At 41.6% G+C, this 108,203-nt stretch overlaps 2 protein-coding genes across 3 annotated transcripts; one reads left to right on the forward strand and one right to left on the reverse strand.

The window, feature by feature from the left end:
* Positions 1-3,492: 3,492 nt before the first annotated feature.
* Positions 3,493-105,257, reverse strand: GTF2E2 (general transcription factor IIE subunit 2). Of its 2 annotated transcripts, none has more exons than XM_001372540.4 (8): positions 105,119-105,257; positions 100,540-100,720; positions 51,416-51,507; positions 27,334-27,441; positions 25,496-25,678; positions 21,928-22,021; positions 6,155-6,270; positions 3,493-3,972 (listed from the first exon to the last, which is right to left on the reverse strand). In XM_001372540.4, the coding sequence occupies exons 2-8, from the start codon at positions 100,700-100,702 to the stop codon at positions 3,853-3,855; spliced, it is 876 nt and encodes a 291-aa protein (XP_001372577.1). In that variant the 5' UTR covers positions 100,703-100,720; positions 105,119-105,257; the 3' UTR covers positions 3,493-3,852. The 2 variants fall into 2 exon arrangements, with proteins under 2 accessions (XP_001372577.1, XP_016278420.1); XM_016422934.2 differs by lacking the exon at positions 105,119-105,257 and adding an exon at positions 104,514-104,935.
* On the forward strand, positions 63,134-73,768 carry SMIM18 (small integral membrane protein 18). The gene is made up of 2 exons (XM_016422935.2): positions 63,134-63,536; positions 73,112-73,768. The coding sequence occupies exon 2, from the start codon at positions 73,136-73,138 to the stop codon at positions 73,469-73,471; it is 336 nt and encodes a 111-aa protein (XP_016278421.1). The 5' UTR covers positions 63,134-63,536; positions 73,112-73,135; the 3' UTR covers positions 73,472-73,768.
* Positions 105,258-108,203: the final 2,946 nt, after the last annotated feature.

Consider the following 108,203-nt stretch of genomic DNA (forward strand, 5'->3'; position numbering starts at 1 on the left):
AGAATGAATGTTTAAACGACTTCCCCTCCCAGTCCCCTCCAAATGTGTTGGGCAGATGACACAAGGTAGACTGACACGCTCATATCTGCTTTGAGAAAGAGGAAGAATCCAATTAAGGCAACACCAATAATTTGTGGGCCAGCATTCATCTTAAAGTTGGAGCCTTATCAGAAGTGAGGGCTTAGGAAAGCAGAAAGCTGCCTCCTGAAAGTGTGGCATCCCTGGCCCCTGGCCCCGGAAGTACCTTTTTTAGGGGAGGTCTTTGGTGGGCCTAAAAGATGACCAGAGTTAGCTGAATAGAGCCAGGAACTGGGCTCTGATCTCTCTTTGCATGGTTTGCCACATTGAAGGAATTAAAGTCCAATGTGAGTAGCCTCCAAGAAACAAAGAAATGCCAGTGACCCGAATTGGAGCAGCAAAGCTGGAGTAATGGGCTGGGGGTGCCCTCCCTCTTCCCAGCCTTTTAAGAGCACTTCCTCAGCAGGTGTGGGATGCTCTGTTCTCCCCTGTGTCCCTACTGCCGCTCAGCTACACTGATGAGAAGCGACAGCCACGCCAGCCCCCATGTGCCAAGCTCAAGCACATTCTCCCTCCTGGGAAAGCCTGAAACAGCTAGGATGAATTATTAATCCAGTGCATGAAAACATTGTTGGGCTTAGTTCTCCAGTCGGCCATACTTGAAATGAATGGCTGCAGAGATTAGGAACAGTTCAATAGCGGCTTCTGGTGGATGCAGGCTTCAAATGTGGCACAGCACCCAAAGGACCTAGAGGATGAGGCCCTCCTCAAAGTGCAGCCCCACAACCAGGCTGGGGGGTGTAAGTGGACGTACCCCAGATGAGATGGAGAGGCCTTCGTCACCCAGGGGTGAGCTCGGATCTAACCCATTCCTGGAGAAGTAGGTGGCCTAGGATAAAAGGGGTTTCAGGAGCCCCAGCAATCTGAGGGGCCGGGAATGAGCTCCCTCCAATTCCCCCATCAGAGGGGGCCCCCCCCAGCTATTTTCCTCTGCTTCCACCTGTACAGAGCTCCTGCTTGGATGGAGGGACCCAAGGTTCAAGCCTGCGCAAAGCAAGATGATGCCTCTGAGACAAAGTCACAGTACTAGAGAGTAGAGACAAGGCATCACTATGGAGACAGATAAGAGTTTCTGCCAACACCTTATTAAAAACAACCTCAGGCGCCTTAAAAATTCTATAGAACTCTAAGCTTAGATTTGACTGTGAGATTTTGAGAGAAAAGGAAAAAGGCCAAGGGGTGACCAAGGAGGTAACTGGAAAGAGGGAGGCAGCAAGTCGGGGGCATTGGATGAAGCCCACTTTGGCCTCAGTGATCTTAGCAACATTCATCAGTCCCTGGTAACTGCTCTGGCTTTGACTTCCTTATCTCTGAAATGAGGGGTAGAACTGGCTGATCTTTGACAGAGAGACTTTCCAGGCACAAGATGGATGAGGTTCCCTGTGATTCGAAGGGTTCCAGCTGTCTGGAAGGCCACCCACTGGGCATTCGGGCAGAGCGTCTCGAGGGCTCACCTGAACCTCAACTTCAACAAGAAGAGCTGTCAAGTTCCACTGGATGGAGATGAGTCTTTCTGAATTGATGCCTTCAATCATTTGGAGGGAATTTTGTTGGGTAAAAAAGATGGGTGCAAATAAATATAATTAAAATAATGTCCAAAAAGCACATCCAGAGGGCCTGTGATGGAAGCGTGTGCCTCCCTCCTAACCAAGAATGCAAAGTGGCAGAAAAGACATTCATTAAAGGCGAGCTCACAGCATGGATTGGTTTTGCTGGAAGAGGCCATTTGTTTTCAGTTGAGGGAGATGGTAGGGGCGGGGTCAGGTGGAGTAGTGAGAGTCAACCTCCTCTCTCTCTCTCTCTCTAAAAAAAAAGAGCTGTTTAAACATTTTAAAAGGGTGCATTACTCTCAGCAATATGACGACCCAGGGCACGTCTGAGGGACTTAGACAAAGAATGCCACCCATCTGTCCACCTCCAGAGGAAGTTCTGATGGTGTCGGGTTTTTCACTGCTTTCCAGGGGTTTCATGTTTTAGGGTTTTGGTTTTATAAGATCACTCACTTACGAAAATGAACACGATGGAAACAGCGTGATAACGTGAAACCCAGCTCTGGAAGTGGGGGAAGGATGGGAGGGAGGGACGCAATTGGGATCATATAGCTTCGGGAAATGGAGGTGGAAATTTATTACATGTAATTGGTGAAAACTGAATAAAATTAAAATTTTTGAAAGGGCACAAAGAATAGAAGGAAGTTCAGCAGAAAGAACAGACTAGAAGGACTGTTTTGAAAGTAGTAGGTTGAATTTATTAGATGCATTCTAAAAAAGCATATGGAATGTAGTAGTTTCACAGACAATTCTCTGTGTTCTGCTTTATAAATGGATGTCCGTGGATTTGGGGTTTGATGTTTGTTAAATTTAGCATTTAAAAATTGTCTAAAATAATAAACATAAGAAAAATACACATGAATACAAGATACCATCACTTCTCCTTGAAGAGTTGGACCCTTAAACCAAGACAAATTGGCACAGTATGGTAGAGATTTAGAGTTTGAGGATCTGGATTCAAATGCTAGCTCCATGAGATCTTCAGCAAAATGAAGTGGTTGGATTCGATGACCTTTGAGGTCCTGTGGTTCAGGTGGGAATTACTGACACGTGAGATGGCTCCACAGTGTTGAGTGTCTTCTCTGTTATGCCATGCTGTTTCCAGAGATAACGTGGAGAACCACCTCAAGCGTTCCATGTGGATATAAATGATAAATTCTTGTTTTGGTTTAGTTTATAAAAGTTTCTTCTACAGTCATAGGAACACAACGTCAAATGTCCAGATGTTTCCACTTTTACCTTAGGTACAAGAAAACCCAACACTGCCCAACAGCCTCAGAGTCTGGGAGGTGGCCGTGAGCTGTGGCGATCCCCTATGCTGTCACCAGATCTGAGGTGTGGAGCCCTAATAGGAGACTCCGAGTTCCTTCTCCCTCCTTTAGTCATCTCCTTGTAGACCCTTAAGAATTCCAAAGAGCAGCACCACCGACCGAGTTTCATTAATAGTGCCTGTGAACATGACCACTGAGGAGGAGAAAGTCCAAGGCCTGAGGGGGCATCTGCTATCTAGCCAATGGACATCTCTTCTTAAGGATACAAAAGCTAAAATTGGTTCCTTTGTTAACCCCTAAAGAAGACAGACTGGACAATGACTGGACAACATCTTCTGGATTTTTGGAATGCCGTATCAGCCTGTGACCGCCTAAGCCTGCAAAGTCTAAGGGAACTGTGGTTTTCTTAATCTGTCTTTCTTTGGAAAGTCAATCCAAGTGTTTGAGCAATGCATCTGAGCTGTCTTTATTGCTTTAACTTGGGTCTCTGTCCTGGTCAAATTGGACTGGGCCAGCCTCTCTACAAGTGGGTACCTTCCCTAGTGTTTAACTAATGCTACTGAAGAAAACAGAATCGACTACTCCGACCAACATGTTTCTACAATGATTTTATTATAAATAGCATCTCTGAAAAGAAACACATATTGCATTCGATTCTAACTGCAAACTTGCAAAACAAAAGGAGAAAATGGAACCATGAGCAGAAGCAGTTAGTTAAACATCAAATGACGATGATGCCAGCAGGCCCGCCTTTCTCAAGGTGAAGGAATCTGAGGGAATTACCTCACAGTCAGTCAATCAAAGCAAGCTCGGAGGGGGCTGGCACCTCACACCTGTTTTGTAAACTGAGCTGTTTCCTCTCCAAGGTCAGGGGAGGGGGGCCACCCTCCAGTTGACACCAGCCTGAGCATGTTCAGTCGACATCCTGAATGTAGCTGGTCAGAAGGAAACCTTCATTGCTTGCCAGGAGCAATGTCAGAGTAATCCTTCAAGACCCCAGCCAAGTGCTCGTTGTGAGTCTTGAACCTTCGCTTCTTCTGGGAGACCGGCTTCTTCCTCCGCTGAATGGGAGCCTGAGGAAGAAATGGAAATGAACGGGAGCATTCATTAGCACGAAGGCTACTTGAAGGCAGGGTGGCAGATCTGTTCAGAAGGCCCCGTCCTAACCTCGCAAGTTCCTGGGCTGGGACAGGGATATAATCTTTGAAAACAGGATCTCTTCAAGTAAAGACATACTAGTGTATATGGCATAACTGGAGCATCAGGCCTCCATAGTGAACTGATACTAGCCAGAGAAGCAGAGGAAGGGTCAATTGGGACATCCTGTTTTCCAGTGCTAAGTTGAATTTTTTTAAGCCTGAATAATTTCAGCCTTGGTACTTGAAGGATCTGTGTGACTACTGGGGCAGGAACTCCCTCTGCTCTTCCCATCTACGTACTTCTTGTCCAAACACATTCTCAAGAGACATGTGGCCTCTCTCCGCTCCGTTTCCTATCATAGGGGTCCACTTATGGTTACTCCTCGTCTCACTAGGACCTGATCTTTGGGCTGTCATCTCCTGCACAGGACCTTCCATCACACATCTTTCCAGTGCCCTTGGCATGACCAGGATGCTTTGAGATAGCAGACCGGCACAGCTGGGAGCACTATTATGAACCAGAGTGAACACTGGCTGTCAAGGGACAGGCCTTTATGACAATGATTTAGTGATACTGAAAACACCGTACAATTTCCCAACTGTGAACCAGACTGACTTCTCTTCCTATGCAATTGTAGGCCAGGCAAGTACCCACAAGACACATACTGATGAACCTGCCAGGCTATTGTGCTCAGTTGGGTGCCACCATGGGAGTCATGCAGGATTGGACTGTTATTCACTCTGTTAGGCCAGTGTGGATGGTCAGGCCAGGCCCTCCCTCCCTTGGTTGAAGATAGATCTTCTCCTAGTTCCTGTGGTAAATGCCCACCATATTTCTACTTTTCTAGAGTCCCATGAGTCGTGCACTTTTGTATCATTATGATAAATGTATAAGAATCTCTCTCCTCTGGAGAGGACTCTGAATTCTTGAAGACAATGCTCAAGAACTGCAAGCTCTGGCTCTCCCATACTAGAAAGGCTTTGAGTAGAATTTGGCAGATAAGTCCTGGAGATTGTCCTGAGTCAGATGTATTGAGGTGAAGAGACTTGCCCAGGGAAATGTGGGTTTTCAAGTTCTGCCTCTGATACATCGATAGCATGACACTGGTAAAGTAAAGCCCTCCAAACCAGACCACCAGACACACATCATGCTAATAACCTCTCAGTGAAAGTGGGAATAGGAGAGGCTGGTGAAAACAGATTAAGAGATTAGAAAGGCCACATCACGGTAATGGAAGAGGCTGTGGACATGGCCAACAATTAAAAAGTGAAACCGAGTCTATGTCCACAGACATGAAAAGACTTGTTGCTAACGTGAGAGATAAGTTTTGTTTGTTTCTGGTTCACTACTTGGCAGAATTACTTGCTCTCCAATAAAAAGGTGATGAATACACCAGTTCACCTTTCAGGTCTATGGATCACTGTCTGGGCCCTGAGTAAAATAATAAGGGGGAAGTGCACCAGGTAGCATTTGGGACAGGGCCCAGGGCTTTATTCTTTTTTTTTAACCCTTTCCTTCTTAGTATTGATTCTAAGACAGAAGAGCAGCAAGGGCCAGGCAAAATTAAGTGACTTGCCCAGAGTCACACAGCTAGGAAGTGTCTGAGATCAGATTTCAACCTAGGACTTCCTTTCAGGTCTGGTGTACAACCGACTGAGCCACCTAACTGCCTCCTGCCCAGTACTTTTAAAAATTCTTACTGGGCTGTTCTTGAAACAAAGTCCTATCTTTTTAAATAATGATATTTTTTCACTGATTCTACATGACTACCTATCCTGACACACTAATTCATTGTTGGTAGAGATGTGAACTAACTTAATTTTTTTGAGAAAACAACCTGTGATGAAGGAAGAAAATTCAATGAACTTGTGATCTAGTAATCCCACTCCTGAGCATACTGAACGATGAAGTTGGACATGGAGAAGCCCCAGGTGGCTAAAACTAGACTGCCATTCATCCATCTGTCCATCCATCCATGTCTACTTATTGATCTATCTTCCAGAAAGCATTTAAAAATACTTTTTAGAGTACATAAATTGGCTATTTTCATCAGCTCCACTAAAAGAAAGCCCCTGATTCAGTGTTGTTCAAAGACCATTTCCAGATTATACGTACCACTTTCTTTGGTCCAGACTCCTGCATAGAAGAAATACCCTGTCGCTTCAGATACTCTTCAATCTTCTCCTCATCCATTGAATCCACAGTGATGCTCCTCCAAAGTTTTTGAAATTCTGCATGAACAAAGTGAGCATTACTTTACATTCAGGGGTTGCAGCCTATATCTAATACACAATGAAAATCAAGACTCAGCTATTTACTTCAAGTTTGAGATCAAAAGTAAAAAAAAATATTTCTTTATGGAAAAAGAGGCTTTGATATGACTTTAATCTTTATGAACTGGGACTCTTGAATAGAAATGGGCCCAGGGAAAGGAAAATCTTGGTTCTTTGGAAAGGAAATGCCTGGAGACCATCCAAGATGGCAGAAGAGAAGGAAGTAGTTCAGCCAGGTTCTTCCTCACATATAGAAAACACCCCAGAACAATACTGATCAGGAAATCCAAGAAAAAAGAACAAACTTGATGAGTCATTTTTCCAGCACAAGTTAGCAAAAGGAGATGGGGTCTACCCAGGCACACATGAGAGGCTTCTAGCATTGGAAGAAAAGAGATCCAACAGAAACCAAGGGGTAGGAAGGGGGTCCTAACCTTGAGGAGGAAGCAATGCTGCTTACTACCCAATTCAAGGGCACACAGATCCAGCGTGGACTAAAGGAGGGGATCTGTAACTACAGGTGGGTGATCAAGGACAATATAGAGCTATGAGTCCTCAGCCATGTCTGAAGGGTGGAGTTAATATACAAGCAAGCACCAGCAAGATGGCTCGGATCTGGAGAGAACAGTGGGATAGCAGACACAGACCAGGCAGGAGAGGAATCCCATACCAAAGAGAAGCCTCCAGTTGTCACTCTGGAGCTCTAGGCTATAAGAGCAAACCCACAAGAGTGTTGCTTAGACCCAAATTCAAGTCAGGACCTTTCAGCACTTTTTTTTAAAAAACATTATTTTATTTGGTCATTTTCAAACGTTATTCATTAGAAACAAAGATCACCTTTTTTTCCCCCCTCCCCCTTCCCCCCACCCTTCCATTGGTGATGCGTAATTCCTTTGGGTGTCACATGCGTCCTCAACCCGAGCCCATTTCCATGCTATTGGTTTCTGTAGAAGGGTGTTCATTCAGAGTCTCTCCTCGATCATATCCCCTCTACCCCTGTAGTAAAGCTGTTGTCCTTCCTCTGTGTTTTTACTCCCACCGTTTGTCCTCTGCCTGTGGGTAGTGTTTTTTTCCTCCTTGGTCCCTCAGGTTGTTCAGGGACATTGCATTGAGACTAATGGAGAAGTCCATTACGTTCAATTGTACCACAGTATATTTGTCTCTCTGTACAATGTTTTCCTGGCTCTGCTCCTCTAATTCTACATCAATTCCTGGAGATCGTTCCAGTTCCATAGAATTCCTCCACTTTATTATTCCTTTGAGTACAATATTATTCCATCACCAACATATACCACAATTTGTTCAGCCATTCCCCAATGGAAGGGCATCCCCTCATTTTCCAATTTCAGCACTTATACCAGAAGGGTAGCTATCAAACTTTGCCTGGATCAAACTGTCCTTGAGCTTCTAGAACAGCACATGACACACAATATACATGGAAAACAATAGTAAGAAGCAACAACATACAAAATATATGTAAATAAAGGCTAGCCAATCCCTCCAGAAGTGTCCAAAGATGGCAAGGAAAGATAAAAATATAAGTAAATCCAAAAAGAATCTCACCATAAAGAACTATTATGGTGATGAGAGAAACAGACAAGTTCACCTACAATTCCAATAAGAGATGAAGCAGAGTTAAAAAAAAAGAGCTAATAAAAATGACTTTATAAATAAAATAAAATACACTAAAGAAACAAATGAAAAAGAAATAACAGGAGAAAAAAATGTCAAGAAAATGAATTATAAAAGAGAAAGAATTAGAAAGAGTTTAACAGCTTGGAACAAGGATTATAAAACCATACCCAAGCAACAGAATGCTTGATAAACAAGACAAACAAAATAGAACTTAATGACTCCATGAAACAGCAAGAAATATTAAAAAAACAAAGATAGAAGACTAGAGAAAAAAAAACTATACGGTATTTCATACCAAAAAATTGCCCTGGAAAATATATCAAAGAGAAGTAATTTAAGAATTATTGGACAACCTCAAAGCCATGAACAAAAAAAGAACCTAAACAACCTATTTCAAAAATTTATAAAAACAAAACTTCTCAGAGAACCAGTGGGCAAAGTGAAAATAGAAAAAAATTAATTATTTACCTACTGAAAAGAACCCCCAAATGAAAAGTTCCAGGAACATTATAGCTAATATTCCAAACTTCCAGGCATCCCCTACCAAATATCAGTAGCAAGTATGAATAAATTCAAGTATTAGGAATTACAGTCAAGATCACATAAGATTTAGTGGCCACCACTATAAAGGAACAGAGTTCCAAATATAATCTTTTCTTTAAAAATCCCTTTCTTTCCATCTTAAAATCAATACTAAACATTAGTTCCAAGGCAGAAGAGCAGCAAGGGCTAGGCAACTGACTTATCCAGAGTCACACAGCTAGGAAGTGTCTGAGGCAAAATTTGGACCCAGGACTATCTTTCTCTAGGCCTGGGCTCTCTATGCACTAAGGCATTTAGCTGCCCGAGAATATAATCTTCAAGAAAGCAAATGATAAAGACTTATAACCAAGATTAATTTACTCAGAAAAACCGAGTATAATCCTACAGGGGGAAAACACGGATATTTAATGAAATAGAGGGCTTCTAAGTATTCCTAATGAAAAGACAAGAGCTACAGAGACACTCTGAAATATAAATATAGGGGTCAAAAATATGAGATGAAAGGAGTCATAAGGGATTTTTTTTCTGTTTTTCCCATGTTTATTATATTTAGCTGAAAAATTTCATTTAGTTAATTAATTTAGAATATTTTCCCATGGTTACAAGATTCATGTTCTTTCCCTCCCCTCTCCACCCCGTAGCCAATGCATAATTCCATTGCGTTTTACTTGTGCCATTGATCAAGACCTATTTCCATATTATTGATAATTGCACTAGGATGATCATTTAGAGTCTACATCCCCAATCATATCTTCATCAACCCATGTGATCAAGCAGTTGTTTTTCTTCTGTGTTTCTGTTCCCATAGTTCTTTCTCTGGATGTGGATAGCATTCTTTCTCATAAGTGCCTCATAAGTGGATCACTGCATTGTCACTAGTAGAGAAATCCATTACATTCGATTGTGCCATAGTGTATCAGTCTCTGTGTACAATGGTCTCCTGGTTCTGTTCCTTTCACTCTGCATCAATTCCTGGAGGTCATTCCAGTTCACATGGAATACCTCCAGTTCATTATTTCTTTTAGCACAATAGTATTCCATCACCAACAGATACCACAATTTGTTCAGCCATTCCCCAACTGAATGACATCCCCTCATTTTCCAATTTCTTGCCACCACAAAGAGAGTGAGGCTATAAATATTTTCATGCAAGCCTTTTTCCCTATGATCTGTTTGGGGTATTAACCCAGTAGTGGTATGGCTAGATCAAAGGGAAGGCAGTCTTTTAGTGCCCTTTGGGCATAGTTCCAAATTGCTCTCCAGAATGGTTGGATCAATTCATAACACCACCAGCAATGCATTAATGTCCCAATTTTGCCACATCCTCTCTAGCATTCATTACTTGCTGTCATGTTAGCCAATCTGCTAGGTGTGAGGTGATACCTCAGAGTTGTTTTGATTTGCATCTCTCTAAGTATAAGAGATTTAGAACATTTTTTCATGTGTTTATTGATAGTTTTTATTTCTTTATCTGAAAATTGCCTAATCATGTCCCTTGCCCATTTATCATTTGGGGAATGGCTTGATTTTTTTGTACAACTGATTTAGCTCCTTATATATTTGAATAATTAGATCTGTCAGAGTTTTTTATTACACAGATTGTTTCCCAATTTGCTACTTCCCTTCTGATTTTGGTTTTCATTAGGGATTTTTAAAAGGATGAACTATTTATAATCAAATATGAGGAGACAATACATGTATTTCTACAGAACTTCATCGTCACAGGTCTAGAGGGACTCTAAAATAACTGAGAGCCCGGGAATGGTGCTTTATGTTTTTTTTTTAATTTTATTTATATTTTATTAATGATCTTAAAAAAAGAAGAAAAAGAAAAAGAAAAAGCATACTTGAAGAATGGAGAGAGCAACCATGGGGGAAATTATCTCACATAATTTGGGTGTGCAAGTAAACCACCCCACAAAACAATGAAGAAAGGGAATAGGGAAAAAGGCAATACTTAAACCTGAATTTCTTATGAACTACTTGAAAGAGGGAAGAGTACACACAGAACACCCCCCTCGCCCCCCCTCCAACCCCCACCAGACACATAAAGTTTGGTGTGGAAATATATTTCACTGAACAGGGAAATATATGGGGAAAAGGAGAATGGAGAATAATAAGAGGGGAGACTAAATGACGGTAGTAATTAGTCATTAGTAAAACAAATTCTAACCACAAGGAGTGGATGGTAAAGAAAGGTTTAAAATAAAAGAAATAAAGGGCTGGGTTCTGGGTGAAGGGAAAAAAAAGGGCAGGTGAAAAGTAAATTGCATCAGAACTAAAGCTGACCACTTTCCTCTCTCACCTCCTCTATTTTCTTTATAAAGAGGGGAGAGGAAACTCTTGACTAACTCAATAACCAGCCTCGATTTCAGAGGTTTCCTGAAGAAATATATTTTCCCTCTATCTCTAATCTCCTGATAGACTCAGGGTGAAAACCGAGACATGAATTTTTTGGACATGGCCAATGCAGGAATTTGTTTTGCTTGGCTATACACATTTGTTACAATGGTTTTGTAATTTTTTCCCTTTTCTTTTTTTCACTGGGGATGGAGAAGGAAAGGGAAGGGTGGAAAGAAGAGGTGATTTTTGTTACCTGAAGACAATAAATTGAAATTTTGGGAAAAAGGGGGGGGGGGGAGATACTTGCTCTGCCTGAAGCTCTGCTGAACACAACTGCAATAGTCTTATTTTCAAAGGTCATGCTGCCAACCCTCATGCTTTAATTCCCCCCAAACAGCTTTAGCCACACTTCATAAAAGCGACAGGCTTCTGCAGAAAAAATCCCCCTAAATCCTAGTATGAGTATTCCATCCCTTTTCCCAAATGTAATGGAACTTGGCATTCCACTGGTAAGTAGATGAAGTCAGAGTCATTTTGAGAGAGCAGAAGGCACTTAACACAATGTGTGGTACATATCAGATGCTTAATAAATATTAACTGAGTGATAGGAAACAGAATCTCTCCATGTTTATTTGCTAGGATAGAGTACGGGGACAGAGTAAAGGACCATGTTTCTGGCACAAGACTTTTTGGAAACAAATGACCTAAGAAATAGTAGGGGGCTTATGTCTAAAGACATAAAGAAGAAGAGAGTGGTAAATGTTCCAAGAGATTAATGACATTTCACTCACCCCAACCAGTCAAGAGATAGATATGTTTAGCTACATTGTGTGCTCACTTCAGACATCAATGACCTCTTAATGGCCAAATCAATGGCCTACTCTCAATCCTCGTCCCCCAATTTTACCTACTGCAGAATCTGACATTGCTGATCTCCTTTTTGGAAACTCTTCTAAATCCTGGGTCTCCTCTTACTAGGTACTTACTAGTACTTACTAGGTACTCTTACTATGCCTCAAACACCTATCCCCCAAGGACCCTCTCCTTTTTCCCTCTGAAATGTAAGGGTTAAATTAAATGGTTGAACAATAAGTTTATGAAATTATGTGGTCACCAATATTTATTACATCTCGAGTCAGAAATTTATTTAAAAAATAGAGAGGAAACAATAAAGTAGAGAAATATGAAGGGGTTAGAAAAGTTATCTCTCCGATCTTAATCTAGGCAGAGATTAATTAGCTCTCAACCAGGAAGGCCTATAGTGAGTAATCATGCGACCTACTCTAATATGGAAGCTAGTCTCTCCAGAAACTAGGAAAGGAGTGACACCTTTCACTCACCCTATGAAGTAATTCTGGAGTCAGAGTCCAAGTTGAAGCTGAGCTCCAAGCCCACGATCCAAGCCGCAGTCTCCAGGTAAAACTCCCTTGATGACTCTCTCCAGTCTCCACGAGACTGACCCAAGCTGAAGGATTCATGACTTCTTGTCTCTGCCACTCTTTACAGGGGGCAATCACAGTTTCCAAATTGTCTAGGACTGCCCCGGGCAGTGCTTGTGGGAACCAGTTCTCAACTTCTGGAGGGGTGAATACTCATAAAGAGAGTTCACAGATTGCTGACTGATTGAGTTTCTGAGGGTGTAAACTCTGATCATAGGATTCACAAGTTTGGAATTGAGTTAAAAGGGTGGAGCTCTCTAAGTAAGTGACTTGTGAGTTCTCTAAGAACCTTGCTAGCTTCTCCCCTAGTACTAAGTAGGGTGTTCAATCTTTTGTTGATTCAATTCAGAAGTAGACAAAGGAAAGTTAATCCTGTCTTCACAATCTAAGTAGGGGTACTTAAAGTTAGTCTTAACTACAGTGTTAACTCAAAATAGACACAGGGAATAAAGGATTCCCTTTCACAAGTGTAAACTCAGAGAGAACAAAGAATTCCCTTTTACAGTACTACCTTACTTTGTGATCTCAACAGCATCCAAGGATTCAGTCTTTTCTGTACTTGGATGCATGTTGCTTCCCAGTTAAGATTGTGAAAACTGAGGTTAGGGACCAGATTTTTGCCTTTCTTTATACCTCCAGTGCCAAGCCACAATGTGGGGTACAGAATAAGCACTTCATGTTTGTTGACTACTACTGCATTTCTGAAACCTCCATAAGGAAAAGAGAGAAGATATCTACCTGAAAGGAGAGCCAAGAACAGCTGCCATCCATAATGAACACTGAACCCAGCCCATTCACTTAATCTTCCGGAATGCCTTATCTGGGCAGTGACTGGTACAGCCCACTCCTTTCATTCCAAAGCTCCATCTCTAGGCAGCAGGTTTAGTTCCCAAACTAGATAGAAATAAAACAGCGAGCTGTCCAATTATTTTTGAGACTCTTAGGGCACTTGAAATATCAGATTCTGTCTTCACTGGAGAAATTCTATGTAAATACATGACACAGCATTCTGTCCTGACATATGGCCTTTACAGAAATCTAAGACCAAGAACACTGTAACACATGTGTATTACATAAAGCCAGAGGGACAGCAGTGGGCTCATGGGATTTGGGAAGCCAGGATTCAATTTCTGTTTTAAAAAAAAAAAATGAATGTGGTACCCTTGAGGGATCACTTCTCATAAGGCAAAGTGAGGAGGTTAAACTAAATGACCCAAAAAGTATCTCCTGAATCTAAAATTCTGTTTTTCAAATAATCTCCAACCTAATTGGATACCTTAATGACTTGCTTCATAAATACAGTATTTATAGCACATTTAAGGAATTGATGTCATATTCAAGCATTTGTTAATCATCTATCACTATTAAAAGGACAGGAAAGCAATAAAAGGCCAACAATACTGGGTCATTCCCCTCTAGGGGTATGGAGTCTCAAGGAGGTGATAAGATATGTGTGCAGATAGATAAGAAAAAAAAATACAAGATATACACGAGAGGAAGAGCTCATATCCGGTTGAGGAACTAAGGAAGTTTTTACTGAAGGATACACTGACCTACAGTCTGAAGGATGGACAGGATGTCAACAGAGAAAGAAGGAGTCACCCCTTCTATGGACTGCCCTTATGTGAGATCTTGTAGAGTTAAGAGAATTCACTTTATGGCAACTAAAATGGAAAGGATGCCTCTAACCCTGAAACATTTAAGAGACTAGCTTATTTAGGGCACATGTGAACTGCTCTATCATGCGTGCAGCTCATGCTTCTGAACAGCCCAATGGTGAGTTAACATCAATTCATAGAGGTGTTTGTAGACTCACCTCACTTATATACCTCTCCTGCACACAGGTTCCTGCCTCCAATCCATGGAACTGCCAAAAGACCTCCTCAAGCTAAGTTCTGACCATTTCACCTTCACCCTCTTTGGCAAACTCCAATAATTTCCCTTCCCTGTAGGATCAGATAGGCTCTTCTGTTTGGTTTCTCCCTTGTTTTCTCTTCAGTATAACACATTACTTGCCCCTCCAAATGCACTATAGCTGTTGTGGTAGCCCACCTACTCACCCTGCACACAAGTCTGTACCTTGACTACCCCACAGAATACTTTCCTTCCTCTCTGCCTGCCAAGAGCAGTCTTTAAGATTCAGTCTAAATGTAACCTTAGTCTCCATGAGGCCGTTTCTCCTTTCCCTGCAGCTTCCAGAGTGATGTGAGATGAAGTGATTGTCCACCTATATTCTGATTTGTAGATGTGATCTTCTCTAGTAGCATGTGAGCTCCAAGAAGGCAGTCTGCTTCTGCCTTTCTCTATAGACCATACTTAATAAACACTCAATGGACCCCATCAGAAAGTAAAGACTAAGATAATCTGCCCCTTTACAGTCAAAAGAAATTTGTCCTTTAGGATGCTGAGGAGCCCAGGCCTACCACAGTCACTCATTCTTCTCTGGACTCCACTCCTGACTCTCCAGATTACCCATCCTTACTCTATTACTACCCCAAACCTCCATGTTCCTTCAGGTGCTGTCTTACCCCATCAGAATGTAAGTTCCTTCCCTTGAGGGTGGGTAATATCTCTTTTTTATTGTATTTCCAGCACTTAGGACAGTGCTAGGCCCACAGTAAGAGATTAATAATTGGTTGCTGACCCACAAAGAGTCATTAGAATCCAACTCCAAAACCTGTCCTCACAGTGAACATGATCTAGAGACATCCTATTCTGGCCTGGGGTTGTAATCTATATGCAGGGTGAGAATGACCACATGGATGAAAGCACTGGTCCTTTGCAGGAAGCTGAGAATATCCCATTTCATTTGCTTATTCCCATCTTGCCAGGCCTCGTGTTTGTACTCAGGTCTCTTCAGGAGCCCTCAAATCTCTGAGGAGAGCTTCTTTATGTCTTATGATATATAGCCTTCTTGTCTTTTAAGTGTGATATGCAAACCAGAACCCCTTGACTTGTCTCATGCCATCCCATTCTCAGAGTAGAGTCTACAATTATAGCAGGAGCTCTTCGCTTCCCTGGGCCCCAACAATTTCCCTCTGGAAAGGTACTAGACACTCCTCTTATGCTAGACTAGGAGTCCTTCCTCTTCCAATGAATCCTCTTAGGGCTTGATCATGAATGGCCCTTCGGAACATTCACTGGTTACCACTATCTATTCCCCCAAACTCCCGCCAGTTCACCAAAGTCCTTCCTAAAATGGAGTGAGTGTCCTCAGCTAAATGAATACAACACCTCAGGCTGAGAAAGAAAACATCAATAGGGATTGGCAGTTGAGGAAAGCCCCTCTGGTTTTTTCAGATCAAGTCTGCACTTATGAAGTAGACATCCCAAGGCCAAGTGTTGCAGTTTACTTTGGTTACTATTCAATTTCCAATGAGGATATTTTGTCTGTTGAGAACTTGTTGAATCCTGACTGTCTTTTAAGAAGATAGCTAACCTTCCATTAGGGTGCTAGTTTCCTACAAGAGGGGATCTCCCAGCCTCCTTCCCTCTTTCCTTTTCTCCCTTGCTTTTCTTCATATCCCCAGGGCTTGGCAAATATTTTATCCATAGTGCTCAATAAATCTTGTGACCATATCACCTGCAAATCTGGTCAGTATCCCATTTAAGCTCTTTATCTTAGTGGTTAACTAACAGTAGGCTTAGCAGAGCATTCTAGAACATGCCAAGAAAGATTATCTCAAAGCTGACATAGAACTCCTCTTGGAGTTCAGCACTTAATCTACCAAATGGCACTTGGGCCTTGTCTACATTTCTTCATCTTGTCCACAACAACAGCAGGAAGACTTTTTCATATGTAATCAATAAGATCCAGGTCCAAAGATTCTACAGTTGCCTCTTCCAAAAGCCAGGTGATTCTGAAATGAGCTTTCTGTCCTTAACAAAGCCTTGTAGACTCTCTGGGATGGCTGCTTTCTTTGCTAGAGGTTCATCATTAACAATCTTGTTAATGAAACCTATTCATTCACAAGTCTTCCCTGGTTTAGCTATCATCCATCATGTACTTTGTTTCTCGTTCTTTGCTACAACCAAAGAGCTGTTATGACCATCTGGAGACATGATGGGGCCTTCTTTTGGTCTCCGATTTCTCTGGTGTACATGGGTCAAAAGAATGTGGACACTTTCATCTCTTTCACAAGACGGTTTCAAATACTTTCTGGAAGGGCAGAGCTGATAATTCCTTGCTCCACCAATAGCATGTCAGCATGCCACTCACTTTTCACCATACTTACAGCACTGACAACTCCTACCATGCACCACTATTATTCACTCAATGAGTTCTGATTCACATTTCTCTTAAGAATAGTTCAGAAAAAATGTTTTATGTGGTTATTTAAAAAGTGAAATCCTTCGTTTGAGTGGTTAGTTCATGGCCTTTGACCACTTATCTGCTAGTTGCATTAGTTACCTTAGATAGCAGATCTTGATCAAAGACATCTGACACAAAAAACCCTTTTCCCCATTTCTCTTCATATCTTGATTTTTTTCCTTTTTTTTTTAATACCTTGATTGTAATGATTCTGCCTATGCAAAAAAAAAAATCAATTTAATTTCATAAAAATGATTTATTTTTATCTTTTGGGATCACTTCTGTCCTTTGGTTAAGAACTCACCCCATGGCCACAGCAGTAATGGGCACCTTGAACTTGTTGTTCCCTTCTCACAGTTTGTGGTCTTACCTTTAGTGCTTTGTCTGAGTATATGGGATGAAACTTTTATTCTTCACCTAATTTCTGCCAGGCTTTTCCAGTTTTTTTTTACAATAATTCTTATCTGAGAAGAATTCAGATAATTCTTTTCAGGTTCATCAAAACTCAGATTGTTGGACACAATTATCTCTGAGTCTTCCTTTTCTGGTTTGTTTCACCGAATGGTTCATTTGTTTTTTCATTTTAACTTAATTAAATTTTTTAAATTTTTATTTATTTTTTAATTAAAAAAAAAACAAACAAAAAAACAACCCTTATCATCTGTCTTAGAATTGACACCAAATATCACTTCCATGGCAGGAGAGCAGGAAGGGCTAGGCAATTAGGGTCAAGTGACTTGCCCAGAGACACACAGCTAGGAAATGTCTGAAGCCAGATTTGAACCCAGGTCCTCCCATGTCTAGGCCTGGTTCTCTATTTACGGAGCCCTTCCTTCTCTGTTTTTTAATCCAAACCAAACTGTTTTAAGAATTACTGCTAACTAGAAGTTGGTCTATAAGTGTTCTTCTCCATATTGCAGGAATCTTGTTCATTTGTCTAACATAATAAAGCATCCCCTGCTTTAAACCTGTAAAATACTTTCGACAGCACACTCATTTTTATGATATTGTTGCCCTGTTAGAGCAACTCCCAGACATTTTAGGCCTTTTGCCATACTCGCAAACAGGACTTCCTTTTTCTATCATTCTCTCTTCATGTTTTTTGTCTGTTATTTCTAGTAGGAAGAGTGCTAGAAATTTTTTTATGCTTAGGTTACTGCTACAGAGACAAGCTCTGGATTTTCTGTTGGCTTGCTTTGTTTGCCTGAGCCTTTCCTGGAGCTATTAGTAACTGTCTTGGTTTCTTTGTTGATTCTGTAATAGAATATTACTGGGCTGTAAAGAATGAGAAATAAGATGAATACAGAGAATCGTGTGAGTGAAGTTAAGCAGAACTAGGGAAACATACACAAGGCCTCCAACAAGGTAAATGGAAAGAACAATAGTCAATCAAAACTGAAAGCTGGGAGATTACAATGACCAAACTTGGGCCTAAAGAGGGAATGAGGAAAAGCACATGCTTGGCTTCTCTCTCAAGTGCTGGAATACTGAGCTGGCTCATCAGAAGCAGCTGGGCATTCAGTTAGTTTTTGGGTGGGGATTCAAAAGTGAAAGTGATGTTAAAACAAAGAAGATCAATAAAACCTCCAAAGATGTACACGCATGTTCTTTGAGATAAAAGGTGCCACACTAAAAATAGGCAGCTGGGTGCTCACAGATGAGTCATTCTCAGAGACGACTGTTCTGGCATGCGGAAAACGAGAAGAACGCTTATGGTGCCTACTTTAAACGGCTGTGCAAGAGAGCTGGCAAGTGGTGGAGAGGCAGGGGGCTGGCACCCCAGGCAGGAGAGCCCATGGCTCTTAGCACGCCCGTGAGGCATCTGAACCTGACTTGTTGCTGGAACATCCTAAAGGCTGGTACTGCGCACTGGAAAGGCATCCCCAGCCCCTCCCCCTCACTCTGGCAAACCGCTCTCTATGGCAAGGATGCTGCTGCCACCTGCAGGTCTGACCTTAAAAGCTGAGCTATGTGCTGCTGAACAGTGTGCAATAAATGTCCACACTGCCTTGACAAATGCCTCCCAAGAATGACAAATGACGAAACACATTTTTCTCTACTTAGGAACACAGATTTCTTATAGCCACGAGGGATCTCAGTGAACAGGCCAAACGCCTTCATTTTCCCGGCCAGAGAATCTCATTCAATTATTTTTAGATTTATATAAAGGTAAAAGCCCATGCAAAGGGGCTTGGCCTCATGGATACACACACATTCTCTCTCTCTCTCCCCCCTTGCCCTTCTCTCATTTAACTAGAAGCCCTTTGGAATGCTAATGATGACTAGGAAGCATGCAGAGAAGCAGGGAAAGCTTTACATAAACCCATGCAGGGTAAAGTCAGCAAGCAATGCCAAGAAAACCATACACACCATGGCTATAATGGGCACTGACACTCAAAAGGGAACGGTGCAAAATAACAGCAAGTAAACAAGGCCCCAAAGAGGAGACCTTTGGGGGGGGGAGGGGGAGACACAGGCATTGGATACTGTCTGTATTTTCTATCTATAGGGAGTTTTGCTGATTTGTTTCCCCCTTTCATCTTTTTCTTTAAAATATTCTTTATAGGGGGAAGCTGGGTAGCTCAGTGGATTGAGATTGAGAGTCAGGCCTAGAGATGGGAGGTCCTAGGTTCAAATCTGGCCTCAGACACTTCCCAGCTGTGTGACCTTGGGCAAGTCACTTGACCCCCATTGCCTACCCCTTACCACTCTTCTGCCTTGGAGACAATGCACAGTATTGATTCCAAGATGGAAGGTAAGGGTTAAAAACAATTCTTTATATTGTTATATACTTATCTAGAGAGATAGCTGTTATGTTGGCCAGCTCTCTAGGAGATTCTCTGGAAGGGGAACACTGGGAGAAATATGGGCAATATGGGCAACGTAAAAAAAAAGTAAAAACAAAAACACCAATAAAAATCTACAGTTAAAAATGGAAATGACTGCTATGTTATACAGAAGAGTATCCACATTTGTTTATTCAGTTTTTACATCTAGTTATAATATGTATTAAAATTGGATGCATGTTCTACTGCAAGTAATAAAATGGAGAGGAAATAGGTGGGGATATTCTGCAAAGGAGATGCTTTTCTGCATTTGAAGATGCCTAACTTGAGAGACTAAAATGCTACCCTGCCTTTCTGTTATTAATAGTATTTGCACGAAGTATCACATCATATCAATTTGATCCACTTTTCAAAATGCTGCATAAGGAACAAACAAGGTCTATTTGGTGGAATGTGTATCCTAGATTTCTTGGTGCAGAGAATTTCTTTTTGTCTTCTCATCAGCCAAGACTTAGTGTGGGACACGATAGTCACAAGTGGGTTCTTTGGAATCATTACCATGGTATTTGTGAATGGTGGATTATATCTGCATAGCATGCCCAGGTCCCCTCCCTTGCAAAGCCCTCCTCCTCCTCCTCCTCCTCCTCCTCCTCCTCCTCCTCCTCATGTTAAGTATTTCAAGTGAAAAACAGGGGCCTTGGCTCTCCAACTGTGCATGAAGGAGCAACATGCAAGTAGGCAGAACCCATAGCCAAAAAAGGGAAATGTGAGCATCATAAGGAGCCGGATGCCCCTCTTCATCCTAAAGGTCTGGCAATGGACTTTGTAGTGACACCTCCCACAACAAAAGTGAGAAATGAATGACTAATTCCCTCAGTTCTTTGGGGAAGTCATTACAAAGCAGTCCACCCTCACATTGACGCCTGACTCATCCCAGAAGCAATTACATACCTGTTAGAAAGTTAATTCTCTGTCATTTTTCTTTTTGTGTCAGAGTTTTACAATTTTTGTTTTAATCAGATTACTAAAATTATATTGATAAAGAAGTCACACTTGTGACAGGAGATGGAGAGAGTTGGAGGTGGAGTCCAAAAGAGAGTTGAGTTTGAATCTCACTGCTGACATGAGCTGACCCAAAGAATAATGTCCATTAACCTGTATGAGCCCCAAATTGTCCATCTATCCTGTAAGGATAATGATTCCTATAGATCAGTAATGATGAACCTTTTCTTTTTTTTAAATTTGGAAATTTTTATTTAATTAATTTAGAATATTTTTCCATGGTTACAGGATTCATGTTCTTCCCCTCCCCTCCCCCCACTCCCTTCTTGCGATTCCACTGGATTTTACATGTGAATGATGAATCTTTCAGAGAAGTACTGTGTGTTCCCCCTCCCCATCCTCCCCCTTACCCCAGACAGGAGAGGGAAGAAGCACTCCCATTGGGCTACTAGGCAGAGAGGTGGGTGATGAGAGCCATATGTGGAGAGTGGGAGGAGAGTGGCTGGAGCACTCTGCTCCCCTCCAGCTATGTGTCATGCTGTGAGTTCTGCTCCCCTCAAACCTGGCTCCTCTCCAACCCCACCTTCACCCCAGATTCAAAAGGCTGCTATGTGTACACCCTCACACAGCATGTGATATCCCTGCTCCCCTCTCCCCCTGCAAATTAAGTGGAAATAAAAGCAGTGATCTAGGGAATTCTGAGACAACTCCCTGCATTTCTGCCCCAAATGTTCAAACCAAAACTATTTATTTGGCTTAAATTATCCAGATGATTTGTCTATTTCATGTTGAATGAAGATAACATGAAGTTTTCTAGGAAGCTAAAAAAAATGCTAATGCTGATTATGGTTTTCCCTTAGTACAGTGATGATGAACCTTTTAGAGATGGAGTGCTCCCCACCAAGTGCCAAGCCCTGCTCCCCCTAACCCCCTCAAACCCCACTACCTCACACAGGGGAAGAAGAAAGCGTCCCCATTGGCAGCTGGGCAGAAGGGGTGGGGGAAGTGAGGAATGTCTTCAGGCACATGGAGAAGGGGAGGGGAGCAGCCCTGCCTTCAGTCTCCCTGGTTTTCTGGCAAAGAACTCTAGTGGGCAGTTGCAGTACCTACAAGGGAGGGCTCTGCATGGCCCTTTTGGCACATGTGCCATAGGTTTGACATCACTGCTATAGACAGGATAGGTAGACAGATGGAGGAACAGACAGGTAGACAGATGATAGATAGATAGGGAGGTAGATGGATATAGATAGATGATGGATGGTGAGATAGATAGATAGATACACAGACAGACACAAATAGATAGTAATATCAGAAAAGGTAGCTCAGGGGACAAAGGGATACTCAGATGAGCTCATCTATGTGAAGCTCCCACCAAGAGGATCTCCAGTTTTACATTTCTCTACAAGGCAGGCGACATAACTACAAATATAGTTACAATTATCTGGGAGTGAAATCTTAAGAAAGGAGTAGTATTGGAGCCACATATGTCATATAAACCTGTGGTTTATAAAACCCAACTTAACCTCCCTTTGCTCCTTCCCTAGAGCTGATTTACCTTCATCCACTGTGAACTGACAGCTCTTATCATTGAAGAAAAGTATCTTCTTCTTATCAGGACGAGTGACAAAGATGATCTGGTCCCCTAAAGCCTTCAATTAAAAAATACAAAAGAGAAGTTATTCTCTTGTGCACCCACATCTGCTGTGGTGTACAGTAATGCACTTCAGTTCCAATGGTTGAAATCTAGGCAGATTTGAATATCACCACATTCCCCACCCCCACCCCCACCCATCCCAATACACACTTGATATGTATAAAACTGAAAAGGGACCAATAATCATATATGTACTGTTGGGATTAAGTCAGGCTGGGATGATAGCAGTGAGAACTCAAAAGCCAGCCAGGGTGTAGAGCACAATCCACCTAAGAATACCACAAAGAAAGGAGTCCAGGAGTCTAGAACCCTCTTGTACAAAGAATGTAAGCCTGAGGATACAGGGGGGCCTGCACAGACACAACTATGTTCACAAACAGGTAGAGGCAACTCCTGTGTTAGTAGCAGTAATAACACTGCTCCAGGCTTTCACATCTACCTAGCACATTCTCCATGGATGTTATCTCACTTAATTAGTAACTACAGCGGCATTTGAACCCAAGTCTCCCTCTTGACCTTAAGCCCAGGCTTCTTCCAATTTTTTCTAAGAGGAGGTATTCCGATTCTTCCAAATGCTCCCCTCTGAAATTTAACATATTAGACAATAGTGCAGATCACAACCTCTCCTTGCCTCAGTCAAAGCACTGACATCAAAAAGCTGCCACATGAAATCACCACCAGAGAATGGTGTATATGGGGTATGGGGGGAGGAGTTTGCTTTGGTCAGGAACATTTTGAAAGTCTCATGACCTTTGAGGACTGGGGGAGAGAGCTCTCATCTCCTAAGAGTGGTCTTTCATCTCATGCCTTACTGGATGCAATGATCTGAAATAACCATGAACACTTTCCCAAGAGAATCTAAGCATATAAGAGGCTTTTGAAGTAGAGGGGGCCAAGGGAAGCTACACCAGGAAAGGCCTGTTTAAACTGTGTTGAAGAACCACTTTGGGCATTATTAAAGATAGAAACACGTAAACTACCACAAATTTCAGAAGCGGAGAGGATTTAAAAACAAAGCAAAAGCCCTATTTGTTTTGACAATTTTAAGAAAGAGGGCTCCTATCTCAGCCCTGCTACTTAACATCTGCTTAATCACAGGGAGCTAAATCCACCTCTCTGTGCCTCAATTCCTCACCTGTAATAGTCAAACCTTTAAGATTCTATTAGGCCTCAAAAGCCTATGATATGGCACTAGACAGCCCGAATCCATGGACTCCCTTCCAATTTCTATTCATTTTCATCCCCAAGTTGCTTAAGTGGGGCAGTGAGACAGGAGGGCCAAGCCTTGCTCTTCTGATATCATCATTCACCAGTCAGTAGATAATAGCATGAAGAGAATGAGTAGACTACGGAGAGGGAATATCATGAGCTCCCATTAACATGGAAGCCAGTGGTAGGTATGTCCAAGAGTTGTGAGCAAAAGTCAAGAACTCCCTGAATTCTATCAAGAGACTTTTAATAATCCATGGACCCTAGAAAGGAATAGCCATAGCTGCAAGTAAGACTGAAAAATTCCCACTTTTTACTGTATTCTGATCCAGCCCCAGTTTTATGGTTCTCTATGTGTCTCCTTTGCTTCCTCCTCTCAACTGAGGCCTTAAATTCATTCTAAGAATTGCAGTGAGTTTTCCTTAAATCTCACTTTTAAAAAATGTATTCTTTTTGGCAATATTTTTTTTCAATTTTGAGTTCCAAATTTTCTCCCTCTCCCACCCATTGAGAAGACAAGCAATGTAACAATTATACACGTGAAGTCATGCAAAAGAGAGTCATACTGGGGGGAAAAAAGCAAGAAAAATGCAGAAAGTGAAAACAGTCTGCTTCAATCTGCACTATGGAGGCAAATAGTACGTTTCCTTTGAAATTGTCCTTGGAATTGGCTTGGATCACTGTACTGATCAGATCAGGCAGGTGTTTCAGAGCTGATCACCATTACTGTATTGTTGTGATGGTGTACATTGTTGTCCTGGTTCTTCTTACTTCACTCTACACATCAGGTCCCTATAAGACTTCTGGATTTTTCTGAAACAGTCCCTGCTTGTCATTTCTTATAGCCCAATCGTATTCCATCACAATCATATACTACAAGTTGTCTAGCCATTCCCCAGTTGATAGACAGCCCCTCAATTTCCAATTCTTTGCCACCACATGAAGAACTGCTATCAATGCTTTTGTATATACCGGCCCTTTTCTTTTTTCTTTGATCTCTTCAGGGTACAGACTTAGTGGTCTGGATTGGCCAGATCCAAGGGCATGTACAGTTTTATAGCCCTCTGGGCATAGTTTCATATTGTTCTCCAGAATGGTTGGACCAGTTTATAGCTCTACTAATAGTGCATTAGTGTCCCTATATTTCCTTCCAGTATTTGTCTTTTTCCTTTACTGTCCTTTTTGGTCAATGTGGTGGGTGTGAAATAGCACCTCAAAGTTGTTTCAATTTGCATTTTTCTAATTATTAGAGATTTAGAGTATTTATTCCAATAAATAACGAGAGCTCTGATTTCTCTGAAAATCATTTTCTCGTATCCTTTGATGACCATTTATCAACTGAGAAAATGCTCTTATTTTTATAAATTTGGTCCAGCTCCCTATACATCAAACATCACTTTCATCATTGAAAAATATTCAAGGTCTCCACAGTGTCTACAGGGTAATACCCCAATTCATGCCCTTCTTTATCATCTGTCTTTATTCCCCTATGACTCCTTTTCATGAACTTGCAATCTAGCCAAACTAGACTATTCAGACCTTTGTTACTTTTGAACCTTTTCTCCGTGCTTGTCCAGTGTGGTCCACCCAACTCCTTAAGGTTTATCACAACTCTTATCAAAGGTGGGCAACGAGGTACCACAGTGGATTGAGAGCCACACCTGGTGATGAGAGGTCCTGAGTTCAAATATGGCCTGAGATACTTTCTAGTTGTGTGATCCTAGGTAAGTCATTTAACCCCAACTGCCCAGCCCTTATTAGTTTTGTGCCCTGGAAATGCTATTCATTATTGATTCCCGAGACAGGAGGTATGAGTTTTCGGGAAAAACAAAAAAACAAACAAACAAAAAAAAAACAAACCCATAACTCTGTCAGAGCCCAGAATGATGTAAAAGAGGGGTTCTTCTAAATAAGACTGCATGCTTTCCCCTGCAGCTTCCCAGAAATTATTCCTCCCTCTCACCAGAGCTCTCAGGCTAACCAGGATCACAGACCAGTTGGCTTGAAGTAAGAAATGACTGAAAGGTGGAAAGGCCCTGGAGAATCTCCAAGTCACTGGCTTCCAGTGCCTCACTTTCCTCCTCATGCTGATCCCTTGCCCTATACCAAAAATACACCAGGTATCTGGCACACCACACTGTCACCAGAATGTCCTCTTGTCCCCATGGAAGGGTGTTTAACAAAAACCAGAACACCTCCCATCTCTGAAAATCAAATACATGACCATCACATAATCATGTAGGCCCAGGAGGGCAATTACCTTGATGGCTTTCTGGGCATTGGGCAGCCCCTCCTCGATGTCTTCTAGGAGGATTCCCCCTAAGCCTCTCTGGTCATGCTTGTCTAGGAGCCGAAGCAATGCCTTTTTATCTTTCAGGTTGTACTTGGGCTTGAAGGCATATTTCCCATCTACTACTTCAATTTTGGGGTTGTTGACTAATGCCTATAGCAAAAATGATAGAACATGATTACGTACAGTTGGAATCCTGGAATCCTTGGTTCTACTTAGGTTAACATTTTAAAACCAAGCGTGCATGCTGCCCTTGTCCATATTAATTTTGGAAGACCTAAAGATTCAAAACTGAGGTATCCTATGAAAAGTGATGATCACATATGGGAGTACTTCTTACTCCTCACCCACAAAGCAGGATACTGATCTCATCTGGACTGTGAAAAACAGAACCTTGGAAACATACACAAATAGGCAATCAGGCTTTCCCAGCTAGTGTCAACTAGCACCAGCAGCACTTCTTCCAACAGGGCAGGTAGCAATTCAACCACTTTAGTGATGAATTAAGGTTAGTCTTTGGAGCCCAGTATTGTCCCTGGACACTCTATTCTTGTTTAAGGCTATGTCTTAGTTTGATGCAAATGGAATTTCTTAAGGATCTGCCTTTCTAAGAGTAGTCCTTTGTTTCAGCAGCCAGGGAATGGTGCTTGGTGGACCCTAGCATTTCTTCTTGGAGCTCCTGATTTGAAAACTGATCAGTTGTAAAAATTCAATTTTATTTTGTTTTCAACTCCAGATTCTTTAATTCCCCCCTCCCCACCCACTGAGAGGGCAAGAAATATAAAACTCATTACAAACATGTATAGTCAAACAAAACAGATTCCTGCATTAGCCATTTCAGTGATAGCCTGAGCCCATGCTTGCAATGTTCCTCTCTGAATCACATGTGTGATTGGCCCTGGGTCCACAACTGCTAAATTGTCCCTGTTCCTATTACTAGAGCTTGCTCAAGGATCCTCTAGGATTATTTTGTTCCCTTCTGAGGCCATTTCTAGGTCCCTGGGTCCCACCACTGCCAATGCCAATGCCTTAGCCTCAGTCTTCTTCCTCATCAGATCCTGCCCCAGAGTCCATAGAGCTCTTTCTCCTTAAGACCCCTGGGCCTGAAAAAATGATCCACTGATTTCTTCTTCATCTTTCCAATTAGAATTCAAGTCAAGGAGGTTTAAGGGAGAAAAAATAAACCTGGACAAATCCTCTCACTTTGCCATCAAGGCTCAGCTCCTAGGATCAGATCTCTTAATCACTGCAATCGGGGTCCACACTAGCAAACAGAACCTAGAGGCATCAAGACTTAGCCCTGTTCTGCCTTGTCGATGCCTCCTGCTTCACAATAGCCATATATGTAAATGAAATAATTCTACAACACAGAAATTAGCCAATCAGCAATTAAAAATAAATAGTAAATATGATATTATATTAGCAATAATTAATTCAAACACACATTTATTGATTTAATTTTCTGTGGTTCATTTATCAAAAAGATCTAATAAACTTTTTCTCAACTTATCTTTTAAGTTGTTTTTATAGTATATATCATGTTGTTATAGCATATATAATCTTTATCATAGCATTATAGTTCAGGACTTAATATAGACAGGTTGAAGATTATATGAGGATTGTAGATAATTTCAATACTTAACTATAATCCAATAGATTTTTGAAATGTACCTCATAGGAAAAAAAATGCACCATTTATTTCCAGAAAGAAAAAGCAAAAATTAGTACAAAAATCATATAGTTGGCCATGTCAAGGATTTCCTCACTTATGTTTCAGACTAGTTTTCACCAAAGCCAGCCCCACTTACCTCAGACATCAGCCATTGTTTCTGCTTGAGCCCTATATCCAAATGCTGGGTTTCATCCAAAATTTCTTCTAAAGTCAGGGGATGTGTATCACCTCGTTGGTGTCGGGTCTAAAGAGCCAGAGAAAAAAACAGCTTTTAAATACTCAATGTTCTCAACAACAGGTATCTACTGGATTTACCTTCCTTTCTGCCAATGTGAAAATAGTTTATTCCCTTTACTCATCTGACACATGGATTTACTGAGCGCCTATGTTCATATCAAAGCAATGAGGAACGTTGGCCTAAGAGAAGCGAGCAATGATGTCGTGGGGGAGTAGGACAGGAAGGACACAGAGACATAGGGAAAAAGTGAACTACTCATTCTTTGACCATGGGGTGAAAGACTGAACTCTAAAAATCAACTAAATGAATGAGAAAATTGGAATGAGAATGGATTTAAAATTGGAGATATTAGGATTAAATCTGACCTGATCCACATTAGGGCTGTTTAACCATGACATTATTCTTTATTCCTGAGAGTAGTAAGTAGGGAAGCTTTAACCAGCATAAAAAGGTAGTTCCATAATGATGGAAATGGAATGAGGGAAGAGCCCTGCTTATATCACTCACAATACCACCAAGCACCTTTTTTTTTTGTGCCAGACTAGATACTAAGTTCAGGGAACATATGTAGTGGAAGGTGTTTTGTTCTGGGAAGTCATAGGAATGATAAAAGTCCCAAGGAGTAATCCACAGGATGTTTCCAAATGGCCACTTTGTTAGGAATGATTTATTTATTGTCCCCAAAACAAGTGTTGGACAAGGGGAAGGAAAATCAGCTTGGAAAGTCAGGCTGAAATATTGGGAATGATATTAGTTTTCTTGAGCTGGGGAGTAGAATTTAACAGTCCCTAGGAACATCAGCTTGAACAGAGATATTATATATATATTAGACACACACACACACACACACACACACATATATATATATTCCTCTAATATATTTTATGTTCTGCATATTACATCCCTATACCGTATACATCTCTACATATATTTTATTGTTCAGTAGTTTTAGTCATCCCCAACTCTTCTTGATCCCACTTGGGGTTTTCTTGGCAAAGATACTAGAGTGGTTTCTTCTTCTCCTTTCTTCTCCTCACTTTCTTCTCCATCTCATTAAACAGATAAGAAAATTGAGGCAAAAAGGGTTAAACGATTTGCCCAGAGTCACATAGCTAGGAAGTATCTGATGACAGACTTGAAACCAGGAAGTCTTTCTGACTTCCAGGCCTGGCATTCTATCCACTGCCCTAACTAGCCACACCACCTACATACATACATATTTTTGCATATATATGTATACATACATGTGTGGATGAGAAATATACATACACATATACATGTATGTGGACACAGAGAATATCTAAGAGGAATCACCAATCAATTTTAAAAAGCCATAAATATATGAAGAACCTCTTCTGTCCCAAGTCCTGGGAGTACAAAGAAAGGCAATGCCACATTCTGTGCTCTTGAAGAGATCTTATCATCCATAATTTTCAAAAAGAAAAAGCAATAATTAGTAGTTAAAAAAAATCAGACATTTGGTTATGTCAAAGATTTCCCACTCATGATTCTGATTAGTTTTCTGTGTCTTTTTTCCTTAAATAAACCATTACACCTTCTATTTTAGAATTGATACTAAGTATTTGTTCCAAGGCAGAAGAGTACTAAAGGCTAAGCAACTGTAGGCCAAGTAAATTGCTCAGGGTCACAACGACTGCTTGTGTCTCAGGCTAGATTTGAACCCAGGTCCCCCTGACTCCAGGCCTATCACTCTTCCACTGAGCCACCTAGCTGTCCCCATAACTATGTCTTCACTAACTCTTATTTTTCCAACCATAATCAAGTCCAATTCTGCATTCACCAGGAAAAATGTGGTGCCCGGAAATTAACCTGAAGACAAAATCAGGGCTCCTGAATCTCAGGGTAGGGCCTATCCATTCCACACAATAGACAAGTGCATTCGATTAGTACAGAACATTAATGCTACTGGAGCTGACAGATCTTCAAGCAGAAACCAAACCAAAAAACCCACTTATTCAGAGAAACCATGCCAGTGAATGAGAAGGAAATGTTACATCGGTAGCCTTAGTGCAGTAACACTTAAGGCACAAAGGATGAATGTCCAAAGTGCTGAGGTCTGTAAAGTGGCCTTTACATCAAGACTGTAAAATGCCACAAGATGGAGATGTTTGACAGCTATGATTCTAAGGCCTACAATCCTCTTCTAAAAGCAGAAAATTAAGTTTGCTTAATTGAAATTGAAGATAAAAGATTTCATGTATTCTAGTGATCTTTTAGCACTTGATAAAAACAAATTCTATTAATCCTAACACTTTTCCTTTACCTTGAGAGCTGTAAATTTTAATGGTATTATATAAACTTGATGTTAAATGTCAATAAAACAAAGTGTTTTTTTTCCTTCCAACTTGTATTTAAAGTCATTTGCACATAAACTCTTTGAGGGCCAGGATTAGTAAAGTTGTCTTTTGGTCGCCAATGCCTAGCCCAGATTTTAGAATGGAGTGAGTACTTTCTACATCTCTTCTGGATACCCCCTCACCTGACAAAGGGGTCTCGGTGTGAAGACTGGGACATCAGCTGTTTTGTCACAGAGTTGTTTTATTTTGCTCTGTCTTTCAGTGGGGACCAAGGAAGGCAGAAACTAACTGGATATGCATTATTAGGAAAAATAATTTAACTTAGAAAACAAAACCAAAAGTAAGTCCTTTTTGGAGTGTTGCACCAGAAAAGAGAGAACTATACTTACCTCCCTTCTTTGCATTAGTGTGATGACACTCAGCTTCTGTCTGACTGAAATGCTTTCCTCCTTCAAATTTTATAGTCTTTGTTACAAAATTGATCCATCAATATTTATTGAGTATCTTATTATGTGCCAAGCACCAGAGATCCAAATATCAAACTGTTCTTGCCCTCAAGGAGCTGATGTCTTATTGGGGGAAACTAGTAAGACAAATTGTGGAAGCATATTAAAACTTGTTTTTTTTAGCTCACGTAGCAAGACTAAGAAATGAATACTTCTCCAATCTAAAATCTTTCCCAGATTTTCTCCTTTGGGAAAGGAGGTTGAAGGTTAAGAACAAAAAAACTAAGGCCTTAGGAAAAGTGATGTCTGTCTAGTTAAGATCAGTGCCTCCTAACTTGGTCCTAAAACCACACTGGCCCTGGGACTCACACCAAAGGACTGTGCTCACTTTCCCTTTCAGAATGGATCAGGGTAGGACACAGGAAGGCAGGGCTCAAGGAGGTCAAGTGGATCAAATCATGGCTCTACCATTTCTCCCTCTAACTTGGCTAACCAAATAAGCAGATGCTTTAAAATTTGATGCATCTATATTAAGTACTTAATCCCATTTCATTGTCTGGTGTCTTCCTGTGTAAAGTAATTTTCTGTTGAGCCCCTTTAACCCCACTCAACTATTTTTACTTTTGCCTTGTCTGAGCTTGCTGTTTTGAGTTCATGGGGAACATAATAAATTCTGCTCCAGTCCTTATTTTAACTCTGTGTACATCTTTATTTCAAGTGTGTCCATCTAAGTGACATATTGTTGACCTCTTTTTACTCATCTATTGTGTTATCCTCTTTTCTTTAAGGGTAAAACTCATTTAATTTCAGCTATGAATTTCTTTCTACTCTATCCTTTTAAGATTTGCTCTTCTCTCTGCCCTCCGTACATAAAAAGTGGTGAAACAGAAGAATGTTATTGATCCTTGTATGTAATGTAGAACTGAATTTTGTGGTCGGCTTCTGCCCCAGTCAGACTAGAATCATCAGTTCTCAGATTTCTAACTTTCCTTCTGATCCCTCCCTGTTGATAATCAACCCTCAGCAGCTAGTTTGTTCTGCTTGTGACTTTTCTTTCCCTCTCTCTTCTGATGGCTTTGTTTCCCAGGAGAGTTTAATGAACTTAAAAAAAAAAAAAAAAAACCTCTCATCTATTGTCTTAGAATTAATACTAAGTATTGGTTCCAAGGCAGAAAAATGGTAAAAGTTAAGCATCTGGGGTTAGATGTTTTGCTTCTGTCATGGTCAGATAACAGTGAGGTTCATGAGATGTCCATTCCTCCACTCTTTGCTCTATGATTGTATACTCTTGTTTTCTCATATCCCAGTTAGGAGAAATACTAAGTCTCTTCTTCCCTCCTTTTTGTTATTTTCTCCTTACCATGTTCTTTTTTCCTTTCCTTTTCTTTCTTTAAGAACATCACAATAAATCAAAAGTGTTCTTCTTTTTTAAGGCCCTGGTGCCCCTGAAGGTGGTGATGGGACTCTTCTCTTTCCTTTCCTTTCTGGAATATACTTCCTGTATTACCTAGCTCCTCAAATGTAGTGACCTTTGGAGGTTTCTCTTCATTCTTGTGTTTGTAGCATGTCAATGTTCCTCCTCAACCCTGCTCTTTTCCCCAGGCATGCTTCAAAATCCTTTACATTGCTAAAAATCTATTTTCCTCCTGTGGATTACACTTGGACTTGCATAGTAATGATACTTAGTTTTGAGCTTTACTAGTTTGCCTTCTGGAATGCTAGTCTCTAAGGTTTTTTCTCTTTTATAGCCAAGTGGTAAGTGGTCCTGCTTGTGGTTCTTTGGTACCTGAACTCTCTTTCTGGCTGCTTGATTTTGTCTGTGATGTTCAAGAGAATTTTCAATTTGGAGGCACATTGGTATATTCTTTCTATTTGACATTGCTCTCTTATCCAAATAGATTAGGCTAATTTTCATTTATGATTTTTTAAAATTTCGATTCACATTCTATTTCTATGATTTCTATTCTATATTTTGTTTAGTAACTGTTTTCAGGGAATCCAATAATTTTTAAATTCTCACTCCTGCATCAGTCTTCCAGGTTAGTTGTTATTGAAACATTACATTTCTCCTGCTTTTTTCAATATTTAATTTTGTTCTAATATTTCTCAATGTCTCTTGGAGTTACTGAGTTGTTTGCTTTATTCTAATTTTCAAAGAATACACTATGTGGATGTTTCCCACTTTCTGTACAAGCTAGTTGTTTTTCTTTAACTTCTTTTCTTCACAGGTCTTATTTTGCTATAAATTCATTCTTTATTTCCTGCTTAATTTCTTCTTGGCACTCATATAATTCTTGTGGCTAAACTGTTTTTTTTTTCACATGTTATACAGTTACTCTCTTCTTCTGGGTTTGTTTCTTGGACATCTTGTTAGCAATATTTCTTCTTTGTGTCTTCTTCTGGCATTTATATTTCTAGTCTCAGGACTTTGTGCCAAGGACAGGTTCTCCTCATCCACCGAAACTCTTCGATGGGTTCTAGAGGTTCTGCCATTGGCTTCCACTTCCACTACTGTGCTTATGCTCCAAATCCAAGAAGGTTTACACAGCATCTTTTGCGCAAGATCACTGAGAAATAATAAGCACGCTGAATAACCTCAATCTGAGCCATTCAGGGATGAATTCCCCCAAGAAGTTCTTAGATTCAAGTCTTGTGATTTCTAGGATCCTCTAGAGGGCTTGGGTTAGAGCTTCAGAATGTCCCTGGGGGAAGTGCTGTCCCAGGTGCTCTGAAACATCTCTGACTACATTATTTACCTGAGCTCTTCTTCCTGGCATTTATCCCAATAAGCTAGCAGGCTTCCCCTCTTCCAACACCCACAGACTGTCTCTCTGGGTCACAGTAGGCCAGATAAGGGCTGACTGCTGTGGTTTCCCTTCGGATTTCTTGATCCTGATTTGATCTGGTGCCTTCTGAAGCCCTTTGCTGGATCGCACGTAGGAGAGCTGGGGTTCTCTATTACCTTTCATGTTGCCATTATAACTGTAAGTCAAAATTCATTAAACAGTAAATTATGTACTTATTGATGAGACAGGCTCATGTAGGAAAGATAAATTATTTTCATGATTATCAAAACAAAAAGACAGGATGGACTGGGGGGAGTGTAGCATTTTTGCCATGCTCAAATCAGTATATCTCCACCACAACAACCAAGAAAACAACCAAATTCTGATCAGAGAAGTCAAGAGAGAGAAAAAAAACCACCCTGGTAATGATTTTTTTTTGGCTCAGGGCAGCTTAGGAAGGCAGAGAAGTCAGTGGACATGGGAGAGATAGGAGCACCATATAGTGGGGCACTCTAGCTGTCAAGCATTAAGGAGGCTAAGACTGAACACCAAGGCAGGAGATCCCAGTGAATCCTTGAGCCGGACTTAGAAAACAGATTGAGGAGAGATATTTTCAGAATCTTTAAACAAAGGGGGGGGGGGGAGAGACAGACAGATGGACGGAGGGACAGACAGAGAGAGAGATTGAGAAACAGAGCCTTGAAATTATAGTTCAAGAAATTATAACGGAAAATTACCCAGAATTTATAGAAGTAGAGAGCAAATCAGAAGTTCAAAGAATCTCCAAAATGAAAATTTCCAGGAATCTTAAGAGTCAAAATTCAGAACTCTGAGATAAAGGAGAAAATACTATAAATAGCCAGAATGAAAGAATTCAAATACTGTGAAGCCAATTAAGATCACACAAGATTTAGCAGCTTCCATGTTAAAGAAATGGAGAGCTTGGGATATAATATTTGGGAAGGCAAGGCAGGATTGCAAGTAAGAATAACCCACCTAGTAAAACTAAGTATAATCATTTGAGGGGGGGGGGAGCCTGGGGGGGGGAAATGAAAGAGAATTTCCAAGAATTCTTGATAAACAAGATTACAGCTAAATAGAAAATTTGACATTCATATATAGGAGCCAATAAAGCATTAAAAGGTGAAATGAGGGATAAATTATAAAGGACTTAATAATAAGGTTAAAACTGCTTATTTTCTTATATTGAGAAAGGATTGTATTCATAACAATAAATGGCATATTCCTCTGAGATAGGATATAGTGACCGTGTATAATTAGAAATGGGTTACCCTAAAAACTACATTTTCCGGGAACCCACTGACTTCCTGTCCTTACATACTTCCTGTAGACAAGGGATAAATTCAGTGTGCGTTCCTGGTCTGCCCTTTTTGGCTTCCTGTATAGAGCATGGTGGTGGTAAGCGAGCTTTCTGAAAGGAATGATTAACCATGAACATGTGGTTTTTATTTCGTTACTTTTTTTATTCCTTTTTGTCTAATGATCAATAAAAAAGTCTCAAAATATAACAATCTACATTATTGTAGATTCATTTTAATTTTTACAATGATGGTGCCCGGAAGTTGGAGAAAAGAATTCTCAATTTTTTAAGATAGCTTAGACAAGTTTTTAAGCCATGTTTCTTCTGCCATGGCTTTATCACCCCCCTAAACCCCACCCTTGCGAACTCCAAGAGAACTCCTAACTTTCTTCAGAGCTGCTGCCCTGCTCCTGCTGGTTTTTATTACTTCTGCCATTTCCCCCCTCTACTTTTTGTCGGTGTCCTGCCCTACTGGCTGGCTGCTTTAGTTTGGGGGAGAAGAGTCTTGGTGGAGAAGAGAGAAGCCGTTTCTCTTGCCCATCTGTTCAAGTAGCATTCCTCCCTGCTACTTCTGGCATTACTGCTGCCAATCAAGTCCAGCCATCCACTCCTGATCTTCCTGATCCTGCCTGTTACTGATCCTGATCACTCATCCTCCTGCTCTGACCCCAGCCTCGGCCTCAACTGCTGTTACTGATTCTGCTGTTTTGCTGGTAGCTGCAGCCATGTCTTCAGAACTCACAAACTGGGAGTCCTTGGAGCCACTCTCTGGGCAGATGGTAAAAACCAGGGAGTGTTTTCCTTAGGTAATATTTAGCTTCTGAACTCTCTGTCCACCTGGCAGGGGAAGCAAGCTACTCCCTAGCATTTTCCCCCATGGGGGAAGGGTAAGGAAGTTCACTCTTCAAAACAGGAAGTAAAATTGCAAGCATGGCACATTCTATGAAAGAGCAGTGCATTACCTATCTCAAACAGCTCCCTGTATTAGGATGCTTTTTCTTCCTCCCATTCCTAGGTACACTGGTCCTTTTGATTATATTACCTAAAATTCTGGGGAGAAATTCATTTCCCTATGACCCCTTGCAATTTGGACCTGCCAGGCTCTAAGATTCATCCAGTTTGGGATCTCCCTCACTATGGGAGATCCCAGAGGTCTGACAAAAGGAACCTGAATGGATAGAGAAGGAACTTTAAAGAGACTGGAGGTGAAATTTTTAAGACTGAAAGACTCCATGGCTTTGTGAAAGTCTCTGAATCTTATTGTATTTTGCGGATTGTCTGCATTAGGATTTAATTTTGTTGTTTTAAGTTCATATATTAATCTGATCAATACTATTCTGTTACACTGAATCATTTTAATCTACTGTATTTATTAGATATATTCTGTTACCGGGGTGTATGGGGCGCTCAGGGAGGAGTAATATCTTTGGTACAGAGGGCTTGTCGTGCCCTCCTAGGGCAGCTCTCCAGCCTCTGACACTCACCTGACACCCAGCTCTCACTTGTGGCTCCTAGTAGCTGCTAGCATGCGGCAGCGGCCACACCCTGGGTAACGACTTCGACAGGCCGGCTAAACCTTGTAAGGGTAGCCATCGGGTTGTCGTGGACCCCTGGTGAGCTAGGGCTTTGCTCACCCAGCATGTGAAGACTGTTTCGGCGGAAGAGGCGGAAGAAACCAACAAGAAGGTTCAAAGGCTGAGATGGCGATGCAGCAAGGCACTGTGGAGTGCTCAGGGTGTGTTGGAGCACAAAAGACAACACAGCCATCCAATGCAGCTGAGGAAGTCTCCAGGTGTCTCTGTCTCTGTCTGGAGGGGCACACCAGGGTCCTTGGGATCTGGGGACTGCCAGGAAACAACGTCTCAGGGCGGTTTCATGGGAGATTCCTGCACTGAGTACAGGGGGCTCGCAGAGCTGAACTCGGGGCAGTTGTGCTGAGCACCTGGGCGGCGCTAAACACCAGGGGAGGACCACGTGCTGAATATCAGGGCGGAGCTGAACACCTGGGCTGTTGGGCTGAGAACAGGGGCCCACACTCTAAGAAACCTCGGAGGCTGGGAAGAACTAGTCTGAGGCAACCTAAATTCACAGAAAACCCGCCCATATCACCCAGACCCCAGACCAAAAAGGAAAGGGGAATGGCTCACACGGCCCAAAATCAAGCATCCAAGAAGAAAGGGGGGGGGAAAGTGACTATTGAAAACTTTTATGGTGGGAGTACCCAAGGAAAAGAAGAGAATGAGGATGAAATCCAAACAAAATCAGACCATGCCTCCCAAAATGGAAACTATCAACAAGCTCTGGAAGATCTCAAACTGGAACTTATCCAAAAGGAAACCTTCTGGAAAGAAAAATGGGAGAAAGAGATCAGCAGTCTGATAGACAAGACTTCACAATTGGAGAAAGAGCTGGAAGAATCCAATAGAAGGGCAGACAAAGCTGAAAAGCAAAACCAGGCCCTAACAACCAGAATTAAGCAACTAGAAGAAAGTGAGATCATAAAAAAGAAAGAATCAATAAAGCAAAGCAAAAAAATTAAATAATTTGAAGAAAACATAAAATATCTCACTGAAAAGGTCACAGACTTGGAAAACAGAGGAAGAAGAGACAACCTTCGAATTATCTGTCTCCCTGAAAAACCAGAGATAAACAATAACCTCAATGCTATTCTACAGGAGATTATAGAAGAAAATTGCCCACATGTTCTGGAACAAGGGGGCAAAATAGAAATAGAAAGGGTTCATAGAACACCCTCTATACTAAATCCCCAAAAGACAACCCCCAGGAATGTAATTGCCAAATTCAAGAACTTCCAAGAAAAGGAGAAAATCCTACAAGAAGCCAAGAGGAGGAGCCTCAGATATAGGGGGGCTCCCATAAGGATCACACATTACTTAGCGGCTAACACACTAAGAGACTGCAAAGCATGGAACATGATATTTAGAAAGGCAAGAGAGCTGGGTCTCCAACCAAGAATCAACTACCCAGCAAAACTGTCTATATACTTCCAGGGGAAAGTATGGGCATTCAACAATATAGATGATTTCCAAGCATTTGCTAAGGAAGGGGACCTTGCAGTCCCAGATCTCAAACTATACTATAAAGCAGTGGTCATCAAAACAATTTGGTACTGGCTAAGAGACAGAAAGGAGGATCAGTGGAATAGACTTGAGGTAAGTGAACTCAGCAAGACAGTCTATGACAAGCCCAAATATCCCAGCTTTTAGGACAAAAAATCCACTATTTGATAAAAACTGCTGGGGAAATTGGAAGACAGTTTGACAGAGATTAGGCTTGGATCAACACCTCACACCCTACACCAAGATAAACTCAGAATGGGTGAATGACTTGAGCATAAAGAAGGAAACTATAAGTAAACTATGTGAACACAGAATAGTATACATGTCAGACCTTTGGGAAGGGAAAGATTTTAAATCCAAGCAAGACTTAGAAAGTCACAAAATGTAAAATCAATGATTTTGATTACATCAAATTAAAAAGGTTTTGTACAAATAAAACCAATGCAACCAAAATAAGAAGGGAAATAACAAACTGGGAAATAATCTTCATAGTAAAAACCTCTGACAAAGGTCTAATTACTCAAATATATATAAAGAGCTAAACCAAATGTACAAAAAATCAAGGCATTCTCCAATTGATAAATGGGCAAGGGAAATGAATAGGCAATTTTCAGTCAAAGAAATCCAAACCATTAATAAGCACATGAAAAAGTGTTCTAAATCTCTTATAATTAGAGAGATGGAAATCAAAATAACTCTGAGGTACTACACCTCATACTTGGCAGATTGGCTAACATGACAGCAATGGAAAGTAATGAGTGCTGGAGGGGATGTGGCAAAGTTGGGACATTAATTCATTGCTGGTGGAGTTGTGAATTGATCCAACCATTCTGGAGGGCAATTTGGAATTATGCCCACAGGGCACTAAAAGACTGTCTGCCTTTTGACCCAGCTATAGCACTGCTGTGTTTGTACCCCACAGGGAGAATAAGGAAAAAGACATATACAAAAACATTCATTATTGCATTCTTTGTGGTGGCAAAAAGTTGGAAAATGAGGGGATACCCTTCAATTGGGGAATGGCTGAACAAATTGTGGTATCTGTTGGTGATGGAATACTATTGTGCTCAAAGGAATAATAAAGTGGAGGAATTCCATGGAACCTGGAACAACCTCCAGGAAGTGATACAGAGGGAAAGGAGCAGAACCAGGAGAACATCGTACACAAAGATTGATACACTGTGGTACAATCGAATGGAATGGACTACTCCATTAGTGGCAAAGCAATGTTCCTGAACAACCCAGAGGGATCTATGAGAAAATACACTATCCACATCCAGAGGAAAAACTGTGGGAGTAGAAACACTGAAGAAAAACTTCTGGGGGCCATCAGTCCACGATGTCTTGACAGAGTCACATGTGGTAGCCAGGGAGACCACAGAGTGGTCCTTGGCGAGATGTGACTGCCCATTTTATCCCCCTTGCATGACTTTTATTAATGCTCCTTACCTATGAATTGAAATGATTATTATTCCCCCTAGTCTCAAAAGAAATAATGCAAGAGCAAAACACCTGTATCCTAATTCTCCAAAACATCACCAAAAGATCAGACCCTTAAACCCAATCCCAAAAGACTATCATGGGTTAACTTTTATTTCTGTGTATAATTCCCAGTGAAACTGCAGCTACAGGCCAAGCCCAAAACTTTCTCATGAAGCCAGCACACAAATCAATCATAGAGGCCCATACAATACGTACAGGTACATTAAGCTTCAATATACCTCAGTGACTCAATTACAAAAATCACTAACTCAAACTCCCTATTAAGCCACCTGTGATGAAATCATTTATCTTATGTGCAACATTTATTCTGTCTGTAATCATAATACAAAAATATAGAATGTTAATGAAGTGATTTGTTAAAAGTTAATGTATTACTTTTCCAATTATCTCTCTGATTTTGTGTATCTGTATGCCAAGAATATGGATATAAAAATAAATCCCAAGCCTGGGAATGTGGAGCAGCTCGGAGATGATAAGCAGTCCCATGGCCGTAATGATTAAGCTGTCTTCCGTTTGATATTTATTTTATGTTATTTATTTTGACTGATCGTTCGCCACCTGCCTGGAACCCTGGAGTCAGCAGTGGGACTGGACCCTGACCATGGCAAAAAACAACTGCTTGATTACATGGGTCAAGGAGAATATGAGTGGGGATGTAGACTGTAAATGAACATCCTAGTGCAAACACCAACAACTTGGAAATGGTTTCTGATCAAGGACACATGTAATACCCAGTGGAATTATGCGTCAGCTATGGGGAGGGGAGGGAGGAATAGAAAGTGATTTTAGTAACCAAGGAATAATGAATGTTTGAAATTGACCAAACAAAAAAAATGTTTAAAAAAAATCAGGGGGCATTGCTTAATGATTCTGTCTGATCACAGGAGAAGGGAATACAAAAAGAGCCATTGCACAGTGCCAAAAAGCACAAAGCTAAACTACATAGTGCCTATCCAGCACCAAGTCAAAGAGACTGATCCCAGTGGAATTGATGTAATTGGGGCAAGACAAGAGGACTTGAATTTGTTTGGAGTTCAAGGATGCACCTGTTTTGACATATGTCAAAGGCAGATCTTCCTTGTCCCACATTCTACCAAGTATCTCAAACTTGGCTCCTACCTGGCTCCCATAAATCTATCCCTTTTTCTGTCTTTCATAGTGTAGCAAACTTTCTATACTCCTGGCTACTGATTGAGAAAGTGCATAAATTGCTTAAATCACTTTAATTGGGCCCCGATTCAAGGTTTATTTTCCTTTATTTGGAATTTTTACACATAAGACTGATATTCTATATTTCATCCAGAAGTTATTTTTTTCTCTTTTATTTGGATTTTTTTTTATGTTTTTGATTTCTCTCACTAACTGATTCATATACCTCATAACTCAGCCATGCATCCCTGAGTGATCCCTGTGTTTTTCAATATCCTCCGGGGGGGGGGGGGTGTAAACCTTAAAATTTCTTAGACTTATGAATGTTGGAAATTTCCCCATTGGGAAATTTCATACTTGAAAAATTTCCTACTGATAGTAAGAACTCTATTGGAATGTGAAAACCCTTGGCATGGGAGGGTCCTTCTCCTCCCTACTTAAGACTACTTTAGGACAGAACCCTTTTGCTAAACATGGAAAGGGCTTTGACCTATACTTAAGCATAGAACAAGAAGTTCTTTGAGTCATGATTGATTTTAGAATTGATACAATAGAGATACTTGGAATGACAGAACCAGGTCTTGGAACTTACAGTCTCCACCCTACTCAGAGTAACGGAATTTGGGAAGGGCTGCAGCATAGATCAAGATTTAATTATTTGAGAATATGACCTTCAACAGACATGTGCAAAGGAAACAGACCTCTGGGTGGTCCTGGGTTAAGTTAGAGCCACCATTGGCACAGGGGAGACATGGACAGTGATTGGTAGATGTGAGAACTGAGGGGAGAGGACTTAGATGGTTTCCTTAAAGATAGCGGGGTCTGAGGAGAGAAGGGAGAGGTTTTGCTCTGAGGAGGTTGCTCTGAAGGAGAACTCAGGAGGTTGCTCTGAAGGAGGACTGAGGAGGAGTGGATGCTCTGAAGGAGTCTGAGAGGAGAGAGGGCCTGAAGGGAGAGCTCCTGGAGAGGTCTTGAAGGAGGCTGTGGAAGGAGAACTCAGGAGGAGTCAGGAGGAGAATTCTCTGGAAACATTTCTTGAAAGGAGGCTCTCTTGAAGGTGGAGCCTGAGGTTGGCATGAGAAGCCTTACCTAGAGAGATCTTGGGTGAGTGATAAAACCAACTGACTGATTTATTCATTCTTATTCCTTTCTTACTTTCTCTCTTTTTCTATTGATTAATCAGTGTACTATAAATTAAATTTCTCTATAAACCCAGTTGGCTTGGGCATATTCATAAATTGGGAATATATTCCCTAGCGACCATCTTATATTTATATAAAACCAAGACACAGTAGAAAACATATTTCAGCGGTCATAATTTTTGCTCCCAAACATTTTAATTATCACAGTTTATGACTCCCACTCTCTTATCTACAACTATTTGACGCTCAAAACTATTTTAAATCTAACGGGGGGGGGGGGTATATTATTATTCTAAAATGCAAAGTTTAAATCTTTTGAGAGTAATTTTAGGTTAAGAAACATGTTACCTCTCCGAATCTAGAAAGTGAACTGTTTGGAGAAGGCACCATGAAGATGCCTGCACAGACCACACACTGTACTAGAAGATCCAGAGTGAACTTTGGGATGTGGTGATTTGAACTGTATGGGGTTGAATGAGTTGTTCTGAATATATACTCTTAGGCCAAAGGGGACTGGCCCCTAATTTTTTTTTTGGTCAATGCGCTTAACAATCATTGGTTTTGTTCTTTTCCCCTTAACCCCCAAATTATTGTAATTTAAAAGTTGGTTTTGTTTACAAGATCCATTGGAGAGAGCAGTCTTCCACAGAACTCGAGGGAATGTATAATTAGAAATCTGTTACCCTAAAAACTACATTTCCTGGGAGCCCACTGACTTCCTGTAGATAGGAAATACATTCAGTGGGTGTTCCTGGTCTGCCCTTTTTGGCTCCCTGTCTCAAGCATGGTGGTGGTAAGTGGGCTTTTTAAACAGGCTGATTAGCCATGAGCACATGGCTTTTATTTTGTTACCTTTTTATTCCTTTATCTCTAATGATGATTAATAAATCTCTTAAACTATAGTATTTTTATTACTGCTCATTAATTTAATTTTTACAACCTCTAAGAACTTCATAATCTTTAGGACTGTCAGAGGACCCTAAGAGTCATTCTATGATGTTGGGATGTTCTCAAAAGAATGGATGAAGGAAAGGAATATACTGGGAGAGAAGAGAAGTAAGAGGAAGAATAGGGGAAATTACTTCATTTAAGTGGGACAAATAAGAGTTTATGAAATGGAGGGGGATTTAGGGGAAGACTACTACAATGTCACTGGTTCAAGGACAGGACATATATACACACGCAGCTGAGTAAAAAAAGTCATCTTACCCAAAAGGAAAATAGTAGTAAGGAATGGGATTAAAAGAAATAGGGGAGGTGGGGGGCGGGGAATAAGAGGGAGGGTAGATAAAGGGAGGCAATAGTCAAAAGTAAAACAGACTCTTTAGGAGGTAATAGGGTTAAAAAGGAAAGGATGTGGAAGCTCAGTCTCAAGCAATAATTGAACATGAAGCAGTTCCTTATGGGGCAAGTGGGACAAAATGAGAGGGCCAGGACAAGGGCAGCAGGAAATGCACTGGAGCATCTTCGGGGAGGATGAGAACAGCAGGAGGGAAGCCCTTATCAACAAAAACAGAAGAGCTAGAAGAGGTGCTGATCAGAGCTAGTTATGTTAGTTAGTGGTAGTCTCTTGGTGACCAAGAATGACAATTATCTTTGTGCATTATCATCTATTGATGTACCCTCATGTGGTTTTGGAGTCCAAAGACTGAGGCGCAAAGTTTGTGGCACATGGGGCATGGGACGCCAGTTGTTACGGGAGGGGCGGTTGTGGCCTGGTGTTGGCATTCACGTGCAGCGGCAAGACGTCGACGTCGTTCATCTTCAAAGGTGGTGGCGGCATGGTTAATGTGGGTTTGCCAGCTGCTTCTGACAGAGGCAGCAAGTTCTAGTTGCTTTGGTGTAATGCCAATCCACTTCAAGTTTGACTTTAGCTGATCCTTGAATCTTTTCTTTGGTCGGCCTTGTTTCCTGAGTCCAGCTGACAGTTCACCATAGAATACTTGTCTTGGTATTCGTTGTGGGTCCATGCGGATGACAGGTCCAGACCATCGTAGCTGGGTTTTGAGGATCATGACTTCGATGCTGGTGGAGTTGGCTCTGTCGAGGACTTCCTGGTTGGTGATACGGTCCTGCCATCGGATCCTCATGATTGACCGGAGAGAGCGTTGGTGGAATTGCTCCAGCTGTTTCATGTGCTTCCGGTACAGTGTCCATGTCTCGCAACCTTACAGGAGCAAACTGAGGACCACTGCGTTGTACACTTTGAGCTTCGTCACAGTGCTTACACCTCTGTGTTGGAGGACTTTGGAGCGCAGCCACCCGAGTGCCTGGCTGGCCTTTTGGATCCTGGCATTGATCTCGTGGTCTAGGGACCCGTCGTTGGCGATGGTACTGCCCAGGTACTTGAAAGTGTTGATGTTAGAAAGCTGTGTGCCGTTGATTGTAATGCACGGCTGGTTAGTTGGCCTCCCTGGTGCAGGTTGAAACCTCTGTTTTGCTGAGGCTGATAGTCAGGCCAAACAGTTTTGTTCGGTAGAGAACCTGTCCACAATGGTTTGAAGATGATTTTCTTGGTGGGCCATGAGAGCACAGTCATCTGCGAAGAGAGCTTCCAGGATGAGTCTCTCTGTTGTCTTTGTTTTTGCAGTCAGGCGGCGAAGGTCGAATAGTGAGCCATCCAGTCGGTATTTGATGTAGACGCCAAGGTCTAGATCCATCACAGCATGTCGTAATACTTGGGTGAAAAATAGGTTGAATAGTACGGGAGCGAGGACACAGCCTTGTTTCACGCCATTGGAGATGTTGAAGAGATTGGAAGTCTCTCCACCAGATAGGACTTCTCCTGTCATGTCGACATGAAAGAGCTGGATCAGTTTGATGAATTTTGCTGGGCAACTGAGCTTGCTGAGGATCACCCACAATGCGTCCCTATTCACTGTGTCGAATGCCTTTGTCAGGTCTATGAAGACAATGTAGAGACTCAGGTTCTGCTCAAGGCATTTTTCCTGCATTTGCCTCACCGTGAAGACCATGTCGATGGTACTGCGATCTGGTTGGAAGCCACATTGTGATTCAGGCAGGTTCGGCTCTGAAACAGATGACAGGAGTCTGTTGAGTATAACACGGGCAAGGATCTTTCCGGCAGTGGAGAATAGTGAGATGCCTCTGTAGTTGTCACAGGCTGCTCGTGTGCCTTTGTTCTTGTATAGGGTGACGATGGAGGCATCTCTGAGTTCTGAGGGCATGTCTTCCTCTTCTCATATGCTGGTCAGCATTATGTAGAATGCCTGGAGCACCTTTCCATTTAAGGCCTCATACACCTCGGTTGGGATCCTGTCTTTACCGGGTGCCTTGCCGGCACTCATTTGTTTAATGGCTTTTTGGATTTCCTCTATTGAAGGAGGGACGTCAAGTTGTTCAATGGTGCGGTTTTGGGGATCTGGTCAAGGGCGCTTTGGTTGACTGAAGAGGGTTGGTTGAGAAGCTGACTGAAGTGTTCTTTCCACCTGTTACTGATGCCTTTTTTATCTTTTATGAGAGTGTCACCGTCAGAGGATAGCAAGGGAGTGGTGGTAGGTTTTAATGGCCCATAGACAGTCTTGAGGGCACTGAAAAATTGTTTGTAGTTTTTCGTATCAGCAAACCGCTGGATTTCTTCTGCCTTTTTTTCCCGCCATCGGTCTTGCATCTTCCTGATCTCACAGTGCTGTAGCTTGGAGAGACTTGATTCTGTCCTTTTTAGGAGCAGAATTTGGGTTATTTTGCCACTCCATAAAGGCTTTGTTCTTTTTGCTCAATAGGTCTTCAATAGCAGTGTTGTTCTCGTCGAACCAGTCCTGGTGGTTGCATTTTTTGCGGCCTAGGACTGCCTTTGATGTTTCCTTCACTGCATCTCTGAACTGGTTCCATTTCTCGGTTGAGTTTCCAGTGAGTGGTCCTTTGGCAGACAGCTTGTCATCCAGGCAGGATTGGAATGTTTGCAAATAAGATGGATCTCTAAGATGACTCACGTTGTAAAATGCGCGAACTGTCTGGGAGTGTTTTGGATGGCGAGGCCCAATGCGCATTTGTAGAGTCGCTCTAACCAATCGGTGGTCTGTCCAGCATTCAGCTCCTCTCATGGCTCTGGTGATCTGTCCATCCTGGATGTCTCGCCGGCGTACAATGATGTAGTCAATGAGATGCCACTGTTTTGATCGTGGGTGCATCCATGTTATTTTATATTTGTTCGTCATTCTGAACACAGTGTTCGTGATGGTGAGTTCAAACTCTGAGCATTTGCTGAGTAGCAGTAGGCTGTTGTTGTTCATTTTGCCTATGCCGTGTTTGCCGAGCACTCCTTTCCATCTTTCATGGTCCTGGTCAACGCAGGCATTTAAGTCTCCCAGTAGTATCAGCTTGTCATTGGTGGGCACTGAGTGCAGGACGGCACTCAGGTCAGAGTAGAACTGCTCGATGGTCTCTTCTGTGCTGGTTAGTGTTGGGGCATATGAGCTGATGATTGTGGCATACCGGTCTTTGCTGAGAGACAAACGGATCTTCATGAGCCTCTCACTGATGCCCACAGGCAAGTCTGGCAGCTGTTTGAGAAAGCTGGTCTTGATAGCCAGGTCAACACTGTGATTTCTGTCTTCATTTGTGGCTCTACCTTTCCAGAAGAAGGTGTATCCAGTCGTGGGTTCGCTGAATGATCCCTCTTCTGGTAAGCGTGTTTTGCTTAGGGCTGCGATGTCGATGTTATATCATGCCAGTTCTTTACCAATTAGAGCTGTTCTCTCAGGTCTTGGGGTATTCTCTCTATCAAGTAATGTTCTGATGTTCCATGCTCCTAGTAGGAGTTTCTTTGTATTTTTTCTTTGATTTCGACCACTTAAAGGGATGACCTGCCAGCCACGGTATGCTGACCGGGTGTTTGTAGGGCAGGCAATGTTTGGGACACCTTTTCTGGTCCCCTCCCTTGATTAGGGTGAGCAGTGCTATCCTAGAGAGGGCTGCTCAGTTGCCCAGGATGCTGCCGAACGTCTCTGCTGCCCTACAGAGCCGAGTGACCACTGCTCTGTGGGCCGCCTACGTGCAGGATTGTGACTACAACTGCCAGTGGTCACCTCCACCTGTTGCGTCGCCACTCCCCCATCGCCGCAGGTCTTGAAGAGGATGGACAGGGTTAGGATAGATGAGTGTGCACAAAGATACTTGTGCGTGAAGGAGATTTAAGTGGAAAAGTCGATGCACAGAGACAGTCCCACTCTCTTGGCGTTGGAAGTCTGGGTCCAGTGGCATGAAAAGTCATTACACCTGGAGACTTCCTCAGCTGCATTAGATGGCTGTGTTGTCTTTTGTGCTCTAATACACCCTCAGCACTCCACAGTGCTTTGCTGCGTCGCCCTCTCAGCCGTTGAACTTTCTTATTGGTTTCTTCCATCTGTTCAGCCGAAGCAGTCTTCACATGCTGGGTAAGCAAAGTCCTGGTTCACCAGGGGTCGACGACTGGATGGCTACCTTTACAAGGTTTGGCCGGCCTGTCGAAGCCGTTGCCCGGGGTGTGGCCACTACTGCATGCTAGTAGCTACTGGGAGCCACAAGTGAGAGCTGGGTGTCAGAGGCTGGAGAGCTGCCCTAGGAGGACACGACAAGCCCTCCATACCAGAGATACCAGAGATACTACCCCTCACTGAAATTCTAAAGTAAGTTTATAATGATGCTTTAGAAATTAATAGAATGGAACTGAACAGATCCAAAACAGTTGGCACAAAGCAGAGCTCTTGGAGTGACTTCCCCCCAGTAGGCCCTGTATGCCACCTTCTTGCCACCCACCCTACTGGCATATCTGCAATCTTTCTCCTACCCTTTTTAGCTCTGAAACTTATTATCAAATAAATATTGCCAGGGCTACTGGAAACAGGCTGTCAACCAGTTTTCCTATGATTCTATTCATTATTTTTCCAATTTCCCAACTAAAATACAGCTCTTCTGGCTGCCATATATGCAGTGTTTCTTCCTATTTTAAGTTTCTTGAGGTCAGGGACAGTTTAATCCCCTTTTCTTTGTAGTATCTTACATAATAGGGACTTAAAGCCTGACTGACTGGACAACAACAAAAGGCCTGGATAAAATGAAAATGGATGTATTTATTAAGAATAATCATAATAGCTAACATTTTATACTGTGCTTATTTGTACTTTACAATTACTGTCCCATTAGATCCTCACAATAACCCTAGAAGTTAATGTTATTATTATGAACCCCATTCAAAAAAAAGGCAAACAGAGATGAAGTAATTTGCTCAGGGTCACACAGCTAGTCAATGCCTGAGCTCTCATGCCAACTCAGATCTTCCTGATTCCACGTCCAGTGCTCTATCCTGTAAACCTTAAAATTTCTTAGCCTTATGAATGTTGGAAATTTCCCCATTGGGAAATTTCATACTTGAAAAATTTCCTACTGATAGTAAGAACTCTATTGGAATGTGAAACTCCTTGGCATGGGAGGATCCTTCTCCTCCCTACTTAAGACTACTTTAGGACAGAACCCTTTTGCTAAACGATGGAAAGGGCTTTGACCTATGCTTAAGCATAGAACAGGAAGTTCTTTGAGTCATGATTGATTTTAGAATTGATACAATAGAGATACTTGGAATGACAGAACCAGGTCTTGGAACTTACAATCTCCACCCTACTCAGAGTAACGGAATTTGGGAAGGGCTGCAGCAAAGATCAAGATTTAATTATTTGAGAATATGACCTTCAACAGACATGTGCAAAGGAAACAGACCTCTGGGTGGTCCTGGGTTAAACTAGAGCCACCATTGGCACAGGGGAGACATGGACAGTGATTGGTAGATGTGAGAACTGAGGGGAGAGGACTTAGATGGTTTCCTTAAAGATAGCGGGGTCTGAGGACAGGAGGATGAGGTTTTGCTCTGAGAGGTTTTGCTCTGAAGGAGTCTGAGAGGAGAGAGGTCCTGGAGGGAGAGCTCCTGGAGAGGTCTGAGAGGAGGGTTTGATCTGAAGGAGGCTGGAGGCCTCTGAGACTGACTCACTCTCACTCTCTCACACTCTCTCTCTCTCTCTCTCTCTCTCTCTCTCTCTCTCTCTCTCTCTCTCTCTCTCTCTCTCTCTCATATCTTTCTTCCTCCTGTTTGTAATTAAAAACTCCATAAAAGGTTGACTGCTGACTTGAGTTTTCATTTAGGAATTACATAGCTGAATTCCTTGGTGACCTTAAATTAATATATATCAGTCTTTTAAAGTGATTTCCATGTCACAATCCACTGTGCCACCTAGCTGCCCCAATATCAAGAATATGCCAGACAGGATCATAAACTTAGAGATGGATAGGATACTCAGAGGTCATCTAGTTTAACCCCTTCACTATAAAGATGAGGAAACTAAGGCTAAAATTTGCCCATGGTCACACACAGCTAATAATTAGTCAACAATATTTATCAGTACTTACTCTCTTCTGAGCCAGACATTGTTAGATTTATTTCTGGTTGTGCTGAATATTATATTTGGTGGTCCCCAGGGATTGAATTTCTAAATCCCAAAATGAATTACTAAAGTAAAATGTAATTTTATGGTAGTTTATTTACAATAGAGGGAAGATATTAAGGAATGAGAGAGAAAGAGAAAACTCCGGCTTCCTCTGATCCAGGTAGAAATTCTAAGCTTAATCAGGGAAATGAGTCTCAAGACGATGGACCTTTCTCGGAGGTGAAAGGCAGGACACTAAGTTAGCCTTTCACTCACCAAGGTGACCATCTGAAAGAAAAGCAGTCTGAGGTCTCCTGCACAAGTTCCTCCAGGGGTCCAGTTCCACAGCCAAGTCCGAGTGTTTGTCTTCCAGTCTCTCCTCAAGTGTCTGTTGATTCTTACAGTTTCTCCTCCGAGTGACTCTTCTTCACTCCAAACTCTAGAGACTAATCTAGTCTAGAGACTAATCCTCCAGTCTTAACTCTGGGTCAGAGTTCTTCAATCTATCTCCAATCTCGAATCTCTTTGAATGATCCTCTGGCCTCTGTGGTCCTCTTTTTTAAAGATCTTTTTCTCTTGTGTCACCTCCCCTAAATTTCACGTCTACCAATCACAGCAGACGCTCCTCTCCAGGACTGCCCATTCTTTAGTTCACAACTTCTTTGGTTAGATTATGCTTTTTTCGGTTATATTTTTTTAGTAGTTAGTTTGTACGTTTAGTACAAATGGGTAGATCTACTTCAAATACTGCGTTTCCACCTTTTGGGGATTAAAATCTAAAAAACGGATTGTGGATTACAATTCAATCTTCCCAATAAAGGAAGAGCTAAGTACCTTCACTTTTACAATCAGGGGATTACAATTTAATCTTCACAATCAAGGAAGAGCTAAATATCTTCATTGTTACAATCAGAGGAGAGCTAAATCCAATCTTCACACATTGTACTAAGGACCATAAAGGCAAAGATAGGAGATAGCAAACCTTGGCCTCCAGTTGCAACATATACACCAATAGGGACAGTCCAGTGTGGAAAGGTTGAGAACCTAGAAGATGAAGGGGAATGGAGAAATTCTTTGGCTAGTTAGGAAAGACCACTAGCTGAAGGTGTTGTTTGAGCTGAGTCCTGAAGGAAGCTCAGGAATCTCTAGAGGAGGAGAGAAGGGAAGGTATTCCAGGCATATTCAAAAGCCCAGAGATGGGAGATGAAGGGTGGTTGACAAGCAAGAGCAAATCAACCAGCAAGATTGGAAAACAGTGTGTCTACAAGAGAATGATGATGTAGAAAACTGACAATACTGGGAAAAGCTTCAAATGCTCCCCCTTTTCCCCCCAAAAAGGAGTGTATATTTGATGCTACAGGTCATAGGAAACCAATGGAGCTTATCACATTAAGACGGGAGGAGGATGAGGACAAGGGCATGGTTATGGTCAGATACAAACTTTAGAAAACCACTTTGGCAGCTGAGCTGGTGTGGAGAGAGCCTGGAGACAGGGAGCCCAGAAAAGAGGGTACAAGTAGGCCATAGCTGGAGCTTGAGTGGATGAAAGTCTGAACTAGCCTGGTCACTCAGAGTAGAGAAAAGGGGATGGAGACAAGATATGTTTAAGGAAGAAATGACTGCAAGGGACAAAAAAATGGGTAACTTGGAGAACAGTGGTCTTTGGGAATAACAGCAAAGACTGCAATATGGAAGGATCTGGGAGGAAAGGAGTGAATTCAAATTGGATTATGTTGAAGTCTGAGATGCCCTCTGGACATCCAGCTCCACCAGTCCAACAGACAGCTGGCAATGCAGGGCTACTATGGAGGATTACTTCTAAGTCTCCAGAGAGAAATGGGGTCTCTTGGGTCATCAGTGAGGGTATTGTGTGTGTGTGAGGTCTGAGGACTATGGGTTGAAGACAGGAGGCCAACCAAAAGCAAAGGAATGCATTATCAGTCCACTGATTGCAGCTTCAACTTCCCAGAATATACAATATTCTGGGGCAACTCTGAATAGAGAAGTAAAGAATGTCCCAGGAAAGGGAGGAGAAATGGAAGGGAGCTTTAGCCATGGAAAAGGGGATTTCTAGCAGAATATTTTCCAGGCAACTGGCAAAGTTTGTTTTCAAGGACAGGAGACAAGGGGATGGCAACCAAATATTTCTACAACTGTTAAGTCCATTTAGATAAATGTTATCCATTTAGATTATATTTGCAAGTTTTTTTTAATCGAGGGCAACCAATAGTTACTGTCACAGTGCAAAAGCCTATCTACTGAATCCTAGCATACTGTTAGATTTTATTTCTCCTTCAACAGGGCCTTTCAATATTAGGTCACCAGATGGGTGGGGGATTGTGATTCCTGTTCTCTCCTCCTTTCTTCTACTCCCATTCTCCAATGATCTGCATAGAGATTATAACTGGGCCCCCCGACAGATAACCCCTTAGCCATGTGGAGTCAATTCATATCAAGCAATTCCTAAACATGACAAATCCACTTTCAGTTCTTTCCTGAGACTGATGACAGAAGTATCTGGGTACCTCGCAATGACACATGCACTTTTGTTTTTGTTTCTCCAGCACCTATCACAGAGTCTGGCATTTGGCAGGCTCCATACCAGTTAGGTGAGTGATGGATTGGGAGGCATTAAAACATCCAACTTAACTCTAAGGGGAACTTTTCATTTTTAAAATAAGTTCATATTAATTTAGGAATAAGACTACAAGTAAAAGCAACAATAACAACAACAACAACCAACCAGGGATATTGCTTTTCTAAGAAACCATAGAAAATATCTCCGTATACTTATTGTTATGAAAGCAAGTAGTTTAGTACCTTCATGTAATTTACAATCTTTGCAAGAACTCCAAATTTGTAACCGGAGCCTCCAGAGAGTGCTTTGAAGTTAAATGATCCATTACTGTGATCTGGAAGAGAAAACAAGAGAAGACATTTTCTAACCCTTTTTTAAAAAAGTGGTTTGTTCATGGTTTCAATTCTGTATATGCCTTCTAAGCAGCTGGAGATCTGCCTCCTGCAATCCCTACAGTAAGAGAGATTTTTGAGTGTTTGTTCTTCGCTAAATTCAACTTTTTAAAAAATGTGGGTAACAAGTACTTATTCTAATTCTCTATCCTTCTTCCCCACTAAAGGAAGGGACAAAAATGTAGATTTCCAAATAACAGGCAAATCCAAAGTGATACATTTGGATTTTTTTCTTTTAAAACATCTTATTCAGTGCAGTTCTCAAATTTAGACTAAGATTTTTGCTGGGAGGACTTTGGAGTTCACCAGGGAGCTCCCAGAGAAGATCCTCTGAAGGCAATATCTGAACCTGTAGACACCACACTTTATTGTCAATTAACTGAACCCTGAGGGGTGGAGGGACTTGTCCTAGGCCACTTTCATGGTCAGAGGGGTGAGCTGACCCAAGCTGGGCCTTCCTGATTTCAAGGTCATCTCTTTATTCACTGGGAGGCTGGTGCTTCTCTGTCACAGTGCTTATCTCTAAGAATTCTTTCAAATAGTCTCCTGAGGAAAAGGAGTCCCCCAATCCACAAAGGACAAATAGTAGCTTGCTAGATGATCCCTCAATTCAGCTGTTCCTCTGCCTTGCCAACCTCACATCATTCCACTCCTACACAGCACCATCCTAACCTCACAGAGTGATAGATGCAGGAGGAGGATGGGGGAGGAAAATTCATAATTGCTAGTGGAAGCACATCCTACTCACAGGCTTTATTCCATTCCTACACAGTGCAGGGCTAACCTCCCATATTGACTCAGGGGGTGGAGGAGAGGCGTGGAGCAGTCATGATTGCTAATCAAAGTGCACATCCCACTCATAGGGGATCAACTGGTCTGGTGGGGAGGGGCTCAAGAAAAGAAAAAAAATCAAACCAGCTGCCCCTTGCTTAGCAACAATACTTTAACCACCAGAAATGACAATGATGACAAGTCAAAGGGATTCCAAAGAAAGAAAGACTCACAGGATACTGAGGGAAGCAAGGCTGGTATGAGCTGAAATTTCAATGAGAAGGGATGGCTGTGCTTGGAGATGTAGCAAGTTTACCTGAGAAGGGAGCTGTGTGGGTTAAGAACCTGAAAGCCAGGCTGTCCTTTGGGCCTCCTCTTTCACCAAGATAGCATCATATCTGCTGGAAGGGTGACTAAAGATTATGGGTCCTTTTCTATGAGCTAAGGGGACCTGACAACACTGGCAGTCTGACCTGCACTACATGACACATGAGTAACTGATAGAAGGAACAGAAACATGACAGTGATGATACAGCTAAGATCCTCTTATATACAGCTAGAGATAAAGAAGCCTGCAAAACCTTGTACCATGCAGGAATTCATTAGGCAGGGCTGTGAAAAGGGAGGAAAGTGCCTGATGTACAAACACAATATGCTGCCTTCTAGATTCCAAATCCCTGCTGGCCAAGCACCCAGGGAGCTCACCAGAAGAGTTTGGATGTAATGATCACAAAAACAAAGGGCCTACCAGCACCCTCAGTCTCTAGTGAGGCTGCCTAGGAATCCCACCCCAGTCAAGCTTTGGACACATTCCCAATGAGGAACACAGATCAGCTTTGTTTGGGACCCCTGGCCTCCGCCTTTCAGCACCACTCAGGAGTTGTATTCCCTTATTCACAAGCACCTACCCAGCCCTGAATAGACTATAATTAATCTAGAGAAAAAAGGTCTCCCAAGGGAGCACAAGCTCTTCCTTGGGTGCACAGGGTTTTAACTTAGCAATTCAAACCAGTCACCAGGTCTGTTTCAATGATCACAGGATCCTAGACTTAGAACTGTCAGGGAACTGAGAGGTGGCTGAATCAAAAACTCTTACAAATGAGGAATCTGACTGACACCCATAATTTGAGTGACTCATTCTGGGTTACTCTGTCAGTGTCTCAGGTGGGATTTGGGTCCAAGCCTTCCAGAAACCATGATCGACTCTATACCCACCTCCCACTAGAATCAAGCCAAGTCATCCAGCATCGATCAAACAGGTACCTACTATGTTCCAGGCATCATAAGGATACAAAGAAAGGCAAAACCAAAACTAAATTATACCTCTAGAGAGAGAAAGTGCTATCCTGGACTAGCCTTTATCCTTGGCTTCTTCCCAGTCCCTGCATCTCCTAGCTTCCTCATAAATAATTAATTCACTGATTCAACATTGTTATATCTATTGATTAAGGAAGAAAACAGAAATAAAATGAAACCCTTAGTTCTCCAACAAACCCCTAGAGTCCAGAAGTTTTTTAAGTCAACCTTCACCTACATACAATTACTCTAATGATTATTTTTGGATTTTCTCTTTTGCTTTAAACCTTAAATCAATCTGAATTTTGCAGATGAAACAGCTGAAATTTGGAAGAGAAAAGTGGGGAAATGGGCACATGGGACAATGCACATTTTCCAATGCCCATGAAATCTGGTTTAACACAGTGGCAACAGCAACACTCAGACTCCCTCTCCTCAGATAAGTAAATCACAGATAAACCACTTCTTCAAACAAAATACTTTCCAAATGATTGTTATTGTGGAATTGTGTGCAATCATACTGTTAAGTCACAATAATTACAAGCAAACGGTCTACTCTCCAAAAGGTGCTCTATGGAATCTCAAAATTATTCCAATTTGTCTCTAAATAGCCCATAGAAACTGTTTGCTGCACTCACTACTTGGGTGAGGACAAATTTTCTACAAAGAATATTCTCTACCTAATAAACCATTCCTCTGAACTATGATGTGTGCGTGGCAAGAAGGAAAGGAAAGGAAAGCTGAGTTGTTCCACCTGGGTTTACCTGGTGACCCTGACATGCACAGACAGAAATGATTCAGCTCTAAATAGGCACCAACAAGTTCTTCTGGGATCTAAGATTCTTAAACCTTCTCTCTTCTCAGTTTTACATCTCAGGTCACCTCCTTCCCCATCTCAACCTAAGTAACGATGTTCAGGAAGAAGGTAAAGACATCCCAAGAGAGTCTAACTCCTTATTAAAGATTAAAAAATAATAATAAATGGACAGCCCTGCCTAGCCCTGGCCCCACCCAATGGCTACAGGAATTCTGTCCCTGCCCTTCAGAGAATTAGCACTGAGGGGGAAATACATCCCAGGACATGTAAAGAGTGGAACCTAATGCAAGGCAGGGGGCAGTGAAAGACTAGGCCAAGGCTTTTCTGCTAAGGGGAAGAATACAAAAAATAATTTTTTGAGGGAGGGATGATATGGGAGAAAAGGAGTAGAAGATAAAGTCAGCCCTGAGGAAACATGGAATTGGAGAGATAAGAAAGGAGAAACTGCAAAGACTCAGCATGAGCAAGGAGGACAGAATGCTCAGTGCCTAGATCAGCAAGAAAGTCAATTCGGTTGGAATGTAGAGTACATGAAAAGGAGTCATATGAAAAAACAATGACAGTAGCTCACCTTTATAAAAAGATTGTAAAAGTTAACTTAATAAAAGTTAAGCAATTTACCCAGAGACACATGATAGTAAATACCTGAAGCCAGATTTGTACTCTGGTCTTCCTGTCCCCACACCTGATGCTCTGTCTACTGTATGACCTATAATAATTGTCAACTTGAAATATAGAAATCCTAATCTTGAGATCTTGAGAACCCCATGTTTGTAGCAATGTGAGGTCTAAAGACCTCAAGTTTGACCTTGTCACATGAAAATTTATCACAGGGAAATCCTAGACTCAGAGTTTCAGGCTAACAATAAACCTTAAAGCAGGGATCCCCAAACTGCAGCCCCCTGAGGCCATTTATCTGGCCCCCACTGGACGTTCTGAAGTGACACCTCTTTCATTAGTGGTCAGTGAGAGGAGCACAGGATGGAGCATCATCCTGTGTTCCTGGAGTACTGTAAGTAGTGGTGCCTCAAAGCGTGGCATTGCTCACGTATAGTACTACTTCCAGTGACATAATCCTTTGCGGGGCGCCTTGTTCTGAGAGTAACTGAACAAGAACGAGGCGCCACGCAAAGGATTATGTGGCTGCACAAAGGAAGATGTCAGCATGGTGAGTGGCAATCTGGAGGAGGGGATTCCACACTGTGTATTGTGATGATTAAAATAGTGGAAGACATAAACTGTTGCAGATAAAGAGTTGGAGCCTTAAATTATGACCGCAGAAAATGTTTTCAAGACAGTGTCTTGTTTTTAAATCAAATATAAGGTGGATGCCAGGGAAAAATTCCCAATTATTAAATATATCCAAGTCAGCTGGGTGTTATAGAGATTTTAATTCATACAAATGAGGAATTAAAGAATTAAAGAAAGAGAGAAAGAGAGAAAAAGGGAATAATGGGGAAAGGGCTATACCAGCCTAGGGGCATGAGCCAGCCTATCATGAAAACCCTAAGAGAGGGATTAGTCAGTCTTTTATCAACTCACCACAAGATCTCTGCTAGCCCCAAGGGAGACCCTTCAAGGCATCTTTGGCCAGCTGCCTCCTACAATTCAGCCTTTCCCAGCTGAGTGTCCCGAGAGAGACAGAGTCTCCTCAGAGGGAGTTCCAGTGAGAGTGTCCTTTGCTCTCAGTTTTTCCTCTCCTTTTAAAGGGAATTTTCTCCTATGTCACTTCCCCTAAGTTCTCACATCTACCAATCACAGTAGATGTTTTTCAAAGGACAGACCATTCTTAATTCACACCTAAAAAGGCTTAAATTTTTTATTAAGTTCACACCAGAAAACCTCTGAGTAAGTTTCTCACCTCTTTGCTCCTTGTAAATTCACAAGTTGCCTGACCTTTATAGATACTTAGCACCCTTTTGTATTAGATCTAAAAATAGGCACAGCTTAAGAACTTTTGCCTTACTATAAGTATGGGTTTAAGTATTTTTCATTGTTCAGCAAGGAGTCTCTTCCCCTAAAGCAGGCTTAAGTAGGGGTGGAGTAGAGATCTCACATTCCTGATCTAAGTAGAGGTCTCACATTCGTGATCTAAGTTCCTTCATTGTTTAAAATGGGGAATGGTCTTAACCAAACTTTATGAAGTAGGGTCTGAGAATTTTTAAGGTTCACAGTATACTGCTGCCGGGTATAGTGGTGGCAGTGTTGGGCCTGTGCAAGGTGTGACAGGCCCATCACAGCCAGTACTGCAGTCTCTGCTATCCCAGACAGCAGTATACAGTGTCACAGGCCCAACACTGCCTCTAGTACTGTATACAGGCATTGGATAGCGGTGATCTGGCCTGTGACATCAGCGGTGAGCCTCTACTGTGAGAAGCCCAACACGGTCACTGGGTATATAAGTCACCCCCTGTTTTGGGGGGTCAAATTAATATAAGACAGTGTCTTATTTTGGGGGAAACACGGTAGTAAAAGGCCCTCATACTCCCCCAGATGCAGAACATAATGACCCCTATAGGGGGCCCTAAAGGCCATTGTACTGTGTAGTAATGTAGGGAGAGACTTTTGGGCAAAGGGAGATTATAGAGGCCATTATGTTGTACATCTGGGGGAGTATGGATGCCATTGTACTAAGTGGGGGGAGTGAGATGTGTTTTTTGTATCATGGTCTATAATTACAGATCCATAAATACGGACCGCAAGAGGACACACACTAGTATCATGCCTTCTTTTTTCCTGTCGTGGAATCTGATGTGATCAGATTTCTGTGTGAGTTCACAGATGGCAGTGTGGTTCGCACAGGGTAGTGTGAACTGGAAAGGTAGCAGAGGAACTGGCTCTGTAATAGTGCCGATTCCCGCACTGCACCAGTGTGAGCCTAAGTGGTCAGGCTGAAATGATGTGGACTGGGAAGCCTTCATTGATGGATACAGATCAGACTGCATTGATGGGCAGTACAGTCTGTATGCCTCTGTGTGGGCAAAATTATTGTTGGTATATTGTTTTTTAGGGATATATATATATATATATATATATGTTTTACTAATAGCAATTTGGAATCCCTAGGAAACAATGACATCAAGAAAGAGAAAAATTGACTCGGAGTGTAGGACATTCAAAGAACAGTGGACTTATGAAATAAATGAAATAAAAGGGAAGAGCTGCGTGTTTGATATGCCAGAATATAGTGTCTGTTCAAAGAATACAATTTGTGTCAACACTATCAAACTCAACATAAAGGCAAATATGATTGTTTGGTTGGAGATGTGAGAAAAGATGAAATATTAAAACTGAAAAATACATTGACAACTCAGCAAAATACTTTTGTGAAGCAGAAGCAGCTAAATATTTCTCTGTTATGAAAATTATGGTAGCTTGTGTTAACTTCATTAGAGCTAATGCACTAAACCTCAGACAATTTCAGGAATTTCTGTCTGACCTAAATGTTGCTATGAAGTGTAAAGATTAAAATTTAGAGGAGTCTTAGGCAAGATAGAAATTAGTTTCTCTCTGCAAGGAGTATTATATTTTTATGATGTTTATTAAAGGTTAAGGATTAAAGAAAATACAGAATAAGAAAGCACATGCCTAGGCCAGAGAGGCCTAGACAGGATAACCTCACATCATGGAAGAGACGCGTCTGCTCCAAAACGGAAGTCCAAAAGAGCCTGAGCCTATTCACAACCAGGTTTAAATACTCCATCTCGCTCTCGGCCCAGGTGAGATTACAAAGCATTCTGGGGAAGTGGAGCAAGGGCTTCTGGGAATTGAAGTCCTGGATTCAAGTCTATTTTTTACAGAAGATGTTCTGTACCACACAGAAGTCCATTGGTCGAGTCGAGGGAGAGTTTTGAGACATTTCTATGACTTACTTCCACAGATTGCAGGCTTTTATGCTTTCAAAAAACAAAGAAGTACCAGAGCTCAATGATGCAGAATGGAAATGGCACCTCGCCTTTCTGACAGATGTAACAGCTACTCAACAGTTTCAATGTGCAACTTCAAGGAAAAGGGAAGCTCATCTGTGATATGCGATCATATGTGAAAGCATTTGAAGTAAAATTAGGCCTCCTTATCAAACTAACAAAAAAGAGGACAATTTTTACCATCTCCCCTTAACTCAAAATCTGTTAACAGAAAAACCCTTGATTGCATTCCCAAAAGAAACATGTGTGGATTCACTGGAAGAGTTGCAAAAGGAGTTCCAATTCAGATTTAAAGAGCTTCATCTCCATGAACAGGACATACAGCTTTCCTGTAACCCATTTTCTATTGACATTGAAAATGTGGATACAATTTAACAAATGGAACTGGCTGAACTACAGAATTGTGACTGTCTGAAGGATGCATTCAAGTCAAGCAGCTTGCCTAATTTCTATGCATCTCTCCCCACGGAGACATATCCTAATCTCAGGAACCTTGCACTCAAAATGGCAACCATCTTTGGCAACACTTATGTCTGTGAACAGACTTTTTCCAGAATGAAACATCTGAAATCTCCAACCAGATCTAGATAACTGATGCACACTTGCATCACTTGTTACAGCTAGCCAGTGACAAATTTGGAACCCCGGACATTGACCATCTCATTAGTCTAAAGCAGGCCCTTGGTTCTCATTGAAATACTGGCCAGTCTGTTGATTTAAATTTCCTTGTTCTTTATTTTAAATATTGTATTTGTTCACATTTTTATTTTTTTACTTTAAAATAAGATATATGCAGTGTGCATAGGGATTTGTTCATAGTTTTTTTTTTTTAATTGTCTAGCCCTCCAACTGGTCTGAGGGACAGTGAACTGGCCCCTTGTGTAAAAAGATTGGGAACCCCTGCCCTAGAGCTTGGGCCAGAGGAGAGTCAGGGAAGCATGAGCTATGTGCCATGGGCAAGGATATGGAAACCCAGACTGTCTTCAGTGGGCTTTCCTTTTTCAAAGAGATACCACAATCCTAGGTACCTGACTGCCTATTAGATCCAAAGGTAGGAACAAGCCACTGCACCTGATAGGGCCTGTCCCCTACCAAATCACCATCCTACCTCTCTGGTGCCCAGAGTCTGGAGGATCTCAGAATAGAAACTGCCTTGGATGGAGACCCTACCTCAGGTGGGAGCAGCTCTCTTAGTGAACAGATGCATTGGCTCTAGGAGAGACTCTTTCTCTGCTCTTTCCCCTGCCAGCTCTACTCTCTCCTAACCCTATTTTTCTTCCTTGGTATAAATAAAAATGTATTTCTAAGAAAAAACCTTGGACTTCCAGCATTCATTGGCCAGCCTGATTCTTTTAAGTCCCAAAGCTACTGCAACAGACTGAGATGGTAACAACAACAACAAAGATTTTACAGATCCAAAGTAGTATACCCAAAATAAAAAGCAGTCTTTAGAAAAATATATGAAAATGAACATCTTAAGAAAAATGAAAAATCTGGTAAATAAAGAATTATAAGAAACTGATAAAAGTCTACACATACACCAAATCGATAATGAGCAGAGGATATGAGGATCATTTTCAAAGGTGGAAACATAAATTGTTGATAAGTCACTTGAAAAATATTAAAAACCTGAGGGAAATTTAAATTAGTCTTTCATGCAATAAAAAGGGAAGAAAAAAATTAGTTCAGAAGAATCAAGTCCAATGTTGATGTGATTGTAGACAACAAGGTAGCTGCTATTGTGCTGGTAGAATCTCAAAAGGCCCAACTTTAAGTAAATTAGGGAAACAATAGTTTTCCCTGTCAGATATATGGAGAAGGGAAGAATTTATGACCAAACGAGATAAAAAACAATACAAGATGTAAAATGAATAATTTTGATTAAATTTAATTTAAAAGGCTTTGTACAAACCAATGCAACCAAGATTAGAAGGTAAACAAAAAAATGCTATAACAAATTTCTCTGATAAAGGTCTCATATCTCAAATATATAAAGAATTAAGTCAAATTTAAAAGAATGTAAGTCATTCCTCAAATGACAAATGGTCAAAGGATATGAACAAGTAGTTTTTGGATGAAGAAATCAAAGCTATCAATAATCATATGAAAATGTTTTAAATTTCTCAATTAGAGAAATGCAAATTGGAACAACTCTTAAGGTATCATCTCCCACCTATCAGGATGGCCAATATGTCAGTAAAGAAAAATGATAAATGTTGGAGGGGATTGTTAGATTTAAAATAGTTTTGAGTGTTAAATAGTTTTAGATAAGAGAGTGGGAGCCATAAAATGTGATAATTAAAATGTTTGGGAGCAAGGGAAATATATAACAATTATGACCGCTGAAATATGTTTTCTACTGTGTCTTGGTTCTATATAAATATAAGATGGTCGCCAGGGAATATATTCTCAATTTATGAATATGCCCAAGCCAACTGGGTTTTATAGAGAAATTTAATTTATAATACACTGATTAATCAATAGAAAAAGAGAGAAAGTAAGAAAGGAATAAGAATTAAGGGCCTCAAGCCAATAAGGCCTAGACCTCAGTCCTAAGAGATAAATCAGTCAGTTGGTTTTATCACTCACCCAAGATCTCTCTAGGTAAGGCTTCTCATGCCAACCTCAAGCTCCACCTTCAAGAGAGCCTCCTTTCAAGAAATGTTTCCAGAGAATTCTCCTCCTGACTCCTCCTGAGTTCTCCTTCCACAGCCTCCTTCAAGATCTCTACAGGAGCTCTCCCCCCAGGACCTCTCTCCTCTCAGCCCTCCTTCAGAGCATCTCTCAACCTCTTCAGAGCCCGCTATCTTTAAGGACACCATCTAAGTCCCCTCCCCTCAGTTCTCACATCTACCAATCACTGTCCATGTCTCCCCTGTGCCAATGGTGGCTCTAACTTAACCCAGGACAGCCCAGAGGTCTCTCCCCTTTGCACATGTCTGTTGAAGGTCATATTCTCAAATAATTAAATCTTGATCTTTGCTGCAGCCCTTCCTAAATCCTGTTACTCTGAGTACGGTGGAGATTGTAGTTTCCAAGACCTGGTTTTGTCATTCCGAGTATCTCTATTGTATCAATTCTGAAATCAATCATGACTCAAAGAACTTCCTGTTCTATGCTTAAGCATAGGTCAAAGCCCTTTCCATTGTTTAGCAAAAGGGTTCTGTCCTAAAGTAGTCTTAAGTAGGGAGGAGAAGGATCCTCCCATGCCAAGGAGTTTCATATTCCAATAGAGTTCTTACTATCAGTAGGAAATTTTTCAAGTATGAAATTTCCCAATGGGGAAATTTCTAACATTCATAAGGCTAAGAAATTTAAAGGTTTACAGGATGTGGCAAAATTGGAACACTAATGCATTACTGGTGGAGCTGTGAACTGATGTAACCATTCTGAAGGGCAATTTAGAACTATGCCAAAACAATGAATACCCTTTGATGCAGTAATATCACTATGAGGGTTGTATCCTGGAGAGTTAAAAAAAAAAGGGGGGCGGGGGGAGGAACCTACTGATATAGAAATACTTATAGCTGTTCTTTTTGTGATGGCAAAGAATTGGAAACTAAAGGGATGTCCCTCAATTGGGGAATGGCTGAACAAATTGTGGTATATGATGGTGATGGAATACAATTGTGCTATAAGAAATGATGAACAGGATGATTTCAGAAAGAACTAGAAAGACCTAAGTGAACTGATGAAGAGTGAAATAAGCAGAACAAGGAGAACATTGTACAATTTAAAAACAATATTGTGGAATGATCAACAATGATAGGCTTAGCAACTCTTAGCAATACAATGATCCAGGACAATTCTGAAGAACTTATGACAAAGAATGTGATCCACCTCCAGAGAAAGAATTGTTGGGACTCAGAATGCAGATGAAAGCATATGATTTTTCATTTGTTATTTCAGTTTATGTTTTGGGATTTTGGTTTTATAAGACACTAACTTACAAAAACGAACAATACAGAAATGTTTTTCACAAAATGTATAACCCAGAAAGAATGAACTTTTACATAAAGTAAATTTGACTTTACAAAAAGACCTAAGCGAGCTAAGAAAGGATCCAGCAACATACAAAAACTACAAAACCAATTTTATATACTAATACTGTTGTTAAACAGGAAAAAAAAAAGTTGTAAAAAAATATTTTATGGCTACTTTATGAAAGTTGTGAAAATCTGGAAACAATCTATGGCCCCCAAATGGGAAACAGATGAAAAAACCCACTGCCCATCAATGTAATACTTTATTTTTGCAATGGAAAAACTAATTACACAAAGAATCATGCAAAGACTTAAGGAATATGATATGGAGAATGTTTCATTAGAACATAATCATTGATAACAAATTACTTTTTTCAACTAACAAAAGAACTTTATAGGTGTTCTGTGGTGAGGTTTTAACTATTGTTCTAACAAAATGTCAATATTTCAGGTTTTAGATTTTCCTCTTTACTTCTGACTTAATCTCACTGGTCAAGACTGGAAGGGCTTTCCTTCAGGCCCTGCCCACCAAAAGCAGCAGGCCCCTCTGCCTAGACCTTCTAGTCTATGACAACCAACTCTGTTCCCAGGGCCTCTCTCTTTTTTACAAAGCATTCAGACTCCGTGTCAGGCACACACTCTGATGAAAGGAGTGGAGTTTATTTATTCATATACCTGTAGATTAGATCAGTCAGTTCTGTGTGCTTATTTCCAGGGCTTTCTAACCCAGGCATCTTTCTTAGCCTGCGGGCTCCTCTAGTCTCAGGAGAGATCTGTTTTGCAGTTTAAAATTCTTAAAAATTCTTATCTAATCATCAATTTAGGCCTTTATTTTTTCCCCCTTTTTCTTCTCTAAAAACAATCCTAAAATGCAAGAGAGGGCTCAGGGTTTTTGTTTGTTCTAATTTTAAAAACCACACCCCATGCTTAATGACAAAAAAACATGCAAGGCAGAAAAAAAAACGTGATAAAACAGGGTACATCAGACAGTTATCATTTAAGTTTGTGAATGATTTCCACTTGAATACGGCAAGGCTGAATGCAAATGAACGAGATGGCAATTGTCAGCTGCATTATCATTGGACCAATAGTAGCCCAGCTCCATCTTGACTGTGCACCAGACTGCATTACCAACAGAGCAGAGCAGCGCTCCATCAGCATCCATCCGCAGAGAACAGGTAGGTCTTTATCATTTTTATTATGGAGTAATTAAGTGACAGACATATCAGAAAAACATTTTGTTAAGAAAATCAGCAAAGCATTCTTCTTAAGGTATATTTTTATGCTTCAGATTTCTTACCCTGAAAGATGGGCTTTTATTCTGCAATTAAATACCAAGGGCTGTCTGTCTGGGGACCCTCTCTTATTCTCTGTATCTTAATAGGAAATTGATGACTCTGCCATTGTATGGGAAATCTAATCCTCCCAGCCCCTGGTCAGAAAATTGAAATGATCTGAGGTTCCCAGCTGCCTGCCAATTTCACCTTCTACAAGATATTTCATTTCAGCAGCATTATCCATCCTGACAAAGGATTTCCTTGAATAAAAATCTAGACCCAAAGCAAATACCATTGAAAGATGCTTTCTGATATGTACAAATTAAATTATGCTGTTAAAAACAAAGCATGCTAGCTACCTGTAGAAAATTTCAGAAAATGAAATAGATTAATATGAAAATACAAATCTATCTCTGAGCATAATACAGACAAAAGAGCTAAGCGGGTTCATTATACTGTAATCAAACACACAAAAGCTTCAGCCTTTTCTGTCACTGAACTAAAATAATTTTGCTTCTAAATGTACAATACAAGTCAGAGATTTTTATTAAATGAAAACCTTGAATGCATGTTTTTATTAGGAGGGAAGGGAGCTAGTAATTTTACATCCATCACATCATCTGAGAGCAGGGATGGATAGGACTGTTCTTAAACTGACCATCTAAATAAAAAGAAAACTATATTTAAAAATTAAAACATGTCTTTACAAAGGTCAGTTATGGAAGGGAAGGTCCAGCACCTTTCTTGATGTTACAAAAATGCTCCAGAATCAGAAACCTCAGAATGATTGAGTAATCCACTAGGTTTTATTAAGTACCTACTATGTGCCAAACAGGATGCTAAGGGCTGGAGATATAGAGAAAGGCAAAAACATAGTCCTTGCCCTACGGGAGTTCACAATCTAGTGGAAGAGACAACATGCCAACAACTAGGTAAATATAAGAAACAAGGGAAATGACAGGTTATCTTGGAGAGAATGAATAGCTGTTGCGGAGGGAAGGAAAGGGGACCCAGTAAAGGGCTTCTTGCAAAGGTGGTATTTAAGAGGAATCTATAAGGAAGAAAGGGAAAGCAGGTGAGGAGAAAGCACTGCCTGCCTGGGGGACAACAGCCAGAGAAATAGCTGAGAGTCTTGAGATGGAGGGGTGGGAGCCAGGAGCAGTCAGGAAGGCTATCCCCAGAGCATAAAGTCTATAGAGGGGAAGCAAAGGGTAAGAAAACTGGAAATGAAGGGACCATGTTATGAAAGCCAAACAGAGATCAATACTGATCCTGGAGAAGACAGGGAACCACTGGTGTTTATGGCACAGGGGGATGAGGTAGGGTGGGAGGCTGAAGGCGACAGTATGAACTGAGTTTTAGAAAGATGGCGCCTGACTTGGAGGATAGATTCCAATTACTGATGGTAACTGAAAAAAGACCTAATTTCATTTTATTGGAGCATGAAAATTATCTTTGTTTAGCAGCCACTACAGCTTTAGGATAACATTTAAAAAATAAAACTAATGATCCAACCAGTGTCTTGACTTCCCTTCTCTAATAAATCTACATAGGTAGGTCTCATGAGCACAAATAATGAATCTATTCCATGAATGGGTCCCATTCTTCCATTCCACACTGCATATTTCTATGGGGGTGGATCAAATAATATATTTTACATAATTATAATACTTCCAATGAATTAAAATATGGATTTGAGTATGGATTCAAATATATGCAATCATATCATGGCATTCATCATTAACACTAATTGGAACAGTTGTATTTTCATTGCAAAATTATTTTAAAAGGAAATTTTCACAGCTATTTTCCCCTACAAGGAACAAAGGTATTTATTCAGCCTCTTAGCAAATGACCTGTTAGGCAAGTAGCTGGGATCTAGAAACCAGATCTCTCTTCAGAGTTCAGTCCATTAGCAAGTTAAACTACTCAAGTAAGCACTCTTGCCAATCATAAAACAATTAGAGCACTGGACCCAAAAAGGTCCCCCAAAAAACAGGAAACATACTCATCAAATACACAGGAAAGCTTATGAGAACAAAAGCGTTTATAAACAAAAAATTGAGACCCAGAAAATACTCATTCTGCTATCCAAAATGTGACAAAGTTTTGGTTAAAAAGTAGTAATAAGCTTCCCTTTGCTCCCAGCTGATGAAGTACAGTGACTCAGTTTAACCCAGACTCCAATTTTCCATTTACCAAAGACTTACCACTGCCCACCTGACCTATTATTTTTCAAAAAGACATCTCATATGGTAGCTCTTTTTTTTGGGAGGAAGGGAAACAATGGAAACTAAGAGACTGCCCATTAATGGGAATATGGCTGAACCAATTAGGATACAGGGAATACTACTGTGTTCAAAGAAGTGACAAGAGAGGTTTCAGAGAAACCTGCAAGATTTCTAAGAACAGATACAAGGTGAAGTAACTAGAACTACGAGAACAATTTCTACTATGACATCATCAACACTGAAAAAATGAACAATTCTAGTATATTGCAGAGTTCTCATTCATACCCAAATCAATCATGATAATGAAGAAAGCATTTTGGCCCATCTTCTGCCAGAGAGGTGCCAGGCCATACACAGAATAAGTGAGATCTGTGTTTTTAGAAATGGTCAAAATGGGAATTTGTTTTGCTTGACTATGCTTTTTTGTTATGAGGCTTTTTTGTTTTTCTTTTTCTTTTCCCACAGTGGGAAAAGGGCAGTGGGAAAAGAAAAAAAAGCTTAATAAAAATGAAAATAAATTTAAAGCACCACCCTTAAATGCAAAGGAAAACTCAATTCATCTGTTTTCTATGCAAGAGCTTGTTTGGCCCAACCATTGTGCAATGACCATGCCCCCTCCCTATGAAAACATTCTACCAAAGAATAAAGTTTACAGGAGGGAAAATTATGCCATCAGCAGTGATGTTCCTACTCCCGAGACCCAAAAGGGGACTGGAAAGAAGTGGTACTAAAAAACTGTTTGCTTTGAAAAAATTTAAAGACTTTTTATATTATTTACTTTAAATGTATTACATTCAAATTTTAATTCCAGAAATGAAAATTTAAAAAGCCTAATGAATAATTCTGTTTTACTTGCCAGATTTTCCTAATCCATCAGAGTAAAATTCAGCAGTGAAAAATATGAAATTACCACAAATCAACAAAAATAATGATTCTTTAAAACTTATCTTTATATAACTTTCTAAGTCTCAGAGAAATTTGTAAGGTTCAAGTTACAAGTTTCTAAGATACCTTAAAAGTTTTTTTCATAATAAATTTCCATATAAGTTTTCCAAAGTTATATGATCCATATCCTCTTCCTTCCTTCTTCCCTCCCTCCTCTCCCAGAGCTGATCAGCAATTCAATCTGGATCTAAAATATTTTTAAAGTCTTTTTCTGGAAGTTGTTCCTTCAATCCAACTTGGAAGATTCCATTAAGAAATATAAAATTAAATCAAACCACTAATTACCTGTCCCTTTTCCAAAAAACACAATCCATGGTCCAGGGTCCACAGACAAAGCATGTTTTAACCACAAAAACTATCACATATGATGCAGAGCTTCAGAGTAATTTTGAAGCCCACAAAAATGTTTAAGAGCCAGAAAAATCCTTCCAGAAAATCCTTCTGGTCTTATCACATTTTAACAAAAGGCATTACTAAAGCATTACTTCAGACAGAAGAGGGAAGGCAGTCAAGGCCTGAATTTCTATCTAAGCATCTGTAGTAGTAACCATGTTCATGCCTAGCCCCACTCTCCCAGTGTGCCTCAAGGGTCTTAAGCACTTTTGGGATATACTGTATATATAAACATATGTAGGTGTGTGTGGTATATACATATGTACATAGGCCTAGTCTGATATACATCATATACATGTATGTCTGAAATTAATATATTGGCCAGACACCATCCCTCTAAAAAAAGAATGAAGCAGAAAACATGAGTGTGTCTTCCAATTAAGGTTCTTTTTTTACTGTGTGACTCTTTTGTTTTCTTTCTTTTTCTCTCTTCTTTCCCTCCCTCCCTTCCTGTCTTAGCAATAACCTCAAGACAAAACAGCAAGATCTAGGCAAATGTTAAATGATTTGTTCAAGGTCACATAGCTAGGAAGCGTCTGGAGTCCAATTTAAACCCAGGATCTCTTGACTCCATGCCTGGTGCTCTATCCACTATGCCACCTAGCTGTCCCACTTTGTTTTCCTTTCAAAGAGATCTCATTTTATGGAAGTGATGCTCTGTATGCTCTATTATTACTAGGATTTTATTTTTCCAGTACTTTGAAGAATATCCAAAAACCAATAATCTAATGTTCATACTATTCTAGGCAACTCTTCCAACAGTCCATGCTCATTTTCCTTCCCAGCAGGAATGCCTGACAGCCCACAGGTGCCCAGGTGTGATAGTCTCTCCCAAAGCCATTCTCTCAAATCCTTCCAAAGGGACAAACACAGCCTCCTCTCAACTGGTGACTAGTGATTCAAATGTGTTCATTAGGCTTCTGTCCTGACTGGCCTAATCTCAATTCCTAAGGAATAAGACCAAACTGAATATAAGTAGGAAATAATAGGACATTAAATGGACAGAGGCAGGATCTTTAACAGAAAAGTCGGGCTCCCCCTCCCTGCTTTGGGGTGGGGAAGGAGAAGAATTATTTCCCCAGCACACAAAGACTGACAAGCTTCTGGCTACAATGAGAGGCCAACAGCTTGCCCAGGGACTTGAGACAGAATGAAAGGGTTAGAGATCAGATGGCAGAACCCAGATTTTCCTCTCTTAGGCTGCCATTACTACAAAAAGACCCACAAAACAGATTCCCAAGTAGCAGCCCATGGCCCACTTCCTTCAAACAGTATTTGATATGATAAAATTCCAATATAATAAACTCAATTACCAGCATTAATGGAGGGGAACAAAAATATAAATAACCCAGAATGGCTGTTCAAAAGTCAATTCATATTTGGCTCAGAGTGTATTTCTGTACTTTCCGCAGAGCTACACTCTATGGATACTCAATGGCTGTTAACTTAATTGAAGCCTAAAGTTTTAATTTGATACAGAAAGCAATCAGGAGCCACTGCCTAGAGGGTTTGGAGAACAAAGGGAAAGAGTAATGTCCCAGGAGGCAGTGGGGCAGGAGGCCATTCCTGGGGCATCTGTGACCCAATCCCTGGAGAGGGCGTTACCAGGCAGCCAACACTCACGTGTGTGTGTGTGTGTGTGTGTGTGTGTGTGTGAGAGAGAGAGAGAGACAGACAGACAGACAGACAGACAGACAGACAAGGGTTCCCCAAACTGAAAGGAAAGCCTCCCAAAGAAGCTCATACAAAAATGTTTGTTCTTTTTTTATCTTTAGAGATTTATAGCTCTTGAACCTCAAACCTTTCTATTTCCAAAAGGGAAAATATCTTATCATTCCAAATAAGGGACTTTTTAATACCCAGTAATACAATAAAAACACAATTTCTCACACACACGCACGCACACCAACACCACTGTTAGTTCTCATCTCAAAAGCAGCAGGTAGTAGAAATAGCCAAGACTCAGTTTCTCTAGGCTATGGTCTGCTGCAGATATGAGCAGGTGACCCTGGACAACTCATTTCTGGAGCCTCCATTTGCTAACCCAGAACAAGAGGAAAGTGATAAAACCTCCTCAGAGTGCCATGACCTCTGAATTTACAGTTCACTAAGACAGGGAGAGTGGCTTTAGATTTACTTGTGTCTGGGTAGTTTTCCCCATTACTAAAAGAATCTAGTCCCCCTCGTCCAGGGTTTTAGAGAGCATACAACCTTCAAGAACCACAGGGAGAAAGCTGCAAAGGTGGGAGGTTTCTGGGAAGTGTCACATCCAAGACTGGAGAGATCCAGGAAAAACTCAAGGGCAGAATCTCAAGTCCCTTCCCTGACATAACTCCTCACCTACCCCCAACATTACCTCTAGGTTTCTTTATGTCCTTCTCCTCAGTCTCTTCTGCTTTTCATTCTACTGCTCTGAACATCAATGGATACAGTCTGCCTGCTGGGCAACCCATTCTAGTCCCACTGGCAACCCAGCCTCAACTGTAACAACATTCAACCACTCTACCCTGCCCAACTGCCCATGCTTCCGAGGCCTAATGCCTAATGATTCCTAGTCCCTCAGGCTCTTCGGGAGCCTCATTTCTTGTCTTTGGGACTCCCCTATCCTTACACACAAGCCCTCAGTTGCCATTTGCACTCTCTCCATACCATCAGTTCCTTCCTCTGTACTCCCACCACCAAGAGCACACTATACCTAAAATACCATTGTGGTCTCCTCAGTCTACACAATCTTCCCACTCCAAGCCTTTCTTAGGTGTAACAGCTAGAAGCACACTTCTCCCCTCCTTTCAGAAACCATTAGTGGACTTCACTACCTCAAAGGTCTTTAATTTCACATCTGAAGATTTCCCCTTCCCCCCATATCAATTCTAAGACAAAAGAGTGGTAAGGGCTAAGCAACGGGGGTTAAATGACTTTCCCAGGGTCATATAGCTAGGATGTATCTAAGGTCAGATTGCTTCCCCTTAAGCTCTTCCTTTCTACCTTTGTGTCTATTCCAGTCAAGCCACACTAAGGTGGCTCCCCTAACTCCTCGGGGACACTTCTAACAGAGAGACACCCCCTTCCTCCACATCCTGCCTATTGGGAGCCTTTCACCTCCTTCTAGATATGCCACAGCTCCCCCATGACACCTTCCCTGAAGGCCCACTCAAAGTAGCCTCCCTCCCCTTCCTCAAATACTCTGAGGGTTCTTCCTCTTTGACCATCTCATATTCTGGTATCTACTCATCTGTACAGATGCCATATCCCCCTAATATTCTTGGGCCTATGCCATATTCTTATGCCCAAGTGGCTAGCCCAATATGGTGTGAACATATTAATAGGTGAGATTATATTTGTATTTTAACAGGGATCAGGCATATAGTCTTCTAGAATGAAGTTTTTACAACAGATATGAGGCAGGCAGGGGCAGAAGTAATAGGGAGGAAGGAGAGGCGCAGGCAGGGGAGAAATGGATGAGAAGGCATTTATTAAGTCCCTACTATGCACCACAAAATGTTCAAAGTGCTAGGGACACAACACATGCAAGCAAGAGTGTCCCTGGCCTCCTGCGGGGAAAGACAACATTCCCAGGCAGGAAGCACAAGAGCACAGTTCAGAAATGGTCAGGCTGGGTTTAGACAAGATAGGGCTAGACCCCACTCTCCCCCAAGGCTGAGCCTAGTCTCTCCAGGGGAGGAGGTAGGTCAGAGTTCAGGGCTTAGAATGGCCAGAAAGGGAACTCCCTCTTCTGGGTTTTCAGTCAGTCACCAAGCAATGAGAAAGCACCTACTATATGCCAAGCTCAAGTATTAGGGGATACAAAAAAAAAAGGCAAAAATAGACCCTGCCCTCTAGGAAATCCCAGCTTAATGGGGGACACAGTATAAAAATAATGGAACTAGTAGTTATGGAGGAAGCTAGAGGGGAGGTGATAGGTTACATAGAAGGTGGTATGAGAGGAAGCAGAGGTGGTGGAGGAGAGAGCACCTCAGGGCTACAGGCATCAGGGGAGGGAGGTGGTGAAAGGAACAGAAAGGAAGTCAGTGTCACTGGAGGGGCATTTGTGGAGGGGCAGATAGAAGGGGATCAGCTAGTCAAGAGCTCTGAATGCCAAACCTAAGATTCCCTATTTGATTCTGCAGGCAAGAGGGAGCTGCCCAACCCCAGTGAGTGGGGAGGTGTCAGGAGAGGAGACATATTTAAGAGATGGTGAAAAGGCAGAATCCCCAGGCCTAGGGAGTAGCAACCTGAATTGAGGAGTAAGAAGTCAAGGATGATGCCGAGGGAAGGTGTGACCCTTGACTCCAAAAGGGAGGTCTAGAAAAGGAAGGATAGCTTGGAGAGGAGAGAGAATGATGAGCTCTGTTCTGATGTGTGGGGCAGGAGACAGTGACAGGCCACTCAGCTCAAGATCCCTAATGGAGCAAGGGATGTAAAAATGGAGGTCATGGCTAGAAAAACAGTTCTGGGCTTCATCTTCACAGAGATGGTAATTTTGTCTGTGAGAACTGATGAGATCAATGAGTCAAATAATATAGAGGGAGAAGAAAAGATGATCCAGAGGTAAAACCTGGAAAAAGACCCAGCAAAGGAAACTGAGTAGTGGAAGAGAACCAGGAGACAGCAGTGTCCTATTAACAGGGGAAACACCAGAGATTATTGCCCTCATAAGGAAAGTAGGCCAAAACGAAGTCTGTTTTGGGTTTGCATGTCCAAAGTGGGTCCCAAATCATTGCTCAGACTTGGAAAAAAGGACGTAGCAAACTCAACTTGGGAAAAAAGTGATGTCACTATAGGAAGTTTCATTTGATTACAATGGGTAGAAATATTGGTTTATTTGTATAATTTGTTCCAAGTAAACAGACATATCCCAAACATCCCAATAACTTGCCCTCACAACTACCTAGCTGGATATTCCAGTTAATGGGGCATATATATGTCACTCTGCAATTCCGTCCTTTTGACCATGGCACACAACCTAAATTCTTTTGCTTTTATGTACTGGGCAAGTTCAATTTTGAAGTTATCCTGGAGATTCTGTGTCTAGGCCATGAATCTCCACAATTCCATATCTTCCTCCTTACCGACCCTGACAAAAGGCCCAAAAAGACATAATTCACAGGCTCCAAGACAAAAGTTGGAAAGGGTAGGGAGTACTCTAATTCTTTTTGACACTAAGCACTCTGGAACAGAAATGTTATAAATGAAGCAAATGAGGCCTCTCGGGACCCAAGTTGGTCCCTTTTGAAACTTCCCTAGATTTTTCTAAGCACCATGATCGGCTAACCTACATTCCAGTCATAGGAGAACTCTGTTCACAGAGGTTGATGGTTACCACTGTGTGCATATCAGCTTTAGTTGTCCTTGTAGAAGGCCATCACTGCTGCTGTTTTTTCTATTTTTTTGCCTCTCAATCACTGTCCTCTTGACCTAGATCCTCTGACCCAGAAACTGGGCATAGAAAAAGCTAGACTCCCAGAGATTCGTAAGAGAGGTAACCAGCAAGAGTAAAGGTGAAGTAGGAAGGGGCACAGGGATCCTCATGAGGCTTCTTCCAAAAGCACAGTGATTTTTAAATGGTAAATTTCCTCTTGGTCCTAGTTCCTTCCACTGTTCACTACTCATTCAGCTGCCTTTACTTTTCTTTAACAATTAAATTCTGCATGTGACTATCACATCTGTGTTCGGGAGTATACTTATCAGAGTTTATTGAAAATCATAGAATGTGGTTTATGACCTACATTCCAAAAACTGAATCCCCACTCTGTAGCACTTTCAAGCTGTGGAGAGGTGTGGAGTGAGATGTATGTACTGCACACATTTTCCAAGGTTTCCTGGTGACACCTATACCCCACCGATACACTTATAAATCACATGCATGTTAGTCTCATAGATTTTCTTTTTCCTTTTTTATCTTTATAGCTTCTTTTGGACCAATCACAAGCAATGGAATCTCTAAGCATGGCAAACCTAAACTCTACTCACTGGAATGAGACTACCAGCACCAGCAGCCCACTCACCACCACACCCGCCTACCAGTACATTGGCTTTCAGGTCCAAAAGGTTTACCCTTTCCATGATAACTGGAACACAGCCTGCTTTATCATCATGCTTTTATTTATATTTACGGTCGTCTCTCTGATGCTCCTGGCCTTCATTTATGAGGTGCTCGACTGCTGCTGCTGTGCCAAAGACAAAACCATGAGCGACTTGGAGAGTGAGCCAAGCCCTCTGCGAACCATGATGGACAACATCAGAAAACGGGACACTGAAGTGGTTTAATGCCCACAGGGTCACCAGACAGGCCCAAGTCAGAATGCTGGCACAAAGTCTCTGACCTCTGCTCAGGGGGAGAAAGAGAGCAAAGTCCTGTGGTCTTGACCCCACCGGGGTATCATTGATCCCAGCTAGGCACGATGGGGGGAGTCCAAGGGGTTAGGAGAGTCCAACCATCATCAACTCTTCAGTTATTCTTTTGTAAGAAGACACTGTAGCACAAGCTTAATATGTCCCTTTTTGAGTGGGTTTCCCTATATGTATCCCTAGTAAAATCCTTCAAATACAGTTTTGAAAATTCAACATGGGTTTTGTCATGATATTTCCCAAACCCCCATTTTACTGATAGTTACTTGAGGGCAAGAAAAACTTAAGGCCTGTGCCAAAGACAGAAAAGGCAGGGAGGTCCTCTGTAGCAGATCCAGAAACTGGATAAAAGCTAAATTCTTGGTATTTCCAATCCATTGCACTGCCTGTTATTTGCCATTTCAAAAACAAGGCCAGGGCTTCTATATGACTGAATACCAAGCAGCAAATCAAAGCCAGAAAATGCAGGGACATGTCATGGTACAACTCACATCCTAATATACATGATGCTAACTTTTTTCCTAATACTTCACATTATTATAAAACAAAGCCTCCTCCTCCTTCTCCATGTTTCCTTCAGCAAATAAGAAAGCATCTGTATGCTCACCTACACTGACTCTTCTTGGCCCAATCTGGGGTTTTCTCAGCAGATATTGGAGTGGTTTGCCATGTCCTTCCCTTCCATGCAGAGATGCTTGACCACAGGTGCTGAATACTCTGGGTGCCATCAGACTCAGGTAATGGATTGGTTAGTTTTGCTCAAGTGCTTCCCTCACCCCCTTTTTTTGTTTTGTTTTTAAAAAGTAAAAGCTCTTTGCAGAGAAACAGGTTTTAAAACGAAGGCAATATTTTTAAAAAGAGATAAAATTAAAAAGTTATAATTGCTAATACCTCTAAAACCGTAGTTATCACCAAGATTTCCCCGAAGTCTTTACTTCATCTCTGTAGAAAATACAGTAGTGTCTATATTAAACATGATTACAAAACCAAATGGTGCAGCATCAATCACAGAAGAACCTTCTATTAATGGATTAAGACACCCAAAACAGGCCCTGAAGGTTAACAATTTCAAGATATAATGAACCTAATTCAGAGCTATATTTGCTTTTATTTTTTTGTAAGTAAAGAAATCTCTGCTTTTTAAGTGCCACTGTGACAAAAAGAAAATGAAAAGGGTTACTGAATGTTAAACTGGAAAAGACTTCTGGGACCAGTGAATTAGTCCAAATACCTCATTTGACCAATAAGAAAAAGCATACTCTAAAAGGCAGATACTTCAGCCCATTTTCACACTGAGACTACTATAAGCTGAAATCTCTTCCCATCATCCCATTTTCCCCTTTTATCTTTCAAATACACAACACTTCTTTGTTCTTAAGGGCCATCTGTAAACACTGACAACTTGACCAAAGTTAAAGGTTGCAAGAAGGACATCAGCTTTGCCAAGTCAAGGAAACTAGAATAAGGTCTCCCTTGTGAATGAATGTAAGACACAATGAGACATGACTGTCCAAGAGATTCTGAGTCTTTGTGGCCAGGTGAGGTAGGCTCCTCTGCTCAGATCCAGGCTTGAGATCTAGGATCATGACCCCCAAATGAAGCCGATGGATCATATGTCACAGCTCATTGTTTCTCAGTTTCCCACCCAATGGAGATAACTGAAAGAAAAGAGGTCCAACTGAGGATATAAGCCAGTAGTGCTCTGGGAAAGAGGATATGAATTTAACAAAAGAGGGATCCAACCCCCAAACCAGGGAAACTGGATTAACTTGTAACTGGGAAGTAGTTAACCAAGTAAATAAAGATACAAAAGGGCAAAGATGACATGCTGCATAGGGCAGGGATACTTCACTGAGGTTTAGCAGCCTAGTTTCTATTGGAGTCAGACCCCACTTGTTTAAAGATTATGCCAATAAATATACTTCTGTGATCAAAAAGGGAACATTTCTTGAACCCTCCCCCCCCTTTAAACCATCACCTGACAGCCACAGCCAGAAGTTGTCTAGGCACCAACTGAAATAACTGGGCACATGACAATTTATTTTTATTTATTTTTTTAAAAACCCTTACCTTCCGTCTTGGAGTCAATACTGTGTATTGACTCCAAGGCAGAAGAGTGGTAAGGGTAGGCAATGGGGGTTCAAGTGACTTGCCCAGGGTCACACAGCTGGGAAGTGTCTGAGGCCAGATTTGAACCTAGGACCTCCCATTTCTAGGGCTAGCTCTCAATTCACTGAGCTACCCAGCTGCCCCCTCACATGACAATTTAAAGTACAGTAACTGCTAAGCAAAGTCCCTAAAGACCCAATTCTCAGGAACAGGGACACATGGGTCAGATTCCCCCTCACCTCATATCTACCTTCCCATTCCCTCTCTGTATAGGTTAAGAAGAATCTAAGTTTTAATATTCTGAAAGGGGCAGGATCTAGAATTGTCTCCTTTTCCATCACAATATCATCATCCACAATAACATCAGCAGATGACAGACAACTCATTCTGATACCAAGTGATTCTTACACTTGGATCCTTCATAATGTCTCCAGAGATCAATCAAGTCAGTCAATATGTTGGTGGCCCTCATTTCTAGGCCACACAATCAAAACCTTAATGCTGGCATGTGCTTCTTTCTATTTTGCAAGTATCAGAATAGCACTTGTACCTAGCCCTGTATTATCCCCTGGCTTTGTACCATTATTTTAGAGAAGAAATCAATCCTTTTCCCCAAAAGATAGGAAAACAGATATTCAAAGGGGCCAAATGACCACCCCAGGGCACTCAGGTAAGGTGTAAGTAGCTAACTAGAACTAAAATGGGCCATTCTTACTAGAGCCCAGCACCTCCTTTTCCTCAGTGATAATCCCATGACCCCTTCTTGAAGTTAAGCCATTATTTGAGAAGGGCTCTAGCCTCCTATGCCCACCAGGTATCCCTTCCCAGCCCAATCACCATGTGTGCCTGGTGTTATATACACATATGTATATACACATATACATATAATACATATGTACAGAAAATAAATCACACTGTTTGAAGAATTTAAATTTTCCCCTGTTGTGAGTAAAATGGATCTGTAGTGTTATAGGAAAAGTTAAGTAAGGTGTGTGAGTTTGCAGATGCACAGCAAGGTGAAGAATTCTGGAATTCTGAGGAAGAGCAGTTGGAGAGAGACAGTTGAGTCTGGGGTGTGGCTTTTCTCTCTCTGGGTGGACCTGAGGAGATTAGCTTTTTCCCTGTGGCATTTGACTGCCTGATCTTCACATCCTACCTGCTGTTTGGATTAACCTGTTACTCTGTTGGTTATTTGATATCTGCTGAGTTCCTGTGCTGCTCTTGTGACAACTGACAGCTGATTGTGAGACCTGGCTTAGATCCTTGGATCTTGGTCCATCATTGGGCCCTGTTAGACTTACACACAGACACTTTCCTTAGATCATCAAAAGGGGGGGTTTTGTGTTAGCTTAGCTGAGTACAGTAATTTGGGGTTATATAGAGAGTACAGGAGTAGAGTAGGGAAAACACTCAGAAGCAATCTCTGTGAAGTGATTTATAGATCTGGGGAGGAGTAGGTAGTTATTATTAGAGTAAGTTATATCTAAATCCCTTCTAACCTGTCCCTATTTTATTAAACAACTGTTAAGTTTATAACATAGGGTTCTGTGTGTGTCTCACAGGGTCCACGATGGACCAAGATCCAAGGATCTAGGCAAGGTCTCACAATCAGCTGTCAGTTGTCACAAGAGCAGCATAGGAACTCAGCAGATGTCAAATAGCCAACAGGGTAACAAGATAATCCAAACAGCAGGTAGGATATGAAGATCAGGCAGTCAAATGTCACAGGGAAAAAACTAATCTCCTCAAGTCCACCCAGAGAGAGAAAAGCCCCAGCCCCAGCCCCAGCCCCAGCCCCTGTTGTCTACCTGCAAACTCACACACCTTACTTTAACTTTTACTATAACAAGAATGGATGCAAAATCCTCATAAGTTAAGCAATTTATCTACTACTAGGATATGTCTATAGAATATGTAGCTATCTAGAACCCTTAACATTTCTATGTGATATGGTGTGTGTGTTATAATGATACTATGTCTATATAAAGTGTTCATACTCACCTGTTACCATAAATATCCCAAAATACCAACCTGTCCTGATGGAAACAATGAAATACACAGAGTTCTATCCTCAGAATCTTGGGCCGCACTTTTTCCACTTTAACCTGTAGCAGCCTGCTAGGAATTTTTATGCTGCCTGTAAAAAATAGACTCGAATACAGGACTACAATCCCCACGAGCCTTTGCTCCACTTCCCCAGAATGCCTTGTAATCTCACCTGGGCCGAGATCGAGAAGGTATTTAAGCTGATTCAAAGGCTTTTGAGAGGCTCTCTTGGCTCTTTTTGGACTTCTGTTTTGGAGCAGGCGCATCTCTTGCGTGATGTGAGGTTATTTTGTCTAGGCCTCTGGCCTAGGCACATGTTTCTTACTTGTATATTCTTTAATCTTTAACTTTTAATAAACCTCTAAAAAATATAATACTTCTTGCAGAGAGAAACTAATTTCTACCTGCCTCACCTGTCTCAGTCTCCCCAGTCTCCCCTAAATTTTCTACATGCCAGCTTGTCTTGTTGATTGTTGTTCTTGTAGAATGTTGCTAATTTGTCCTCTTGATTGTGATTGTAATCATAATAATTTTGCTATAATGAGTTTTTGTAAACAAAACATTGTCCTTAAGAAATCTACTTAGTAGCCAGTCCCTTGTCCGTGTTGTTGTCACAGCTATCCTTGTTGTGGTGTTGTTGATCTTTGTGGTTTTTTTGTTGTTTGTTGTTCTCTTTTCCTCTTCTTACCAACTTCATCTGCAGCCACTTCTACTGATGTCAACCTCTTCTGATGAAATCCTCATGTGCGAACAATGCAGACATGGATCTTTACCAGCAACCTAGTAGTAGGTGTTGTGAGTAGACTATCAAAAGGTCCTAGCCACACTGGTTCTGTGGCATTAGTCCTAGTAAATTTTTTAATATACACAGTGTCACCTGTATGTAAGTCATGCAACATAAAATCTATTGGTACAGCCTAAACTAAGATTCCCAGCTCTTGTAATTCTTTGATTCTTTTCTGCAGTTATTTGAGGTATTCTGCAATACTTAAATCTCCACCCAGCAAGGAGATATAGACAGGGGTAAAAGTCTTTGTGTTGGGGCATGGCCAAAAAGCATCTCATATAGGCAAACATGCAAATCACTTCTGGGCTGGGTTTCTAAGAGCAAAAGAGGCTAACGTCAAGGGTTTGCAAAGAAGGGTCTGGTCACATGCACAGATCTAAAAGAGCTGTTTCAGAATCTGGGGAAAGGATAAAACTGGATACCTGAGGCAGCTGGGGATCCATTGTTCCTGTCCTTCCAGGGGAGCAGAGAGGTAACTTCCTGTTGTCCATCCCGTCTAAGCCTGAGGGAAGGTGACTTATCTATTTCTTTTTTTTAACCCTTACCTTTCGTCTTGGAGTCAATACTGTGTATTGACTGCAATACTTAAATCTCCACCCAGCAAGGAGATATAGACAGGGGTAAAAGTCTTTGTGTTGGGGCATGGCCAAAAAGCATCTCATATAGGCAAACATGCAAATCACTTCTGGGCTGGGTTTCTAAGAGCAAAAGAGGCTAACGTCAAGGGTTTGCAAAGAAGGGTCTGGTCACATGCACAGATCTAAAAGAGTCAATACTGTGTATTGACTCCAAGGCAGAAGAGTAGTAAGGGCTAGACAATGGGGGTTAAGTGACTTGCCCAGGATCACACAGCTGGGAAGTGTCTGAGGTCAGATTTGAACCCAGGACCTCCCATCTCTAGGTCTGACTCTCAATCCACTAAGCCACCCAGCTGCCCCTGACTTATCTATTTCTGAGAGCTAGAGGTTCCTGCTTTCCAGCTATTCAGAGATCCAGAGATCTGATCCATCCCTGTCTCTACTTGTGTTCCTATAAGATCCAGTACCCTGAGAGTTTGACTACTGTGAGAGTGAGCTGCTAGTAGCCAGTGAAACCCTGTCTGTGAGAATAGCCCAGCCATCTTGGCCTTTGGCCTAGAAGGGTGATTGCATCAAGAGGGCAAGCTATCAAACATATGATGAACTTTTAACTTTCCTACCAATAATTTGGAGGACCAGTTAGATCTTATTATATAGCTAGGGTTAGGGTTTACATACAGATAAGAGTAGAGAAAAGTGGCCTTAAGATCTTGAAAATAGTTCTGTGAGAGGCCCATATAAGGAGAGAGGAGAATCCAGATTTTTAGCTTGGGGACTCCTTTCCCTGGTCCTCCTCCCTTCCTCTTTGACAATAATAAATCTAATTTAATGTATTAACAAGCTGTAAACTAGTCAGATAGTGTTTTGAACTTACAAGCAGCTTCTCAGGCCTACATAGGCCTGAAGGTCTAGTCTTTGAGTGATATACCAAACTGTAAACATCAAGTCTACAAACCTTTCCATCGATCCTATCTGATGTAATATAAAGCAAGTGGTAAAATCACTGGCCACTTTAAATGAGTTTCTACACAGTTTCCAAACCGTAGTTTTTACTTCTCAGTTCATGCGTTCTACCTGACCAGAACTTTGAGGATGGTACGGGTTGTGGAATGTAGGTGTTATTCCTAAATTTGCATAGATCTGTTGCAAAATCAAATATATAAAGTGCGATCCATGTTCTGAATCAATTTTAGATGGAACCCCAAACCTTGGCACTATCTCTTTCAAGAATACCCTGGCAACAAAATTAGCTATGTTCTTAATACTAGGAAATGCTTTTTCAGGCCATCTTGTTAGTTGATCTACAATTACTAGACAGTACCTTTGGCATGGTAATATAATCAATTTGTGTATGCTCAAAGGAAGAGTAACTTATAAGTCTACTTCCAAAAACTTTTTGTTTGAATATGATTTGGTTAAATTTCTAACAATCTGGCAAGAAGAGAAATCCTAGACACTAGGATCCAAGGAGCTATCCATGACGTTTTTACAGTGTCAACCATTCCCTGTGTCCCAAAATGACCCTGTTTATGGATGCTTTGACAGATATAGCTACAAAAGGCTCTTGGCAGTACTGGTTTTCCATAAATTTTGTTTCCATTTTAGCACCTCTTTCTCAGTGTAAGCTGTAGCCAGATCTAGTGGAGTTATCAGAGTTATATTTAAGCATAGTTCAGGTCCACTAGTTGCCGTGAATTTTGTAGTCTCATCTGCTCTGTCATTTCACCGTGCAACAGAATTTTTTTTTTGGTATGCACTCTGCAGTGCACAATGGCTATCTGCTTTGGTAGTTGTAAAGCTGTTGGGAGTTCACATATTATTTGTGTACTAGCAACTGTTTTTCCAGGGGATGTTAAGAAGCCTCTTGGCAACCACAGACTCTCGACTTCATAACAGATCCCAAACGCACATATGGAATCGGTGTAAATTGTCACACTCCTGTCCTTGGCTCTGATACAAGCTTGCTTTAAGGCTAATAGCTCTGCAGTCTGAGCACTTAGATATGATGGCAAAGCTACTACCAACACTGTCTCAAATTCTATTACGATTGCTGTTCCAATGTATCATACTCCATCTCTCATAAAGGAGAATCCGTCCATGAAAAGAATAAAATCCGGATTCTCCAGAGATACATCAGAGAGATTGTCCCTTGGTTTCTCACTTTAATACACTCATGCAGCTGTTCTCCAGAAGTTGGTAGATCTGGTAACAACATAACAAGGTTCAAGTTTCCATATCTTTTCAGGGTAATGTTTTCATTCCCTAAAAGCATAAACTCATACCTAGCCAGCCTCTGGTCTGAAAAGGCTTGAGTCTTATTATGCCTTAGCAAAAGAGCTTCAATTTCATAGAGACACATGATGGTGAGTGGATTCCCCAGAACTAAGTCCACAACCTTTGTCACTAACAGAGCTGGTGTTGCCACACTTCTTAGAAATGGTGGCGCCCCCACAGCTATTGGATCCAGTTGTCCAGAATAATATGCAATAGGTTTTTGCATTGGACCAAAGAACTGTGCTATCATCCCAAAGGCCACATCTTTTCTCTCACGAACATACAAAATGAATGGCTTCTTGTAATCTAGTATGTCCAGAGCCGGTGCTGAGAGAATTGCATGCTTCAATTGTGAAATTGCATCCAGGTATTCTGTCATCAATTTGAGTGGCTCTGTTACACAATCTTTTGTAATCTCTGTTAATGGTTTCTCCAGTTCACCAAAACCTGGTATGCACTGTCTACAAAATCCTGTCGCTTCCAGAATTGCTCTTAGCTTCTTTTTTGTGTTAGGTGCTGTTAACTTTTAAGTGCACACTATTCTTTTCTCTGAGATATGCCTGGCCCCTTCAGTTAGAATAAAGCCTAGATATTCCACCCTTGGCAAACACCACTGCACCTTGGACTTAGAAATCTTATGTCCCCCTTTAAATAATTCAATTAGAAGGTGCTTGCTGTCTCTTTGACACACTTTAGCTGATGGGTGAGGCTAGCAAGAGATCATCAACAAAATGAATCAGCCTGCTTTAGTTAAAATGTCCTAGCCAAGTCCTCAGTTAAAATTTAGGAGAAGATTGAAGGATTTTCTCAGAACCCTTGGGGCAGACACATCCAAGAGTACTAAATATCATTCTAAGTGAACGCAGATTTTTTGGGAATCCTCATGAATAGGGATGGAGGAAAAAAAAAAAGCAGAACAGAGATCTATGAACATGAAAAATTTTTCATTGCTTGGAATTGATGGTATGACTGTGGCTAGACTCAGTACTATTACATTCCTCTTTACCACGTGATTATTTATGGTCCTCAGATCTTGTACGAATCAATAGATTGGTTTGCCATTTTCATCCAATTTTGGCTTTTTGAGTGGTAAAAGCGGGTTGCTTTGTTTGAACATGCAGGGAATTATGATCTTCTGTTTGATTAGCGACTCTATGACAGGTGTTATCCCTTCTACAGCTTCTTTTGACAGAGGGTACTGTGGGATACATGGAGCTGGACATTCTTTGGTTTGGATCTAGACTGGTACTACTGACTTCAATAGGCTTACGTCTATAGATGACACAGCCCACAGCCCTTCTGGAATATTGTCGGGAATCTCATATATCTGTGGCTTCTCTACCTACTCTTCTTAGCTATCTAAAAACAATATTGGGAAAAACTCTAAAGATTTTTTTGGCAGATCCAGCAAAATGTACCCTTCTAGTGTGCAAATGATAGTAGCCCTGAGTTTGCATAATAGATCTCTTTCCTGATTTGCTGGTGAATTTGGCATAAGCTGGAAAAAAAATGTTCTATGTTCAAAGGAAAAAGGGACACCATATGGGGTGGTAACTTTTTCATTTCTAAAGGTTGCACAAAGATTCTCACATCATACCACAACCTGCCAGGTGACTTATTTAACACAGACTTAGAGGCTCTGGTGTCCAAAAGACAGTCATACAGTACATTTCCCACTTTTAGAGTAACATAGGGTTCTATGCTTAGAGGTGGGGTATGGACCAGGGTGATGGGAGTCATAATAGCTGGATCAGAAAACCTAAACTCATTTCCTGTCCTTCATTCTACAATTTATTTTATTCACTTTATTCTTTTTATTTATTTAATTCATATTCAGATGTATTTATTCACTTCTTCTTCTATATCCATTACTTCCACTACATCTATGTCCTATATTGCCATCTCCTTAGTATTATCATTATCCAGTTCACTTCCCCAGTAAAAAGTTCATAAGGCACTTCCCCCATGTACTCCCTTCAGTGGGTCAACCTGTATGACTACATTGTGGATGTCTTCTGCTTGGGCAAACCCCTGATAGAACCTGCCTTCGTAGACACCAGCATAGCTGTGTCTACTATTGTGGTATAGAAACTGGAACCTCTCAGGGAATTCATTTCCCCTATATCCTTGATAACGGTTGTTGGAGTTCCCTGTCAGAAAATTTATACCCACAGTAATAATTCCTATTTTCCCTGTAAAATCCACCATTCTGTCTTGCCCAGGATCAACACTGCCTCATGTACTGTCCAAAATTTCGACAGAAGTAGCACTGTGGACTTCTGTTGTTATAATTCCTTTGCTGGGTAAAGACCTATCTAGGCTGTTTGAATTCTTTAATGGGAACTACATCACCTTTTTTTCTTGTCAGATCTTTTCATTTCCATTTTGAGATCTCTAACCTCCTTCTTTATATCTTTACCAGATCAAGGATCTCACCTTTCTTATCACAGTCTGCTTGAAAAATAGGCTACCCTCCTAATGTCTTCAAGGGACATTTCCAGAGAGTCAGGACAATTTTGTTGAAAATAAAGGCTGACCACTTTACAGGAGTTCTTCACAAACTGCCTATGCAAATTGCTTGATGTCCTTATCGCTCCTTCTAAGTCAGTCAATCTATCCATGTATTTGGAAGGTGTTTCACCCCCACTTCCTGCCTTAGCTGCTCAAATTTTGTCTACACCCCAGCTCTATTTGAGTGTTGCCTCATGGTGGTAATAAGTGCCTCCCTAGCTCTCACCAGTTCTTCATACTTCCCAGGATTATTTTCATCCCAACCTGGGCTAAATTCTGGTCACTCTGCTGTTTCTGACACTATCTTTGATTTTCCTCTTTTCGTCATCAATTCATCCATCAATATGTCTATGTCTGTGTAGGTTGGATCATATTTTTCAATTACTTTTTCATCTTCCTAATCATCGCCACTGGATCTTCATCAAAAAAAGGGATATTTTTTTCTAAAAATGTCCAGATCTGTCTGGGTAAAACTCTGCTTTTCTTTAACAGTGACCAATTTCTTGTTATTAGTCATCATTGGCACCTCACGCAGTGGGAAAAACGCCTTCACAGAGTTTTCCAACACAGCTGTTTCTTATTCCAGTTCTGTTTGTGCTACTTTATTTCCAACATTATCGTTCTTATTAATTTGTTGCTTTAACAATGCCAGTTCATGCCCTAGTGCATTTATTGTTGCCACTAAATACTTTATTTGAACACCCCTTTCATTTTCCCTAATCTGTCATCTCTTCAAAACTGTTAGTATATTTAGAATGCAATAAAACCCCATCCCAAGTGAGAGCAGTGCCAGAATAAATACCATTATTAATGGAGTCCAGTATACTATATCCAGGAACGTTATAGTCATCAGCTGATATATGAGATTTGGTAGAGCTATGCCTTTGAAGTATGCAGGAATTGTTATATTTATTAGTTGCATGAAAGTCCAATGTTCAGTAATAATAATACAAACCATATAACTCTAAATACTCAGAGTCGTAGCAGACCCTGCTCTATGTAATTTGTGCTAGCACAGAGAGACAGGCAGCCCTTTGGAACTCTCCTTGGTGCTGAAGTACAACTGTACCTGAAAATTCCACCAGCTGAAAAGTGCCTCTCTATATCTGACTTGGTATTTGAAAATATCACTACTATTTTGTTTTGTTTTGTAGGTTCTTTCCAAATGTATCTCATCAAAAGTTATAAAGGTTTTCTAACCCTTACTAACTATTGGTATTGGATGGTATCACCAGTAAAATTGTCCTGTGTTGACAGGATGTTGTTTTGACTGTTGGGAAAAAATGGCTTCCCAAATAGTCTTTAAAAATCCAGCTCAGTAAATCAATTGCACAAAAAATCAAGCCATTTCCTAATTGATAAATGGGCAAGGGACATGAATGGGCAATTTTCAGTTTAAGAAATCAAAACTATTAATAAGCACATGAAAAAGTGTTCTAAATCTCTTATAATCAGAGAAATGCAAATCAAAACAATTCTGAGGTACCACCTCGCACCCAGCAGACTGGTGTTATAACATGACAGCATAGGAAAGTAATGAATGCTGGAGGGGATGTGGCAAAATTGGGACATTAAAATATTGCTGATGGAGTTGTGAATAGATCCAACCATTCTGGAGGGCAATTTGGAGCTATGCCCAAAGGGCGCTAAAAGACTGTCTGCCCTTTGATCCAGCCGTAGCACTGCTGGGTTTATACCCCAAAGAGATAATAATAAAAAAGATTTGTACAAGAATATTCATAGCTGCATTGTTTGTGGTGGCAAAAAATTGAAAAATGAGGGGATGCCCCCTGATTGGTGAATGGCTAAACAAATTGTGGTATATATGTTGGTGATGGAATACTATTGTGCCCAAAGGAATAATGAACTGGAAGAATTCCATTTGAACTGGAATGTCCTCCAGGACTTAATGCAGAGTGAAAAGAACAGAACCAGGAGAACACTGTACATAGAGACTGATACACTGTTGTACAATAGAATGTAATGGACTTCTCTAGTAGTAGCAATGCAATGATCCAGAACAATTCAGAGGTATTTATGAGAAAGAACACTATCCACATCCAGAGGAAGAACTGTGGGAGCAGAAACAGAAGAAAAACAACTGCTTGATCACATGGGTCGATGGGGATATGATTGGGGATACAGACTCTAATCATCCTGGTGCAAATATCAATAATATGGAAATAGGTTTTGATCAAGGACACATGTAAAACCCAGTGGAATTGCACATTGGCTATGGGAGGGGGAGGAAGGAGGGGAGGGAAAGAACATGACTCTTGTAACCAAGGAAAAATATTCTAAATTGACTAATTAAATTTTTTTTTTAATTCCAGCTCAGAACTGGATTATATAAAAACTATTTATTGGAAGTATTTTAAAAATCAGGAAAAAGGGAAAGAAAAAGGAAACAAGTAAGACTATATTTATCCTAAATCTAAATCTTCTAACTGTACTCAAAACCCAACTTTTAGAATTCGTAAGAATCTGCTTCTCCTTGATACAAATCAAGGCTAACTTAATCTTCCTAAGCTATATTATAACAACAAAAAAGATTTTTATTTCTTTCTTGCTGGTTAGATGGAAAAAACCAGCAAGCCAAAATCTTCACAGCTTTGCTTCCTTCTGCCACCACTGGCAAAGCAGTGATATTTCCCCACAATGGATAACTCTCAAGTTGAAATTTCACCAGATATTCTTCAACTTCCAACTTTTTGAGACAGAATGAACTGAGAGAGTGAGTGTTCACTGATCTCAACTGTCCCTTTCAAGAACCTCCGAGAGAGGTTTTTTAAAATTTCTTTTTATTTCCCATGATCCTCTTTTGAAAATTCTATTTTGGCTTAAAGAAATCCAGCTTTTCTCAAATTTCTATATTTATCTATTGCAACCAATCCTATTTCCTAACCAATCCTTAATTAAATCTTAATTAACAAATATCCTATTACACTGGTTCAGTGTTGCTCCCATTCCCATCAAATAGAAATCTCATGAAGTGAACTCAAGGCAAGGGCACAAGGAATGGCTCCCTGCAACAGACCCTGGGTAGGAATAGCTCTGAAGTATAAGACATATGCAGAATGAAAGGCACTGAGGTAAAACATCCACCTCAGTTTACTTTCCTGGGGACAACCATGGCATTACCCTCCCTCTAGAAGCTTGGCTCCAATCAAATTCTCTTCTAAATTCAAGAACGACAAGGAAGTCTGGGGCCACATCTCTGGGCTGTTATAGAGTATTTGAGGGGCACAATGAGGCATATAGATGCTTTCGGGAGTGCATAATTTTCCTGATTTGTTTCAAGGGAGGTTTTTACTAGGGTGAGAGTGAAATCATCAGGGAGAGGCAGCAATACAAATAAGAGAAAAAGAGCACCGATAAAACCATTAAAACAAACAAACAAAAAAACCCAACCTTCCTGATGGCCATCCTCTCATTTCTGCTCAGAAGTTGGCCTCTCTCAGCACCTTGGCCAAGGCCAAGAGCCCCCTCTCACTATTCTCAATGAGGTCCACACTGGAGGACTCCAGGGTTCCTACATGTCAAAGCTACCACTGCATTCCCAGACATCCCTTTCTCCTTCCCAGAATTTTGGGTCTTGGCCTAACAACATGGGCATATGGTCTCATGACAATGTTCTGATTCTCCTTCCATGAACCCTAACCCTCAGAGCTCCAAGTTCTGGGAAGTTTTTCCCAACCCACAAGCCTATCCTATCCTTTCACTCATTAAAATGTCCAGTCCCTGCAGATAATGCAGCATCACTGCTTACTACAGAGGTGTCAAACAAACCAGCCTGCTTCACCACACTCTGAATTGTAAGGATGATATTAGAAAATATGTATTGTTTTATTAGTTTAAGGACAAGAAGTAAAGTGGCTACTTGAGAAAAGAATTGGAGTTTGAAGCAGAGCTGAGAGAGTGTATTAATTTCAGATGTGACAGTTATAAACGTCAATTACTCTCTGTCAGTTAGCAGAGACACTCAGACGCTCTCTCAGGGCTGGAGGAGGTAACATCTTTGCCTCTCTGTCTGAAGGAAAGCTCTGAAGGAGCTCAGTGTTTTCCTTTTCCAACTTGGGAAACACTATTGAATATCTATTGCAGTTTTATAGATTGGTTTGTATCTGAGAAGACCAAAGAAAAACCTGGTCTTTGGTTGAGTCCTAATTTGATTCTTGTTGAGATTCAACCAGCCTTTGCTATTTTATAATTTGAAAGCAAAGTTAAGATTTATAAGGATAATAGTGGTCGTTTTTATTTAGATAGTATAAACTTGGGTTAGTCAGATCAGGGAGGAGTAGTGTAGCCTGTGAAAAACAGGAGAAGCAGTTCCTTGCAGAACCTGGGAGTTTATTTGGGTGGATTTAGAATCCCTTAGAATTACAAATCTTTATTTATCCTTATATATCTCAATAAATACTTAATTTTTATAATAAGAGTCTCTTTAGCATCCTTGTGCCTGGCCCTGAAGGGAAGTTCACATTTGAGCTTCACTTCATCACTGAGGATACTTTTGATTACATCTATCAAAAGTATCTGAACAGTTTTGAACTGATATCAGAAGTTTTTCCATCTAAATATTTTGTTTTTTATAACTCTCCAATTTATTTTTACAGAATACAGACCAAAATGGATTAAAATATAAATAGGAAACAATTTTTTGGTAAATATTAACATGTAGTTTAGTGGCCCTGCTTCAAAAATCACTGGCTTACAGAATACACAAGTCACATCTCATGTAGAAAGATATAATACTGGTGTTCAGAGGGGACCAAAAAATAGGCCATTCAAAGGTACAGAAGATACAATACTATGTTAGGGTTTCAGACAGCACTCCATTAGTGGGTACCATGTTGATTCATAGAAGACTTCCACCAGTGGCATTCCTGGTCACAGGCCACGAGAGAGAGGGAGGGAGGGGGAGAGGGAGAGAAGGAGAGAGGAAAAGGAGAGAGGGAAAGAGAGGGAGAGAGGGAAAGAGAGGAAGAGAGGGAGAGAGGGAGAGGGAGAGAGGGAGAGGGAGAGGGAGAAGGAGAGAGAGAGATCTCCTACCAGGCACAGGTTTATACCCTGGAAGACTGCAATGACTGAATCACCTCTGTGGATCTTTGGTACCATGAACCTGCCAAGCCTGGGAACTAGTGAATATGAGCACTCAATGTTCTAGCAGGGTAAGGCTAGCAACACCCCTCAAACAATATTTCTTCAAGACATAATTCCACTGTAGGGAACTGCAAAACCCAAACTCCTAAGGAAAATAACTTTGTTCACTTCCCTCTCAAATTTCAAATTGGTGGAACAATATCCAAACCCCTCCTCCCATGCAAGCTGAGCTAACTTTTTCTTAAAAGGTCAGAAACAATCCTTAAGACCTAGTTGGCTGGCTCAGGGGATGAGTACAAAGCAGACATGAGGAGCTGCAGTAACCTAAGGAAGCTTCACACAGCTAAATGCTCAAGGAGTGCTCAATGCTCTTTCTGGTGGCAAAATCTTTTCCTGCTAAGGCTGAGTAAATTTCTTTCTGTTAACTCCTAAATGATCCCCAAATGAACCAAATGGGACCATTTGGTTCCAATCTTGAACCTAAATGACCACGGCATTGGCCAGAGTCTGGTCTGGAACAGGAAAAGGTTAGTTTCTCTTGGAGGTAGAGCCATAAGAATCAGCCTCTTTTGCTTTCTGATTTTTATCATTAAAACATCTTTATTGTTGAGGCTCAGCTTTTCTTTTCTGAAGACTCAGAGAATCTTCAATTCATGTGCCCAGTTCTTACATAACAACAAAATAGGACATTGAGGTCAAGAAAAATGGAGAATGTAATGGTGTCAATAATGGTGTCAAACTCAAATATGACTGAGAAAATCATAAATTACCATTATCCATGTTATATTCTATTATTTGTTTTGTTAAACATTTCTCAATTACATTTTAATCTTGTTTGTAGCCATTGCAATCTGACACTGCTGTTGTATAGAACTGGGTACTGATGACTGTACACACTAATAAATTTCCCCAGGGTTTCTCCTACTATGTAAAGAAAATAAAAAAGATCTCAATTCCAGATTCAACAGCAAAAATGTGACCTACCAAAAAGGGAAAACCCTTGCCCAATCCCCCAAAAGATTACAAATTAAGTTATCTTTAATGACATACGATTTTGCTTTTCCAAGATGTTTTTTCCTTTCCAAGGGCAAGAACAAACACTTTTAAATAATCTAACCCTCAAAGGAGTGTTGTGAAGCTTAATAAATCAATGTTTATAGAACACTTTAGTAATGGAGAGCTATTCTGAGAACTTTTCCATTTGAGATGGCTAAATACAGCAATTTGTAACACTTTCACTCCTAGTGAGAACCACAGTTTGGATACACACTGAATTCTGCACTGATATTTTGTCTTTGTTTTGTTTATTTAGGGGGAGGAGAAATTCAAGTATAGAGTAAAACCCTTTAGGAACCTCATCTACTTTAATCCCTTGAATGGGTTGAAGATGAACCAGCCTTAGCCTGACTCTCCTCAATATCAACAAAAGGGCAGAAAAAGAGAAATGTATCTGAAACTCTAAATCACTATTATGTAAAGTTTGGGAGGGTTTTGTTTTCTTTTTAGTATATAATAAACCTAACATAGTGATTGCAACGTTGTCCTATTTTTCTCCGTTGCTAAACTTCTGTTTTCCTCTGTGTATTTTTTTAATGTTTCATTAACAGCTTGGGGCACCAGTACCATTAATTGTCACTCTTAAAAAAATAAAAGCCCTTCTTGGGACAATCCAGATACAACGGCCGTGATAACCAGAGGACATCCTGCGCATTCTGTGCAGCTATTTTAGTTAATGTTGTCACAATTTTTATTATTTTTTAAATTCTCCGCCAGCCCTTCCACCAGCAACATTGTGTCAGTTATATGTGTGAAATTATGCAAAACACTTCCGTTTTAGCCATGCTACCAAAAAAAAAAGCAGGAAAAATAGTTTTTAAATTATACTTCAAAAATAAAATAAAATAAAAGCCCTCCCTGAGAATCAACATAGTCAAGCAAAATAGAGCTAGACATTAGCCACCCCCTTCTCCTTCTGCATTCTAAGTGTACCTTCTTTGTGTGTATGTGTGTGTGGGGAGGCGGCACAAGGGGGGCAGCAGGGTCAGTTCCCTTGGGATTGTGGTTGGATGCTGTGCTGATCAACATACTTGAGGTATTGAAAGTTGGCTTTCTTTACCATATGGCAGTCACAGAATATATCATTCTGGTTTTGCTTGCTTCACTGCATCAGTTCATGTAAAGCTTCTTAGGTTTCTCTGAATCTGTCACTTTCATTATCTCTCACAGCATACTTAAGAGTTCATTACACTTATATACTCTAATTTGCTAGGCCATTCCAAGATTGATGGATGCCTTTTTTGTTTCCAGTTCTTTGCTACAAGAAAAATAACTACTGGAAAATTTCTATGCAGCAGAATCCTCCTATCCTGTCTTTGATCTCTTTGTGGTATAAGCTTAGCAGTGATATCCCTAGGGCTAAAGGTATATATTTCAAGTTTCATTTAGGGACATAGTCCAAACCACAACACACAGACATGGGAGGTACAAAGACTTTTGGCCATCAAAGCCTTCAGAGACAGGGATGTTCTGATACTGAATTACCAACAGGTGACTGGTCCTAAGAACTCTATGACAAGATATTGCTAAACAGAAAAAGCTTAGTTACTTTGTGCTCCACACCTATAAGGTTGCAAAAAGCAAAGCATGAACTTGTAAAAGGCATCCCAAGTGTGCTATATGTTCTCTCCCTCAGCCCTAAAGCATGAAGAGGGCAGGGCCTAATATCTTTAAACCACAACTAGCAGCAAATAACTCGATCGAGAGGGTAACCTACCATCAAGCTTCTAAGGAAAAGAATCGTCCAAAATAATTACCGGTACAAGTCAGAATGTATTGTGTTCTACCTTGGAAACATTTAACCAAGGTAGCATCCTTCTACAAACAAGGGGAAATGAATTATAGACTTGGTTGGTTTTTTATGTAATTAAAAAAGAAGAATCCAAACCACCTTGAGCCTTTCTTTAAAAAAACAACAACCCATACCTTTGACTTAGAATCAATACTGTGTATTGGTCTAAGGCAGAAGAGCAATAAGGGCTGGGCAATGGGGGTTAAGTGGTTTGCCTAAGGTCATACAGCTAGGAAGTGTCTGAAGCCAGATTTGAACCAAAGTCCTTCTATCTCGAGGACCTTGGCTCTCAATACACTGAGCCATTCAACTTCAAACCACCCTTTGAAGCCATAAAATGAAAGTTTATGAAAAGCAAGCCTGCCAAGGAGTCTTCGTTGTTTTTTTTAAAGCTTTAAGTCTCTAATACATCAAACAAAGCATTATAAAGTGACAGGTATAGGTGATCCAGTTGATAGCAAGCAGGGCTTAGAATCAGAAAGACCTGATTTCAAATCTATTACTAGACACATACTAGCTGTGTGAGCCTTGGCCTATCTTGGTTACCTCACTGGTAAAATGAAACTGATGAGAGCCCCTCCCTCCTAAGAGAAGACTGTTGTAAGGATCAAACAAGGTTTTCTTGGTCAAGCTCTTGGCTAACCTGAAAGTGTTCTGCAAACACTAGTGATTCAGTAGTCTGGGGTGAGTGCTGTAATTGTGGCCAAGGCTGGTGCTCTCTTGGGTGAAGAATCTGCCCCTCTGTCTGCTGGTCAATCAGAGCAGACCCTTCCCACCAGGGCCCCTGGAACACTGTGAAAGGGAATTCTTTATTCTCTTTGTCTATTTTGAGTTAACACTTGGTTAACATTAACCTAAGTACCCCTACATGGTACCTCACCAGACTGAGAAGTGTGAATCAGACTCTTTGTCTATTTTGAGTTAACGCTTAGTTAACATTAACTTTTAGTACCCCTACTTAGTACCTCACCAGACACCAAGTAAGAGTGTTTGCAAGTCATTTGCTAAAGTGGGTAACAACTCAATCAGTCGGGAAATTGTGAAATCTTTTGCTAAGAGTTACCCCTACAGAGGATGAGAAGTGGATCCCACAAGACACTGCGCCTCTCCTTAGACAGTGATAGACAATTTGAAAGCTATGACTGGCCCCTGTGAAGAGGGGAAGGGACAAGAAGTCACTATAAAAGCCCCAAATTTTGGGGGCTAGGGGTCAGCTTCAGGAGTCATCCTCTATAGGTCATCATCTTCAGCTCGAACTGCCTCTTGGAGGGAAGTTGGGTGAGTGAATAGCTGGCTTTCCTTTCCTTACTTCTGGAGATTAATTCCAGTCAAGCATTAACAAGTCATGTGAGTTGAACTGGAGTAATATTTAGTGTGATAAGCTAAATATCTTCTCTACCCTCTTTTTATATTTCTCAACTTTCATTCTCTCCACCCATTTTGTAAATAAAAACTATTGAAAGTCAAATCAGCAACCACCATATTATTTATAATTTTCATATATTTTAGTCAAACCCTTAATTTTAATTCCTTACAGCATAAAACAAAGGAATGGTAGCTGCCAATGAGCCTCTCTTTCCAAACGGGCAGAACTTTGATAGCCAAACAGGCTATCAGAAAATAACCACTTCTCCCCTGCCTCCCTGTCCCCAACCCTACACTCTATCAGATGGCAAGGAAGGGTCCAGGTTCATTAAGCAAGGGCTCCTATAAGCAGCTATGCCTGTGCTGGAGTTCAGCAAAGAACGGCTTACACAGTGCCTCAGAATGTGTTTTATAAACATTCACTGATTGAATGAGGAAATCTCCACTGACATTTGCAGAATTAACATTTGCTATTTCTCTGCAAGGAATCTCAGAAATGGGAGCCACTTTTTTTTTTTTTAATATATTTTATTTGATCATTTCCAAGCATTATTCGTTAAAGACATAGATCATTTTCTTTTCCTCCCCCCACCCCCCATAGCCGACGCGTAAATCCACTGGGCATTAGATGTTTTCTTGATTTGAACCCATTGCTTTGTTGTTAGTATTTGCATTAGAGTGTTCATTTAAAGTCTATCCTCTGTCATGTCCCCTCAACCTCTGTATTCAGGCAGTTGCTTTTTCTCGGTGTTTCCACTCCCATAGTTTATCCTTTGCTTATGAATGGTGTTTTTTTTTCTCCTGGATCCCTGAAAGTTGTTCAGGGACATTACACCGCCCCTAATGTAGAAGTCCATTACGTTCGATTATACCACAGTGTATTAGTCTCTGTGTACAATGTTCTCCTGGTTCTGCTCCTCTCGCTCTGCATCACTTCCTGGAGGTTGTTCCAGTCTCCATGGAACTTCTCCACTTTATTATTCCTTTGAGCACAATAGTATTCCATCACCAACATATACCACAGTTTGTTCAGCCATTCCCCAATTGATGGGCATCCCCTCGTTTTCCAGTTTTGGGCCACCACAAAGAGCGCAGCTATGAATATTTTTGTACAAGTCTTTGTGTCCATTATCTCTTTGGGGTACAGACCCAGCAGTGCTATGGCTGGGTCAAAGGGTAGATATTCTTTTGTCGCCCTTTGGGCATAGTTCCAAATTGCCCTCCAGAATGGTTAATGGGAGCCACTTTAAAGCAGAAACGGAAAAGCAATTAATTTAAACCCTTTTCCTGTCTTCAAAGCACTTAAAGAATTTCTGACATGAATCAGAAAGAATATTATATATGATATTACTATTGCTATTCTGTAAGGCCTAGGACTCTGTGGCACCTCGGTGTCTAAAACACGTGACTTGAGAAGCTGCTGCTAAGCAAGGGCTATCTTGCCTGTGGGAAGGAAATTATTTGAGGGATTTTGACCCTGAGAACAGTTTAAGCTCTGGCATGAGTGTGACAGTCAATAATTAGGGTGGGTGACAATGTTGCAGAGCAAATGTCACTGAGGGCATCCCTATTGAAGAAGGAAGAGTCAGCATAATGTCGCCACAGTGGCATGACGACGTGGGAAAGCAATTGGGCTGCTCTCTCTCTCTCTCTCTCTCTCTCTCTCTCTCTCTCTCTCTCTCATGTGGCCAGACCACCTTTTTCACTTGTTACATGCCCCATCCACCAAGCCATCTACCCACTCTGCCCCTTTTAGCAGAGAGGTGTTTCCCAAAGCAGGGCAGAGAGTCATGAGGAATGGCCTCAGGCTGGGAGCTGACTGTCAATCCGGAGAGAGAGGCCTTGCCAAACCAGAAAATCTGACAAGCCCAGGAATGAGTCAAAGAACACAAAAGCTGCAAGGAACAAACCTCAAAAACCATTTAATCCAACCCCACTCACTTTACAGAGAGAATAAGAGGAAAATAAAGGGATTCATCTGCTGATTTCTAACCCAGGCTTTTCCACTGCCCCTACATAATGCTATCAGTTCTGGTGATTATTTCCTATTCATCCTGAAGACAGCTTGTTCTGTATATGCCTGCTTACATGCCATCTCCTCCATTACAATCTAAGCTCCTGGAAGAAGGGGCTGCCTTTGGCCTTTCTGTACCCCTTGTGCTTAGTAAGTGCCTGGCTTGTAATAGGTGGTTAATAACTGCTGAATTGGTAGTGTCTGTTTTTAGAGCAAATACCCACTTTAAGGTATATTCTGCCAACAGCCACCCAGCCAAGTGTGTGCCAAAGCCCAGGCTCCTGAGCAACCCTCAAGTCAAAGGAAGCTGATTAGGACATAAAAACACCTGCTTCTCAGGTTCCTTAGCCAGGCTGACCTCTTACCTTTCACAAAGCCTAGATATATCAGCAGGCTAAGACTAGGGTTCATTGATAAGGACTGCTTGACCAATACATTGGAATGTTGGGTCAAGTCAGATGGCTTCCTTCTTTTTTCAGCTTTGCTGTTCCTTCAGTATGGATGTCTAGACTCCTGAGACAGGAAGAACTGGGTTAAAATCCTGATTCTTACTAAGTATGTGAGTTAGGGCAAGTCACTTAACACCTTGGAATCTCTTATCTGTAAATTGGGGATAATAAAAGCTACACTAGCCAACTCACAGGGTTAAGAGGCCCAAAGAGGAAAATATAAGTAAGCTGTCTGGCAAAATTAAAAGTGCTAAGTAAATATCTGCTATTATTAAAAATTTAAACCTACTAGGACTGACATCCTTAAGCTGAGGTCCAGGAACTTGTTTTTAAAATACGGGGATGACAAATATTTCATAGTAATTAGTTTCCTCTGCAGTCCAATACATTCTATTTTATGCACTGCCAAAGGGGTTGTAAGCAAATAAGGCTAAAAATTCTTGCTTTAGAACAAAGAATCATTTGGCAAATATATGAAGTCAAGAAGCTTAAGATGCCAGGCACCATGCTCACCTCTAGGTGTACACAGAAAGACAAAAGAAGTCCCTGCTTATAAGGAGCTCCCAGTGTAATGGGACAGACAAGATGAAGACACCACATACAAACAGGAAAAACTGCAGATAATCACAGAAGGAAGGCACTAGGCTTCTTGTAAAAACTGGGGTTTAGCTGAGGCTTGAAGGAAACCAAGAAAGCCTAGAGGCAGAGGCAAGGAGAGAGGGTGTTCCAGACAACTGGCACAGCCAGGGAAAATATCTGGAGTGAGAAGCTGAGTGCCAAAAGCAGCAAGGAGGTAGGCATTGTCAGGTACAATAACATGAAGGAATAGAGTTCCTGGGTGGTTTTTCAATAACAGAATAGCTATTACAGTTTACACTTTGAGGATATCTTGTCAATTCTCCATCCAAAACTCCCCTTCTATCTGTGTCCCTCTCTTGCTCTCCCCACTCATATGGCAAACTCCCTAGTTCAGGCCCTCATTACAGCAATCCAAGATTAATCCATGAGCCTCTCAATTAGCTTCCCTGTTTCCAGGCTTCCCTCCTTCAACCTAAATGTGTTGCCAAACTTTAGGATGCACCTAAAGCACAGCTTAGATGGCGTCACCAGCTTGTTCAAATTTTCAAGAGGTACCCCTTTCCCTCTAGCAACAAAAACAAACCTCCTTGCTTGGCATCAGAAATCCTTGACAAGCTGGTTTCACCCTCCCTTTTCAGATGTATTATCTACAACCACCTATCACATCCTCATAACCTTCTGCCTATTCCTCGTATACTTCCATGCCTTTTGTATACCCATACCCATGTATACCCAGAACACTTCCAAAATCCCTAATACCCTTCAAAGCTCAACTCAAAAGCCACATCCTACACAAGGCCTTTCCCACCACAACCAAATTACCTTCTACTTATTTTAGTTTGCATAGATAGATATATTTTCTAAAAACTCTTATCTCTTATCTTCTTCTTACAATCAATACTAAGTATAGACTCCAAGGCAGAAGAATGGAATGGGCTAGGTCACTAATGGCAAACCTATGGCACTGGTGCTAAAGATGGCACATAGAGTGCTCTCTGTGGACATGCAGCTGCCTTCCCCACCTGAGTTCATTACTAGAAATGAACTTGGGGACTTGGATGAAGCTGCTCCCCTCCCCGTCTCCATACCTGATGACATTTTTTCACATCACTAGCCCAGCAGCCCAATGGGAGTGCACAAGGGGGAAGTTGGGCATCTCACAGGTGGCAGAGCTGGAGAGGAGCAGAGTGCTCCCCTCCCCTCACCCTCCCTACACTCGCTGAGGACATTCCTCACTTCACCCATCTCTCTGCCCAGCAGCCCAATGAGAGCACTTCTTCCCTCCTCTGCATGGGGTAGAGGGCAAGTGGGGGCATATCCAGCACTTGGTGGGGGGAAAGGGGCATGGCACTTATCTGGGGGGTGGGGCCTGGCATCTCTAAAAGGTTTGCCATCACTGGGTTAAGCAATGAAGGTAAGTGACTTGCCTAAGGTCCCACAGCTAGGAAAGTTCCGAGGCTAGATTTGAACCCCCACCATGCCAAGCTTGGCTCTCTATCCACTGAGCCATATAGCTGCCCCTCTCACTTTTTTTTTTTTAATTTAAACCCTTACCTTCTGTCTTGGAGTCAATACTGTGTATTGGCTCCAAGGCAGAAGAGTGGTAAGGGCGAGGCAATTGGGGTCAAGTGACTTGCCCAGGGTCACACAGCTGGGAAGTGTCTGAGGCTAGATTTGAACCTAGGACCTCCCATCTCTAGGCCTAGCTCTCAATCCACTGAGCTACCCAGCTGCCCCCCCTCTCACATTTTGTAGCTGCATGCATGTGCACATCCCTACCTCCCACACTCATAATATAAATTCATGGAAGAAAATGATTATTTTAGTTTTATCTCTGTAACGCCAGTGCCCAGCACATAGTAGGTGCTTAATAAATGCTTACTGATTGAGAATAGCTTTTTCTCTTGGCATTCTTTTGGAGAAAGACATCTAGAACTCTTATTTCCTGATTTATTTTGATGGCAATACAGAATAATTCAGAAGACAATTTAACAACTATAAAAAATAAATATCAAGAACATTTTAGGACTCGAGAATGTTGGTTCTTTCTTACTGAAATCACAGCTTCTTTGCTCCCTGCTTAAAAAACATATACTGCCTTGATCTTTTACATATTTAATGTTGAAAAAAGTGGAGAAGAGCCAAGCAAATGAGAAAGCATCAAAGTCCTGGGAGTTTTACAGTAGAACAAATAGGATGTATTTCTAATATTAAAGTTCTTCATGTTCCAAAGATGGCTCAGAAATAGATAAGGAGCAGTGAAAGACAAGAAAACAAACCCCAGGAGAGAGTAGCAGAGGACAGTTAAGAAAGGTCACAGACAAGCATGGCAATGTTGTTACTATCACATAAAATGTAATGACACTTCTAAGGAAAATCATACATAAATCAGATCAATTTCATATATTAACCTCCTTTCTGTCCTTTATTCAGTGAAATGCTGTTCATTAAGTTTGTAATAAAAACAATTTTTAAATGGAATATAGAAATCTACTTTAATTCCTGGACAATCAATTCTAATTATGCTCTTAGCTTACCAACAAAGGAACTGATCCCCTGACTCCCCAGGCCCAGAAAGATCTTCTTCCTTCTCCCCACAGTCCCTGTCCCCATCAGCCCTGAACCAGGATCCTTTATTTAAAGAAGAAACAATTATCTACTTTTTCAAAAATCCATCACTGCTTGGGAAATCAAAAGTCAATTATCTTCATAACAATCCTAAAGCATACTGAGTTAACAAGATGCTGTAGCATGCATATTTTCAGCTTGAAAATGAGGTCTGGATCCCCCAGGAGCCTAGAGCAGAAAGTGAGGACCCTGGCCCACCCCAGGCACACAGCAGCATGCTGGGTGGTAGTTGAAAAAAAGGAAGCAAAGATAACACACATAGACCAGAAAACAGTTACCCAAAATGCCAAGTATGAGTGGGATGGACTGCCTGTCAGCTCCAGAAAGGGAGAGAGGAAGACAATTTGGATCAAATAATTTTGGAAAACTTATGGAGAAATTTGTTGTACATGTAATTGGAAAAATAAAATATCTTAATCATAAAAAATTAAAGAACATCTGCCAGATCCAGGGCTGCTCATGGATGCCCCTATGGCAGAAAGCCAGGAGCCCAGCAATAGCTGGACAAAACCAAGGCTGAAGGTCAGAGGAGGGTCTGGGACTATAGACCCAACGGATAAGAAGGCAGTCAGTTGAAGGAAGGGACAATTCCAAATCAGCCATTTAAACACATAAAATACAGAGAATGCTAAGAAGCCAGTGATATTGAAATACAGTGATCCAAATGAAAAAAAAATTGTTTCCAAATCCCAGGTGAAGAACCTCTGTGTGGCAAGGTTCTGGGGATACCCCAGAAGAGAAGCAGGAAGATCCCAAAAATCCAACCCAGGGGCAATAATGGTATGCCTTCTTTGAAAGCTTGGGCTTAGGGACCAAAAGTAAGAAGAGTTCTCAGGGCCAGGCCAAGTCCCATTGCCCTGGAAGTCTATCCCAGCTCAAGTTTCATTCAGCTCACCCAAAGGAATCCCAGACATCCCTGGGGTCTCTCACACTAACCTATGGGTACTAAACAGAAGTATTATCATTCTCTGCCCTGTAACTCCCCAGGCCCTGACACAGAACTATTCCCCACCAACTAGGACAGTGATAACGAACCTTTTAGAGACCTTGTATTGTACCCCTCCCCACCAGAGACCCTATTCCATGCCCCACCCTTTATCCCAGGCAGGGGAGGAAGTGCTCCCATTGGACTGCTGGGCAGAGGGGAAAGTAAAGTGAAAAAACGTTCTCGGCGAGGTGGGGAAGGGAACAGCATCCCCAAGTCCCTCTGTCTTTCTAGTGATGAACTCTGGTGGGTGATGGACCACATGCCCAGAGAGGGCTCCGCATGCCCTTTGGCACACATGCCATAGGTTCGCCATCACAGAACAGGGAAGGACCAGTAAGCAGGATGTAGGTAGGGAAGAGCAGGGAACAGAAGGAAGAATATCTAAGACTTTAGGCATTGCCTGGCTCTCCTTTCCTCTGGTCTCTCTGGAGGGTGTGTTAATAATCCTGTGGCAGACTCCTTTTGACAAAAACCAGCCATGCTCCCAAACCCACTATTTGAATTTGAAAAGTGTCAGTATTGCCAAAGAAGCCATCTTTGCTTTTTTCTCAAAGGTTAGAATCATTTCTTCATAAACATATTAATGAGCCAGAACTAAAGGTGTAACTGAAAATAGCCTTTAGGTGACAACTGATCATGACTTAGTTTCATGAAAGATAGGTTTACCCTGCCCCCCCCCCCCATAATCCCCCAGTCACTTTTACTAACCTGAATTTTGTTTTGAGCCTGATGACCCTCCCTGCTCAAGCTTAGCTTTCTTCTTCTTTGATGATGATGTTGACTCAGAAAGTGTTGGACGTTTTTCTACAGACGGATTGGAGAGGGCTCGTTTCTTGAACAGCTCCCGCTCTTTTAATAAGCTTGGATCCATAATCTATAAACTATTAAGCTGTAAACATAAAAATAATTATGAAAGAAAAAAGTCAAGAAGGTTTTCAAGTGGACAAGATAAACTGATTTCAAAAACCAGTTGTAATCATAAGAAGAAAATTTTAGGCCAATGATTACTATTATTAAATTGAAAGACAACTCAAATTAGGTTTACTGTCTGCCAAGGGTCACTGTGAGATGAACTGACAAGTCTTATTCAATAATCTTATCAAAAATTTAGATGAAAATGTAGTGGTGCAGTGCATTTGTGTTAAATAAGAGTTAAATTAATAAAAAGCATTTTTTTTATAACAACCCTTACCTTCCATCTTGGAATCAATACTGTGTATTGATATGGTAAGGGCTAGGCAATGGGGGTCAAGTGACTTGCCCAGGGTCACACAGCTAGGAAATTGGATGAGGGCAGATTTGAACCTAGGACCTCCCATCTCTAGGCCTGGCTCTCAATCCACTGAGCCACCCAGCTGCCCCCTAAAAAGCATTTTAACAAGCTACAAAATAGGGGATGAAATAAAAACCATTTAACATAGTAGAGAAAGAAAAGGAGAAAGAGGACCAGAGACAGAAAGTCAGAGAAAGGGTCAGAGAATGGGTGCCAAACAGGAGGCGGAAGTAATAGGGACACATGCTCTCTGACAATCCCTCCCTCAAAAAGCTTACATTTGAGAACACAGGCAATGTCCTGAAAGTTGATTCAAATACAGAATAACAGGTACAAAGTGGGAAAAGCCTAACTTAACAGTAGTTCCTGTAAAAATAAGCAAACCAAAAACCAAAAACCATTATAAAGCTGGGGGTTTTAATGAACCACAATCTCCTTAGCGGCTAGGTTGTAATCAAGCTATTTAAAAAGCTCTCCTACTCATTAGCCACATTAAAGGAACAAGACTCTCAAAGAAAATTAGTTTTCACAAATGGAGCCTTCAGGCAGGTCTATGCTGGGACCCATGGGGTTCCAGGTCCCTCACCCTGTTGTACCTGTGTTTCCTACCTGAGACCCCGAGATCAGGGTTGACTCTACTCTGGGGCTGCACAGAGATTTCAGAGGACAGATTAAATGGGCAGCTACCTGGTTAAAGATCCTAGTCGTTCAATGGACCCATAGAGAATTGTTATAGAGCTAAGTTCAGAAATTATTTCTTTACCATAGGGTGGGTTGGCGAAGATATGGCATGCATGCCCTGGCAAGCCGGAGGGGGATGCTTTGTTTCCCCTCTCCATAGCACCTGAGAACATTTTTCACATGCTCTGCCCCTTGGTCCAATAGCCCAATGTGAGCACTTCCTTCCTCTGCTCTATGGTAATGTGGGGGGTTCACAGGGAGCTTGAAGGAACAGTTTGGGCACTAGATTTCAAAAAGGCTTGCCGACGCTGCCCTAGGGGATGGATCAATAGAATACTGTAAACAGGAAACACTTTAGGGGCAACTTGGCCCAATGGACAGAAGGCTGCACCTGGCTGGGGTAAGGAAAATCTAAATCCAAATCTAGCCTCAGACACTTGCTAGCTGTGTGACCCTGAGCAAGTTACCATAACTGTATGCCTATTTCCTCAATTGTAAAATGGGGATAATAACATGTCCCTGGTGGGGTTGTAATAAAACATATTTGTAAAAGCTCTTTGCTAATCTTAAAGCTCTATATAAAGTTACTATTACTATTATTCTGAAGAAGGTAATGCCTTGGTTCCCATGCTACAGATGCTCATTTCTGCCTGGGATGTCCTCCTCATGGCTAGAACAGAACAAAGCAAAGCTACTCCTGGAGTTATAGAGGATTATCAGAGCTGTTCAATAATGTCTACCATAAATTGACTTTACATTCCTAGTAGCTCTTTACCCACAGACTGGGGGGAGAGAGGCACCCTAGCTTAGAAGTAGCCCCCTTTCCCTACAGTCACCTCGGCTCACAAGCTGGGAGCTATGCCTAGTATTTCCCTATCCTCACCACATCCAATCTTATTGATTCAAATTGCCCAAAATATCTAGCATCAGGCCCTTTAAACTCTCGTTACCAGTACTTCAGCTCAGGCTTAATCCCCTCTAAAACAAGCTATGGATCTAGCCTCCAAATTGGAAGTCAGCTTCCAATCCACATAAACCAAGAAGCTGGGTGAGAGTCACTAATTCTAATCCTCCTAGAGACCCAGCTTTACTCTCACTAGAGCATGCAAAACTTGGGGCTATGGGATCTGGCCTACAGAGGAACCCTTCTAGCCTCCAGGGTCTTTAATCAGCCTTGCAGGGAAACTTTTATTCAAGTCTCCTTTTCTCATTAGAGCAAGCTCTGGAGAGCAGGGACTTTTTCTTTTTTTATTTATATCCCAAGGCTTACTAGAGCTTGGCACATAGTATGTACTTGAATGCTTATCATTTCTTCATTCATTCACACAGCTGCCAAAATCCTCCTACAAAAGGTAAACTTATGGGCAAGTACTGGGTTTTGTTGTTGTTTTACTGTCACTTCAGTGCCTGAAGCACAGAACTGAAAATAATCTTTTGGAATGAAGTCTGATCACCCTAGTCCACACACCCTTCTCAAGGATCTGTAGTAATGCCCCAGGACAGATACCAACTTCTCAGTTCTGCCTTTAAAGTCCTTTACCACTAGCTTCCAGTTTTTCAGGATACTCCAATTCAATTCAACAAATCCCGATTAAATAAATACTTTCTCATACCAGGCCTTGATCTGGGGGCTAGGGAGCCAGACCACAAGCCCTACCAGCAGAGATTTCATTCTACCTAGTAAATAGAGAAGCAGCATACAAGGAAAAAGGAGGAGGAAGAATAAGCACTAACACTGACGGAGACAGGAGGGAAACTGCCAGTAGAAAGTGGAAGCCCAGCTAAACATTGTAGGGCCAGCTTCTGGGAGATAGCATTGTATTTGTTTCCATTGACTCCTTTCTGTATTTTGAAAGCTAGAGTGTCAAAAAATATACCTTTATATTTCTGGACCTAAACACACAGTACATTTTGCATACAGGAAGTGTTTAATAACTGTTCACTGAAATAACATCTATACTTCCTCCCTGAGTTGCCAGTCCCTTGAAAGTAGGTCTCACACCTGATATTTTACCTTAGTCCCAACAAGCCTCCAGGTACTAATGTCACATCAGAGGTAGCTAGAGGTAACCTACATAAAATTAAATGCCACCTATTTTTCCTTTTTCTTGGGCATTCTTTGAGCCTCTGCTCTCTCTACCTTGTGCCCATCCCTGGAGATTTTCAGAGGATGGACTGATTATCAACAAGTATTTATTAAGGTCCTGTTGACAAGTAAAACAATGTACAGAGCTGACAGTTTGGGGAAGATAAAAGACACTGGGCTGACCAAAGCATGTAGCTGGAATTCCTGTACAACTTGTACTACCCTGCATCCCTCCCACCACCCCTTCTGCTCCCGAAATTCTTGCCAATCCTCACACTGACTTTTCTTTAATCAAAGCTGGAAAAAAATGGCTTCCAGAACTGAGTTCAAGTGAGCTCCCAGGCAACATGAGAGGAGCTCCCTATATCAATAAATCATAGGTTAATTAAACATCCATATTTACATATATATGCCTATATGCATATAGACACATACACACATTTATACACTGGTACACACTCATCCATTCATGCATGTTATTTATTCATATAAATATTTACATATTCATATGAAAATAACGAAAAATGGCAGGAATAAAACATGATATGCTCTCACTAGGAGTGAGAGAATGAGAGCAGTCTGAGCAAAAAGCTTTATATTTCTGGCCATTTTGTTCATTTCATTTAGTCGTTTGACACTCACTGTATGCTCCCGTCCTCCTATAAATATGACTCAGGGAGCGCGGTGCGAGCCCCTGCTAAATCTCAATCTCTGATCCTATGAGGTCCTGCTGCCCTGCTATGTAACACAGACTCTCTGTGACGTAAAGAGAAGCCAACTGTGGAGATGCCCTGCCAAAGGGCATCTCCCCTACAACTTCCGCCCTGCCCCCCCACCCCGTTTCCCTCAGTCTTCCCCCAGCACCCTTCATTCTGGTGCCTTCCCTGGGGCTCATCTCTGACAGCACGGTGGCTCTCCAGCTCGCTGGCAAGGGTTGCCTCGCGCGTCCCCGGTTACCCTAGTACAGGGCACACAGCGGACGCTGCAAAAAGGTTCTCCGTGTGACCGACCACACGAAGAGCCACCAGCGGAGTTGGGGGTTCCACTCGGCCTGAGGGGCCCGGCTGCCCATTCTCCAGACCAGAAGCGGAAGAAAGAGCAAGAACTGCCCCGGTAGCCTCAAGTGGAAGAGGAAACTAAGGAGGCTGGGCTCCACGTGGGGGCTCCACGCAAGCGCATCAAGGCCAGGAAAGGGGGGGGGTCGCACGCGCACTAAGGGCTGGTCAGGGGAGGGGGTGCACACCCACCTGCGTGAGGGGAGGAGGAGGGGCAGGAGCTGCCTCGCCGGGGCCCGTCGCCGCCGCCTCACTCCGCCCTGGCCAGGCCCCGGCCCCGGCCCTTCGCTTCGCGTTAGCGCCCGCACTCGCCCGTTCGCTTGGCCATCCACCGCGGATCCTCCGCCTCAGGATCCCGATATCTCGGTTCAGACCGCGGAAGGGACAACACAAACCCAGGGCTCAGAAGCCGCTTCCTGCTCTGGGGGCTGGGCAAAGAAGCGGGCAGCCGCTGCGCCTGCGCCGCCACTGAGGCTGGCGTGCCGACGTCGTGGCGTCACCAAATGCGCGAAGAGAAACGATGCGCAGAAAGGTAGCAGGGAGAGGCACGTCATTGACGGTCGCCATGGCCACGGCGTGGTTTGTGCCGCAAAGGCCTCTGGGCCGCCCCGCCCCGCCCCTGCAGATCCTGCTGTGGCCTCGGAGAAAGTCAGCTGAGCCTTGAAGAACGACGTGACATAAATCCTCTCTAGAACCCCATGTCAGACTGAGAGGTTTCTGGTGCCCTAAGGGGCTGGCTCTGAAGGCTGTTTCCGCCAGAGGGCGCTACAGTGCGCGCAACGCTGGGAAGCAGGAAGACCTGAGTCCTCTGGACCCTGGGTAATATGCTGACCCGCTGCCTGATTCAGTTTCCCCAACTGTAAGACGGGAATCATGACATCACCTGCTCATAACCAAGTGGTGGCGAGGATCCAAGGAATTCATGTTTGTAAAGCACTTGGCCCAGGGCCTGGCACACAGTAGGAGCCTAGCACTTTGGAAGAAGGGTTCTACCTTACACCAACAAAGGCCAGCAGGCACACATTAGGAGCCTAATAAATGTTTATTGAATGAATGAATGGCCTGGCAAGAGAGTCTGCCTCAGGCCTCTGTCTATGTGGAGCTGCCAGCCTACTATCCACTTTCACGGCGGCTGGAGGTGGCCCTGGGCTCTCTGCCCACCTTGCCAGCTGAGAGTAAACTCTTGACAGTTGCTGCCCCACAGACCCCCTGGAAAAGTTACCAGCTTGGTGAAGGAGGCAAGGTGGGGGTGGCAGGTGGATCAAGTATGGGTCACAGAAGCTTCCAGCTGGGTTGCATTCAGGTAGATCAAACAAAAACTCCTCTTGGAATCCTGTTCCCCTAAGGCCAACTTGAAGAAACCTTTCCTGGCTTTCCCTGCTGCTAGGTCACCACCGCCCCATTCTTGAAGTCTATTCTATCCCCTCATTGAATGTGTAAGGGGAAGGGGGTTAATTTTAAAAAGGTTGGACTGGATTATTTTAGGGTCACCAGGAATTTAATTTATTCCAAAGAGATTTATTTACAATTTATTTAGAAAATATAGAAAGTATGAAGTAAGAAAATCAGAGAGAGGTTAGGGTAAGATATTGAGTCTAGGCACTAAGTAATTTACTCCTGGCCCCTGGCTCAACCCAGGCAGGGAGAGTTAGTCCTTCGCTGGAGAGGTCTCAACAAAGCTGAGGACCTGGGGATGTCCCTCTCAAGAGGGTAGGTCTCTCCTGAGGCTAGTCTCTTCAGAAAATCCAGGTAAGGAGTCAGCTCCTCTCACTCACCACGTGTCAGTCGAAAGGCAGAGATTTAAGAACAGTTACACCAAGTTCAAGGTCTCAGGTCCAGTAAACAGATTCTTCACCAGCCTCCAACTTAAACTCGGAACTTCAGAAGAAGCCAAAGCCCTCTCTGAAGATCTCAGACTAGTCTCCTTCACAGGAAATTGTAACCCCCTTTTAAAGACACTTTCTTTTGTATCACTTCCTGTGCCTTCCTCCAATTTTTACATCTACCAATTAGTGTAGAAGCCTTGCTTTAGGACTGCCCAGGAGCAGTTTGATTCTGATTGGTCACCCACTATTGCACACATGGGTCCCAGACCTCCCCCACTCAAGTGTGAATGGGGTGTTTACACCTTTGGTGATTAAACCTAAGAATGGACAGATCTCTCCACTCAACTTTAAGTTGGGTGTTTACACTTTTGGTGATTAATTCTAAAAATGGGCAGAGGAGTTAATTTTCACAATCAGGGGAAAGTTAATTTCATTTTCACAATTGGGAGAGCTTTAATCTACACAAATGTAAGCTCCATGTGGGCAGGAGCTGCTCCCTTCTGTCCTTATATTCACAAGATGCAACAGTGCCTGACACATAACTGGCATTTATGCTTAAAAAATTCATATTGATTACTAAAGTACCAGTGGAAAAAGGATCTAGATTACTTCTCAAAGGGTTTTAGACTGAGTTCAGTAGTTCTGGGAATGGGCCTATAGTCAGGAAGATCTAAATCCATGTCTAGCCTCTTACACTTATTCTATGACCTTGGCAAAGTCACTTAAACTACTTGACTCAGTTTTCCCAAGTATAAAATGAGGATATGACCTACCTCCCAGGATTGTTGTGAAAATACAGTGAAGTAACACCTAGGACACTTTGCAACTACTATAGTCCCATATGTAAACCCTAGCTATTATTACTCAGGCCTAGTGTGCCACTTGAAGAGGTCAGAGACCTAGCTGGCTTTCCATCAGGACTGTTAAATCTCTTCTGGTTAGCTGGCTCTTGCTTCCATGCTTTTCTACCTCCAGCCCACCCAATGTTCCACTTCTCCATCTGTTTTCCTTCCTAAAACAACTGTTTGTGGCTTAAAGCCTTTACTAGTGCCCCACAGCTTACATAAGTGCCTCATCCTGGCATATGGAGCTTCCAATTTGACCTCAACTTAACTTTGAAATGTGTCTCCTCAAGATCTTTCTATCAGCATCCAAACTGACTGCCTCTACATTCCAGAGGCTAGCCCTTTGAAACAACCACTTCCACTCCTCAGTGAAACCCCAGCCCCTCCAGGAGGCTTCTCCTGCTCATACCAAGGAGAAATGTTCCTTGTGTCCTCCTTGGCCGCTTTGGTCCTTTGCTGGCACTTCTAGAGTAGGTAGCCCACAGTGGGGTGGGCAGCTGTCATGTCATGGCTAATGTTATCCCTGAAATGTGGATTCTTTTAGGGCACATAACAAGGATCCGAATTCAATTAGCTACCATTGACTGTTATCTCCTCTAGCACCCT

Source organism: Monodelphis domestica, chromosome 6, assembly GCF_027887165.1.
Source record: "Monodelphis domestica isolate mMonDom1 chromosome 6, mMonDom1.pri, whole genome shotgun sequence".
In the NCBI taxonomy this organism is placed as follows: domain Eukaryota; kingdom Metazoa; phylum Chordata; class Mammalia; order Didelphimorphia; family Didelphidae; genus Monodelphis; species Monodelphis domestica.

Bases quoted from the DNA above. Each gene is read 5' to 3' on its own strand.
- GTF2E2 (XM_001372540.4), bottom strand. From the start codon at position 100,702: ATGGATCCAAGCTTATTAAAAGAGCGGGAGCTGTTCAAGAAACGAGCC. The intron at 25,679-27,333 runs GTAAGTGGGGCT...TTTTTGCTATAG, and splicing joins AACAATGGCTGATGTCTGAG to GCATTAGTCAACAACCCCAA. The intron at 6,271-21,927 runs GTAAATCAGCTC...TTGTTCATGCAG, and splicing joins TCAGTTCACAGTGGATGAAG to AATTTCAAAAACTTTGGAGG.
- SMIM18 (XM_016422935.2), top strand. From the start codon at position 73,136: ATGGAATCTCTAAGCATGGCAAACCTAAACTCTACTCACTGGAATGAG.